This window comes from Lampetra planeri, chromosome 58, assembly GCF_965212315.1.
Source record: "Lampetra planeri chromosome 58, kcLamPlan1.2.h2, whole genome shotgun sequence".
Classification (NCBI taxonomy): Eukaryota; Metazoa; Chordata; class Hyperoartia; order Petromyzontiformes; family Petromyzontidae; genus Lampetra; species Lampetra planeri.
In genome coordinates, this window is record NC_136164.1 from 1,589,253 (window position 1) to 1,726,374 (window position 137,122).

Genomic DNA, 137,122 nt, shown 5'->3' on the forward strand with positions numbered 1-137,122 from the left:
GTATGGTTGGTTGCCACCTTTTCGGGGTTTGGCCCTGGACGGTCAGAACAAAAAACTTAGCATGTGTGTTCGGTCGGCAGGAATTAATTTGTACCGAGATCTGATACATTGCGTTGTGTTGAACTTTATTTCAGTAAACTGCACAGTTTTCATAGACATAGCCTGACTGAAAAATGTCCGGGTTTGGTCTGTGGAAAATGTGAAAACCTTACCTTGTACCTTTATTTGTTGTTACATCTTCAACGCTTTTTCGTTTAATAAGTTTTTTTTTTTATGTTTATGTATATGTAGTGACATCGGGGATGTCACTGTATGGTGCCGGCCCAGAAGGGTCGTGCCGTTTGATGTTCCTACATCGTGGACAGCACCGTGTCGGTGGCTGTGTGTAATACCATCCCTAGAGGGGCTTGGCGAGCACTGGGAAAGTGCAGGCTCCATGCACAGCGTGTGGTGGGGCCTCCACCGTGGGGGAGGGGGTGAGCGTAAGCCTAGGGGCAGGGTTGCCCAGGGCCATGGCACTCTGGTTGACCCCGTAAACACGTGATCCGGAATGTCCATGCAGGGGGCCCCAAGTGGGGGGACTAGGGGGTGATTACGTGTCCGGAGAGAGCTCTTGAAAAGGCTGGAGAGGGAACGAGAATGTTCGGGAGGGTGGGTGGGACCGAGGGCTGAGCGGCCCCGACCCGGAGGCAGTTCCCTGAGAGGGACCGGGGTCGCTGCATTCTGTAAGCTGGAAGCTCAACATTTACAAGCAGGAAGCTCTACGTCTCAAGCTGAAACTCTCCGTCTTACGAGGCAACCACGTGGTCGGAGACCCGAGTGAGAGATCGAGCCTTCGTAGCGGTAACTCGCTGTAGTCTGGTAAAGGGGCAGTTACCCCTTTGTGTTACGGCGTTACGGTGTTACAAATAAAAGTGTTGCCTCGAAAAGAAACGTCTGCGACTCAGTTGGACCCACTACATATAATGCACATAAACCTGCCAGGAAACCAATTGCAGACTCTTCCAGCTGATGTCTTTAATCTTCTCACTGAACTGAAAACGCTGGGACTGAATTCAAATGCCTTGACTGTTCTGCCACCTGGAGTGTTTGATGGACTGAACGCGCAGCTCGGCTCATAGGGCCGTCTCCTGCTGGGTGTCGCTTTGGGATGAGGCTCAGTGATGAAACTCAGTGAGGAGACTCAGTGATGAGCCATAGCTCGTTCGGACCGTATCTTGCTGGCGGTGACTCTGTGATGAGGCTCAGTGATGAGCTACTTGTGTCAGTATCCCTATTTTCGAACTGCAGTCTTGACTGAAGACCTCTAGGTTGAGAGATGAAAGAGTTTTTGTCAGATTGTTAAATCCCAATTTTGACATTGTGACCAAATCACTCAGAATGCGACAGATCTCGTCGGATCTAGGAAGCTGAGCAAGAGTTTAGCCGGGATGGTACTTGGCTGAGTGCCCGCTCAGCACAGTTTTTTTTTTCCATATAAGTCAGCAGGGCTACGTCGTGGGTAGCAGCGGGCAATTCAGCAAAATGCATTGATGTTGTTGTTGGAGCACTCACTGCTTGCTCCCCCGCCTGCACCAACGACCCCCACAGAGCAGCGTGAAGACAAATAACCCGCGCGACCCACGCGGCGTGGTGGTGATGGCGGTGCTTGTGGGGGAGGCAGTATGGGGAACGGTAGTGTAGTAACGGTTAGCGTGCTGCCCTATGAACCTGGCGAACCGAGTTCGATTCTCGCTCACGGCCAACACCAGTGACGATTATGTGAACCGATCCTGAGCCTCCCCTAGGTCGACTCAGCCTCAAATCAGTACCTGGTGCGATGTGTAAACATCGCCACTGGGGAGACAAAAGCGGCCGGGCGTGGTGCTGGTCACCCACCCCCTCGTGTGCCTTTCCGGCTTTCATCGATGCTCGCTTACAGCACGTGCCCCAACAGTATGGTAAGGCTATAGGGAGATCTTTGTCTTTGGATATGGTTGTGGTTTAATTTTAAAAGATTTTATGAACACTGGGTTGTTATTTTGTTATATACAAACATTAATTGACAACAGGTTATAAGTTAAACGAAACCGTCATGGATGAAAATAGCTTCCATCCCGCAATGGATGAAAACCAGCTTATGATGATATCCTGTTTGTGAAATCTTATCTTTGTCTTTTGGATATGGTAATGCTTCTAGAATGCATCTGTTAAAGCAAGTAAAACAAAACTAATAAAAATTTAAGGTGTATAATCTTGCTAAGAAAGTAGTCCGATTCAGCTGAATCATTGAGGAAGGGTGCCGTGCTGGCGTGATGTTAACTACCTCGCCTAGTATACAGGATGTCGTGGGTTTCATCCCGACTGACGCCCGCTGTATATTTTTAGGTTGCAGATCTCTCTCCCCGTGGCCGCGTGGGTTTTTTTTCCGGGTTCCCCGGTTTTTTTCTCCACATTCATCAACATGCGTTTAGAGTATTTGGCTGCTATACATTTCCACGTGATAAGCAACTTCGTTGAGCTATCATTTGTGACGGCCAGGTCGCTTCTGAAAAAAGAGCCACGTTGCTCAGTGGAGCCTTACCTGGTCAAATAAAAACAAACAAATTTGTCTACCCACCTTCGAGATTCATCACCAAGCCCACTGGCTGTGAGGGTTATGTTTTTATTTGCATTACATGTATTAAGCATGACATGTTAACACACGATGATGAAGCACTTACCGGTTATTAGATATGGCGCATTCAGTAATCATCATTGTCTGCATGAATTATATTATCTTCATTGTAAATCACAGTACAGATTATAGGCATGTAATCGTTCATACCAACGTCCAAAGCACATCCTGCGAAGCATAGAAATGGACAAAGAATCGAGGCTACGAAGTCGGGTCAAGTACAGGACACGGCGATATCTCGGACACACGACTAGCATGGTGACACGCAAGGACGGTGCTGGAAAGGGCACTCGAGGGTGCTAGTGGAGTGAAGGGGAAGGCTACGGTTGGACTGGAGTGTGCAGACATCAACCACTGATGAAAGAGCACTGCAAGGAGATGTCGGTGAAGGAAACGGTCATGGTTCAATTTCTCAAAGGCCAAGGGACTAGAAGAATAATCCTGAAGAGGACCGACACATTTGTATCGTTTAGTTTATGTAAATGTATTGGCTGACCATTATTATCCAAATCAACACACACGTAGAGTTGTGCTCTGCTGATCGTTCCAACGTGATATCCATTTAAGCGGACATTCGTTGTTATCAGTCTGTTCTTGGTCCAATACAGATAGGGATATTTAGGGTATCGTCTAACATTCCTGAATGTAGGAAGAACAGCACTGTTATTCAAATGTATGAACGTGTCGAGACGCGGTGGATTGTACCCACGACGACTGTACAAAAGGTTGATCCATCATGCAACTGTATTCGGGGCTTGCGCTGGATCAACGACGTGTCTTATTAAAAAGTCGTTATAGGTTGCCCTGTACCGCGGAGCGCGACTCCCCGGGTGGTCCATGCACTCGCATTGAAGGCGCGTCCCCTCCAACCCCACGGCACTGTGGACGCCCTCCCCGACGAGCCGCGACTCCTCCGTGCCACCGGCCCCACGTGCGGCCGTCATCTCGAGCTTGGCAGCCGGTCATCACGACCACGTGGAAGACGCGGTGCAGCCCCACTGTGCGGCTGGAGTCGACGCTCTCAGAATCACCCAGCATCGTGACCTGCGTGGCGCAGTCGTCGGCGAAGAGCCTCGCGCACAGCCGGGTCCCGTTAATGAACGCAGAGTCATCGTCAGCCGATGGTTATTTCCATTCGCCCACTGCAGCGGGGCAACCGGCGGATGAGGATGACAGCAGCGCTGCCACCACGAGCAGCAGTAGCAGTAGCGAGGTCTTCATTTCTGCAGGAGCAGATCCCACAACTCTGAGGTGTCAGCGCTGGAGGAGGCCTGAGTACAGAATAAGAAAAAAAAGCCTAAGTGTTAAGCTAACTAAAACTGAGATCAGTTTCCTCGCCATCGCTGACATGGCTGACATCAGCAGAGTGGATGTCAACAATTTACAAACGGAAGCACATTGGCGGGCACCATGGGCCAATTCCCCACTCAGCAATAGGTTGCCCATCACTACAATGTGGAGTGTGTAGATAGTGACTAGATAGTTTATTACAATCTTCACATTGTTAAGAATAATGTATCAACCTAGATCAATTGCTTAATTAATTTACATATATACATTGCATACCTCATATTGTCTTGTAAAATGTGAAACATGTAAGATTAATACATTTTACAGAAAATGTATTTTAGTTGTTTCTCTTGAACAATGAAAAGTAGCGCCGTCTCCCTCCGTGTATCTGTGTCCTTCTGTTTCCGTTTCTCCCACTCTTGCCCTTTATCTCTATGTCTCTCTTTCTTTCTCACCATTTGCCTCTCTCTTTGTTTTCCCTCTCTCTCCATGACTCGTAAAGAGTGAATGGATAAGGAACCAACAGAAAATTAAGCTATTCCTCAATTTCCCACACATGGGCTCTGTGCATCATTCTAAATCTGTGTTACCTAGCGAAGAAGCCAGGAGAACTGGTGCCGTTATTCCAGTCGACTGGAGGCGAGATCACCGCTTCGTCTTGTAATGGGGCAGAAGCGAGCCGGAGCGCCGTGGTTGGTAGGAGTGAAAGTCTAAGCCAGACTGTTTCGGTACGGCAGTAGCCAGGGACAATTATAGTAGCAGGTAGTCTATACACATCTATATGTATAATTCACAAGTGTCCATCCAGTACGCTGTGGATTTCTGAAACGTCGCGTGGGAGGATAACTTGCACACACATGTGTAAAAGGTCTGCGAATATACATTGTTATCATAATGCACATGTTGAAACAAGGAATAAATGTGAACTTATTAATCAATCATAAATATGTACAATTATGACGTCCATCATTCCCCATGCACTCAGGCTCAGTTGGAACGGTCCAGTTCTGTGTGTGGAGGGGCGAGGGGGATTGTGGGGTAATGACACTGATTCATGGTGGAGGTGCGGATCCCACTTTCTCGCTGAGACTGGACTCCTTACCATGTGACTTAATCCCATCTGATATAATTTCGCTCATCCGATTATCACGGTTGGCTACGTAGGGTAAGAAAGAAGTTCAACATACATACATTCATGCAAGAGGACGGGACATCACATGTTATTTTCAGTTACTCATCTGTTGTCTTCACTCCATTAAAATAGGAGCGAACGAGATCCACTTTGCTTCTGAACAGAAAATCGAGTGGATAACAATATTTACAATGACATCTTTAATCTGAAGGCTATTTATCCTTACGAAAGAAGACTCGTCAATGCAATCCTTTGAACTTAAACATCTTCTTAAACAGCACATGCATGTAGCAACCCTTCATGGAGAAAATGCATTCGATACAGTAGAGTGGGCATTTCTCTGCCATGTGTAATGCGGGCGTAAACGGCCTCGTGGTTATGACGTCACGGGGGGGAGGAGTTAGGTCACGTGAGAGAGAGGGGTGAGGTCTTAAGGGAGAGATACCGGAAGAGACGGGAGAGTGTTGGAGATAGAGACAGAGTGAGGCCACCCAGGGCGGAGGTTGGAGAGTGGCGAGATCGCCACACACACAGTAAGACTCGGCACCGTCGGCCAGCGGTGACCGAGCACGGAGGAACGGGGAGCAGCGGTGGAGCTGCAGTGAGAGCAGCCGGAGGACTGCACAGGGGACCTGCAGCGGAGCTGCAGGAGCGAGAAAGGCTACGGGAGCGAAGGCAGCTGTGGAGCTGCCAAGCGGGGAGGCTCTGAGCGAGGGCCGTGTGGGACAAGTGTAATGAACCCAAATAAAGGACAACGGAGACAGACCCAGTGAACGAGTCCTTTATTACAATGTAAGAAATGTAATTTCCAGATCAGTTTTTTATTTCACTTATGCAAGCTCCCCTACAGCCGTACGGCTGGTCACCGCTGGAAACCCCGTCGTAAATCGGATTGTTGTAAATCAGACCATATTTTCCAATAGACAGCAGAAATAGAAAAAATATGGCTTGGCCAATGTGTCTTCCTTTTATCAGTCACGTCTATCAAGGTTTAATAGGTGACAAGAAAATCCACAAACATACTTGAGAATAACAAACGCTCCACGCTAAGTCACATCAGAAACCAGATGTGTCGTAAATCAAGTTTATGCGTCGTAAACCGATTCACGTAGCTTTATATAAACGCTGCAAATGTGGGAAGGTTGTAAATCGTAGGCCTCCTGCATTGTTGTTCACTCAGTTTAACGCGTAATAGAAGGCTTTCTCAACCAATATCCATAATAAAGTTTTTTTTGGATTAGATTAGATTAGTAAGAATAATGTTTCGTTAAACCTGCCACCACACGACATCCAAATCAGGTTTGTCACGTAAACAAAATGTTCCAATTAGTTACTTATTGGAACGTTTAGTTACTACTTTTACTCCCTCTATTAAAGACCGAAAAAGGAAGACTTATTCTGACAATCCTGGCTCATCGCCTAATAAAGCTGGTTGCTGTCATCACCAGCGAAACTTCACGAGGTCCTCGAATCGTCCATGTCGTTTGTTTATTCTCCAAACGCACAAGCGGGTGGGCTGAAATAGCAAATAATTGGCACGTTTTGTTTACACGACAAAACCTTGCTAATTGGTATATCGGGTGGTGGCCGCTTCAACAAGTTCATATTTACGTGCTCTAACCCAAAAATAAAAAAAACTTTTTCATGGATCTGATATTATTCACGTGCTCGTGTGTGCCTTAGGGCGAGAGCACGCAGGCTTTTTGCTTAGCGCGTAGCGGAGCATTCAGTCCCGCAGGCCTCCACGAGGTATTGCGAGAAAACGGGAAAAAATGTTTTATTGTGAAATGTAATTGTGGTATAAATACTGATGACAATAATCATTTACCAATACACGCCATTCGCAATTTCTCATTCTTTCGCATGGAATCATTGCAACACATTAAAGATGTAAAGTTCGATTTGTTATTGACACAATTGTCTGTTCAGACGCAGAGTGGTGTAACGGTGCATTCTTTTGGGACATGCTTTCCCTTCATCACTAGAGAAGTATTTTTGAAAGAAAACACCCATGAATGTCTTCAGTTTCTTTGTGATTTAAAAAAAATCATTACGCATTTTAAGTCACGTGAAGACTTTTTCTAAGCATCAAACTTACATACACAATACTCTGCAACTTGTATAAAAATACATTTCACTTTCCCAAAGGTTGATGTAATGAATGCAATTCTGAAAATCAAATGAGATAATGTGACTCAGTTCCTATTATATCCTCTAAAAGACTTGTTCATGGTGGTTGTGGACTGGTGAAGTCGATCATTTGTTTGCTGGGAAAATGAGCTAAATAATTGATGCAAGATTGTGTCAAAATGTGTAGTATTGAATGGGGGTGAAGCTCAGAGGTAGAGCATTTGACTGCAGATCAAGAGGTCCTTGGTTCCAATCCAAGCACCCCCTTTTCTTGTTCGTGAATTTTGTCTTTCTTGGGAAATGTATCTTTGGCAGAACCATTTATATCGGGCAAAGACATGCACGAGGATATCAATTTGACGAAATAGAAATCGCTCCACCTTTAAGAACACATCGTCTATTTCTACTTTGCTTTCCCTTCATTACTAAAGAAGTATTTTTGAAAGAAAACACCCATGAATGTCTTCAGTTTCTTTGAGATAAAAAGGAAAAATCTTTACGCATGTAAGGTCACGTGAAGACTTTTCCAAAGCATCTAACTTAGATACACAATACTCTGCAACTTGCATCAAAATACATTTCACTTTCCCAAATTTGTATGTAATGAATGCCATTCTGAAAATCAGATGAAATAATGTGACTGAGGTCCAATTATATCCTCTAAAAAAATTGTTCATGGTGGTTGTGGACTGGTGAAGTCGAGAATTTGTTTGCTGGGAAAATGAGCTAAAATATTTGACTCAAGATTGTGCCAAAATGTGTAGTATTGCATGGGGGTGTAGCTCAGCGGTAGAGCATTTGACTGCAGATCAAGAGGTCCTTGGTTCAAATCCAAGCGCCCCCTTTTCTTGTTCGTGAATTTTTTCATTGGCAAGACCTCTGCTGGAGTGCAAAAACATGCATAGAAGTATCAGTTTAAATAAAGAAGAGAAATTGCACCTCTTTTGCTTGACATTTACGTTATCATGCGAAAAGTTTATTTTTTATCTTCCATAATTGTCTTTAGTTTCTTTTCGACTTTTAATTAAAAACAATCTTCACGCTTATTTATGTCACGCAGAGACTTGTCCAAACCATCACACTTAACACACAAAACTGTTTAACGTATCTTACAAAAGAATCTCACTTTCCCCAAATATGATGTTTTGAATCCCATTCTGAAAATCATATTAGATGATGGGAATGAGGCCGAATTATATTCACGCAAAAGCCATTTTCATTTTGGTTGTGTAATGTCGAAGTCGAAAGTTTAATTTCGGGAAAATGTGCTCAAAGTGTGAGATTCAAGTGTAATTATATCCTCTAAAAGACTTGTTCATGGTGGTTGTGGACTGGTGAAGTCGATCATTTGTTTGCTGGGAAAATGAGCTAAAAAATTGATTCAAGATTATCTCAAAATTTCTAGTATTGCATGGGGGTGTAGCTCAGAGGTAGAGCATTTGACTGCAGATCAAGAGGTCCTTGGTTCAAATCCAAGCGCCCCCTTTTCTTGTTCGTGAATTTTTTCATTGGCAAGACCTCTGCTGGAGGGCAAAAACATGTGTAATAACAGCCACAGAGGGTTCACGTGGGGATTGGCTTGCCGGTCCTGCTTGTAGCCAATAAGGGTTGAGATAGGGACCATGGCCCATGCGTCATCATGACAGGCCATCAGGGGGATGGGCTTAGCCATTCGGGGCCCCAGCTAATGGGGAGCCGGATGAGGGGCGTGGTCCCGGGATTGACAGGGAACCATCGAGAATGGTCGGAGCTGTCCATGGATGATTTGCTAGGGGAACCACGTGACGAAGGTGTTAAGAGCGAGGGGAGGAGAACGATCGGGAGCAGACTGGAGCAGGAGGAGAGCAGGGACACGCGCGGACGGGGCCGGGGTTTGCCACGTGCACGGCGGGGACTTAGTGGGTGGTCTGTCCTCTCTCCGTTGTCTGCCAGCAACGGAGAGTGAGTGAGCAAGGTGTATCGTGAAGTGAAAATAAAAAGGACCGATTCCGAAGCCGTCTCCTGAAGGATTATTACACATGCATAGAAGTATCAGTTTATATAAAGAAGAGAAATTGCACCTCTTTTGCTTGACATTTACGTTATCATGCGAAAAGTTTATTTTTTATCTTCCATAATTGTCTTTAGTTTCTTTTCGACTTTTTATTAAAAACAATCTTCACGCTTATTTATGTCACGCAGAGACTTGTCCAAACTATCACACTTAACACACAAAACTGTTTAACGTATCTTACAAAAGAATCTCACTTTCCCCAAATATGATGTTTTGAATCCCATTCTGAAAATCATATTAGATGATGGGAATGAGGCCGAATTATATTCACGCAAAAGCCATTTTCATTTTGGTTGTGTAATGTCGAAGTCGAAAGTTTAATTTTGGGAAAATGTGCTCAAAGTGTGAGATTCAAGTGTAATTATATCCTCTAAAAGACTTGTTCATGGTGGTTGTGGACTGGTGAAGTCGATCATTTGTTTGCTGGGAAAATGAGCTAAAAAATTGATTCAAGATTATCTCAAAATTTCTAGTATTGCATGGGGGTGTAGCTCAGAGGTAGAGCATTTGACTGCAGATCAAGAGGTCCTTGGTTCAAATCCAAGCGCCCCCTTTTCTTGTTCGTGAATTTTTTCATTGGCAAGACCTCTGCTGGAGGGCAAAAACATGTGTAATAACAGCCACAGAGGGTTCACGTGGGGATTGGCTTGCTGGTCCTGCTTGTAGCCAATAAGGGTTGAGATAGGGACCATGGCCCATGCGTCATCATGACAGGCCATCAGGGGGATGGGCTTAGCCATTCGGGGCCCCAGCTAATGGGGAGCTGGATGATGGGCGTGGTCCCGGGATTGACAGGGAACCATCGAGAATGGTCGGAGCTGTCCATGGATGATTGGCTAGGGCAGGGGTCGGCAACCTACGGCTCCGGAGCCGCATGCGGCTCTTTGCGGGCTGCTTCTTGACGATATGTACGTATGTACAGTATGTACATAGATGCATTGCGGCTCTTGAAATACTGAATTTTGTACCGAATTGGAAAGAAATGGCTCTTCTTGTTATTTTGGTTGCCGACCCCTGGGCTAGGGGAACCACGTGACGAAGGTGTTAAGAGCGAGGGGAGGAGAACGATCGGGAGCAGACTGGAGCAGGAGGAGAGCAGGGTCACGCGCGAACGGGGCCGGGGTTTGCCACGTGCGCGGCGGGGACTTAGTGGGTGGTCTATCCTCTCTCCGTTGTCTGCCAGCAACGGAGAGTGAGTGAGCAAGGTGTATCGTGAAGTGAAAATAAAAAGGACCGATTCCGAAGCCGTCTCCTGAAGGATTATTACACATGCATAGAAGTATCAGTTTAAATAAAGAAGAGAAATTGCACCTCTTTTGCTTGACATTTACGTTATCATGCGAAAAGTTTATTTTTTATCTTCCATAATTGTCTTTAGTTTCTTTTCGACTTTTTATTAAAAACAATCTTCACGCTTATTTATGTGACGCAGAGACTTGTCCAAACCATCACACTTAACACACAAAACTGTTTAACTTATCTTACAAAAAGAATCTCAATTTCCCCAAATATGATGTTTTGAATCCCATTCTGAAAATCATATTAGATAATGGGAATGAGGCCGAATTATATTCACGCAAACGCCTTTTTCATTTTGGTTGTGTAATGTCGAAGTTGAAAGTTTAATTTTGGGAAAATGTACTCAAAGTGTGAGATTCAAGTGTAATTATGTACTCTAAAAGACTTGTTCATGGTGGTTGTGGACTGGTGAAGTTGATAATTTGTTTGCTGGGAAAATGAGCTAAAAAATTGATCAAGATTACATCAAAATTTGTAGTGTTGCATGGGGGTGTGGCTCAGAGGTAGAGCATTTGACTGCAGATCAAGAGGTCCTTGATTCAAATCAAAGCGCCCCCTTTTCTTGTTCGCGCATTTTTTCATTGGCAAGACCTCTGCTGGAGTGCAAAAACATGCATAGAAGTATCAGTTTAAATAAAGAAGATAAATTGCACCTCTTTTGCTTGACATTTACGTTATCATGCGAAAAGTTTATTTTTTATCTTCCATAATTGTCTTTAGTTTCTTTTCGACTTTTAATTAAAAACAATCTTCACGCTTATTTATGTGACGCAGAGACTTGTCCAAACCATCACACTTAACACACAAAACTGTTTAACTTATCTCACAAAAAAATCTCACTTTCCCCAAATATGATGTTTTGAATCCCATTCTGAAAATCATATTAGATAATGGGAATGAGGCCGACTTATATTCACGCAAACGCCTTTTTCATTTTGGTTGTGTAATGTCGAAGTTGAAAGTTTAATTTTGGGAAAATGTACTCAAAGTGTGAGATTCAAGTGTAATTATGTACTCTAAAAGACTTGTTCATGGTGGTTGTGGACTGGTGAAGTTGATAATTTGTTTGCTGGGAAAATGAGCTAAAAAATTGATCAAGATTACATCAAAATTTGTAGTGTTGCATGAGGGTGTGGCTCAGAGGTAGAGCATTTTACTGCAGATCAAGAGGTCCTTGCTTCAAATCCAAGCGCCCCCTTTTCTTGTTCGTGCATTTTTTCATTGGCAAGACCTCTGCTGGAGTGCAAAAACATGCAAAGAAGTATCAGTTTAAATAAAGAAGAGAAATTGCACCTCTTTTGCTTGACATTTACGTTATCATGCGAAAAGTTTATTTTTTATCTTCCATAATTGTCTTTAGTTTCTTTTCGACTTTTATTAAAAACAATCTTCACGCTTATTTATGTCACGCAGAGACTTGTCCAAACCATCACACTTAACAAACAAAACTGTTTAACTTATCTTACAAAAGAATCTCAATTTCCCCAAATATGATGTTTTGAATCCCATTCTGAAAATCATATTAGATAATTGGAATGAGAACGAATTATATTCACGCAAACGCCTTTTTCATTTTGGTTGTGTAATGTCGAAGTTTAAAGTTTAATTTTGGGAAAATGTATTCAAAGTGTGAGATTCAAGTGTAATTATGTCCTCTAAAAGACTTGTTCATGGTGGTTGTGGACTGGTGAAGTTGATAATTTGTTGGCTGGGAAAATGAGCTAAAAAATTGATCAAGATTACATCAAAATTTGTAGTGTTGCATGAGGGTGTGGCTCAGAGGTAGAGCATTTTACTGCAGATCAAGAGGTCCTTGCTTCAAATCCAAGCGCCCCCTTTTCTTGTTCGTGCATTTTTTCATTGGCAAGACCTCTGCTGGAGTGCAAAAACATGCAAAGAAGTATCAGTTTAAATAAAGAAGAGAAATTGCACCTCTTTTGCTTGACATTTACGTTATCATGCGAAAAGTTTATTTTTTATCTTCCATAATTGTCTTTAGTTTCTTTTCGACTTTTATTAAAAACAATCTTCACGCTTATTTATGTCACGCAGAGACTTGTCCAAACCATCACACTTAACAAACAAAACTGTTTAACTTATCTTACAAAAGAATCTCAATTTCCCCAAATATGATGTTTTGAATCCCATTCTGAAAATCATATTAGATAATTGGAATGAGGACGAATTATATTCATGCAAAAGACTTTTTCATTTTGGTTGTGTAATGTCGAAGTTTAAAGTTTAATTTTGGGAAAATGTACTCAAAGTGTGAGATTCAAGTGTAATTATGTACTCCAAAAGACTTGTTCATGGTGGTTGTGGACTGGTGAAGTTGATAATTTGTTTGCTGGGAAAATGAGCTAAAAAATTGATCAAGATTACATCAAAATTTGTAGTGTTGCATGGGGTTGTGGCTCAGAGGTAGAGCATTTGACTGCAGATTAAGAGGTCCTTGATTCAAATCCAAGCGCCCCCTTTTCTTGTTCGTGACTTTTTTCATTGGCAAGACCTCTGCTGGAGGGCAAAAACATGCATAGAAGTATCAGTTTAAATAAAGAAGAGAAATTGCACCTCTTTTGCTTGACATTTACGTTATCATGCGAAAAGTTTATTTTTTATCTTCCATAATTGTCTTTAGTTTCTTTTCGACTTTTAATTAAAAACAATCTTCACGCTTATTTATGTGACGCAGAGACTTGTCCAAACCATCACACTTAACACACAAAACTGTTTAACTTATCTCACAAAAAAATCTCACTTTCCCCAAATATGATGTTTTGAATCCCATTCTGAAAATCATATTAGATAATGGGAATGAGGCCGACTTATATTCACGCAAACGCCTTTTTCATTTTGGTTGTGTAATGTCGAAGTTTAAAGTTTAATTTTGGGAAAATGTATTCAAAGTGTGAGATTCAAGTGTAATTATGTACTCTAAAAGACTTGTTCATGGTGGTTGTGGACTGGTGAAGTTGATAATTTGTTGGCTGGGAAAATGAGCTAAAAAATTGATCAAGATTACATCAAAATTTGTAGTGTTGCATGAGGGTGTGGCTCAGAGGTAGAGCATTTTACTGCAGATCAAGAGGTCCTTGCTTCAAATCCAAGCGCCCCCTTTTCTTGTTCGTGCATTTTTTCATTGGCAAGACCTCTGCTGGAGTGCAAAAACATGCAAAGAAGTATCAGTTTAAATAAAGAAGAGAAATTGCACCTCTTTTGCTTGACATTTACGTTATCATGCGAAAAGTTTATTTTTTATCTTCCATAATTGTCTTTAGTTTCTTTTCGACTTTTATTAAAAACAATCTTCACGCTTATTTATGTCACGCAGAGACTTGTCCAAACCATCACACTCAACAAACAAAACTGTTTAACTTATCTTACAAAAGAATCTCAATTTCCCCAAATATGATGTTTTGAATCCCATTCTGAAAATCATATTAGATAATGGGAATGAGGCCGAATTATATTCACGCAAACGCCTTTTTCATTTTGGTTGTGTAATGTCGAAGTTTAAAGTTTAATTTTGGGAAAATGTATTCAAAGTGTGAGATTCAAGTGTAATTATGTACTCTAAAAGACTTGTTCATGGTGGTTGTGGACTGGTGAAGTTGATAATTTGTTGGCTGGGAAAATGAGCTAAAAAATTGATCAAGATTACATCAAAATTTGTAGTGTTGCATGGGGGTGTAGCTCAGAGGTAGAGCATTTGACTGCAGATCAAGAAGTCCTTGGTTCAAATCCAAGCGCCCCCTTTTCTTGTTCGTGAATTTTTTCATTGGCAAGGCCTCTGCTGGAGTGCAAAAATATGCATAGAAGTATCAGTTTAAATAAAGAAGAGAAATTGCACCTCTTTTGCTTGACATTAACGTTATCATGCGAAAAGTTTATTTTTTATCTTCCATAATTGTCTTTAGTTTTTCTTCGACTTTTAATTAAAAACAATCTTCACGCTTATTTATGTGACGCAGAGACTTGTCCAAACCATCACACTTAACACACAAAACTGTTCAACTTATCTTACAAAAGAATCTCAATTTCCCCAAATATGATGTTTTGAATCCCATTCTGAAAATCATATTAGATAATGGGAATGAGGCCGAATTATATTCACGCAAACGCTTTTTCATTTTGGTTGTGTAATGTCGAAGTTGAAAGTTTCATTTTGGGAAAATGTACTCAAAGTGTGAGATTCAAGTGTAATTATGTACTCTAAAAGACATGTTCATGGTGGTTGTGGACTGGTGAAGTTGATATTTTGTTTGCTGGGAAAATGAGCTAAAAAATTGATCAAGATTACATCAAAATTTGTAGTGTTGCTTGGGGGTGTGGCTCAGAGGTAGAGCATTTGACTGCAGATCAAGAGGTCCTTGATTCAAATCCAAGCGCCCCCTTTTCTTGTTCGCGCATTTTTTCATTGGCAAGACCTCTGCTGGAGTGCAAAAACATGCAAAGAAGTATCAGTTTAAATAAAGAAGAGAAATTGCACCTCTTTTGCTTGACATTTACGTTATCATGCGAAAAGTTTATTTTTTATCTTCCATAATTGTCTTTAGTTTCTTTTCGACTTTTTATTAAAAACAATCTTCACGCTTATTTATGTCACGCAGAGACTTGTCCAAACCATCACACTTAACAAACAAAACTGTTTAACTTATCTTACAAAAGAATCTCAATTTCCCCAAATATGATGTTTTGAATCCCATTCTGAAAATCATATTAGATAATGGGAATGAGGCCGAATTATATTCACGCAAACGCCTTTTTCATTTTGGTTGTGTAATGTCGAAGTTTAAAGTTTAATTTTGGGAAAATGTATTCAAAGTGTGAGATTCAAGTGTAATTATGTACTCTAAAAGACTTGTTCATGGTGGTTGTGGACTGGTGAAGTTGATAATTTGTTGGCTGGGAAAATGAGCTAAAAAATTGATCAAGATTACATCAAAATTTGTAGTGTTGCATGGGGGTGTAGCTCAGAGGTAGAGCATTTGACTGCAGATCAAGAAGTCCTTGGTTCAAATCCAAGCGCCCCCTTTTCTTGTTCGTGAATTTTTTCATTGGCAAGGCCTCTGCTGGAGTGCAAAAATATGCATAGAAGTATCAGTTTAAATAAAGAAGAGAAATTGCACCTCTTTTGCTTGACATTAACGTTATCATGCGAAAAGTTTATTTTTTATCTTCCATTATTGTCTTTAGTTTTTCTTCGACTTTTAATTAAAAACAATCTTCACGCTTATTTATGTGACGCAGAGACTTGTCCAAACCATCACACTTAACACACAAAACTGTTTAACTTATCTTACAAAAAAATCTCACTTTCCCCAAATATGATGTTTTGAATCCCATTCTGAAAATCATATTAGATAATGGGAATGAGGCCGAATTATATTCACGCAAACGCCTTTTTCATTTCGGTTGTGCAATGTCGAATTCGAAAGTTTAATTTTGGGAAAATGTGCTCAAAGTGTGAGATTCAAGTGTAATTATGTACTCTAAAAGACTTGTTCATGGTGGTTGTGGACTGGTGAAGTCGATAATTTGTTTGCTGGGAAAATGAGCTAAAATTTGATTCAAGATTACATCAAAATTTGTAGTATTGCATGGGGTTGTAGCTCAGAGGTAGAGCATTTGACTGCAGATCAAGAGGTCCTTGGTTCAAATCCAAGCGCCCCCTTTTCTTGTTCGTGAATTTTTTCATTGGCAAGGCCTCTGCTGGAGTGCAAAAACATGCATAGAAGTATCAGTTTAAATAAAGAAGAGAAATTGCACCTCTTTAGCTTGACATTAACGTTATCATGCGAAAAGTTTATTTTTTATCTTCCATAATTGTCTTTAGTTTCTTTTCGACTTTTAATTAAAAACAATCTTCACGCTTATTTATGTGACGCAGAGACTTGTCCAAACCATCACACTTAACACACAAAACTGTTTAACTTATACTATGGGAACCTCATTTGCCAGTAAAAATATGATAATTGGTTCTTTACTCTTCTATCTGGCAACAAAACTGGCACCTTTTTACAAGGAGTCATGTTTGCATAGACCGCAATACCTGCAGTCATAATACAAACAAAAGAACATAACTCTGATAATGTGCACTGTCCTTAAAGTTGATTGATCCACACCCGAGACAGCTTTCCTTAGAGCCTAGTCTCATATGGGTTGGACCAGATGACGCCAAAAGGCGCACAACTCAAAGACAATGCACCATCAGAATATGAGAGCTCGGGGCAAGCATCTACACTATGGGAACCTCATTTGCCAGTAAAAATATGATAATTGGTTCTTTACCCTTCTATCTGGCAACAAAACTGGCACCTTTTTACAAGGAGTCATGTGAGGTTCCCATAGTGTAGATGCTTGCCCCGAGCTCTCATACTCTGATGGTGCATTGTCTTTGAGTTGTGCGCCTTTTGGCGTCATCTGGTCCAACCCATATGAGACTAGGCTCTAAGGAAAGCTGTCTCGGGTGTGGATCAATCAACTTTAAGGACAGTGCACATTATCAGAGTTATGTTCTTTTGTTTGTATTATGACTGCAGGTATTGCGGTCTATGCAAACATGACTCCTTGTAAAAAGGTGTCAGTTTTGTTGCCAGATAGAAGGGTAAAAAACCAATTATCATATTTTTACTGGCAAATGAGGTTCCCATAGTGTAGATGCTTGCCCCGAGCTCTCATACTCTTGTAGAGGTGTAATTGTGTATGGGAGCGGATGGCAAACAAACACAAGGGGCGTGGTTAGGGCCGTACACATAGGAGGTGGCCACACCGACGTCCGCACCTGCATCCCCCACGGGCCCCTCCCGGGGGGGCCGCGGACTATAAGAGGGGGTGAGCCGGAGGGCTCGAGGTCGAGGTATCAGCTTTAACCAGCGAAGACGGAAGACCAGCTAGAATAGGCCCCGGAGCTCCCCTGGCTCGCTGTCCTTATAAGGGCCGACCAGGGCAAGCCGGTGGCGTGGCCCCGAGAGCCCAGACTGACGAGCAGGTCTGGGAACTCAGGGGGTCGGATCCCAGCTTGACCAGGGCTAGGACAGGTAGCCTCCCCTAGCTCCCTAGTGGAGGACTTGGGCTTAGGTTAGCGGGGCTTAGATGTTGTGTCTCCCTGTTAGCCGAGTAAGGGGACGTTACCCCTTAGGTCCTGTGTATACTCGCTAACTGTATACAAGTTGTGTTAATAAATAAGTGTGCCTCCGATCCCGTCGTCAAGCCTCCTGAGTAATTACTACATCTGGTGTCAGAAGTAAAACGTCCAAAGATGGACACACGAGGGACGACACGTACCAGGGAGTCGGAGAGGGAGGACACCGCGGCCGAATCACCACCAGAGATGGCCGAGGTCGGATCGGAGCAGCCGGGGCCGAGTACACCCGCGCCGCTACGACAGGAGGGGGGGGATGCGTCGGCCGAGGGACTTCGGCTGGCTCACTCCCGCCTGGCGGAGCTGCTCTACGCCGCGGCCGCCGTGTTGGAGGAGATCACGCGGCTGGGAGCTGGAGGGGCTGCGCGGGAAGACGGCAGCAGCCGACGCACGCCGGCATTTCCCGCCACCCCGACGCGGCTCGCGGTTAAATTTCCCGCCATCACTACAGTGCGAGCAGAGGGCGGGGCCGGCCTGCGTCAGGTGACTGCTGAGGGCCAAGCACGAGCCGTGACATCATCAACGCCGGCCAGCGCGTCAACAACGGAGCGACCGGCGATGCCATGCTCACAGCCCGCCCACACTGTAACGTCGGCTGGGAACGAGGGAGCGAGATCCGCAGCCACGGACGTCGCCTTACAACAGCGACTGCCGCCTCTCAAGGAGTTCGTGGGAGCGGCTGGAGATTGGGGTGGCTTCAAAAGGCGGTTCATCGCTCATCAAGAGATGGCGAACTGGACGGACGCCGAGGCACTATGCGCGCTGCCGGCGATGCTGGACGACGACGCCCTGGCTACCCTCACCTCGGCGCCTAAGGAAAAGCGCGCCACGCTGCACCTGGCGCTGCAGCTGCTGTCAGCCGTCTATGGGCCGCCTTCGGACTGCAGGCAGCTGTTCCACGATCGGCATCGGGGCGCCAACGAATCGCCCCTGGCCTTCCGAACGGCTCTCCTGGCCCTGGCAAAGGCAGCTTTCCCGCGGATGGACGAGGAGGGAGTGGACGCCATGGTGGCTGAAAAGCTGCTGCTACTCGCCGATGAGCTGGACATCGCCGTCTTGGCTCAAGACGACGGAGAGATGTCGTCCCTGCTGGTCGCGCGCCACATCCACGGGGGCTTGCGGTCCCTGCGTCGCAAGGCTGCCAAGGGGGTGGCCGGCCATGCCATGGCGGCCACCGCCCTCCCATCAGAAGAGGTCTGCGGGGTGGAGCGGCGGGGGGAATGGAGATCAGCGGCACCGCAGGCTCGGAATGGACCGAGCCGCCAGGAGCAGCCCAGGCCATCTGGGGCGCTCACACGTTGCTACAACTGTGGCCTGCAAGGCCACGTTGCGTCAGGATGCCGGGCTCCCCGTCAGCGCGGAGCGACACCTCGTCAGGACGCCACGCCGTCTCCACCCAAGCTCCAGCAGAGAAATACGGCGAGTCGTGGCACCTCACACGTTTGGCCCATGCACACATCCGACACACACTCACGCGCTCAACTGAACAGGGTTCGAAAATCGCCGCCCATCGCGCGCGATTGTTCTGAAATGCGGCGAGCGCTCCAACCGGGTCAGTGGTCGGAGCTCGCCCATCGTGTCGTTGCTGCGTCGGCGGGATCATCGGTTGTGGTCGGTCATATTGATGGGGTAGAGGTGCGGATTTTAATTGACACAGGGGCATCGGCGACCATTATATCTGATTTGATTTATAACATCCTTCCCGTTCAAAGTCGTCCCTTGCTCCCTGTTGACGTGCCATGCTATGCTGCTAACGGGGGCTCGCTGGGCATTATTGGGCAAATCCGCGCCAAAATTTGCATTGGAGACATTAAATTATCCGGGCCTGTTTTGGTTTCCTCCTCACTCGCGGTTCCGTGCCTGTTGGGGACGGATTTCTTGGCCAAAATGCCCATCCGTATCTTGATTGACCAGGGGTGCATCGAGCTCCCATCGGGCCGACGTGTTACATTTTTGTCTTCCCCCACCACGGAGCGTCGGGCGTTTGCCACCGTGCAGGCGCTCGTGACAAAAACTGTGCGCGTACCCCCGGGGGCTCAGATGCTCGTCCCTCTTAGGTTGCGTCGGCCGTTTGCTAAAGGGGTTGCGGATCGGGGGGTCTTGTTGGGACCATCTCGGGCCGGGGTCAATGGACCCGATTTGCTAGCGGCTCAGACCATGGTGAAAGGGGATGGGGACCCCTTCATTGCAGTCCTTAATGTAGGATCGCGAACGGCCGTGGTTCCTCAAGGGACCGTGCTTGCACACGCAACGCCGGCGCCCTATGAGGAACCACTCGTGGGTCAGGTAACCACCGATCCTCCGTCGCGACCGCATTCGGACTGTGATGACGGATGGCTGGATGCACTTTGCGCGGGATCTGTGGATCTGTCCGACACGCAGCGTGCGCAGCTGCGAGTTCTCCTGAAAGAATTTGCCGACGTTTTTAGTAAACACAAATTTGATATTGGTTGTACTAAATTGCTGCGACACCATATTGACACGGGTGACAGCGCGCCAATCCGCCAGAATCCCTTTCGGCTCAGTCCCGCCAAAAAGGATCATGTCAAATCGGCTGTTGATGACATGCTAGCCGCCGATATCATTTCCCCTTCCAACAGCCCGTGGGGCGCACCGATCGTTTTGGTGAAAAAACACGACGGCTCACTGCGGTTTTGTGTCGACTTTCGGCGATTGAACAAAATTTCTGTGGCAGATGCGTACCCGCTTCCTCGAATGGATGAGTCGCTCGATGCCTTGGCGGGGGCGCGATTCTTTTCCACCCTCGATTTACTATCTGGATTCTGGCAGCTTCCTCTGGATGACGAATCAAAACCTAAAACTGCTTTTCGGACACCGCAAGGTCTCTTCCAATTTAACCGCTTGCCGATGGGCTTACATTCTGCGCCGGCAACTTTTCAGCGGTTAATGGAACTGGTCTTGGCAGGCTTGCAATGGGATTCGTGTTTAATTTACTTGGACGATGTCATCGTCTTTAGCAAATCCTTCGAGGAACACCTCCAGAGGCTGCGTGCTGTTTTTCTCAAAATGCGGGCTGCCAATTTAAAATTTAAACCGCAGAAGTGCCATTTGCTCCGCGAATCGGTGCGGTATTTGGGTCACATTGTTGGGCGCTCGGGGATATCCACTGATCCCGCAAAAACAGAATGCGTCAGCTCCTGGCCGACTCCCACCTCGGTGGGAGAGGTCAGGAGTTTCATTGGGTTCGCGTCGTACTATCGACGGTTTGTGGCTGACTTCGCTACGATCGCGAAACCATTGCATGCCTTGACGTCCAAGGGAGTCAGGTTTCATTGGGGGCTGGAGGAGGAGGCTGCTTTTCACGCCCTCCGGAATGCCCTGGTGGGGGCTCCGCCGTTGAATTACCCCGACTTCTCACAACCCTTCTTGCTCGATACAGATGCAAGTAACACGGGCATCGGGGGCGTGCTGTCCCAACTCATTGGGGGCGTAGAGCATGTGGTGGCTTACGGTAGTCGGGTACTGTCTCCAGCGGAACAACGGTACTGCGTTACCCGTCGGGAATTATTGGCAATTGTTTATTTCATTCAGCAGTACCGCCCATATCTGTACGGTCGGCGTTTCACCGTCCGTACAGATCATGCGGCCCTACAGTACGCTCTGCGGGTTCAACAACCATCGGGCCAGTTGTCTCGATGGTTGGAGATTCTCCAGGACTACGACTTTGTCACCACATATCGTAAGGGCGTCCGCCACACGAACGCTGACGCCCTGTCACGGTTGCCACCCACTTCGGAGTGCGCTTGCCTCCTGGGTTCGGGGCGTTGTAGGCCCCCGAACGTCACCACCGATTCGGTCCTCGTGGCCGCCGCCGATGCGCCTTTGGCTTCGGGTCCTATCGAGCAAGAAGGGAGGGATTCGTTGCTGGGGTTGTCGGTCGCGGAATGGGGACGCCTCCAAATGGAGGACACCTCCCTCCTCGCTCTGCGCCGTCGCGCAGGGGGGGTTGGGCAGGGGGTGGCGAACATTAACTCGTGGGGGTTGTTCCAGGGTCTTTTAATGCACTGGGACGGAAAAACCCGCCGCCAGCAGCTCGTGGTGCCTGCAGCATTGAGGGGTAAGGTGGTATGGGCTGTTCATGAGCGGCTTCTGCACTTGGGGGTTCACAAGACCTTTGCCACGCTCCAGCTCGATTTCTTCTGGCCGGGCATGGCAAAGGACGTGGGGGATCTCCTGGGGTCGTGCACGCAATGCGCGCAGCGAAAGCCACCAGCTAGGGGGTCCAACCCTCCGCTGCAGTCCATAAAGGTTTCCCGGGTTAACGAGCTCGTTGCGCTAGACATACTCGGCCCATTTCCCGCTACACCCAGGGGGAATAGGTATTTATTGACAGGGGTCGAATACTTCACGAGATGGCCTATGGCCTGGCCCCTGGCCAACCAGTCGGCAGCAGCCATCGCGGAGGCCTTTGTCCAGGGCTATGTCCTCGACAAAGGTGCTCCGGAACGGCTGCTTACTGACCAGGGTAAGAATTTTTCGGGAAAACTCCTCCGCGAGGTGTGCGACCTCTTGGATACGGAAAAAATTCGGACCTCCCCGTATCACCCTCAAACTGACGGGATGGTGGAACGGCTACATCGGACCATCACGTCTATGCTGTCCCAACAGGTGTCCGAATCCCAGACAGATTGGGACCTTCGCATAGCCGGTGTGTTGCAGGCCTACAGGATGGCTCCCCATGCGGCCACCGGATTTTCCCCTTTCTTTTTAATGTATGGCCGCGAGGCTAACCCCCCTGTGACGACCCAGCTGAAGCTCTCGGCGCCTCAGGCGAAGTCTACCTTGTCCGAACACGTTAAATTTAACATCAGCAAATTGTCTGAGGCACGGGAAGCGGCCGTGCAAAATTCTGAACTCCGCCAGAAGGCGAACGAGAGGCTTCGGCTGGGGCGGGTACATGTGTTCAAATGGAAACCAGGGGACAGGGCATGGTTGCACTGTCCCCAGGTGCCACTGGCAACCTCGTCAAAGTTGGTACGGCCGTGGCGGGGGCCAGTGGAGGTCGTACAGGTCTTACGGCCGCAATGTGTTCGCGTCAAATGGGGGAGGCGTCGGTGGTACGTGCACCCCTCAAGGTTGAAACCGTTCATTGCGCCGGCCCGTGGTTCACACACACACACGCATGGCCAAACGTGTGAGGGGTCCGCCGACTCCCCGACGTCGCTGCTCTCGCCTAACATGACGTCAACTGTTCCATCTCCAGGTGCAACAGGAGTGACGGGTCCACGCCCGCCAACCCCTCCCGGAGGGGTCGGGGGTCACTCGGCAGCGACGCCAGACTCTCTTGCACCCGGACCGTCACCAACCACCACTGAGCGTGCCGGGTCGAGCCCTTGTGACGGGCCCGCCGCGAGAACGCGCGCCAAAACGCGCAGACTATTGTGAGGTCGGCCGTTGGGGGGCCCTTGCGGACAGTGGGGGAGGGACATCCGGAGCGCGTGTATATATGTTGGGTTTGCGGAATGGGGTATTTATTCGGGAGGGTGCGCCGGGTTATTTTTTTTCTCTTTCTTCTTCTACCTGTTCCTGTTGTTGTTGTTGTTGTTATGACTGTTATCGTTCTTGTTAAATTTACGCGAGGCACACACGGTTTTGGGGAGGCATGCACCTTTATTCTGGTTTTGTTGCAGCCGGGGACGGCTGCGAGCTGTACAGGGGGGGGTGATGTAGAGGTGTAATTGTGTATGGGAGCGGATGGCAAACAAACACAAGGGGCGTGGTTAGGGCCGTACACATAGGAGGTGGCCACACCGACGTCCGCACCTGCATCCCCCACGGGCCCCTCCCGGGGGGGCCGCGGACTATAAGAGGGGGTGAGCCGGAGGGCTCGAGGTCGAGGTATCAGCTTTAACCAGCGAAGACGGAAGACCAGCTAGAATAGGCCCCGGAGCTCCCCTGGCTCGCTGTCCTTATAAGGGCCGACCAGGGCAAGCCGGTGGCGTGGCCCCGAGAGCCCAGACTGACGAGCAGGTCTGGGAACTCAGGGGGTCGGATCCCAGCTTGACCAGGGCTGGGACAGGTAGCCTCCCCTAGCTCCCTAGTGGAGGACTTGGGCTTAGGTTAGCGGGGCTTAGATGTTGTGTCTCCCTGTTAGCCGAGTAAGGGGACGTTACCCCTTAGGTCCTGTGTATACTCGCTAACTGTATACAAGTTGTGTTAATAAATAAGTGTGCCTCCGATCCCGTCGTCAAGCCTCCTGAGTAATTACTACACTCTGATGGTGCATTGTCTTTGAGTTGTGCGCCTTTTGGCGTCATCTGGTCCAACCCATATGAGACTAGGCTCTAAGGAAAGCTGTCTCGGGTGTGGATCAATCAACTTTAAGGACAGTGCACATTATCAGAGTTAAGTTCTTTTGTTTGTATTATGACTGCAGGTATTGCGGTCTATGCAAACATGACTCCTTGTAAAAGGTGTCAGGTTTGTTGCCAGATAGAAGGGTAAAGAACCAATTATCATGTTTAACTTATCTTACAAAAAAATCTCACTTTCCCCAAATATGATGTTTTGAATCCCATTCTGAAAATCATATTAGATAATGGGAATGAGGCCGAATTATATTCACGCAAAAGCCTTTTTAATTTCGGTTGTGTAATGTCGAATTCGAAAGTTTAATTTTGGGAAAATGTGCTCAAAGTGTGAGATTCAAGTGTAATTATATCCTCTAAAAGACTTGTTCATGGTGGTTGTGGACCGGTGAAGTCGATCATTTGTTTGCTGGGAAAATGAGCTAAAAAATTGATTCAAGATTACATCAAAATTTGTTGTATTGCATGGGGGTGTAGCTCAGAGGTAGAGCATTTGACTGCACATCAAGAGGTCCTTGGTTTAAATCCAAGCGCCCACTTTTCTAGTTTATGAATTTTTTCATTGTAAAGGCCTCTGCTGGAGTGCTAAAACATGCATAGAAGTATCAGTTTAAATAAAGAAGAGAAATTGCACCTCTTTTGCTTGACATTAACGTTATCATGCGAAAAGTTTATTTTTTATGTTCCATAATTGTCTTCAGTTTCTTTTCGACTTATAATTAAAAAACAATCTTCACGCTTATTTATGTCATGCAGAGACTTGTCCAAACCATCACACTTAACACACAAAACTGTTTAACTTATCTTACAAAAGAATCTCACTTTCCCCAAATATGATGTTTTGTTTCCCATTCAGAAAATCATATTAGATAATGGGAATGAGGCCGAATTATATTCACGCAAAAGCCTTTTTCATTTCGGTTGTGTAATGTCGAAGTCGAAAGTTGAATTTTGGGAAAATGTGCGCAAAGTGTGAGATTCAAGTGTAATTATATACTCTAAAAGACTTGTTCATGGTGGTTGTGGACCGGTGAAGTCGATAATTTGTTTGCTGGGAAAATGAGCTAAAAAATAGATTCAAGATGACATCAAAATTTGTAGTATTGCATGGGGGTGTAGCTCAGAGGTAGAGCATTTGACTGCAGATCAAGAGGTCCTTGGTTCAAATCCAAGCGCCCCCTTTTCTTGTTCGTGATTTTTTTCATTGGCAAGGCCTCTGCTGGAGTGCAAAAACATGCATAGAAGTATCAGTTTAAATAAAGAAGAGAAATTGCACCTCTTTTGCTTGACATTTACGTTATCATGCGAAAAGTTTATTTTTTATCTTCCATAATTGTCTTTAGTTTCTTTTCGACTTTTTATTAAAAACAATCTTCAAGCTTATTTATGTCACGCAGAGACTTGTCCAAACCATCACACTTAACAAACAAAACTGTTTAACTTATCTTACAAAAGAATCTCAATTTCCCCAAATATGATGTTTTGAATCCCATTCTGAAAATCATATTAGAAAATGGGAATGAGGCCGAATTATATTCACGCAAAAGCCTTTTCATTTTGTTTGTGTAATGTCGAAGTCGAAAGTTTAATTTTGGGAAAATGTGCTCAAAGTGTGAGATTCAAGTGTAATTATGTACTCTAAAAGACTTGTTCATGGTGGTTTTGGACTGGTGAAGTTGATAATTTGTTTGCTGGGAAAATGAGCTAAAAAATTGATTCAAGATTACATCAAAATTTGTAGTGTTGCATGGGGGTGTAGCTCAGAGGTAGAGCATTTGACTGCAGATCAATAGGTCCTTGGTTCAAATCCAAGCGCCCCCTTTTCTTGTTCGTGAATTTTTTCATTGGCAAGACCTCTGCTGGAGTGCAAAAACATGCAGAGAAGCATCAGTTTAAATAAAGAAGAGAATTGCACCTCTTTTGCTTCACATTTACGTTATCATGCGAAAAGTTTATTTTTTATCTTCCATAATTGTCTTTAGTTTCTTTTCGACTTTTAATAAAAAATCTTCACGCGTATTTACGTCACGTGGCGACTTGTCCAAACGATTGCACTTAACACACAAAACTGTTTGACTTATCTTACAAAAGAATCTCACTTTCACCAAATATGATGTTTTGAATCCCATTCTGAAAATAATATTAGATAATAGGAATGAGGCCGAATTATATTCACACAAAGTCTTTTTCATTTTGTTTGTGTAATGCCGAAGTCGAGAGTTTAATTTTGGGAAAATGTGCTCAAAGTGTGAGATTCAAGTGTAATTAGAATTGTTCAAGGTGGTTGTGGACCGGTGAAGTCGATCATTTGTTTGCTGGGAAAATGAGCTAAAAAATTGATTCAAGATTACATCAAAATTTGTTGTATTGCATGGGGGTGTAGCTCAGAGGTAGAGCATTTGACTGCACATCAAGAGGTCCTTGGTTCAAATCCAAGTGTCCCCTATTCTTGTTCGTGAATTTTTTCATTGGCAAGGCCTCTGCTGGAGTGCAAAAACATGCATAGAAGTATCAGTTTAAATAAAGAAGAGAAATTGCACCTCTTTTGCTTGACATTTACGTTATCATGCGAAAAGTTTATTTTTTATCTTCCAAAATTGTCTTTAGTTTCTTTTCGACTTTTTATTAAAAACAATCTTCACGCTTATTTATGTCACGCAGAGACTTGTCCAAACCATCACACTTAACAAACAAAACTGTTTAACTTATCTTACAAAAGAATCTCAATTTCCCCAGATATGATGTTTTGAATCCCATTCTGAAAATCATATTAGATAATGGGAATGAGGCCGAATTATATTCACGCAAAAGCCTTTTTCATTTTGGTTGTGTAATGTCGACGTCGAAAGTTTAATTTTGGGAAAATGTGCTCAAAGTGTGAGATTCAAGTGTAATTATATCCTCTAAAAGACTTGTTCATGGTGGTTGTGGACTGGTGAAGTCGATCATTTGTTTGCTGGGAAAATGAGCTAAAAATTGATTCAAGATTATCTAAAAATTTCTAGTATTGCATGGGGGTGGAGCTCAGAGGTAGAGCATTTGACTGCAGATCAAGAGGTCCTTGGTTCAAATGCAAGCGCCCCCTTTTCTTGTTCGTGAATTTTTTCATTAGCAAGACCTCTGCTGGAGTGCAAAAACATGCATAGAAGTATCAGTTTAAATAAAGAAGAGAAATTGCACCTCTTTTGCTTGACATTTACGTTATCATGCGAAAAGTTTATTTTTTATCTTCCATAATTGTCTTTAGTTTCTTTTCGACTTTTAATTAAAAACAATCTTCACGCTTATTTATGTCACGCAGTGACTTGTCCAAACCATCACACTTAACACACAAAACTGTTTAACTTATCTTACAAAAGAATCTCAATTTCACCAAATATGATGTTTTGAATCCCATTCTGAAAATCATATTAGAAAATGGGAATGAGGCCGAATTATATTCACGCAAAAGCCTTTTTCATTTTGGTTGTGTAATGTCGAAGTCGAAAGTTTAATTTTGGGAAAATGTGCTCAAAGTGTGAGATTCAAGTGTAATTATGTACTCTAAAAGACTTGTTCATGATGGTTTTGGACTGGTGAAGTTGATAATTTGTTTGCTGGGAAAATGAGCTAAAAAATTGATTCAAGATTACATCAAAATTGGTAGTGTTGCATGGGGGTGTAGCTCAGAGGTAGAGCATTTGACTGCAGATCAAGAGGTCCTTGGTTCAAATCCAAGCGCCCCCTTTTCTTGTTCGTGAATTTTTTCATTGGCAAGACCTCTGCTGGAGTGCAAAAAACATGCATAGAAGTAACAGTTTAAATAAAGAAGAGAAATTGCACCTCTTTTGCTTGACATTTACGTTATCATGCGAAAAGTTTATTTTTTATCTTCCATAATTGTCTTTAGTATTTTTTCGACTTTTAATAAAAAATCTTCACGCGTATTTACGTCACGCGGCGACTTGTCCAAACGATTACACTTAACACACAAAACTGTTTAACTTATCTTACAAAAGAATCTCACTTTCCCCAAATATGATGTTTTGAATCCCATTCTGAAAATCATATTAGATAATAGGAATGAGGCCGAATTATATTCACACAAAGTCTTTTTCATTTTGGTTGTGTAATGCCGAAGTCGAGAGTTTAATTTTGGGAAAATGTGCTCAAAGTGTGAGATTCAAGTGTAATTAGAATTGTTCAAGGTGGTTGTGGACCGGTGAAGTCGATCATTTGTTTGCTGGGAAAATGAGCTAAAAAATTGATTCAAGATTACATCAAAATTTGTAGTGTTGCATGGGGGTGTAGCTCAGAGGTAGAGCATTTGACTGCAGATCAAGAGGTCCTTGGTTCAAATCCAAGCGCCCCTTTTCTTGTTCGTGAATTTTTTCATTGGCAAGACCTCTGCTGGAGTGCAAAAACATGCAAAGAAGTATCAGTTTAAATAAAGAAGAGAAATTGCACCTCTTTTGCTTGACATTTACGTTATCATGCGAAAAGTTTATTTTTTATCTTCCATAATTGTCTTTAGTTTCTTTTCGACTTTTAATTAAAAACAATCTTCACGCTTATTTATGTCACGCAGTGACTTGTCCAAACCATCACACTTAACACACAAAACGGTTTAACTTATCTTACAAAAGAATCTCACTTTCCCCAAATATGATGTTTTGAATCCTATTCTGAAAATCATATTAGATAATAGGAATGAGGCCGAATTATATTCACGCAAAAGCCTTTTTCATTTTGGTTGTGTAATGTCGAAGTCGAAAGTTTAATTTTGGGAAAATGTGCTCGAAGTGTGAGATTCAAGCGTAATTATTTACTCTGAAAGACTTGTTCATGGTGGTTGTGGACTGGTGAAGTTGATAATTTGTTTGCTGGGAAAATGAGCTGAAAAATTGATCAAGATTACATCAAAATTTGTAGTGTTGCATGGGGGTGTGGCTCAGAGGTAGAGCATTTGACTGCAGATCAAGAGGTCTTTGATTCAAATCCAAGCGCCCCCTTTTCTTGTTCGCGCATTTTTTCATTGGCAAGACCTCTGCTGGAGTGCAAAAACATGCAAAGAAGTATCAGTTTAAATAAAGAAGAGAAATTGCACCTCTTTTGCTTGACATTTACGTTTTCATGCGAAAAGTTTATTTTTTATCTTCCATAATTGTCTTTAGTTTCTTTTCGACTTTTTATTAAAAACAATCTTCACGCTTATTTATGTCACGCAGAGACTTGTCCAAACCATCACACTTAACAAACAAAACTGTTTAACTTATCTTACAAAAGAATCTCAATTTCCCCAAATATGATGTTTTGAATCCCATTCTGAAAATCATATTAGAAAATGGGAATGAGGCCGAATTATATTCACGCAAACGCCTTTTTCATTTTGGTTGTGTAATGCGAAAAGTTTATTTTTTATCTTCCATAATTGTCTTTAGTTTTTTTTCGACTTTTAATTAAAAACAATCTTCACGCTTATTTATGTGACGCAGAGACTTGTCCAAACCATCACACTTAACACACAAAACTGTTTAACTTATCTTACAAAAAAATCTCACTTTCCCAAAATATGATGTTTTGAATCCCATTCTGAAAATCATATTAGATAATGGGAATGAGGCCGAATTATATTCACGCAAACGCCTTTTTCATTTTGGTTGTGTAATGACGAAGTTGAAAGTTTAATCTTGGGAAAATGTACTCAAAGTGTGAGATTCAAGTGTAATTATGTACTCTAAAAGACTTGTTCATGGTGGTTGTGGACTGGTGAAGTTGATAATTTGTTTGCTGGGAAAATGAGCTAAAAAATTGATCAAGATTACAACAAAATTTGTAGTGTTGCATGGGGGTGTGGCTCAGAGGTAGAGCATTTGACTGCAGATCAAGAGGTCCTTGATTCAAATCCAAGCGCCCCCTTTTCTTGTTCGTGCATTTTTTCATTGGCAAGACCTCTGCTGGAGTGCAAAAACATGCAAAGAAGTATCAGTTTAAATAAAGAAGAGAAATTGCACCTCTTTTGCTTGACATTTACGTTATCATGCGAAAAGTTTATTTTTTATCTTCCATAATTGTCTTTAGTTTCTTTTCGACTTTTTATTAAAAACAATCTTCACGCTTATTTATGTCACGCAGAGACTTGTCCAAACTATCACACTTAACAAACAAAACTGTTTAACTCATCTTACAAAAGAATCTCAATTTCCCCAAATATGATGTTTTGAATCCCATTCTGAAAATCATATTAGATAATGGGAATGAGGCCGAATTATATTCACGCAAACGCCTTTTTCATTTCGGTTGTGTAATGTCGAAGTCGAAAGATTAATTTTGGGAAAATGTGCTCAAAGTGTGAGATTCAAGTGTAATTATATCCTCTAAAAGACTTGTTCATGGTGGTTGTGGACCGGTGAAGTCGATCATTTGTTTGCTGGGAAAATGAGCTAAAAAATTGATTCAAGATTACATCAAAATGTGTTGTATTGCATGGGGGTGTAGCTCAGAGGTAGAGCATTTGACTGCAGATCAAGAAGTCCTTGGTTCAAATCCAAGCACCCCCTTTTCTTGTTCGTGAATTTTTTCATTGGCAAGGCCTCTGCTGGAGTGGAAAAACATGCATAGAAGTATCAGTTTAAATAAAGAAGAGAAATTGCACCTCTTTAGCTTGACATTAACGTTATCATGCGAAAAGTTTATTTTTTATCTTCCATAATTGTCTTTAGTTTCTTTTCGACTTTTAATTAAAACAATCTTCACGCTTATTTATGTGACGCAGAGACTTGTCCAAACCATCACACTTAACACACAAAACTGTTTAACTTATACTATGGGAACCTCATTTGCCAGTAAAAATATGATAATTGGTTCTTTACCCTTCTATCTGGCAACAAAACTGACACCTTTTTACAAGGAGTCATGTTTGCAAAGACCGCAATACCTGCAGTCATAATACAAACAAAAGAACATAACTCTGATAATGTGCACTGTCCTTAAAGTTGATTGATCCACACCCGAGACAGCTTTCCTTAGAGCCTAGTCTCATATGGATTAAACCAAATAACGCCAAAAGGCGCACAACTCAAAGACAATGCACCATCAGAGTATGAGAGCTCGGGGAAAGCATCTACACTATGGGAACCTCATTTGCCAGTAAAAATATGATAATTGGTTCTTTACCCTTCTATCTGGCAACAAAACTGACACCTTTTTACAAGGAGTCATGTGAGGTTCCCATAGTGTAGATGCTTGCCCCGAGCTCTCATACTCTGATGGTGCATTGTCTTTGAGTTGTGCGCCTTTTGGCGTCATCTGGTCCAACCCATATGAGACTAGGCTCTAATGAAGCTCTCTCGGGTGTGGATCAATCAACGTTAAGGACAGTGCACATTATCAGAGTTATGTTCTTTTGTTTGTATTATGACTGCAGGTATTGCGGTCTATGCAAACATGACTCCTTGTAAAAAGGTGTCAGTTTTGTTGCCAGATAGAAGGGTAAAGAACCAATTATCATATTTTTACTGGCAAATGAGGTTCCCATAGTGTAGATGCTTGCCCCGAGCTCTCATACTCTGATGGTGCATTGTCTTTGAGTTGTGCGCCTTTTGGCGTCATCTGGTCCAACCCATATGAGACTAGGCTCTAAGGAAAGCTGTCTCGGGTGTGGATCAATCAACTTTAAGGACAGTGCACATTATCAGAGTTATGTTCTTTTGTTTGTATTATGACTGCAGGTATTGCGGTCTATGCAAACATGACTCCTTGTAAAAAGGTGTCAGTTTTGTTGCCAGATAGAAGGGTAAAGAACCAATTATCATATTTTTACTGGCAAATGAGGTTCCCATAGTGTAGATGCTTGCCCCGAGCTCTCATACTCTGATGGTGCATTGTCTTTGGGTTGTGCGCCTTTTGGCGTCATCTGGTCCAACCCATATGAGACTAGGCTCTAAGGAAAGCTGTCTCGGGTGTGGATCAATCAACTTTAAGGACAGTGCACATTATCAGAGTTAAGTTCTTTTGTTTGTATTATGACTGCAGGTATTGCGGTCTATGCAAACATGACTCCTTGTAAAAAGGTGTCAGTTTTGTTGCCAGATAGAAGGGTAAAGAACCAATTATCATGTTTAACTTATCTTACAAAAAAATCTCACTTTCCCCAAATATGATGTTTTGAATCCCATTCTGAAAATCATATTAGATAATGGGAATGAGGCCGAATTATATTCACGCAAAAGCCTTTTTCATTTTGGTTGTGTAATGTCGAAGTCGAAAGTTGAATTTTGGGAAAATGTGCTCAAAGTGTGAGATTCAAGTGTAATTATATACTCTAAAAGACTTGTTCATGGTGGTTGTGGACCGGTGAAGTCGATAATTTGTTTGCTGGGAAAATGAGCTAAAAAATAGATTCAAGATGACATCAAAATTTGTAGTATTGCATGGGGGTGTAGCTCAGAGGTAGAGCATTTGACTGCAGATCAAGAGGTCCTTGGTTCAAATCCAAGCGCACCCTTTTCTTGTTCGTGATTTTTTTCATTGGCAAGGCCTCTGCTGGAGTGCAAAAACATGCATAGAAGTATCAGTTTAAATAAAGAAGAGAAATTGCACCTCTTTTGCTTGACATTTACGTTATCATCCGAAAAGTTTATTTTTTATCTTCCATAATTGTCTTTAGTTTCTTTTCGACTTTTTATTAAAAACAATCTTCACGCTTATTTATGTCACGCAGAGACTTGTCCAAACCATCACACTTAACAAACAAAACTGTTTAACTTATCTTACAAAAGAATCTCAATTTCCCCAAATATGATGTTTTGAATCCCATTCTGAAAATCATATTAGATAATGGGAATGAGGCCGGATTATATTCACGCAAAAGCCTTTTTCATTTTGGTTGTGTAATGTCGACGTCGAAAGTTTAATTTTGGGAAAATGTGCTCAAAGTGTGAGATTCAAGAGTAATTATATCCTCTAAAAGACTTGTTCATGGTGGTTGTGGACTGGTGAAGTCGATCATTTGTTTGCTGTGAAAATGAGCTAAAAATTTATTCAAGATTATCTCAAAATTTCTAGTATTGCATGGGGGTGTAGCTCAGAGGTAGAGCATTTGACTGCAGATCATAGCGGTCCTTGGTTCAAATGCAAGAGCCCCCTTTTCTTGTTCGTGAATTTTTTCATTGGCAAGACCTCTGCTGGAGTGCAAAAACATGCATAGAAGTATCAGTTTAAATAAAGAAAAGAAATTGCACCTCTTTTGCTTGACATTTACGTTATCATGCGAAAAGTTTATTTTTTATGTTCCATAATTGTCTTTAGTTTCTTTTCGACTTTTAATAAAAAATCTTCACGCGTATTTACGTCACGCGGCGACTTGTCCAAACGATTACACTTAACACACAAAACTGTTTAACTTATCTTACAAAAGAATCTCACTTTCCCCAAATATGATGTTTTGAATCCCATTCTGAAAATAATATTAGATAATAGGAATGAGGCCGAATTATATTCACACAAAGTCTTTTTCATTTTGTTTGTGTAATGCCGAAGTCGAGAGTTTAATTTTGGGAAAATGTGCTCAAAGTGTGAGATTCAAGTGTAATTAGAATTGTTCAAGGTGGTTGTGGACCGGTGAAGTCGATAATTTGTTTGCTGGGAAAATGAGCTAAAAAATAGATTCAAGATGACATCAAAATTTGTAGTATTGCATGGGGGTGTAGCGCAGAGGTAGAGCATTTGACTGCAGATCAAGAGGTCCTTGGTTCAAATCCAAGCGCCCCCTTTTCTTGTTCGTGAATTTTTTCATTGGCAAGGCCTCTGCTGGAGTGCAAAAACATGCATAGAATTATCAGTTTAAATAAAGAAGAGAAATTGCACCTCTTTTGCTTGACATTTACGTTATCATGCGAAAAGTTTATTTTTTATCTTCCATAATTGTCTTTAGTTTCTATTCGACTTTTTATTAAAAACAATCTTCACGCTTATTTATGTCACGCAGTGACTTGTCCAAACCATCACACTTAACACACAAAACTGTTTAACTTATCTTACAAAAGAATCTCAATTTCACCAAATATGATGTTTTGAATCCCATTCTGAAAATCATATTAGAAAATGGGAATGAGGCCGAATTATATTCACGCAAAAGCCTTTTCATTTTGGTTGTGTAATGTCGAAGTCGAAAGTTTAATTTTGGGAAAATGTGCTCAAATGTGAGATTCAAGTGTTATTATATCCTCTAAAAGACTTGTTCATGGTGGTTTTGGACTGGTGAAGTTGATAATTTGTTTGCTGGGAAAATGAGCTAAAAAATTGATTCAAGATTACATCAAAATTTGTAGTGTTGCATGGGGGTGTAGCTCAGAGGTAGAGCATTTGACTGCAGATCAAGAGGTCCTTGGTTCAAATCCAAGCGCCCCCTTTTCTTGTTCGTGAATTTTTTCATTGGCAAGACCTCTGCTGGAGTGCAAAAACATGCATAGAAGTATCAGTTTAAGTAAAGAAGGGAATTGCACCTCTTTTGCTTCACATTTACGTTATCATGCGAAAAGTTTATTTTTTATCTTCCATAATTGTCTTTAGTTTCTTTTCGACTTTTAATAAAAAATCTTCACGCTTATTTACGTCACGCGGCGACTTGTCCAAACGATTACACTTAACACACAAAACTGTTTAACTTATCTTACAAAAGAATCTCACTTTCCACAAATATGATGTTTTGAATCCCATTCTGAAAATAATATTAGATAATAGGAATGAGGCCGAATTATATTCACACAAAGTCTTTTTCATTTTGTTTGTGTAATGCCGAAGTCGAGAGTTTAATTTTGGGAAAATGTGTTCAAAGTGTGAGATTCAAGTGTAATTAGAATTGTTCAAGGTGGTTGTGGACCGGTGAAGTCGATCATTTGTTTGCTGGGAAAATGAGCTAAAAAATTGATTCAAGATTACATCAAAATTTGTTGTATTGCATGGGTGTGTAGCTCAGAGGTAGAGCATTTGACTGCACATCAAGAGGTCCTTGGTTTAAATCCAAGCGCCCACTTTTCTTGTTTATGAATTTTTTCATTGTCAAGGATTCTGCTGGAGTGCTAAAACATGCATAGAAGTATCAGTTTAAATAAAGAAGAGAAATTGCACCTCTTTTGCTTGACATTTACGTTATCATGCGAAAAGTTTATTTTTTATCTTCCATAATTGTCTTTAGTTTCTATTCGACTTTTTATTAAAAACAATCTTCACGCTTATTTATGTCACGCAGTGACTTGTCCAAACCATCACACTTAACACACAAAACTGTTTAACTTATCTTACAAAAGAATCTCAATTTCACCAAATATGATGTTTTGAATCCCATTCTGAAAATCATATTAGAAAATGGGAATGAGGCCGAATTATATTCACGCAAAAGCCTTTTCATTTTGGTTGTGTAATGTCGAAGTCGAAAGTTTAATTTTGGGAAAATGTGCTCAAAGTGTGAGATTCAAGTGTAATTAGAATTGTTCAAGGTGGTTGTGGACCGGTGAAGTCGATCATTTGTTTGCTGGGAAAATGAGCTAAAAAATTGATTCAAGATTACATCAAAATTTGTTGTATTGCATGGGGGTGTAGCTCAAAGGTAGAGCATTTGACTGCACATCAAGAGGTCCTTGGTTTAAATCCAAGCGCCCACTTTTCTTGTTTATGAATTTTTTCATTGTCAAGGCTTCTGCTGGAGTGCTAAAACATGCATAGAAGTATCAGTTTAAATAAAGAAGAGAAATTGCACCTCTTTTGCTTGACATTAACGTTATCATGCGAAAAGTTTATTTTTTATGTTCCATAATTGTCTTCAGTTTCTTTTCGACTTATAATTAAAAAACAATCTTCACGCTTATTTATGTCATGCAGAGACTTGTCCAAACCATCACACTTAACACACAAAACTGTTTAACTTATCTTACAAAAGAATCTCACTTTCCCCAAATATGATGTTTTGTATCCCATTCAGAAAATCATATTAGATAATGGGAATGAGGCCGAATTATATTCACGCAAAAGCCTTTTTCGTTTTGGTTGTGTAATGTCGAAGTCGAAAGTTGAATTTTGGGAAAATGTGCTCAAAGTGTGAGATTCAAGTGTAATTATATACTCTAAAAGACTTGTTCATGGTGGTTGTGGACCGGTGAAGTCGATAATTTGTTTGCTGGGAAAATGAGCTAAAAAATAGATTCAAGATGAAAATTTGTAGTATTGCATGGGGGTGTAGCTCAGAGGTAGAGCATTTGACTGCAGATCAAGAGGTCCTTGGTTCAAATCCAAGCGCCCCCTTTTCTTGTTCGTGAATTTTTTCATTGGCAAGGCCTCTGCTGGAGTGCAAAAACATGCATAGAAGTATCAGTTTAAATAAAGAAGAGAAATTGCACCTCTTTTGCTTGACATTTACGTTATCATGCGAAAAGTTTATTTTTTATCTTCCATAATTGTCTTTAGTTTCTATTCGACTTTTTATTAAAAACAATCTTCACGCTTATTTATGTCACGCAGAGACTTGTCCAAACCATCACACTTAACAAACAAAACTGTTTAACTTATCTTACAAAATAATCTCAATTTCCCCAAATATGATGTTTTGAATCCCATTCTGAAAATCATATTAGATAATGGGAATGAGGCCGAATTATATTCACGCAAAAGCCTTTTTCATTTTGGTTGTGTAATGTCGACGTCGAAAGTTTAATTTTGCGAAAATGTGCTCAAAGTGTGAGATTCAAGTGTAATTATATCCTCTAAAAGACTTGTTCATGGTGGTTGTGGACTGGTGAAGTCGATCATTTGTTTGCTGGGAAAATGAGCTAAAAATTGATTCAAGATTATCTCAAAATTTCTAGTATTGCATGGGGGTGGAGCTCAGAGGTAGAGCATTTGACTGCAGATCAATAGGTCCTTGGTTCAAATGCAAGCGCCCCCTTTTCTTGTTCGTGAATTTTTTCATTGGCAAGACCTCTGCTGGAGTGCAAAAACATGCATAGAAGTATCAGTTTAAATAAAGAAGAGAAATTGCACCTCTTTTGCTTGACATTTACGTTATCATGCGAAAAGTTTATTTTTTATCTTCCATAATTGTCTTTAGTTTCTTTTCGACTTTTAATTAAAAACAATCTTCACGCTTATTTATGTGACGCAGAGACTTGTCCAAACCATCACACTTAACACACAAAACTGTTTAACTTATCTTACAAATGAATCTCACTTTCCCCAAATATGATGTTTTGTATCCCATTCAGAAAATCATATTAGATAATAGGAATGAGGCCGAATTATATTCACGCAAAAGCCTTTTTCATTTTGGTTGTGTAATGTCGAAGTCGAAAGTTTAATTTTGGGAAAATGTGCTCAAAGTGTGAGATTCAAGTGTAATTATGTACTCTAAAAGACTTGTTCATGATGGTTTTGGACTGGTGAAGTTGATCATTTGTTTGCTGGGAAAATGAGCTAAAAAATTGATTCAAGATAACATCAAAATTTGTAGTGTTGCATGGGGGTGTAGCTCAGAGGTAGAGCATTTGACTGCAGATCAAGAGGTCCTTGGTTCAAATCCAAGCGCCCCCTTTTCTTGTTCGTGAATTTTTTCATTGGCAAGACCTCTGCTGGAGTGCAAAAACATGCATAGAAGTAACAGTTTAAATAAAGAAGAGAAATTGCACCTCTTTTGCTTGACATTTACGTTATCATGTGAAAAGTTTATTTTTTATCTTCCATAATTGTCTTTAGTATTTTTTCGACTTTTAATAAAAAATCTTCACGCGTATTTACGTCACGCGGCGACTTGTCCAAACGATTACACTTAACACACAAAACTGTTTAACTTATCTTACAAAAGAATCTCACTTTCCCCAAATATGATGTTTTGAATCCCATTCTGAAAATCATATTAGATAATAGGAATGAGGCCGAATTATATTCACACAAAGTCTTTTTCATTTTGGTTGTGTAATGCCGAAGTCGAGAGTTTAATTTTGGGAAAATGTGCTCAAAGTGTGAGATTCAAGTGTAATTAGAATTGTTCAAGGTGGTTGTGGACCGGTGAAGTCGATCATTTGTTTGCTGAGAAAATGAGCTAAAAAATGGATTCAAGATTACATCAAAATTTATAGTATTGCATGGGGGTGTAGCTCAGAGGTAGAGCATTTGACTGCAGATCAAGAGGTCCTTGGTTCAAATCCAAGCGCCCCCTTTTCTTGTTCGTGAATTTTTTCATTGGCAAGGCCTCTGCTTAAGTGCAAAAACATGCATAGAAGTATCAGTTTAAATAAAGAAGAGAAATTGCACCTCTTTTGCTTGACATTTACGTTATCTTGCGAAAAGTTAATTTTTTTTCTTCCATAATTGTCTTTCGTTTCTTTTCGACTTATAATTAAAAAACAATCTTCACGCTTATTTATGTCATGCAGAGACTTGTCCAAACCATCACACTTAACACACAAAACTATTTAACTTATCTTACAAAAGAATCTCACTTTCCCCAAATATGATGTTTTGAATCCCATTCTGAAAATCATATTAGATAATGGGAATGAGGCCGAATTATATTCACGCAAAAGCCTTTTTAATTTCGGTTGTGTAATGTCGAATTCGAAAGTTTCATTTTGGGAAAATGTGCTCAAAGTGTGAGATTCAAGTGTAATTATATCCTCTAAAAGACTTGTTCATGGTGGTTGTGGACCGGTGAAGTCGATCATTTGTTTGCTGGGAAAATGAGCTAAAAAATTGATTCAAGATTACATCAATATTTGTAGTGTTGCATGGGGGTGTAGCTCAGAGGTAGAGCATTTGACTGCAGATCAAGAGGTCCTTGGTTCAAATCCAATCGCCCCTTTTCTTGTTCGTGAATTTTTTCATTGGCAAGACCTCTGCTGGAGTGCAAAAACATGCATAGAAGTATCAGTTTAAATAAAGAAGAGAAATTGCACCTCTTTTGCTTGACATTTACGTTATCATGCGAAAAGTTTATTTTTTATCTTCCATAATTGTCTTTAGTTTCTTTTCGACTTTTAATTAAAAACAATCTTCACGCTTATTTATGTCACGCAGTGACTTGTCCAAACCATCACACTTAACACACAAAACGGTTTAACTTATCTTACAAAAGAATCTCACTTTCCCCAAATATGATGTTTTGTATCCCATTCTGAAAATCATATTAGATAATGGGAATGAGGCCGAATTATATTCACGCAAAAGCCTTTTCATTTTGGTTGTGTAATGTCGAAGTCGAAAGTTTAATTTTGGGAAAATGTGCTCAAAGTGTGAGATTCAAGTGTAATTATGTACTCTGAAAGACTTGTTCATGGTGGTTGTGGACTGGTGAAGTTGATAATTTGTTTGCTGGGAAAATGAGCTAAAAAATTGATTCAAGATTACATCAAAATTTGTAGTGTTGCATGGGGGTGTAGCTCAGAGGTAGAGCATTTAACTGCAGATCAAGAGGTCCTTGGTTCAAATCCCAGCGCCCCCTTTTCTTGTTCGTGAATTTTTTCATTGGCAAGACCTCTGCTGGAGTGCAAAAACATGCGTAGAAGTAACAGTTTAAATAAAGAAGAGAAATTGCACCTCTTTTGCTTGACATTTACGTTATCATGCGAAAAGTTTATTTTTTATCTTCCATAATTGTCTTTAGTTTCTTTTCGACTTTTTATTAAAAACAATCTTCACGCGTATTTATGTCATGCGGAGACTTGTCCAAACCATCACACTTAACACACAAAACTGTTTAACTTATCTTACAAAAGAATCTCACTTTCCCCAAATATGATGTTTTGAATCCCATTCTGAAAATCATATTAGATAATAGGAATGAGGCCGAATTATATTCACACAAAGTCTTTTTCATTTTGGTTGTGTAATGCCGAAGTCGAGAGTTTAATTTTGGGAAAATGTGCTCAAAGTGTGAGATTCAAGTGTAATTAGACTTGTTCATGGTGGTTGTGGACCGGTGAAGTCGATCATTTGTTTGCTGGGAAAATGAGCTAAAAAATGGATTCAAGATTACATCTAAATTTGTAGTATTGCATGGGGGTGTAGCTCAGAGGTAGAGCATTTGACTGCAGATCAAGAGGTGCTTGGTTCAAATCCAAGCGCCCCCTTTTCTTGTTCGTGAATTTTTTCATTGGCAAGACCTCTGCTGGAGTGCAAAAACATGCAAAGAAGTATCAGTTTAAATAAAGAAGAGAAATTGCACCTCTTTTGCTTGACATTTCCGTTATCATGCGAAACGTTTATTTTTTATCTTCCATAATTGTCTTTAGTTTCTTTTCGACTTTTAATTAAAAACAATCTTCACGCTTATTTATGTCACGCAGTGACTTGTCCAAACCATCACACTTAACACACAAAACGGTTTAACTTATCTTACAAAAGAATCTCACTTTCCCCAAATATGATGTTTTGTATCCCATTCTGAAAATCATATTAGATAATGGGAATGAGGCCGAATTATATTCACGCAAAAGCCTTTTTCATTTTGGTTGTGTAATGTCGAAGTCGAAAGTTTAATTTTGGGAAAATGTGCTCAAAGTGTGAGATTCAAGTGTAATTATGTACTCTGAAAGACTTGTTCATGGTGGTTGTGGACTGGTGAAGTTGATAATTTGTTTGCTGGGAAAATGAGCTAAAAAATTGATTCAAGATTACATCAAAATTTGTAGTGTTGCATGGGGGTGTAGCTCAGAGGTAGAGCATTTGACTGCAGATCAAGAGGTCGTTGGTTCAAATCCAAGCGCCCCCTTTTCTTGTTCGTGAACTTTTTTCATTGCAAGACCTCTGCTGGAGTGCAAAAACATGCATAGAAGTAACAGTTTAAATAAAGAAGAGAAATTGCACCTCTTTTGCTTGACATTTACGTTATCATGCGAAAAGTTTATTTTTTATCTTCCATAATTGTCTTTAGTTTCTTTTCGACTTTTAATAAAAAATCTTCACGCGTATTTACGTCACGCGGCGACTTGTCCAAACGATTACACTTAACACACAAAACTGTTTAACTTATCTTACAAAAGAATCTCACTTTCCCCAAATATGATGTTTTGAATCCCATTATGAAAATCATATTAGATAATAGGAATGAGGCCGAATTATATTCACGCAAAGTCTTTTTCATTTTGGTTGTGAAATGCCGAAGTCGAGAGTTTAATTTTGGGAAAATGTGCTCAAAGTGTGAGATTCAAGTGTAATTAGACTTGTTCAAGGTGGTTGTGGACCGGTGAAGTCGATCATTTGTTTGCTGGGAAAATGAGCTAAAAAATTGATTCAAGATTACATCAAAATTTGTAGTGTTGCATGGGGGTGTAGCTCAGAGGTTGAGCATTTGACTGCAGATCAAGAGGTCCTTGGTTCAAATCCAAGCGCCCCTTTTCTTGTTCGTGAATTTTTTCATTGGCAAGACCTCTGCTGGAGTGCAAAAACATGCATAGAAGTATCAGTTTAAATAAAGAAGAGAAATTGCACCTCTTTTGCTTGACATTTACGTTATCATGCGAAAAGTTTATTTTTTATCTTCCATAATTGTCTTTAGTTTCTTTTCGACTTTTAATTAAAAACAATCTTCACGCTTATTTATGTCACGCAGTGACTTGTCCAAACCATCACACTTAACACACAAAACGGTTTAACTTATCTTACAAAAGAATCTCACTTTCCCCAAATATGATGTTTTGTATCCCATTCTGAAAATCATATTAGATAATGGGAATGAGGCCGAATTATATTCACGCAAAAGCCTTTTTCATTTTGGTTGTGTAATGTCGAAGTCGAAAGTTTAATTTTGGGAAAATGTGCTCAAAGTGTGAGATTCAAGTGTAATTATGTACTCTGAAAGACTTGTTCATGGTGGTTGTGGACTGGTGAAGTTGATAATTTGTTTGCTGGGAAAATGAGCTAAAAAATTGATTCAAGATTACATCAAAATTTGTAGTGTTGCATGGGGGTGTAGCTCAGAGGTAGAGCATTTAACTGCAGATCAAGAGGTCCTTGGTTCAAATCCCAGCGCCCCCTTTTCTTGTTCGTGAATTTTTTCATTGGCAAGACCTCTGCTGGAGTGCAAAAACATGCGTAGAAGTAACAGTTTAAATAAAGAAGAGAAATTGCACCTCTTTTGCTTGACATTTACGTTATCATGCGAAAAGTTTATTTTTTATCTTCCATAATTGTCTTTAGTTTCTTTTCGACTTTTTATTAAAAACAATCTTCACGCGTATTTATGTCATGCGGAGACTTGTCCAAACCATCACACTTAACACACAAAACTGTTTAACTTATCTTACAAAAGAATCTCACTTTCCCCAAATATGATGTTTTGAATCCCATCATGAAAATCATATTAGATAATAGGAATGAGGCCGAATTATATTCACGCAAAGTCTTTTTCATTTTGGTTGTGAAATGCCGAAGTCGAGAGTTTAATTTTGGGAAAATGTGCTCAAAGTGTGAGATTCAAGTGTAATTAGACTTGTTCAAGGTGGTTGTGGACCGGTGAAGTCGATCATTTGTTTGCTGGGAAAATGAGCTAAAAAATTGATTCAAGATTACATCAAAATTTGTAGTGTTGCATGGGGGTGTAGCTCAGAGGTAAAGCATTTGACTGCAGATCAAGAGGTCCTTGGTTCAAATCCAATCGCCCCTTTTCTTGTTCGTGAATTTTTTCATTGGCAAGACCTCTGCTGGAGTGCAAAAACATGCATAGAAGTATCAGTTTAAATAAAGAAGAGAAATTGCACCTCTTTTGCTTGACATTTACGTTATCATGCGAAAAGTTTATTTTTTATCTTCCATAATTGTCTTTAGTTTCTTTTCGACTTTTAATTAAAAACAATCTTCACGCTTATTTATGTCACGCAGTGACTTGTCCAAACCATCACACTTAACACACAAAACGGTTTAACTTATCTTACAAAAGAATCTCACTTTCCCCAAATATGATGTTTTGTATCCCATTCTGAAAATCATATTAGATAATGGGAATGAGGCCGAATTATATTCACGCAAAAGCCTTTTTCATTTTGGTTGTGTAATGTCGAAGTCGAAAGTTTAATTTTGGGAAAATGTGCTCAAAGTGTGAGATTCAAGTGTAATTATGTACTCTGAAAGACTTGTTCATGGTGGTTGTGGACTGGTGAAGTTGATAATTTGTTTGCTGGGAAAATGAGCTAAAAAATTGATTCAAGATTACATCAAAATTTGTAGTGTTGCATGGGGGTGTAGCTCAGAGGTAGAGCATTTAACTGCAGATCAAGAGGTCCTTGGTTCAAATCCCAGCGCCCCCTTTTCTTGTTCGTGATTTTTTTCATTGGCAAGACCTCTGCTGGAGTGCAAAAACATGCGTAGAAGTAACAGTTTAAATAAAGAAGAGAAATTGCACCTCTTTTGCTTGACATTTACGTTATCATGCGAAAAGTTTATTTTTTATCTTCCATAATTGTCTTTAGTTTCTTTTCGACTTTTTATTAAAAACAATCTTCACGCGTATTTATGTCATGCGGAGACTTGTCCAAACCATCACACTTAACACACAAAACTGTTTAACTTATCTTACAAAAGAATCTCACTTTCCCCAAATATGATGTTTTGAATCCCATTCTGAAAATCATATTAGATAATAGGAATGAGGCCGAATTATATTCACACAAAGTCTTTTTCATTTTGGTTGTGTAATGCCGAAGTCGAGAGTTTAATTTTGGGAAAATGTGCTCAAAGTGTGAGATTCAAGTGTAATTAGACTTGTTCATGGTGGTTGTGGACCGGTGAAGTCGATCATTTGTTTGCTGGGAAAATGAGCTAAAAAATGGATTCAAGATTACATCTAAATTTGTAGTATTGCATGGGGGTGTAGCTCAGAGGTAGAGCATTTGACTGCAGATCAAGAGGTCCTTGGTTCAAATCCAAGCGCCCCCTTTACTTGTTCGTGAATTTTTTCATTGGCAAGACCTCTGCTGGAGTGCAAAAACATGCAAAGAAGTATCAGTTTAAATAAAGAAGAGAAATTGCACCTCTTTTGCTTGACATTTCCGTTATCATGCGAAAAGTTTATTTTTTATCTTCCATAATTGTCTTTAGTTTCTTTTCGACTTTTAATTAAAAACAATCTTCACGCTTATTTATGTCACGCAGTGACTTGTCCAAACCATCACACTTAACACACAAAACGGTTTAACTTATCTTACAAAAGAATCTCACTTTCCCCAAATATGATGTTTTGTATCCCATTCTGAAAATCATATTAGATAATGGGAATGAGGCCGAATTATATTCACGCAAAAGCCTTTTTCATTTTGGTTGTGTAATGTCGAAGTCGAAAGTTTAATTTTGGGAAAATGTGCTCAAAGTGTGAGATTCAAGTGTAATTATGTACTCTGAAAGACATGTTCATGGTGGTTGTGGACTGGTGAAGTTGATAATTTGTTTGCTGGGAAAATGAGCTAAAAAATTGATTCAAGATTACATCAAAATTTGTAGTGTTGCATGGGGGTGTAGCTCAGAGGTAGAGCATTTGACTGCAGATCAAGAGGTCCTTGGTTCAAATCCAAGCGCCCCCTTTTCTTGTTCGTGAATTTTTTCATTGCAAGACCTCTGCTGGAGTGCAAAAACATGCATAGAAGTAACAGTTTAAATAAAGAAGAGAAATTGCACCTCTTTTGCTTGACATTTACGTTATCATGCGAAAAGTTTATTTTTTATCTTCCATAATTGTCTTCAGTTTCTTTTCGACTTTTAATAAAAAATCTTCACGCGTATTTACGTTACGCGGCGACTTGTCCAAACGATTACACTTAACACACAAAACTGTTTAACTTATCTTACAAAAGAATCTCACTTTCCCCAAATATGATGTTTTGAATCCCATTATGAAAATCATATTAGATAATAGGAATGAGGCCGAATTATATTCACGCAAAGTCTTTTTCATTTTGGTTGTGAAATGCCGAAGTCGAGAGTTTAATTTTGGGAAAATGTGCTCAAAGTGTGAGATTCAAGTGTAATTAGACTTGTTCAAGGTGGTTGTGGACCGGTGAAGTCGATCATTTGTTTGCTGGGAAAATGAGCTAAAAAATTGATTCAAGATTACATCAAAATTTGTAGTATTGCATGGGGGTGTAGCTCAGAGGTAGAGCATTTCACTGCAGATCAAGAGGTCCTTAGTTCAAATCCAAGAGCCCCCTTTTCTTGTTCGTGAATTTTTTCATTGGCAAGACCTCTGCTGGAGGGCAAAAACATACATAGAAGTATCAGTTTAAATTAAGAAGAGAAATTGCACCTCTTTTGCTTGACATTTACGTTATCATGCGAAAAGTTTATTTTTTATCTTCCATAATTGTCTTTAGTTTCTTTTCGACTTTTTATTAAAAACAATCTTCACGCTAATTTATGTCATGCGGAGACTTGTCCAAACCATCACACTTAACACACAAAACTGTTTAATTTATCTTACAAAAGAATCTCACTTTCCCCAAATATGATGTTTTGAATCCCATTCTGAAAATCATATTAGATAATAGGAATGAGGCCGAATTATATTCACACAAAGTCTTTTTCATTTTGGTTGTGTAATGCCGAAGTCGAGAGTTTAATTTTGGGAAAATGTGCTCAAAGTGTGAGATTCAAGTGTAATTAGACTTGTTCATGGTGGTTGTGGACCGGTGAAGTCGATCATTTGTTTGCTGGGAAAATGAGCTAAAAAATGGATTCAAGATTACATCAAAATTTGTAGTATTGCATGGGGGTGTAGCTCAGAGGTAGAGCATTTGACTGCATATCAAGAGGTCCTTGGTTCAAATCCAAGCGCCCCCTTTTCTTGTTCGTGAATTTTTTCATTGGCAAGACCTCTGCTGGAGTGCAAAAACATGCATAGAAGTATCAGTTTAAATAAAGAAGAGAAATTGCACCTCTTTTTCTTGACATTTACGTTATCATACGAAAAGTTTATTTTTTATCTTCCATAATTGTCTTTAGTTTCTTTTCGACTTTTTATTAAAAACAATCTTCACGCTTATTTATGTCACGCAGAGACTTGTCCAAACCATCACACTTAACACACAAAACTGTTTAACTTATCTTACAAAAGAATCTCAATTTCCCCAAATATGATGTTTTGAATCCCATTCTGAAAATCATATTAGAAAATGGGAATGAGGCCGAATTATATTCACGCAAACGCCTTTTTCATTTTGGTTGTGTAATGACGAAGTTGAAAGTTTAATTTTGGGAAAATGTGCTCAAAGTGTGAGATTCAAGTGTAATTATGTACTCTAAAAGACTTGTTCATGGTGGTTGTGGACTGGTGAAGTCGATAATTTGTTTGCTGGGAAAATGAGCTAAAAAATTGATTCAAGATTATCTCAAAATTTCTAGTATTGCATGGGGGTGTAGCTCAGAGGTAGAGCATTTGACTGCAGATCAAGAGGTCCTTGGTTCAAATCCAAGCGCCCCCTTTACTTGTTCGTGAATGTTTTCATTGGCAAGACCTCTGCTGGAGTGCAAAAACATGCATAGAAGTATCAGTTTAAATAAAGAAGAGAAATTGCACCTCTTTAGCTTGACATTAACGTTATCATACGAAAAGTTTTTTTTTTATCTTCCATAATTGTCTTTAGTTTCTTTTCGACTTTTAATTAAAAACAATCTTCACGCTTATTTATGTGACGCAGAGACTTGTCCAAACCATCACACTTAACACACAAAACTGTTTAACTTATTTTACAAACGAATCTCACTTTCCCCAAATATGATGTTTTGAATCCCATTCTGAAAATTATATTAGATAATAGGAATGAGGCCGAATTATATTCACACAAAGTCTTTTTCATTTTGGTTGTTTAATGCCGAAGTCGAGAGTTTAATGTTGGGAAAATGTGCTCAAAGTGTGAGATTCAAGTGTAATTATATCCTCTAAAAGACTTGTTCATGGTGGTTGTGGACCAGTGAAGTCGATCATTTGTTTGCTGGGAAAATGAGCTAAAAAAATTATTCAAGATTACATCAAAATTTGCAGTATTGCATGGGGGTGTAGCTCAGAGGTAGAGCATTTGACTGCAGATCAAGAGGTCCTTGGTTCAAATCCAAGCGCCCACTTTTCTTGTTCGTGAATTTTTTCATTGGCAAGACCTCTGCTGGAGGGCAAAAACATGCATAGAAGTATCAGTTTAAATTAAGAAGAGAAATTGCACCTCTTTTGCTTGACATTTACGTTATCATGCGAAAAGTTTATTTTTTATCTTCCATGATTGTCTTTAGTTTCTTTTCGACTTTTTATTAAAAACAATCTTCACGCTTATTTATGTCACGCAGAGACTTGTCCAAACCATCACACTTAACACACAAAACTGTTTAACTTATCTTACAAAAGACGCTCAATTTCCCCAAATATGATGTTTTGAATCACATTCTGAAAATCATATTAGAAAATGGGAATGAGGCCGAATTATATTCACGCAAACGCCTTTTTCATTTTGGTTGTGTAATGCCGAAGTCGAGAGTTTAATTTTGGGAAAATGTGCTCAAAGTGTGAGATTCAATTGTAATTATATACTCTAAAAGACTTGTTCATAGTGGTTGTGGACCGGTGAAGTCGATAATTTGTTTGCTGGGAAAATGAGCTTAAAAATAGATTCAAGATGACATCAAAATTTGTAGTATGGCATGGGGGTGTACCTCAGAGGTAGAGCATTTGACTGCAGATCAAGCGGTCCTTGGTTCAAATCCAAGCGCTCCCTTTTCTTGTTCGTGAATTTTTTCATTGGCAAGCCCTCTGCTGGAGGGCAAAAACATGCATAGAAGTATCAGTTTAAATAAAGAAGAGAAATTGCACCTCTTTTGCTTGACATTTACGTTATCATGCGAAAAGTTTATTTTTTATCTTCCATAATTGTCTTAAGTTTCTTTTCGACTTTTAATTAAAAACAATCTTCACGCTTATTAATGTCACGCAGAGTCTTGTCAAAACCATCACACTTAACAAACAAAACAGTTTAACTTATTTTACAAACGAATCTCACTTTCCCCAAATATGATGTTTTGAATCCCATTCTGAAAATCATATTAGATAATAGGAATGAGGCCGAATTATATTCACACAAAGTCTTTTTCATTTTGGTTGTGTAATGCCGAAGTCGAGAGTTTAATTTTGGGAAAATGTGCTCAAAGAGTGAGATTCAAGTGTAATTATATCCTCTAAAAGACTTGTTCATGGTGGTTGTGGACCGGTGAAGTCGATCATTTGTTTGCTGGGAAAATGAGCTAAAAAAATTATTCAAGATTACATCAAAATTTGCAGTATTGCATGGGGGTGTAGCTCAGAGGTAGAGCATTTGACTGCAGATCAAGAGGTCCTTGGTTCAAATCCAAGCGCCCACTTTTCTTGTTCGTGAATTTTTTCATTGGCAAGACCTCTGCTGGAGGGCAAAAACATGCATAGAAGTATCAGTTTAAATTAAGAAGAGAAATTGCACCTCTTTTACTTGACATTTACGTTATCATGCGAAAAGTTTATTTTTTATCTTCCATGATTGTCTTTAGTTTCTTTTCGACTTTTTATTAAAAACAATCTTCACGCTTATTTATGTCACGCAGAGACTTGTCCAAACCATCACACTTAACACACAAAACTGTTTAACTTATCTTACAAAAGACGCTCAATTTCCCCAAATATGATGTTTTGAATCACATTCTGAAAATCATATTAGAAAATGGGAATGAGGCCGAATTATATTCACGCAAACGCCTTTTTCATTTTGGTTGTGTAATGTCGAAGTTGAAAGTTTAATTTTGGGAAAATGTACTCAAAGTGTGAGATTCAAGTGTAATTATGTACTCGAAAAGACTTGTTCATGGTGGTTGTGGACTGGTGAAGTTGATAATTTGTTTGCTGGGAAAGTGAGCTAAAAAATTGATCAAGATTACATGAAAATTTGTAGTGTTGCATGGGGGTGTAGCTCAGAGGTAGAGAATTTGACTGCAGATCAAGAGGTCCTTGATTCAAATCCAAGCGCCCCCTTTTCTTGTTCGTGAATTTTTTCATTGGCAAGACCTCTGCTTGAGTGCAAAAACATGCATAGGAGTATCAGTTTAAATAAAGAAGAGAAATTGCACCTCTTTTGCTTGACATTTACGTTATCATGTTAAAAGATTATTTTTTATCTTCCATAATTGTCTTTAGTTTCTTTTCGACTTTTTATTAAAAACAATCTTCACGCTTATTTATGTCACGCAGAGACTTGTCCAAACCATCACACTTAACACACAAAACTGTTTAACTTATCTTACAAAATAATCTCAATTTCCCCAAATATGATGTTTTGAATCCCATTCTGAAAATCATATTAGAAAATGGGAATGAGGCCGAATAATATTCACGCAAACGCCTTTTTCATTTTGGTTGTGTAATGTCGAAGTTTAAAGTTTAATTTTGGGAAAATGTGCTCAAAGTGTGAGATTCAAGTGATATTATATACTCTAAAAAACGTGTTCATGGTGGTTGTGGACCGGTGAAGTCGATCATTTGTTTGCTGGGAAAATGAGCTAAAAAAATTATTCAAGATTACATCAAAATTTGCAGTATTGCATGGGGGTGTAGCTCAGAGGTAGAGCATTTGACTGCAGATCAAGAGGTACTTGGTTCAAATCCAAGCGCCCCCTTTTCTTGTTCGTGAATTTTTTCATTGGCAAGACCTCTGCTGGAGGGCAAAAACATGCATAGAAGTATCAGTTTAAATAAAGAAGAGAAATTGCACCTCTTTTGCTTGACATTTACGTTATCATGCGAAAAGTTTATTTTTTATCTTCCATAATTGTCTTTAGTTTCTTTTCGACTTTTTATTAAAAACAATCTTCACGCTTATTTATGTCACGCAGAGACTTGTCCAAACCATCACACTTAACACACAAAACTGTTTAACTTATCTTACAAAAGAAGCTCAATTTCCCCAAATATGATGTTTTGAATCACATTCTGAAAATCATATTAGAAAATGGGAATGAGGCCGAATTATATTCACGCAAACGCCTTTTTCATTTTGGTTGTGTAATGTCGAAGTTGAAAGTTTAATTTTGGGAAAATGTACTTAAAGTGTGAGATTCAAGTGTAATTATGTACTCTAAAAGACATGTTCATGGTGGTTGTGGACTGGTGAAGTTGATAATTTGTTTGCTGGGAAAGTGAGCTAAAAAATTGATCAAGATTACATCAAAATTTGTAGTGTTGCATAGGGGTGTAGCTCAGAGGTAGAGAATTTGACTGCAGATCAAGAGGTCCTTGATTCAAATCCAAGCGCCCCCTTTCTTGTTCGTGAATTTTTTCATTGGCAAGACCTCTGCTGGAGTGCAAAAACATGCATAGAAGTATCAGTTTAAATAAAGAAGAGAAATTGCACCTCTTTAGCTTGACATTAACGTTATCATGCGAAAAGTTTATTTTTTATCTTCCATAATTGTCTTTAGTTTCTTTTCGTCTTTTAATTAAAAACAATCTTCACGCTTATTTATGTCACGCAGAGACTTGTCCAAACCATCACACTTAACACACAAAACTGTTTCACTTATCTTACAAAAAAATCTCACTTTCCCCAAATATGATGTTTTCAATCCCATTCTGAAAATCATATTAGATAATGGGAATGAGGCAGAATTATATTCACGCAAAAGCCTTTTTAATTTCGGTTGTGTAATGTCGAATTCGAAAGTTTAATTTTGGGAAAATGTGCTCAAAGTGTGAGATTCAAGTGTAATTATATCCTCTAAAAGACTTGTTCATGGTGGTTGTGGACCGGTGAAGTCGATCATTTGTTTGCTGGGAAAATGAGCTAAAAAATTGATTCAAGATTACATCAAAATTTGTAGTGTTGCATGGGGGTGTAGCTCAGAGGTAGAGCATTTGACTGCAGATCAAGAGGTCCTTGGTTCAAATCCAAGCGCCCCCTTTTCTTGTTCGTGAATTTTTTCATTGGCAAGACCTCTGCTGGAGTGCAAAAACATGCATAGAAGTATCAGTTTAAATAAAGAAGAGAAATTGCACCTCTTTTGCTTGACATTTACGTTATCATGCGAAAAGTTTATTTTTTATCTCCATAATTGTCTTTAGTTTCTTTTCGACTTTTAATTCAAAACAATCTTCACGCCTATTTATGTCACGCAGAGACTTGTCCAAACCATCACACTTAACACACAAAACTGATTAACGTATCTTACAAAAGAATCTCACTTTCCCCAAATATGATGTTTTGAATCCCATTCTGAAAATCATATTAGATAATGGGAATGAGGCCGAATTATATTCACGCAAAAGCCTTTTTCATTTTGGTTGTGTAATGTCGAAGTCGAAATTTTAATTTTAGGAAAATGTGCACAAAGTGTGAGATTCAAGTGTAATTATATCCTCTAAAAGACTTGTTCATGGTGGTTGTGGACCGGTGAATTCGATCATTTGTTTGCTGGGAAAATGAGCTAAAAAATTGATTCAAGATTACATCAAAATTTGTAGTGTTGCATGGGGGTGTAGCTCAGAGGTAGAGCATTTGACTGCAGATCAAGAGGTCCTTGGTTCAAATCCAAGCTCCCCCTTTTCTTGTTCGTGAATTTTTTCATTGGCAAGACCTCTGCTGGAGTGCAAAAACATGCATAGAAGTATCAGTTTAAATAAAGAAGAGAAATTGCACCTCTTTTGCTTGACATTTACGTTATCATGCGAAAAGTTTATTTTTTATCTCCATAATTGTCTTTAGTTTCTTTTCGACTTTTAATTAAAAACAATCTTCACGCTTATTTATGTCACGCAGAGACTTGTCCAAACCATCACACTTAACACACAAAACTGTTTAACGTATCTTACAAAAGAATCTCACTTTCCCCAAATATGATGTTTTGAATCCCATTCTGAAAATCATATTAGATAATGGGAATGAGGCCGAATTATATTCACGCAAAAGCCTTTTTCATTTCGGTTGTGTAATGTCGAATTCGAAAGTTTCATTTTGGGAAAATGTGCTCAAAGTGTGAGATTCAAGTGTAATTATATCCTCTAAAAGACTTGTTCATGGTGGTTGTGGACCGGTGAAGTCGATCATTTGTTTGCTGGGAAAATGAGCTAAAAAATTGATTCAAGATTACATCAAAATTTGTAGTGTTGCATGGGGGTGTAGCTCAGAGGTAGAGCATTTGACTGCAGATCAAGAGGTCCTTGGTTCAAATCCAAGCGCCCCTTTTCTTGTTCGTGAATTTTTTCATTGGCAAGACCTCTGCTGGAGTGCAAAAACATGCATAGAAGTATCAGTTTAAATAAAGAAGAGAAATTGCACCTCTTTTGCTTGACATTTACGTTATCATGCGAAAAGTTTATTTTTTATCTTCCATAATTGTCTTTAGTTTCTTTTCGACTTTTAATTAAAAACAATCTTCACGCTTATTTATGTCACGCAGTGACTTGTCCAAACCATCACACTTAACACACAAAACGGTTTAACTTATCTTACAAAAGAATCTCACTTTCCCCAAATATGATGTTTTGTATCCCATTCTGAAAATCATATTTGATAATGGGAATGAGGCCGAATTATATTCACGCAAAAGCCTTTTTCATTTTGGTTGTGTAATGTCGAAGTCGAAAGTTTAATTTTGGGAAAATGTGCTCAAAGTGTGAGATTCAAGTGTAATTATGTACTCTGAAAGACTTGTTCATGGTGGTTGTGGACTGGTGAAGTTGATAATTTGTTTGCTGGGAAAATGAGCTAAAAAATTGATTCAAGATTACATCAAAATTTGTAGTGTTGCATGGGGGTGTAGCTCAGAGGTAGAGCATTTAACTGCAAATCAAGAGGTCCTTGGTTCAAATCCCAGCGCCCCCTTTTCTTGTTCGTGAATTTTTTCATTGGCAAGACCTCTGCTGGAGTGCAAAAACATGCGTAGAAGTAACAGTTTAAATAAAGAAGAGAAATTGCACCTCTTTTGCTTGACATTTACGTTATCATGCGAAAAGTTTATTTTTTATCTTCCGTAATTGTCTTTAGTTTCTTTTCGACTTTTTATTAAAAACAATCTTCACGCGTATTTATGTCATGCGGAGACTTGTCCAAACCATCACACTTAACACACAAAACTGTTTAACTTATCTTACAAAAGAATCTCACTTTCCCCAAATATGATGTTTTGAATCCCATTCTGAAAATCATATTAGATAATAGGAATGAGGCCGAATTATATTCACACAAAGTCTTTTTCATTTTGGTTGTGTAATGCCGAAGTCGAGAGTTTAATTTTGGGAAAATGTGCTCAAAGTGTGAGATTCAAGTGTAATTAGACTTGTTCATGGTGGTTGTGGACCGGTGAAGTCGATCATTTGTTTGCTGGGAAAATGAGCTAAAAAATGGATTCAAGATTACATCTAAATTTGTAGTATTGCATGGGGGTGTAGCTCAGAGGTAGAGCATTTGACTGCAGATCAAGAGGTCCTTGGTTCAAATCCAAGCGCCCCCTTTTCTTGTTCGTGAATTTTTTCATTGGCAAGACCTCTGCTGGAGTGCAAAAACATGCAAAGAAGTATCAGTTTAAATAAAGAAGAGAAATTGCACCTCTTTTGCTTGACATTTCCGTTATCATGCGAAAAGTTTATTTTTTATCTTCCATAATTGTCTTTAGTTTCTTTTCGACTTTTAATTAAAAACAATCTTCACGCTTATTTATGTCACGCAGTGACTTGTCCAAACCATCACACTTAACACACAAAACGGTTTAACTTATCTTACAAAAAAATCTCACTTTCCCCAAATATGATGTTTTGTATCCCATTCTGAAAATCATATTAGATAATGGGAATGAGGCCAAATTATATTCACGCAAAAGCCTTTTTCATTTTGGTTGTGTAATGTCGAAGTCGAAAGTTTAATTTTGGGAAAATGTGCTCAAAGTGTGAGATTCAAGTGTAATTATGTACTCTGAAAGACTTGTTCATGGTGGTTGTGGACTGGTGAAGTTGATAATTTGTTTGCTGGGAAAATGAGCTAAAAAATTGATTCAAGATTACATCAAAATTTGTAGTGTTGCATGGGGGTGTAGCTCAGAGGTAGAGCATTTGACTGCAGATCAAGAGGTCCTTGGTTCAAATCCAAGCGCCCCCTTTTCTTGTTCGTGAATTTTTTCATTGCAAGACCTCTGCTGGAGTGCAAAAACATGCATAGAAGTAACAGTTTAAATAAAGAAGAGAAATTGCACCTCTTTTGCTTGACATTTACGTTATCATGCGAAAAGTTTATTTTTTATCTTCCATAATTGTCTTTAGTTTCTTTTCGACTTTTAATAAAAAATCTTCACGCGTATTTACGTCACGCGGCGACTTGTCCAAACGATTACACTTAACACACAAAACTGTTTAACTTATCTTACAAAAGAATCTCACTTTCCCCAAATATGATGTTTTGAATCCCATTATGAAAATCATATTAGATAATAGGAATGAGGCCGAATTATATTCACGCAAAGTCTTTTTCATTTTGGTTGTGAAATGCCGAAGTCGAGAGTTTAATTTTGGGAAAATGTGCTCAAAGTGTGAGATTCAAGTGTAATTAGACTTGTTCAAGGTGGTTGTGGACCGGTGAAGTCGATCATTTGTTTGCTGGGAAAATGAGCTAAAAAATTGATTCAAGATTACATCAAAATTTGTAGTATTGCATGGGGGTGTAGCTCAGAGGTAGAGCATTTCACTGCAGATCAAGAGGTCCTTAGTTCAAATCCAAGAGCCCCCTTTTCTTGTTCGTGAATTTTTTCATTGGCAAGACCTCTGCTGGAGGGCAAAAACATGCATAGAAGTATCAGTTTAAATTAAGAAGAGAAATTGCACCTCTTTTGCTTGACATTTACGTTATCATGCGAAAAGTTTATTTTTTATCTTCCATAATTGTCTTTAGTTTCTTTTCGACTTTTTATTAAAAACAATCTTCACGCTTATTTATGTCATGCGGAGACTTGTCCAAACCATCACACTTAACACACAAAACTGTTTAATTTATCTTACAAAAGAATCTCACTTTCCCCAAATATGATGTTTTGAATCCCATTCTGAAAATCATATTAGATAATAGGAATGAGGCCGAATTATATTCACACAAAGTCTTTTTCATTTTGGTTGTGTAATGCCGAAGTCGAGAGTTTAATTTTGGGAAAATGTGCTCAAAGTGTGAGATTCAAGTGTAATTAGACTTGTTCATGGTGGTTGTGGACTGGTGAAGTCGATAATTTGTTTGCTGGGAAAATGAGCTAAAAAATTGATTCAAGATTATCTCAAAATTTCTAGTATTGCATGGGGGTGTAGCTCAGAGGTAGAGCATTTGACTGCAGATCAAGAGGTCCTTGGTTCAAATCCAAGCGCCCCCTTTACTTGTTCGTGAATGTTTTCATTGGCAAGACCTCTGCTGGAGTGCAAAAACATGCATAGAAGTATCAGTTTAAATAAAGAAGAGAAATTGCACCTCTTTAGCTTGACATTAACGTTATCATACGAAAAGTTTATTTTTTATCTTCCATAATTGTCTTTAGTTTCTTTTCGACTTTTAATTAAAAACAATCTTCACGCTTATTTATGTGACGCAGAGACTTGTCCAAACCATCACACTTAACACACAAAACTGTTTAACTTATCTTACAAAAAAATCTCACTTTCCCCAAATATGATGTTTTGAATCCCATTCTTAAAATCATATTAGATAATGGGAATGAGGCCGAATTATATTTACGCAAAAGCCTTTTTAATTTCGGTTGTGTAATGTCGAATTCGAAAGTTTAATTTTGGGAAAATGTGCTCAAAGTGTGAGATTCAAGTGTAATTATATCCTCTAAAAGACTTGTTCATGGTGGTTGTGGACCGGTGAAGTCGATAATTTGTTTGCTGGGAAAATGAGCTAAAAAAATTATTCAAGATTACATCAAAATTTGTAGTATTGCATGGGGGTGTAGCTCAGAGGTAGAGCATTTGACTACAGATCAAGAGGTCCTTGGTTCAAATCCAAGCGCCCCCTTTTCTTTTTCGTGAATGTTTTCATTGGCAAGACCTCTGCTGGAGGTCAAAAACATGCATAGAAGTATCAGTTTAAATAAAGAAGAGAAATTGCATCTCTTTTGCTTGACATTTACGTTATCATGCGAAAAGATTATTTTTTTATGTTCCATAATTGTCTTTAGTGTCTTTTCGACTTATAATTAAAAAACAATCTTCACGCTTATTTATGTCATGCAGAGACTTGTCAAAACCATCACACTTAACAAACAAAACAGTTTAACTTATTTTACAAACGAATCTCACTTTCCCCAAATATGATGTTTTGAATCCCATTCTGAAAATTATATTAGATAATAGGAATGAGGCCGAATTATATTCACACAAAGTCTTTTTCATTTTGGTTGTGTAATGCCGAAGTCGAGAGTTTAATTTTGGGAAAATGTGCTCAAAGTGTGAGATTCAAGTGTAATTATATCCTCTAAAAGACTTGTTCATGGTGGTTGTGGACCGGTGAAGTCGATCATTTGTTTGCTGGGAAAATGAGCTAAAAAAATTATTCAAGATTACATCAAAATTTGCAGTATTGCATGGGGGTGTAGCTCAGAGGTAGAGCATTTGACTGCAGATCAAGAGGTCCTTGGTTCAAATCCAAGCGCCCACTTTTCTTGTTCGTGAATTTTTTCATTGGCAAGACCTCTGCTGGAGGGCAAAAACATGCATAGAAGTATCAGTTTAAATTAAGAAGAGAAATTGCACCTCTTTTGCTTGACATTTACGTTATCATGCGAAAAGTTTATTTTTTATCTTCCATGATTGTCTTTAGTTTCTTTTCGACTTTTTATTAAAAACAATCTTCACGCTTATTTATGTCACGCAGAGACTTGTCCAAACCATCACACTTAACACACAAAACTGTTTAACTTATCTTACAAAAGACGCTCAATTTCCCCAAATATGATGTTTTGAATCACATTCTGAAAATCATACTAGAAAATGGGAATGAGGCCGAATTATATTCACGCAAACGCCTTTTTCATTTTGGTTGTGTAATGCCGAAGTCGAGAGTTTAATTTTGGGAAAATGTGCTCAAAGTGTGAGATTCAATTGTAATTATATACTCTAAAAGACTTGTTCATAGTGGTTGTGGACCGGTGAAGTCGATAATTTATTTGCTGGGAAAATGAGCTAAAAAATAGATTCAAGATGACATCAAAATTTGTAGTATGGCATGGGGGTGTACCTCAGAGGTAGAGCATTTGACTGCAGATCAAGAGGTCCTTGGTTCAAATCCAAGCGCTCCCTTTTCTTGTTCGTGAATTTTTTCATTGGCAAGCCCTCTGCTGGAGGGCAAAAACATGCATAGAAGTATCAGTTTAAATAAAGAAGAGAAATTGCACCTCTTTTGCTTGACATTTACGTTATCATGCGAAGAGTTTATTTTTTATCTTCCATAATTGTCTTAAGTTTCTTTTCGACTTTTAATTAAAAACAATCTTCACGCTTATTAATGTCACTCAGAGACTTGTCAAAACCATCACACTTAACAAACAAAACAGTTTAACTTATTTTACAAACGAATCTCACTTTCCCCAAATATGATGTTTTGAATCCCATTCTGAAAATCATATTAGATAATAGGAATGAGGCCGAATTATATTCACACAAAGTCTTTTTCATTTTGGTTGTGTAATGCCGAAGTCGAGAGTTTAATTTTGGGAAAATGTGCTCAAAGAGTGAGATTCAAGTGTAATTATATCCTCTAAAAGACTTGTTCATGGTGGTTGTGGACCGGTGAAGTCGATCATTTGTTTGCTGGGAAAATGAGCTAAAAAAATTATTCAAGATTACATCAAAATTTGCAGTATTGCATGGGGGTGTAGCTCAGAGGTAGAGCATTTGACTGCAGATCAAGAGGTCCTTGGTTCAAATCCAAGCGCCCACTTTTCTTGTTCGTGAATTTTTTCATTGGCAAGACCTCTGCTGGAGGGCAAAAACATGCATAGAAGTATCAGTTTAAATTAAGAAGAGAAATTGCACCTCTTTAACTTGACATTTACGTTATCATGCGAAAAGTTTATTTTTTATCTTCCATGATTGTCTTTAGTTTCTTTTCGACTTTTTATTAAAAACAATCTTCACGCTTATTTATGTCACGCAGAGACTTGTCCAAACCATCACACTTAACACACAAAACTGTTTAACTTATCTTACAAAAGACGCTCAATTTCCCCAAATATGATGTTTTGAATCACATTCTGAAAATCATATTAGAAAATGGGAATGAGGCCGAATTATATTCACGCAAACGCCTTTTTCATTTTGGTTGTGTAATGTCGAAGTTGAAAGTTTAATTTTGGGAAAATGTACTCAAAGTGTGAGATTCAAGTGTAATTATGTACTCGAAAAGACTTGTTCATGGTGGTTGTGGACTGGTGAAGTTGATAATTTGTTTGCTGGGAAAGTGAGCTAAAAAATTGATCAAGATTACATGAAAATTTGTAGTGTTGCATGGGGGTGTAGCTCAGAGGTAGAGAATTTGACTGCAGATCAAGAGGTCCTTGATTCAAATCCAAGCGCCCCCTTTTCTTGTTCGTGAATTTTTTCATTGGCAAGACCTCTGCTTGAGTGCAAAAACATGCATAGGAGTATCAGTTTAAATAAAGAAGAGAAATTGCACCTCTTTTGCTTGACATTTACGTTATCATGTTAAAAGATTATTTTTTTATCTTCCATAATTGTCTTTAGTTTCTTTTCGACTTTTAATTAAAAACAATCTTCACGCTTATTAATGTCACTCAGAGACTTGTCAAAACCATCACACTTAACAAACAAAACAGTTTAACTTATTTTACAAACGAATCTCACTTTCCCCAAATATGATGTTTTGAATCCCATTCTGAAAATCATATTAGATAATAGGAATGAGGCCGAATTATATTCACACAAAGTCTTTTTCATTTTGGTTGTGTAATGCCGAAGTCGAGAGTTTAATTTTGGGAAAATGTGCTCAAAGAGTGAGATTCAAGTGTAATTATATCCTCTAAAAGACTTGTTCATGGTGGTTGTGGACCGGTGAAGTCGATCATTTGTTTGCTGGGAAAATGAGCTAAAAAAATTATTCAAGATTACATCAAAATTTGCAGTATTGCATGGGGGTGTAGCTCAGAGGTAGAGCATTTGACTGCAGATCAAGAGGTCCTTGGTTCAAATCCAAGCGCCCACTTTTCTTGTTCGTGAATTTTTTCATTGGCAAGACCTCTGCTGGAGGGCAAAAACATGCATAGAAGTATCAGTTTAAATTAAGAAGAGAAATTGCACCTCTTTAACTTGACATTTACGTTATCATGCGAAAAGTTTATTTTTTATCTTCCATGATTGTCTTTAGTTTCTTTTCGACTTTTTATTAAAAACAATCTTCACGCTTATTTATGTCACGCAGAGACTTGTCCAAACCATCACACTTAACACACAAAACTGTTTAACTTATCTTACAAAAGACGCTCAATTTCCCCAAATATGATGTTTTGAATCACATTCTGAAAATCATATTAGAAAATGGGAATGAGGCCGAATTATATTCACGCAAACGCCTTTTTCATTTTGGTTGTGTAATGTCGAAGTTGAAAGTTTAATTTTGGGAAAATGTACTCAAAGTGTGAGATTCAAGTGTAATTATGTACTCGAAAAGACTTGTTCATGGTGGTTGTGGACTGGTGAAGTTGATAATTTGTTTGCTGGGAAAGTGAGCTAAAAAATTGATCAAGATTACATGAAAATTTGTAGTGTTGCATGGGGGTGTAGCTCAGAGGTAGAGAATTTGACTGCAGATCAAGAGGTCCTTAATTCAAATCCAAGCGCCCCCTTTTCTTGTTCGTGAATTTTTTCATTGGCAAGACCTCTGCTTGAGTGCAAAAACATGCATAGGAGTATCAGTTTAAATAAAGAAGAGAAATTGCACCTCTTTTGCTTGACATTTACGTTATCATGTTAAAAGATTATTTTTTTATCTTCCATAATTGTCTTTAGTTTCTTTTCGACTTTTTATTAAAAACAATCTTCACGCTTATTTATGTCACGCAGAGACTTGTCCAAACCATCACACTTAACACACAAAACTGTTTAACTTATCTTACAAAATAATCTCAATTTCCCCAAACATGATGTTTTGAATCCCATTCTGCAAATCATATTAGAAAATGGGAATGAGGCCGAATTATATTCACGCAAACGCCTTTTTCATTTTGGTTGTGTAATGTCGAAGTTTAAAGTTTAATTTTGGGAAAATGTGCTCAAAGTGTGAGATTCAAGTGATATTATATACTCTAAAAAACGTGTTCATGGTGGTTGTGGACCGGTGAAGTCGATCATTTGTTTGCTGGGAAAATGAGCTAAAAAAATTATTCAAGATTACATCAAAATTTGCAGTATTGCATGGGGGTGTAGCTCAGAGGTAGAGCATTTGACTGCAGATCAAGAGGTACTTGGTTCAAATCCAAGCGCCCCCTTTTCTTGTTCGTGAATTTTTTCATTGGCAAGACCTCTGCTGGAGGGCAAAAACATGCATAGAAGTATCAGTTTAAATAAAGAAGAGAAATTGCACCTCTTTTGCTTGACATTTACGTTATCATGCGAAAAGTTTATTTTTTATCTTCCATAATTGTCTTTAGTTTCTTTTCGACTTTTTATTAAAAACAATCTTCACGCTTATTTATGTCACGCAGAGACTTGTCCAAACCATCACACTTAACACACAAAACTGTTTAACTTATCTTACAAAAGAAGCTCAATTTCCCCAAATATGATGTTTTGAATCACATTCTGAAAATCATATTAGAAAATGGGAATGAGGCCGAATTATATTCACGCAAACGCCTTTTTCATTTTGGTTGTGTAATGTCGAAGTTGAAAGTTTAATTTTGGGAAAATGTACTTAAAGTGTGAGATTCAAGTGTAATTATGTACTCTAAAAGACTTGTTCATGGTGGTTGTGGACTGGTGAAGTTGATAATTTGTTTGCTGGGAAAGTGAGCTAAAAAATTGATCAAGATTACATCAAAATTTGTAGTGTTGCATAGGGGTGTAGCTCAGAGGTAGAGAATTTGACTGCAGATCAAGAGGTCCTTGATTCAAATCCAAGCGCCCCCTTTCTTGTTCGTGAATTTTTTCATTGGCAAGACCTCTGCTGGAGTGCAAAAACATGCATAGAAGTATCAGTTTAAATAAAGAAGAGAAATTGCACCTCTTTAGCTTGACATTAACGTTATCATGCGAAAAGTTTATTTTTTATCTTCCATAATTGTCTTTAGTTTCTTTTCGTCTTTTAATTAAAAACAATCTTCACGCTTATTTATGTCACGCAGAGACTTGTCCAAACCATCACACTTAACACACAAAACTGTTTAACTTATCTTACAAAAAAATCTCACTTTCCCCAAATATGATGTTTTGAATCCCATTCTGAAAATCATATTAGATAATGGGAATGAGGCCGAATTATATTCACGCAAAAGCCTTTTTAATTTCGGTTGTGTAATGTCGAATTCGAAAGTTTAATTTTGGGAAAATGTGCTCAAAGTGTGAGATTCAAGTGTAATTATATCCTCTAAAAGACTTGTTCATGGTGGTTGTGGACCGGTGAAGTCGATCATTTGTTTGCTGGGAAAATGAGCTAAAAAATTGATTCAAGATTACATCAAAATTTGTAGTGTTGCATGGGGGTGTAGCTCAGAGGTAGAGCATTTGACTGCAGATCATAGAGGTCCTTGGTTCAAATCCAAGCGCCCCCTTTTCTTGTTCGTGAATTTTTTCATTGGCAAGACCTCTGCTGGAGTGCAAAAACATGCATAGAAGTATCAGTTTAAATAAAGAAGAGAAATTGCACCTCTTTTGCTTGACATTTACGTTATCATGCGAAAAGTTTATTTTTTATCTCCATAATTGTCTTTAGTTTCTTTTCGACTTTTAATTCAAAACAATCTTCACGCTTATTTATGTCACGCAGAGACTTGTCCAAACCATCACACTTAACACACAAAACTGATTAACGTATCTTACAAAAGAATCTCACTTTCCCCAAATATGATGTTTTGAATCCCATTCTGAAAATCATATTAGATAATGGGAATGAGGCCGAATTATATTCACGCAAAAGCCTTTTTCATTTTGGTTGTGTAATGTCGAAGTCGAAATTTTAATTTTGGGAAAATGTGCTCAAAGTGTGAGATTCAAGTGTAATTATATCCTCTAAAAGACTTGTTCATGGTGGTTGTGGACCGGTGAATTCGATCATTTGTTTGCTGGGAAAATGAGCTAAAAAATTGATTCAAGATTACATCAAAATTTGTAGTGTTGCATGGGGGTGTAGCTCAGAGGTAGAGCATTTGACTGCAGATCAAGAGGTCCTTGGTTCAAATCCAAGCTCCCCCTTTTCTTGTTCGTGAATTTTTTCATTGGCAAGACCTCTGCTGGAGTGCAAAAACATGCATAGAAGTATCAGTTTAAATAAAGAAGAGAAATTGCACCTCTCTAGCTGGACATTAACGTTATCATGCGAAAAGTTTATTTTTTATCTCCATAATTGTCTTTAGTTTCTTTTCGACTTTTAATTAAAAACAATCTTCACGCTTATTTATGTCACGCAGAGACTTGTCCAAACCATCACACTTAACACACAAAACTGTTTAACGTATCTTACAAAATAATCTCACTTTCCCCAAATATGATGTTTTGAATCCCATTCTGAAAATCATATTAGATAATGGGAATGAGGCCGAATTATATTCACGCAAAAGCCTTTTTCATTTTGGTTGTGTAATGTCGAAGTCGAAATTATAATTTTGGGAAAATGTGCTCAAAGTGTGAGATTCAAGTGTAATTATATCCTCTAAAAGACTTGTTCATGGTGGTTGTGGACCGGTGAAGTCGATCATTTGTTTGCTGGGAAAATGAGCTAAAAAATTGATTCAAGATTACATCAAAATTTGTAGTGGTGCATGGGGGTGTAGCTCAGAGGTAGAGCATTTGAGTGCAGATCAAGAGGTCCTTGGTTCAAATCCAAGCGCCCCCTTTTCTTGTTCGTGAATTTTTTCATTGGCAAGACCTCTGCTGGAGTGCAAAAACATGCATAGAAGTATCAGTTTAAATAAAGAAGAGAAATTGCACCTCTTTTGCTTCACATTTACGTTATCATGCGAAAAGTTTATTTTTTATCTTCCATAATTGTCTTTAGTTTCTTTTCGACTTTTAATTAAAAACAATCTTCACGCTTATTTATGTCACGCAGAGACTTGTCCAAACCATCACACTTAACACACAAAACTGTTTAACGTATCTTACAAAAGAATCTCACTTTCCCCAAATATGATGTTTTGAATCCCATTCTGAAAATCTAATTAGATAATGGGAATGAGGCCGAATTATATTCACGCAAAAGCCTTTTTCATTTTGGTTGTGTAATGTCGAAGTCGAAATTTTATTTTGGGAAAATGTGCTCAAAGTGTGAAATTCAAGTGTAATTATGTACTCTAAAAGACTTGTTCATGGTGGTTGTGGACTGGTGAAGTTGATAATTTGTTTGCTGGGATAATGAGCAAAAAATTTGATTCAAGATTACATCAAAAATTGTTGTATTGCATGGGGGTGTAGCTCAGAGGTAGAGCATTTGACTGCAGATCAAGAGGTCCTTGGTTCAAATCCAAGCTCCCCCTTTTCTTGTTCGTGAATTTTTTCATTGGCAAGACCTCTGCTGGAGTGCAAAAACATGTGTAGTAATTACTCAGGAGGCTTGACGACGGGATCGGAGGCACACTTATTTATTAACACAACTTGTATACAGTTAGCGAGTATACACAGGACCTAAGGGGTAACGTCCCCTTACTCGGCTAACAGGGAGACACAACATCTAAGCCCCGCTAACCTAAGCCCAAGTCCTCCACTAGGGAGCTAGGGGAGGCTACCTGTCCCAGCCCTGGTCAAGCTGGGATCCGACCCCCTGAGTTCCCAGACCTGCTCGTCAGTCTGGGCTCTCGGGGCCACGCCACCGGCTTGCCCTGGTCGGCCCTTATAAGGACAGCGAGCCAGGGGAGCTCCGGGGCCTATTCTAGCTGGTCTTCCGTCTTCGCTGGTTAAAGCTGATACCTCGACCTCGAGCCCTCCGGCTCACCCCCTCTTATAGTCCGCGGCCCCCCCGGGAGGGGCCCGTGGGGGATGCAGGTGCGGACGTCGGTGTGGCCACCTCCTATGTGTACGGCCCTAACCACGCCCCTTGTGTTTGTTTGCCATCCGCTCCCATACACAATTACACCTCTACATCACCCCCCCCTGTACAGCTCGCAGCCGTCCCCGGCTGCAACAAAACCAGAATAAAGGTGCATGCCTCCCCAAAACCGTGTGTGCCTCGCGTAAATTTAACAAGAACGATAACAGTCATAACAACAACAACAACAACAGGAACAGGTAGAAGAAGAAAGAGAAAAAAAATAACCCGGCGCACCCTCCCGAATAAATACCCCATTCCGCAAACCCAACATATATACACGCGCTCCGGATGTCCCTCCCCCACTGTCCGCAAGGGCCCCCCAACGGCCGACCTCACAATAGTCTGCGCGTTTTGGCGCGCGTTCTCGCGGCGGGCCCGTCACAAGGGCTCGACCCGGCACGCTCAGTGGTGGTTGGTGACGGTCCGGGTGCAAGAGAGTCTGGCGTCGCTGCCGAGTGACCCCCGACCCCTCCGGGAGGGGTTGGCGGGCGTGGACCCGTCACTCCTGTTGCACCTGGAGATGGAACAGTTGACGTCATGTTAGGCGAGAGCAGCGACGTCGGGGAGTCGGCGGACCCCTCACACGTTTGGCCATGCGTGTGTGTGTGTGAACCACGGGCCGGCGCAATGAACGGTTTCAACCTTGAGGGGTGCACGTACCACCGACGCCTCCCCCATTTGACGCGAACACATTGCGGCCGTAAGACCTGTACGACCTCCACTGGCCCCCGCCACGGCCGTACCAACTTTGACGAGGTTGCCAGTGGCACCTGGGGACAGTGCAACCATGCCCTGTCCCCTGGTTTCCATTTGAACACATGTACCCGCCCCAGCCGAAGCCTCTCGTTCGCCTTCTGGCGGAGTTCAGAATTTTGCACGGCCGCTTCCCGCGCCTCAGACAATTTGCTGATGTTAAATTTAACGTGTTCGGACAAGGTAGACTTCGCCTGAGGCGCCGAGAGCTTCAGCTGGGTCGTCACAGGGGGGTTAGCCTCGCGGCCATACATTAAAAAGAAAGGGGAAAATCCGGTGGCCGCATGGGGAGCCATCCTGTAGGCCTGCAACACACCGGCTATGCGAAGGTCCCAATCTGTCTGGGATTCGGACACCTGTTGGGACAGCATAGACGTGATGGTCCGATGTAGCCGTTCCACCATCCCGTCAGTTTGAGGGTGATACGGGGAGGTCCGAATTTTTTCCGTACCCAAGAGGTCGCACACCTCGCGGAGGAGTTTTCCCGAAAAATTCTTACCCTGGTCAGTAAGCAGCCGTTCCGGAGCACCTTTGTCGAGGACATAGCCCTGGACAAAGGCCTCCGCGATGGCTGCTGCCGACTGGTTGGCCAGGGGCCAGGCCATAGGCCATCTCGTGAAGTATTCGACCCCTGTCAATAAATACCTATTCCCCCTGGGTGTAGCGGGAAATGGGCCGAGTATGTCTAGCGCAACGAGCTCGTTAACCCGGGAAACCTTTATGGACTGCAGCGGAGGGTTGGACCCCCTAGCTGGTGGCTTTCGCTGCGCGCATTGCGTGCACGACCCCAGGAGATCCCCCACGTCCTTTGCCATGCCCGGCCAGAAGAAATCGAGCTGGAGCGTGGCAAAGGTCTTGTGAACCCCCAAGTGCAGAAGCCGCTCATGAACAGCCCATACCACCTTACCCCTCAATGCTGCAGGCACCACGAGCTGCTGGCGGCGGGTTTTTCCGTCCCAGTGCATTAAAAGACCCTGGAACAACCCCCACGAGTCAATGTTCGCCACCCCCTGCCCAACCCCCCCTGCGCGACGGCGCAGAGCGAGGAGGGAGGTGTCCTCCATTTGGAGGCGTCCCCATTCCGCGACCGACAACCCCAGCAACGAATCCCTCCCTTCTTGCTCGATAGGACCCGAAGCCAAAGGCGCATCGGCGGCGGCCACGAGGACCGAATCGGTGGTGACGTTCGGGGGCCTACAACGCCCCGAACCCAGGAGGCAAGCGCACTCCGAAGTGGGTGGCAACCGTGACAGGGCGTCAGCGTTCGTGTGGCGGACGCCCTTACGATATGTGGTGACAAAGTCGTAGTCCTGGAGAATCTCCAACCATCGAGACAACTGGCCCGATGGTTGTTGAACCCGCAGAGCGTACTGTAGGGCCGCATGATCTGTACGGACGGTGAAACGCCGACCGTACAGATATGGGCGGTACTGCTGAATGAAATAAACAATTGCCAATAATTCCCGACGGGTAACGCAGTACCGTTGTTCCGCTGGAGACAGTACCCGACTACCGTAAGCCACCACATGCTCTACGCCCCCAATGAGTTGGGACAGCACGCCCCCGATGCCCGTGTTACTTGCATCTGTATCGAGCAAGAAGGGTTGTGAGAAGTCGGGGTAATTCAACGGCGGAGCCCCCACCAGGGCATTCCGGAGGGCGTGAAAAGCAGCCTCCTCCTCCAGCCCCCAATGAAACCTGACTCCCTTGGACGTCAAGGCATGCAATGGTTTCGCGATCGTAGCGAAGTCAGCCACAAACCGTCGATAGTACGACGCGAACCCAATGAAACTCCTGACCTCTCCCACCGAGGTGGGAGTCGGCCAGGAGCTGACGCATTCTGTTTTTGCGGGATCAGTGGATATCCCCGAGCGCCCAACAATGTGACCCAAATACCGCACCGATTCGCGGAGCAAATGGCACTTCTGCGGTTTAAATTTTAAATTGGCAGCCCGCATTTTGAGAAAAACAGCACGCAGCCTCTGGAGGTGTTCCTCGAAGGATTTAGTAAAGACGATGACATCGTCCAAGTAAATTAAACACGAATCCCATTGCAAGCCTGCCAAGACCAGTTCCATTAACCGCTGAAAAGTTGCCGGCGCAGAATGTAAGCCCATCGGCAAGCGGTTAAATTGGAAGAGACCTTGCGGTGTCCGAAAAGCAGTTTTAGGTTTTGATTCGTCATCCAGAGGAAGCTGCCAGAATCCAGATAGTAAATCGAGGGTGGAAAAGAATCGCGCCCCCGCCAAGGCATCGAGCGACTCATCCATTCGAGGAAGCGGGTACGCATCTGCCACAGAAATTTTGTTCAATCGCCGAAAGTCGACACAAAACCGCAGTGAGCCGTCGTGTTTTTTCACCAAAACGATCGGTGCGCCCCACGGGCTGTTGGAAGGGGAAATGATATCGGCGGCTAGCATGTCATCAACAGCCGATTTGACATGATCCTTTTCGGCGGGACTGAGCCGAAAGGGATTCTGGCGGATTGGCGCGCTGTCACCCGTGTCAATATGGTGTCGCAGCAATTTAGTACAACCAATATCAAATTTGTGTTTACTAAAAACGTCGGCAAATTCTTTCAGGAGAACTCGCAGCTGCGCACGCTGTGTGTCGGACAGATCCACAGATCCCGCGCAAAGTGCATCCAGCCATCCGTCATCACAGTCCGAATGCGGTCGCGACGGAGGATCGGTGGTTACCTGACCCACGAGTGGTTCCTCATAGGGCGCCGGCGTTGCGTGTGCAAGCACGGTCCCTTGAGGAACCACGGCCGTTCGCGATCCTACATTAAGGACTGCAATGAAGGGGTCCCCATCCCCTTTCACCATGGTCTGAGCCGCTAGCAAATCGGGTCCATTGACCCCGGCCCGAGATGGTCCCAACAAGACCCCCCGATCCGCAACCCCTTTAGCAAACGGCCGACGCAACCTAAGAGGGACGAGCATCTGAGCCCCCGGGGGTACGCGCACAGTTTTTGTCACGAGCGCCTGCACGGTGGCAAACGCCCGACGCTCCGTGGTGGGGGAAGACAAAAATGTAACACGTCGGCCCGATGGGAGCTCGATGCACCCCTGGTCAATCAAGATACGGATGGGCATTTTGGCCAAGAAATCCGTCCCCAACAGGCACGGAACCGCGAGTGAGGAGGAAACCAAAACAGGCCCGGATAATTTAATGTCTCCAATGCAAATTTTGGCGCGGATTTGCCCAATAATGCCCAGCGAGCCCCCGTTAGCAGCATAGCATGGCACATCAACAGGGAGCAAGGGACGACTTTGAACGGGAAGGATGTTATAAATCAAATCAGATATAATGGTCGCCGATGCCCCTGTGTCAATTAAAATCCGCACCTCTACCCCATCAATATGACCGACCACAACCGATGATCCCGCCGACGCAGCAACGACACGATGGGCGAGCTCCGACCACTGACCCGGTTGGAGCGCTCGCCGCATTTCAGAACAATCGCGCGCGATGGGCGGCGATTTTCGAACCCTGTTCAGTTGAGCGCGTGAGTGTGTGTCGGATGTGTGCATGGGCCAAACGTGTGAGGTGCCACGACTCGCCGTATTTCTCTGCTGGAGCTTGGGTGGAGACGGCGTGGCGTCCTGACGAGGTGTCGCTCCGCGCTGACGGGGAGCCCGGCATCCTGACGCAACGTGGCCTTGCAGGCCACAGTTGTAGCAACGTGTGAGCGCCCCAGATGGCCTGGGCTGCTCCTGGCGGCTCGGTCCATTCCGAGCCTGCGGTGCCGCCGATCTCCATTCCCCCCGCCGCTCCACCCCGCAGACCTCCTCTGATGGGAGGGCGGTGGCCGCCATGGCATGGCCGGCCACCCCCTTGGCAGCCTTGCGACGCAGGGACCGCAAGCCCCCGTGGATGTGGCGCGCGACCAGCAGGGACGACATCTCTCCGTCGTCTTGAGCCAAGACGGCGATGTCCAGCTCATCGGCGAGTAGCAGCAGCTTTTCAGCCACCATGGCGTCCACTCCCTCCTCGTCCATCCGCGGGAAAGCTGCCTTTGCCAGGGCCAGGAGAGCCGTTCGGAAGGCCAGGGGCGATTCGTTGGCGCCCCGATGCCGATCGTGGAACAGCTGCCTGCAGTCCGAAGGCGGCCCATAGACGGCTGACAGCAGCTGCAGCACCAGGTGCAGCGTGGCGCGCTTTTCCTTAGGCGCCGAGGTGAGGGTAGCCAGGGCGTCGTCGTCCAGCATCGCCGGCAGCGCGCATAGTGCCTCGGCGTCCGTCCAGTTCGCCATCTCTTGATGAGCGATGAACCGCCTTTTGAAGCCACCCCAATCTCCAGCCGCTCCCACGAACTCCTTGAGAGGCGGCAGTCGCTGTTGTAAGGCGACGTCCGTGGCTGCGGATCTCGCTCCCTCGTTCCCAGCCGACGTTACAGTGTGGGCGGGCTGTGAGCATGGCATCGCCGGTCGCTCCGTTGTTGACGCGCTGGCCGGCGTTGATGATGTCACGGCTCGTGCTTGGCCCTCAGCAGTCACCTGACGCAGGCCGGCCCCGCCCTCTGCTCGCACTGTAGTGATGGCGGGAAATTTAACCGCGAGCCGCGTCGGGGTGGCGGGAAATGCCGGCGTGCGTCGGCTGCTGCCGTCTTCCCGCGCAGCCCCTCCAGCTCCCAGCCGCGTGATCTCCTCCAACACGGCGGCCGCGGCGTAGAGCAGCTCCGCCAGGCGGGAGTGAGCCAGCCGAAGTCCCTCGGCCGACGCATCCCCCCCCTCCTGTCGTAGCGGCGCGGGTGTACTCGGCCCCGGCTGCTCCGATCCGACCTCGGCCATCTCTGGTGGTGATTCGGCCGCGGTGTCCTCCCTCTCCGACTCCCTGGTACGTGTCGTCCCTCGTGTGTCCATCTTTGGACGTTTTACTTCTGACACCAGATGTAGTAATTGCTCAGGAGGCTTGACGACGGGATCGGAGGCACACTTATTTATTAACACAACTTGTATACAGTTAGCGAGTATACACAGGACCTAAGGGGTAACGTCCCCTTACTCGGCTAACAGGGAGACACAACATCTAAGCCCCGCTAACCTAAGCCCAAGTCCTCCACTAGGGAGCTAGGGGAGGCTACCTGTCCCAGCCCTGGTCAAGCTGGGATCCGACCCCCTGAGTTCCCAGACCTGCTCGTCAGTCTGGGCTCTCGGGGCCACGCCACCGGCTTGCCCTGGTCGGCCCTTATAAGGACAGCGAGCCAGGGGAGCTCCGGGGCCTATTCTAGCTGGTCTTCCGTCTTCGCTGGTTAAAGCTGATACCTCGACCTCGAGCCCTCCGGCTCACCCCCTCTTATAGTCCGCGGCCCCCCCGGGAGGGGCCCGTGGGGGATGCAGGTGCGGACGTCGGTGTGGCCACCTCCTATGTGTACGGCCCTAACCACGCCCCTTGTGTTTGTTTGCCATCCGCTCCCATACACAATTACACCTCTACACATGCATAGAAGTATCAGTTTAAATAAAGAAGAGAAATTGCACCTCTTTTGCTTCACATTTACGTTATCATGCGAAAAGTTTATTTTTTATCTTCCATAATTGTCTTTAGTTTCTTTTCGACTTTTAATTAAAAACAATCTTCACGCTTATTTATGTCACGCAGAGACTTGTCCAAACCATCACACTTAACACACAAAACTGTTTAACGTATCTTACAAAAGAATCTCACTTTCCCCAAATATGATGTTTTGAATCCCATTCTGAAAATCATATTAGATAATGGGAATGAGGCCGAATTATATTCACGCAAAAGCCTTTTTCATTTTGGTTGTGTAATGTCGAAGTCGAAATTTTATTTTGGGAAAATGTGCTCAAAGTGTGAAATTCAAGTGTAATTATGTACTCTAAAAGACTTGTTCATGGTGGTTGTGGACTGGTGAAGTTGATAATTTGTTTGCTGGGAAAATGAGCTAAAAAAATGATTCAAGATTACATCAAAAATTGTTGTATTGCATGGGGGTGTAGCTCAGAGGTAGAGCATTTGACTGCAGATCAAGAGGTCCTTGGTTCAAATCCAAGCGCCCCCTTTTCTTGTTCGTGAATTTTTTCATTGGCAAGACCTCTGCTGGAGTGCAAAAACATGCATAGAAGTATCAGTTTAAATAAAGAAGAGAAATTGCACCTCTTTTGCTTCACATTTACGTTATCATGCGAAAAGTTTATTTTTTATCTTCCATAATTGTCTTTAGTTTCTTTTCGACTTTTAATTAAAAACAATCTTCACGCTTATTTACGTCACGCAGAGACTTGTCCAAACCATCACACTTAACACACAAAACTGTTTAACGTATCTTACAAAAGAATCTCACTTTCCCCAAATATGATGTTTTGAATCCCATTCTGAAAATCATATTAGATAATGGGAATGAGGCCGAATTATATTCACGCAAAAGCCTTTTTCATTTTGGTTGTGTAATGTCGAAGTCGAAATTTTATTTTGGGAAAATGTGCTCAAAGTGTGAAATTCAAGTGTAATTATGTACTCTAAAAGACTTGTTCATGGTGGTTGTGGACTGGTGAAGTTGATAATTTGTTTGCTGGGAAAATGAGCTAAAAATTTGATTCAAGATTACATCAAAAATTGTTGTATTGCATGGGGGTGTAGCTCAGAGGTAGAGCATTTGACTGCAGATCAAGAGGTCCTTGGTTCAAATCCAAGCGCCCCCTTTTCTTGTTCGTGAATTTTTTCATTGGCAAGACCTCTGCTGGAGTGCAAAAACATGCATAGAAGTATCAGTTTAAATAAAGAAGAGAAATTGCACCTCTTTTGCTTCACATTTACGTTATCATGCGAAAAGTTTATTTTTTATCTTCCATAATTGTCTTTAGTTTCTTTTCGACTTTTAATTAAAAACAATCTTCACGCTTATTTACGTCACGCAGAGACTTGTCCAAACCATCACACTTAACACACAAAACTGTTTAACGTATCTTACAAAAGAATCTCACTTTCCCCAAATATGATGTTTTGAATCCCATTCTGAAAATCATATTAGATAATGGGAATGAGGCCGAATTATATTCACGCAAAAGCCTTTTTCATTTTGGTTGTGTAATGTCGAAGTCGAAATTTTATTTTGGGAAAATGTGCTCAAAGTGTGAAATTCAAGTGTAATTATGTACTCTAAAAGACTTGTTCATGGTGGTTGTGGACTGGTGAAGTTGATAATTTGTTTGCTGGGAAAATGAGCTAAAAAATTGATTCAAGATTACATCAAAATTTGTTGTATTGCATGGGGGTGTAGCTCAGAGGTAGAGCATTTGACTGCAGATCAAGAGGTCCTTGGTTCAAATCCAAGCGCCCCCTTTTCTTGTTCGTGAATTTTTTCATTGGCAAGACCTCTGCTGGAGTGCAAAAACATGCATAGAAGTATCAGTTTAAATAAAGAAGAGAAATTGCACCTCTTTTGCTTCACATTTACGTTATCATGCGAAAAGTTTATTTTTTATCTTCCATAATTGTCTTTAGTTTTTTTTCGACTTTTAATTAAAAACAATCTTCACGCTTATTTACGTCACGCAGAGACTTGTCCAAACCATCACACTTAACACACAAAACTGTTTAACGTATCTTACAAAAGAATCTCACTTTCCCCAAATATGATGTTTTGAATCCCATTCTGAAAATCATATTAGATAATGGGAATGAGGCCGAATTATATTCACGCAAAAGCCTTTTTCATTTTGGTTGTGTAATGTCGAAGTCGAAATTTTATTTTGGGAAAATGTGCTCAAAGTGTGAAATTCAAGTGTAATTATGTACTCTAAAAGACTTGTTCATGGTGGTTGTGGACTGGTGAAGTTGATAATTTGTTTGCTGGGAAAATGAGCTAAAAAATTGATTCAGGATTACATCAAAATGTGTTGTATTGCATGGGGGTGTAGCTCAGAGGTAGAGCATTTGACTGCAGATCAAGAGGTCCTTGGTTCAAATCCAAGCGCCCCCTTTTCTTGTTCGTGAATTTTTTCATTGGCAAGGCCTCTGCTTAAGTGCAAAAACATGCATAGAAGTATCAGTTTAAATAAAGAAGAGAAATTGCACCTCTTTTGCTTGACATTTACGTTATCTTGCGAAAAGTTATTTTTTTTTCTTCCATAATTGTCTTTCGTTTCTTTTCGACTTTTAATTAAAAACAATCTTCACGCTTATTCATGTGACGCAGAGACTTGTCCAAACCATCACACTTAACACACAAAACTGTTTAACTTATACTATGGGAACCTCATTTGCCAGTAAAAATATGATAATTGGTTCTTTACCCTTCTATCTGGCAACAAAACTGACACCTTTTTACAAGGAGTCATGTTTGCATAGACCGCAATACCTGCAGTCATAATACAAACAAAAGAACATAACTCTGATAATGTGCACTGCCCTTAAAGTTGATTGATCCACACCCGAGACAGCTTTCCTTAGAGCCTAGTCTCATATGGGTTGGACCAGATGACGCCAAAAGGCGCACAACTCAAAGACAATGCACCATCAGAGTATGAGAGCTCGGGGCAAGCATCTACACTATGGGAACCTCATTTGCCAGTAAAAATATGATAATTGGTTCTTTACCCTTCTATCTGGCAACAAAACTGACACCTTTTTACAAGGAGTCATGTGAGGTTCCCATAGTGTAGATGCTTGCCCCGAGCTCTCATACTCTGATGGTGCATTGTCTTTGAGTTGTGCGCCTTTTGGCGTCATCTGGTCCAACCCATATGAGACTAGGCTCTAAGGAAAGCTGTCTCGGGTGTGGATCAATCAACTTTAAGGACAGTGCACATTATCAGAGTTATGTTCTTTTGTTTGTATTATGACTGCAGGTATTGCGGTCTATGCAAACATGACTCCTGGTAAAAAGGTGTCAGTTTTGTTGCCAGATAGAAGGGTAAAGAACCAATTATCATATTTTTACTGGCAAATGAGGTTCCCATAGTGTAGATGCTTGCCCCGAGCTCTCATACTCTGATGGTGCATTGTCTTTGAGTTGTGCGCCTTTTGGCGTCATCTGGTCCAACCCATATGAGACTAGGCTCTAAGGAAAGCTGTCTCGGGTGTGGATCAATCAACTTTAAGGACAGTGCACATTAGCAGAGTTATGTTCTTTTGTTTGTATTATGACTGCAGGTATTGCGGTCTATGCAAACATGACTCCTTGTAAAAAGGTGTCAGTTTTGTTGCCAGATAGAAGGGTAAAGAACCAATTGTCATATTTTTACTGGCAAATGAGGTTCCCATAGTGTAGATGCTTTCCCCGAGCTCTCATACTCTGATGGTGCATTGTCTTTGAGTTGTGCGCCTTTTGGCGTCATCTGGTCCAACCCATATGAGACTAGGCTCTAAGGAAAGCTGTCTCGGGTGTGGATCAATCAACTTTAAGGACAGTGCACATTATCAGAGTTATGTTCTTTTGTTTGTATTATGACTGCAGGTATTGCGGTCTATGCAAACATGACTCCTTGTAAAAAGGTGTCAGTTTTGTTGCCAGATAGAAGGGTAAAGAACCAATTATCATATTTTTACTTGCAAATGAGGTTCCCATAGTGTAGATGCTTGCCCCGAGCTCTCATACTCTGATGGTGCATTGTCTTTGAGTTGTGCGCCTTTTGGCGTCATCTGGTCCAACCCATATGAGACTAGGCTCTAAGGAAAGCTGTCTCGGGTGTGGATCAATCAACTTTAAGGACAGTGCACATTATCAGAGTTATGTTCTTTTGTTTGTATTATGACTGCAGGTATTGCGGTCTATGCAAACATGACTCCTTGTAAAAAGGTGTCAGTTTTGTTGCCAGATAGAAGGGTAAAGAACCAATTATCATATTTTTACTGGCAAATGAGGTTCCCATAGTGTAGATGCTTGCCCCGAGCTCTCATACTCTGATGGTGCATTGTCTTTGAGTTGTGCGCCTTTTGGCGTCATCTGGTCCAACCCATATGAGACTAGGCTCTAAGGAAAGCTGTCTCGGGTGTGGATCAATCAACTTTAAGGACAGTGCACATTAGCAGAGTTATGTTCTTTTGTTTGTATTATGACTGCAGGTATTGCGGTCTATGCAAACATGACTCCTTGTAAAAAGGTGTCAGTTTTGTTGCCAGATAGAAGGGTAAAGAACCAATTATCATATTTTTACTGGCAAATGAGGTTCCCATAGTGTAGATGCTTGCCCCGAGCTCTCATACTCTGATGGTGCATTGTCTTTGAGTTGTGCGCCTTTTGGCGTCATCTGGTCCAACCCATATGAGACTAGGCTCTAAGGAAAGCTGTCTCGGGTGTGGATCAATCAACTTTAAGGACAGTGCACATTATCAGAGTTATGTTCTTTTGTTTGTATTATGACTGCAGGTATTGCGGTCTATGCAAACATGACTCCTTGTAAAAAGGTGTCAGTTTTGTTGCCAGATAGAAGGGTAAAGAACCAATTATCATATTTTTACTGGCAAATGAGGTTCCCATAGTGTAGATGCTTTCCCCGAGCTCTCATACTCTGATGGTGCATTGTCTTTGAGTTGTGCGCCTTTTGGCGTCATCTGGTCCAACCCATATGAGACTAGGCTCTAAGGAAAGCTGTCTCGGGTGTGGATCAATCAACTTTAAGGACAGTGCACATTATCAGAGTTATGTTCTTTTGTTTGTATTATGACTGCAGGTATTGCGGTCTATGCAAACATGACTCCTTGTAAAAAGGTGTCAGTTTTGTTGCCAGATAGAAGGGTAAAGAACCAATTATCATATTTTTACTGGCAAATGAGGTTCCCATAGTGTAGATGCTTGCACCGAGCTCTCATACTCTGATGGTGCATTGTCTTTGAGTTGTGCGCCTTTTGGCGTCATCTGGTCCAACCCATATGAGACTAGGCTCTAAGGAAAGCTGTCTCGGGTGTGGATCAATCAACTTTAAGGACAGTGCACATTATCAGAGTTATGTTCTTTTGTTTGTATTATGACTGCAGGTATTGCGGTCTATGCAAACATGACTCCTTGTAAAAGGTGTCAGTTTTGTTGCCAGATAGAAGGGTAAAGAACCAATTATCATATTTTTACTGGCAAATGAGGTTCCCATAGTGTAGATGCTTGCCCAGAGCTCTCATACTCTGATGGTGCATTGTCTTTGAGTTGTGCGCCTTTTGGCGTCATCTGGTCCAACCCATATGAGACTAGGCTCTAAGGAAAGCTGTCTCGGGTGTGGATCAATCAACTTTAAGGACAGTGCACATTATCAGAGTTATGTTCTTTTGTTTGTATTATGACTGCAGGTATTGCGGTCTATGCAAACATGACTTCTTGTAAAAAGGTGTCAGTTTTGTTGACAGATAGAAGGGTAAAGAACCAATTATCATGTTTAACTTATCTTACAAAAAAATCTCACTTTCCCCAAATATGATGTTTTGAATCTCATTCTGAAAATCACATTAGATAATGGGAATGAGGCCGAATTATATTCACGCAAAAGCCTTTTTAATTTCGGTTGTGTAATGTCGAAGTCGATAGTTTAATTTTGGGAAAATGTACTCAAAGTGTGCGATTCAAGTGTAATTATATCCACTAAAAGACTTGATCATGGTGGTTGTGGACCGGTGATTTCGATCATTTGTTTGCTGGGAAAATGAGCTAAAAAAATGATTCAAGATTACATCAAAATTTGTTGTATTGCATGGTGGTGTAGCTCAGATGTAGAACATTTGACTGCGATCAAGAGGTCCTTGGTTCAAATCCAAGCGCCCCCTTTTCTTGTTCGTGCATTTTTTCATTGGCAAGACCTCTGCTGGAGGGCAAAAACATGCATAGAAGTATCAGTTTAAATAAAGAAGAGAATTGCACCTCTTTTGCTTGACATTTACGTTATCATGCGAAAAGTTTATTTTTTATCTTCCAACATTGTCTTTAGTTTCTTTTCGACTTTTAATTAAAAACAATCTTCACGCTTTTTTATGTCAAGCGGAGACTTGTCCAAACCATCACACTTAACACTGAAAACTGTTTAACTTATCTTACAAAAGAATCTCACTTTCCCCAAATATGATGTTTTGAATCCCATTCTGAAAATCATATTAGATAATAGGAATGAGGCCGAATTATATTCACACAAAGTCTTTTTCATTTTGGTTGTGTAATGTCGAAGTCGAAAGTTTAATTTTGGGAAAATGTGCTCAAAGTGTGAGATTCAAGTGTAATTATGTACTCTAAAAGACTTGTTCATGGTGGTTGTGGACTGGTGAAGTTGATAAGTTGTTTGCTGGGAAAATGAGCTAAAAAATTGATTCAAGATTACATAAAAATTTGTAGTGTTGCATGGGGGTGTAGCTCAGAGGTAGAACATTTGACTGCAGATCAAGAGGTCCTTGGTTCAAATCCAAGTGCACCCTTTTCTTGTTCGTGCATTTTTTCATTGGCAAGACCTCTGCTGGAGGGCAAAAACATGCATAGAAGTATCAGTTTAAATAAAGAAGAGAATTGCACCTCTTTTGCTTGACATTTACGTTATCATGCGAAAAGTTTATTTTTTATCTTCCATAATTGTCTTTAGTTTCTTTTCGACTTTTAATAAAAAACAATCTTCACGCTTATTTATGTCACGCAGAGACTTGTCCAAACCATCACACTTAACACACAAAACTGTTTAACTTATCTTACAAAAGAATCTCACTTTCCCCAAATATGATGTTTTGAATCCCATTCTGAAAATCATATTAGATAATGGGAATTGGGCCGAATTATATTCACGCAAAAGCCTTTTTCATTTTGGTTGTGTAATGTCGAAGTCGAAAGTTTAATTTTGGGAAAATGTGCTCAAAGTGTGAGATTCACGTGTAATTATGTACTCTAAAAGACTTGTTCATGGTGGTTGTGGACTGGTGAAGTCGATACTTTGTTTGCTGGGAAAATGAGCTAAAAATTTGATTCAAGATTACATCAACATTTGTAGTATTGCATGGGGGGTGTAGCTCAGAGGTAGAGCATTTGACTGCAGATCAAGAGGTCCTTGGTTCAAATGCAAGCGCCCCTTTTTCTTGTTCGTGAATTTTTTCATTGGCAAGACCTCTGCTGGAGGGCAAAAACATGCATAGAAGTGTAATAATCCTTCAGGAGACGGCTTCGGAATCGGTCCTTTTATTTCCACTCCACAATACACTTTGCTCACTCACTCTCCGTTGCTGGCAGACAACGGAGAGAGGACAGACCACGCACTAAGTCCCCACCGCGCACCTGGCAACCCCAGCCCCCGTCCGCGCGTGACCCTGCTCTTGTTAGTTTCAGTCTGCTCTCGATCGTTCTCCTCCACTCGCTCTTAATACCTTCGTCACGTGGTTCACCCAGCCAATCGTTCATGGACAGCTTCGACCATTCTCGATGGTTCCCTGTCAATCCCGGGACCACGCCCTTCATCCGGCTCCCCATTGGCTGGGGCCCCGAATGGCTAGGCCAATCACTCCTGATGACCTGTCGTGATGACGCATGGGCCATGGTCCCTATCTCAACCCTTATTGGCTACAAGCAGGACCGGCAAGCCAATCCCCACGTGAACCCTCTATGGCTGTTATTACATCACCCCCCCCCCGGTGAAAAAAATTTAGCTGTCTCGGCTGGGAAAAGGGTGAAGAACCAATTCCGCAACATCTTATTAGGGCACCAAGGTGCGTTTAACAATTTGAGGGTGAACCGGCGTTCCCGCGCCTAACAACATTTAAAACAGTCACCCATAATAATAAAAAAAAAAGACAACATACATTAGGGCGCCCCTGCAGCGCGGTAACGACAGGGAATCAGCGAAACGATCAAACGTTAACGAAACGGAAGAGATTTCGACTGCATACGCGACGCGGGACCCTCTCCGCTCCCAGCGCAAGGTCGCTTTGCTTCCGGATGGACAGGAGGTGGCAGGCTCGAAGAAGAAGTCGGTTGTTGGTGCTTGGTCACGTCCAGGGCGGGCCCCGTTGGAGGGGGGGCAGCGGGGGCTTCCTCAGCCCTCAGAACCTGTTCATCTGCAGGAGGCACAACACAATCCCCCCTGGGATCAACGGGCGTGTCAAGCGGCGTAGTCGGCCCAGCAGAACCCGGCAGGTCAGCTATTGGGGATGAAGGACCGACACGCGCGTCAACATAGGGTTTAAGTCGCGAGGAATGAACATACCACCAACGTTTGCCGTATTGAACGCGGATACTTTGTGAGTTCCGAACGTCTACGAGCGTCACAGGCCCCCGCCATGGCCTGTGCAGTTTAGGGGATGTGCCCGCCGGTACCTGGGGGCAGTGGAGCCACGCCAGGTCTCCCACTGACCAAGGCATGCGAGTATGCGATCGACGCGCGTACCGTTCGTTCCTTGCCTGAGCACGGACCGTCGCACACCGGGCAGCCTCTCGCGCTTTTGTTACTCGTTCAAGCGAGTCACGCACGTGGTCAGGCAGGGAGCGGGACGGTTGTTTACTCGGCGTACCCAGTTGCACATCGATGGGTGGAACATTTTCACGGCCATACATCAAAAAAAACGGTGAGTATCCCGTGGACGTGTGCGGAACCATGCGGTATGCCGCCAAGACGTCTGGTATGTGCAAGTCCCAATCGGTTTGCTTTTCACTGACCGTGTGACAAAGCATAGCGGAAAGGGTACGGTTGAATCGTTCCACCATACCATCTGTTTGTGGATGGTATGGGGAGGTGCGAACTTTCTTTGTACCTAGCGCGTCACAAACTTCCCTAAGCAATTTAGAGGAGAAATCCCGGCCTTGATCTTTGAGCAGCATTTCAGGTGCCCCCTTGTTCATGACATACCCGTTCAAGAAAGCGTCGGTGATGGACGCTGCCGTTTGGTCGGGCAGAGGCCAGGCCATCGGCCATCGAGAAAAATATTCCACCCCGACCAGAAGGTATTTATTGCCCCTAGCCGATGGGGGAAACAGCCCCAGAATGTCGAGAGCCACTAATTCGTTAATACGGGACACTTCAATGGAACGCAACGGTGGTACATAGTGGTTCCGAGGCGGCTTCCTTTTCGCACAGTCATGGCACGAGTGGACAAAATCATTGATGTCCGCCGCCATACCGGCCCAGAAAAAATCCTTTTGCATCGCGACCACAGTCTTTTGGACGCCAAGGTGCATCAACTTATCAGTGTGCAGAGCACGGAGCAGGTCGTAGCGAAGCGAAGTAGGCACCACCAAGCGTGGTCGGTCAGACACCCCGTCGGTACACATTAGTAATCCCGACTTACCCGGAACATCTGCCACTTCCAGCCCGCCAATTGCGATTTCTGTTTCCCAACCAATTTACGTAGTGGAGACAGCGAGGCATCGGCCTCCTGCTCGCGCAACCAGACCGCGTGCGGCAGCCGTAAGGTGTCATCGGTGTCCACCGACACCTGCTGGTCCTCCTCTTTCGCTTTCGCCCCTGCGTCGTCCTCATTCGCTATCGCCCCCATAACCGGGCAGGGCGACGTGGGCGGTGCGGCGCAGCGGTGCGTGCCCGTCAGGCAAGTGCACGGAGGAACGGGCGGCAGCCTTGAGAGCGCATCAGCGTTCGCATGACGGGCTCCCTTTCAGTACGTTATATCGAAGGAAAATTCCTGTAACGATTCCAACCACCGGGCCAATTGGCCTGACGGCTGATCCAATTTGAGGGAATATTGCAAAGCCGCATGATCAGTGCGGACCAGGAATTTCCGTCCATACAGGTACGGTCGGTACAATCAAACAAAATGGACAATTGCCAAAAGTTCCCGCCTTGTCACGCAATATCGCGTTTCCGCAGGGGACAGAACCCTGCTGCCATACGCCACCACCCTCTCAACCCCATCCTTACGTTGCGACAAAACGGCCCCAATGCCGATATCACTAGCATCCGTATCAAGGATGAATGGCTGTGAAAAATCTGGGTAATCTAACGTAGGCGCCGTGGCGAGGTGGTCCCGAAGTGCCATAAAGAAACTTTCTTCCTCCGCCCCCCATTTAAACCTTTGATTTTTGCCAGTCAGAACGTGTAATGGTTTTGCCAACGTCGCAAAGTTCTTAACGAAGCGGCGATAATAAGAAGCGAATCCAATAAACCGCCGAACATCACCCACTGAAGTGGGTGTGGGCCACTCACGTACACACTTCGTTTTCAGAGGGTCAGTGGATACGCCGTCCGAACTGACAATATGACCCAGGTAACGGACGGAGTGTTGCAGGAGGTGGCATTTCCTCGGTTTAAACTTAAGGTCAGCCGCACGCATTCTTTGAAAAACTGTTTCAAGGCGTTGGAGATGTTCCTCGAACGTGCGGCTAAAGACAATTATATCGTCTAGATATATGAGGCACGTTTCCCACTGCAGTCCCGCCAACACCAATTCCATGAGCCGCTGAAACGTGGCCGGAGCCGCGTTCAGGCCCATCGGCAACCGATTAAATTCAAAGAGGCCCTGCGGCGTGCGGAATGCCGTTTTGGGTTTTGACTCGTCATCGAGGGGAAGCTGCCAGAAGCCCGAGGACAGGTCAAGGGTGGAAAAGAATTTAGCACCCGATAAAGCATCCAATGAGTCATCCATCCTCGGTAAGGGGTACGCGTCCGCTACCGAGATTTTGTTCAACCGGCGGAAATCAACGCAAAACCTCGTACCACCATCTTTTTTCTTAACCAAAACGACGGGCGCGCCCCAAGGACTATTGGATGGCGAGATAATATCCGCTGCCAGCAATTCATCTACCGCCCCACGCACGTGTTCCCTTTCCGCCGGGCTCATGCGGTGAGGGTGCATACAGACAGGTGGCGATGCACCGGTTTCAATATGGTGCGACAAAAGCGATGTGCGTCCGAGGTCCAAATCATTCCTGCTGAACACATCAGCGTACTGCAGCAACAGCGAACGCAAGGCGTTCCTATGTTCATTTGACAAGGAAGAATTATCTCCGCATAAATCCGCGATCCAGCATTCTTGTGAACGATCATGCGGAGACCCATCAGCAGGCATCCGAGCGCGCGGCGGTTTTTCACAAGAGGCGAAATCGGTAGTGGCGTGAGCCAGCACCGATCCCTCCGGAACAACAACGCGATCAGGTCCCCCATTCAGGACCTGTATGAAAGGTGCCTGACCTGGGCGCACAATCGTTTGTGCCGCCGCCAAAGAAAAATATTTCAATACGGAATTTGATGGGGATAATAGCACGCCTTTCGCACCCCTTCCCATTTGAAGCGGTTTTCGGTAACGTAGCGGAATGAGCATTTGCGCTCCCGATGGAACTTCCACCGTAGCCGCAACTACAGCAGTAACTGCGTTACCTGTAGGCGCCTTGGCCAGCAGGGAAGGCAGAAACGCCATCCTACGACCCCCCGGCATTTCCAAACAGTCCTGGTCGACCCGTATTCGCAATGGCATCCGGCGCAGGAAATCCGTCCCCAACAAGCATGGAACAGCTAGCGAGCGAGAAATTAACACAGGTCCTGCGGCGGTAATATTTCCGATAGCGATGCTCACATCCACCTGTCCGCAGATACCCATGCTCCCCCCATTGGCGGCAACACACGCATCATTAACCTTGCGTATTCTCGACGCAGGAATGGACAACAAATGAAAAATTACATCCGAAATGATGGTAACCGATGCGCCAGTGTCCACCAAGATACGGACGTCAACGCCGTCGATGGTACCATGTACCGTCCACGAGCCCGACGCCGCAGCCACAATCCTGCGAGCCAATTTCTTCCACTGTGTAGCAGAGCGTGTCAATGGAGCAGGAGAAGTAAAATTGGCCTTAGGAGTGTAAGAATGAGTGCGAGTGGATGAGTGATGTGACACGACCTGCCGGGTGTCCGATTTGTGCCGACTCGCCCGAGGTTGTTGCAGTTCCGCGGCAGGTAGAGGAGATGGATGTCCCCTTGGCGGAGGAGGCGACAGCAGAGGTCGGCAGCGTTAGTCACGGGCGAAGTGGCCCCGTCTGCCGCACTTAAAACACGCGGCCGACGTCGGCCGGTGGTCGGACGACCCGGCCCTCGCACGCGGCCGGGTCGTGTAGTCGTCCCGCTGGTCGCGCAGCCGCCGGCCCGGAATCCTACGCGGGACAGCAGCAGCCAGCATGTCGTCGTCGCCCGAGTCGTCGGAGCAGTGGACAACCAGTCGCGGAGACCACCCCAGAGGCGGCCCGTCGATCTCGGGTTTCCCCGTCCACGCCGCCATCTGGTCCCACCGCTTGAGATTAAACTTAGCGTCCAGGCAGCGCGCCACCCACCGCGATGAAAGCGGTTCGTGGCCGCACACTGGTAGAGAGATGTTGAGCTCCTGAGACAACTCCAGCATGCGGGAAAGGATGAGTGGATCCAAATGCTCGGCCGTTGCGTCGGGGTAGGCGGCCATGGCCATCGCCATCAACGCCCCCGATAGGCCAACGGCGATTCCTCCGGTGCCCGGCGACGCGACATACATTTTCTGGTGGCCGATGTCGGCGGGTCGTAAAATTCCGCCATCTCTGTGAACGCATCCTGCAGTGTCTTCTTCTTGGACGCCGGAATGGAGCGGAAGACTCCCAGAGACACATCATCGAGCAGCGTAGGTAGCGCTCCCAGCGCTTCTTCTTCCGTCCAGTTGACAGATCTGAAAGCCGACTCGAAGCGCCATGTAAAAGCACTCCAATCGCCCCCAGCGATAAATTCTATTATTTGTGGAAGGCGATGTCCGCGGTGGCAGGCGCGTGCCGCGGGCGTGTCCGGCCACCGTTCCCGCTCTCCGCTCGGTGCAGACAAAATGGCGTCTGGCGGCCGCGTGGTAGCAGGCGCGCCCAAAATGGCGGCCGACGACTCCGGCGCAGCCGCCCCACCCAAGACGACGGCGTCCTCGCACGTGGCAGGAGCAATGGCGGGTCCCGCTTCCGTAGCAGGACCCCGTCCCGCGGCGTCCAGCTGATCGGCGATCTGGCGACCCACGGCTGGTGAGGACGCCACCGCGGTCACCAGGCTTAGCAGAATTGCGCGCAACGACTCAATCTGCTCCGCCATCAGCCGCCATTCGTCTCTCGGTCCTGCGGTGGTCGCATCTTCCCGCGGTCGACGCTGAGAGGCGTCGAGGCGAGCGTCATCAGTCGGCGGCACCAGGGCTGTAGCTCCCAACAGCTCATCTTCCTCCGACAGAGGCACGGGCAGGTTCTTTTTTTTTAGGTGTTTAGACATCTTGACGATCGTCCAAACAGTCGCAGAATTACTTCTGACACCAGTGTAATTATCCTTCCAGAGACGGCTTCGGAATCGGTCCTTTTATTTTCACTCCACAATACACTTTGCTCACTCACTCTCCATTGCTGGCAGACAACGGAGAGAGTACAGACCACGCACCAAGTCCCCACCGCGCAAGTGGCAATCCCAGCCCCCGTCCGCGCGTGACCCTGCTCTTGTCAGTTTCAGTCTGCTCCCGATCGTTCCCCTCCACTCGCTCTTAATACCTTCGTCACGTGGTTCCCCCAGCCAATCGTACATGGACAGCTTTGACCATTCTCAATGGTTCCCTGTCAATCCCGGGACCACGCCCCTCATCCGGCTCCCCATTGGCTGGGGCCCCGAATGGCTAGGCCAATCACTCCTGATGACCTGTCGTGATGACGCATGGGCCATGGTCCCTATCTCAACCCTTATTGGCTACAAGCAGGACCGGCAAGCCAATCCCCACGTGAACCCTCTATGGCTGTTATTACACATGCATAGAAGTATCAGTTTAAATAAAGAAGAGAAACTGCACCTCTTTTGCTTGACATTTACGTTATCATGCGAAAAGGTCATTTTTTATCTTCCATAATTGTCTTTAGTTTCTTTTCGACTTTTAATAAAAACAATCTTCACGCTTATTTATGTCACGCAGAGACTTGTCCAAACCATCACACTTAACACACAAAACTGTTTAACTTATCTTACAAAAGAATCTCACTTTCCCCAAATATGATGTTTTGAATCCCATTCTGAAAATCATATTAGATAATAGGAATGAGGCCGAATTATATTCACGCAAATGCCTTTTTCATTTTGGTTGTGTAAGGTCGAAGTCGAAAGTTTAATTTTGGGAAAATGTGCTCAAATGTGAGATTCAAGTGTTATTATATCCTCTAAAAGACTTGTTCATGGTGGTTGTGGACCGGTGAAGTCGATCATTTGTTTGCTGGGAAAATGAGCTAAAAAATTTATTCAAGATTACATCAAAATTTGTAGTGTTGCATGGGGGTGTAGCTCAGAGGTAGAGCATTTGACTGCAGATCAAGAGGTCCTTGGTTCAAATCCAAGCGCCCCCTTTTCTTGTTCGTGAATTTTTTCATTGGCAAGACCTCTGCTGGAGTGCAAAAACATGCATAGAAGTATCAGTTTAAATAAAGAAGAGAAATTGCACCTCTTTTGCTTGACATTTACGTTATCATGCGAAAAGTGTATTTTTTATCTTCCATAATTGTCTTTAGTTTCTTTTCGACTTTTTATTAAAAACAATCTTCACGCTTATTTTTGTCACGCTGAGACTTGTCCAAACCATCACACTTAACACACAAAACTGTTTAACTTATCTTACAAAAGAATCTCAATTTCCCCAAATATGATGTTTTGAATCCCATTCTGAAAACCATATCAGATAATGGGAATGAGGCCGAATTATATTCACGCAAAAGCCTTTTTCATTTTGGTTGTGTAATGTCGACGTCGAAAGTTTAATTTTGGGAAAATGTACTCAAAGTGTGAGATTCAAGTGTAATTATGTACTCTAAAAGACTTGTTCATGGTGGTTGTGGACTGGTGAAGTTGATAATTTGTTTGCTGGGAAAATGAGCTAAAAAATTGATTCAAGATTACATCAAAATTTGTAGTGGTGCATGGGGGTGTAGCTCAGAGGTAGAGCATTTGACTGCAGATCAAGAGGTCCTTGGTTCAAATCCAAGCGCCCCCTTTTCTTGTTCGTGAATTTTTTCATTGGCAAGACCTCTGCTGGAGTGCAAAAACATGCATAGAAGTATCAGTTTAAATAAAGAAGAGAAATTGCACCTCTTTTGCTTCACATTTACGTTATCATGCGAAAAGTTTATTTTTTATCTTCCATAATTGTCTTTAGTTTCTTTTCGACTTTTAATTAAAAACAATCTTCACGCTTATTTATGTCACGCAGAGACTTGTCCAAACCATCACACTTAACACACAAAACTGTTTAACGTATCTTACAAAAGAATCTCACTTTCCCCAAATATGATGTTTTGAATCCCATTCTGAAAATTATATTAGATAATGGGAATGAGCCCGAATTATATTCATGCAAAAGCCTTTTTCATTGTGGTTGTGTAATGTTGAAGTCGAAAGTTTAATTTTGGGAAAATGTGCTCAAAGTGTGAAATTCAAGTGCGCGTCAGAATTTGGTATATACCATAGGGGTGTCGCTTTCAGGTAGAGTGTTTGACTGCAGATCATCGAGGTCCTTAGTTCAAATCCAACCGCCCCTTTTGTCTTTTTTGTGAAATGTATCTTTGGCAGAACCATTTATATAGTGCAAAGACATGCACGAGGATATCAATTTGACGAAAGAGAAATCGCTCCACCTTTAAGAATACATCGTATATTTCTACGTTGCTTTGCCTTCATTACTAGAGAAGTATATTTGAAAGAAAACACCCATGAATGTCTTCAGTTTCTTTGAGATAAAAAAAAAATCTTGACGCATTTTAAGTCACTTGAAGACTTTTCCAAAGCATCTAACTTACATACACAATTCTTTGCAACTTGTTTCAAAATACATTTCACTTTCCCAAATGTTGATATAATGAATGCCATTTTGAAAATCAGATGAAATAATGTGACTGTGGTCCAATTATATTCTGTAAAAGACTTGTTCATTGTGGTTGTGGTCTGGTGAAGTCGAGAATTTGTTTGCTGTGAAAATGTGCTATAAAATAGATTTAAGATTGCATCAAAATTTATTGTATTCTGTGGGGATGTAGCTCAGAGGAATAGCATTTGACCGCAGATCAATGAGTCCTTGGTTCAAATCCAAACGTTCACTTTTTTTTTGTTCGTGAATTTTGTCATTGGCAGGACCTCTGCTGGAGTGCAAAAACATGCATAGAAGTGTAATGCGAGCGTAAGTGAGGTTTCGCTGCTCAGCTCTGGGCCAATCAGACGGCCTGCAGTATTGGGGGCAGGGCCCAGTAATGTGGGCGTATGGGAAGGTCCGCTGCCCACCTCCGGTCCAATCGGATGCCCGGAAGATCAGGAGCGGAGCCTAAGGGCGGAGCCGGAGGGGCGCGAAGTGAAGGGCGTAATCTGGAAGGTTCGGAAAGGGCGTGGTGGAAGGTGGAGACAGGATGACGTGTGAGGGGGCTATAAGGGGGATCTGGAAGAGGTTCGTGGTCAGTTGGCGTAGTCTCGGAGTGGGACCACGACGGCCCCCGGTCAACCACGCGGCAGGCTGCTGGATGGGGAGACTTCGGGAGGGCCCGAACCTTCCGCCATTGCGGCCTCTGCAAGGCTTCCCGCCATCGCCGACATGGGCAGGGCGCCGCCATCTTTGGCACGGCCGCGACTGAACAGCGGGAGGCCGCCATTTTGTCGCCGCCTCTTGGTGCAGCTACGTCTGGTGGAGGCAGTGGCGAGAGTCGCAGCCACCGCCTGCCCACTATAAAATAATTCTGCGCTGGCGGGGACTGGAGCGCGTTTGCTTGGTGCTTCGAATCGGCCTTCCGCTCCGCCAGGTGGTAGGAGGAGGAGGCGTTGGAGGCCCTGCCGACGCTCCTTGATGATGCATCCTTAAAATTCTTCCGCTCCAATCCGGGTGAGAAGAAGGCGACACTGCGGCGGGCTTTTGACGAGATGGCAGAGGCGTACGAGCCTCCATCCGACGCTCATTGCAGGTTCTTCCAATGCCAACGTGCGCCTACCATGGCACTCTGATTGCGCTTGCCACGGCAATGTACCCTGACACTAAGCCCGATTTGCTGGAGCCATTAATACTCGGGAAGATGTTGGAGCTGTCCAAAGACCTTGCCATCCCGATGCCCGTGTATGGCCATGAGCCGCTAACACTCCCGGTTGGCGGCCAAGTGCCTCGACGCACAGTTGAACTTGCGCCGCTGGGCGCAGATGGCCGCCTGGACAGGCGATCCTGCCATTGATGGGAAACCCATAGGATGGGCACCGTCGCTGGTCGTCCTCACTCCGGACGACGCGGGGCCTATCGACCTAACTGCTGCAGCAGGCCAGTGGGTTCCACGGAGGGGTACTATGGCACGCTCAGTGCCCTCGTATGCACCTCGCCGGAACGTCGGGGGTCCAGCCGGTGGGCCGACATGGCGTGCTATCGATGCGGCCGACTCGGCCATTTCGCGCGCGACTGTCGGGGTCAACCTCATCCACCTCCTCGTCCGGAGTCCTCGCCGGAAGTCACCCCGTTGACGTCGGGCGGTGACCCTTGTCAGGCAAGTCGGTATGCATCGGACACCCGGCAAGGCCTGTCACTTCATTCATCGTCGCATGCATGTGATTCGGGGGCCTGTACTAGAAGAGGAGTTGGAGACGCTGCTGCTGAGACTGGAGCGTGCCACTAAGAGGTGGGGCCTTACCATCAGCCCCACCAAAACTAAGCACCTGCCTGGGTATTTTGTACCATCGGACACTCCACCCCCACAACTCCCAATCGGTGATGGGGCAGTTGTGGAGAGAGTGGAGAGTTTCCCATACCTGGGCAGTGTGCTTATGACCGGCTCCAGTTTATCAGCAGAGGTCTCACTCCGAATCAGTCGAGCAGCAATATCTTTTCATCGGTTGCGTAACACTGTGTGGAAGCTACCTGGTCTGTCGCTCCGCACGAAGCTTCAGGTCTTCTCGGCCATGGTCATTCCCTCCCTTCTCTACGCTTGCGAAACATGGACCCCCCTAATGGAGCATCTTCGCTGGTTGGAAACATTTAGGCTGGCCTGCCTACGATCCATCCTGGGTTTAACCAGGCTGGATTGTGTGAGGAGCTCACAAATCCTTGAAAGATCTGGGCAAAGTCCCATCGGTGAGCTCCTCCGGCAGGCAAGGCTGCGTTGGCTGGGTCATGTAGCCCGCATGCCCAGCTACCGCATGCCTAAACAGCTTTTGTTCGGCCGGATTGAGGGGGCTGAACGGGCGCGGCACGGGCTAGAGAAGAGATGGAGTGATGTGGTACAGGAGGACGTGAAGCTGAGTGGACTTGCCGATAACTGGTACCAGTGGTGTCAAGATCGGCCTCAGTGGAGGAGGCTCGTGAAGGACGCTACTGGGCAGTTGGAGGCAGTCGCCCTCCAACAACAACGGAGGGCGGAGGAGCGACGCTCACAACAACGAGCGGAGCGCCGGGTGGCTAAAGCACAGCAAGTTGGTACAGTAGGGAGCACAGGTGGTGCATCAGCCAGTCATCTCGGTCATCTCGGTCAGTCGACCCTTGGCACCTGCTGGGTCTGCCCCGTGACCTCCTGCCAGCGGGCGTTCGACACTTCACGTGGCCTCAAGGTGCACTTGGCCTGGCACAAGCATCGTGGTGACGTCACTGCCACTTAGTGGCGAATGGCGGTTGTTGTACTACTGGGGGGTCCGTCATCGAGTCGCCTCATACGGTAACACAATGGCCGAAATTAGCTCGTCTTGTGGTTGCAGCCGCGACGGGGTCCTCTACCGTGCCGGGCTCTATTCAAGGGGTGGACGTCCGGATTTTGGTAGATTCGGGCGTGTCGGCCACTATCATCTCGGATGTCATTTTCCATCTTCTGTCCATTTCTGCGTCGCAGGTACGTCTGGTGTTCGATGCATGTATTGCTGCTAACGGTGGTAGTATGGGCATTGTGGGCAAGGTTGAAGCACACATTTCCATTGGGAACGTATCAACTTCGGGGACGGTATTGTTTCCCGGTCCCTCGCTGTGCCTTGCCTACTGGGTACCGATTTCCTCGCTAAGATGCCAATAAAAATTCTGGTGGATCAGGGTTGCATTGAGTTGCCGGCAGGACGTAAGGTTTTCTTTTTGCCATCACCATGGGCCCGTTCCGTCCCGGACCTTCCGGTGCAGGCGCTGGCCGATGTCTCCGTTGATGTTCCTCCGGGATCGCAAATGCTCATTCCCCTGCGCTATCGTAAGCCCGTGCCTGGTGTTGATGGGCGGCGGGCGTGCTGCTGTCACCGTCCAGCACTGCTACCGGCGGCCTAGCGCTGGTTGCAGCTCAGACAATTGTTCGGCCGGGTCAACCTCCGTTCTAACAAGTTCTGAACGGGAGTGCAGAAAATGTCTTGGTGGCGTCCGGCACGGTTTTGGCTCATGCTACTACCGCGTTCACGGCCCATGCTGGGGCTGGTCGGCAAGGTCTTGCAGCGGGGGTTACAGCTTCAGGATCGTCGGACGATTGATGGATCGCCGAGTTGTGTCAGGAGAACACATCCCTGACTACATACAAGAAGTCCACGCTCTGTGCGCTGTTGTCCATTTATTCCGATGTGTTTAGCAAAAATGATTTCGACCTGGGGCGCACCTCGCTGCTTTCCCATCACATTGATACTGGGGTAGCTAACCCCATACGTATGAATCTGCACCGGTTGAGCCCCTCGGAGAAAGATCATGTTCGCGGTGCTGTGGACGACATGCTGGCCGCTGACATCATCTCTCTGTCCAATAGCCCATGGGGTGCTCCATTTGTTCTTGTGAAAATAGGATGGTAGTCTTCGCTTTTGCGTTAATTTCCGGAGGCTGAATAAGGTATCCGTGGCGGACGCGTACCCCCTGCCGTGGATGGATGATTCCCTCGATGCCTTGTCTGGGGCGAGATTTTTTTCGACCCTCGATCTTTCCTCTGGGTTCTGGCAGCTCTCCCTTGACGAGTCGTCGAGGGAAAAGATGGCATTCCGTACGCCTCAAGGGCTCTTTCAGTTTAATTGTCTCCCCATGGGATTGAACGCCGCTCCCACTACGTTTCAATGGTTGATGGAACTGGTGTTGACCGGGCTCCAGTGGGACACATGCCTGATATATTTGGACGACGTCATGGTGTTTAGCCGCATGTTCGAGGAACACCTTCAGCGATTGGAGGCCGTTTTTGCTACGATGCGTTCCGCAAATTTGAAACTTAAGCCCAAAAAGTGCCACCTCTTGCAACATTCCGTGCACTATTTGGGTCACATTGTCAGCCCGGACGAAGTGGTCATGGACCCGGACAAAACGGCGTGCGTTCGGGATTCGCCGACTCCTACCTCGGTCGGGGACGTATGTCGATTCGTTGGGTTTGCATCCTATTATTGCCAATTTGTGCCAAATTTTGCTTCGATCGCTAGGCCGCTGAACCTCCTCACGGCGAAAAATCAGAGGTTCAAATGGGGCCCGGAGGAGGAGAAGGCGTTTCGTAGCCTACGCGATCGATTGGCATCAGCACCGACGCTGGATTACCCTGATTTTTCTTTGCCCTTTATTTTGGATACGGACGCCAGTGATACGGGCATTGGTGCTGTCCTATCTCAGTGTAAGGGCGGCGTCGAACGCGTTGTGGCATACGGGAGCCGCATTCTCTCTTCGGCGGAGTCCCGCTATTGCGTCACCCATCGAGAATTATTGGCTATCATTAATTTTGTTCGCCATTATCAGCCTTACCTATACGGCAGGAAGTTCATTGTGCGCACGGACCATGCGGCCTTGCAATACTCTTTGAAAGTCGACCAGCCCTCGGGCTAGCTGTCGCGATGGTTGGAAACTTTACAGGAGTTCTCGTTTGACATTCAGTACCGTAAGGGTTCTCGTCACGGTAACATGGACGCGCTCTCTCGACTGCCGCATGGTTCCACCTGCGCGTGTGCCTCGGGCACAAATCAGTGCACGCGGCCCCCTCAGCAACTTCGGCCTGTCATGTCCGCGGTGGATAAGTACGCGGACTCGACCTGTCCGGAGCCTGCTGATTGGGTTTTAAACTTGCCGTGTTCCGTTTGGGTCCGTGAACAATTGTTGGATGATTCTCTTGCAGCTTTGCGGGATCAGGCGAGCAAGTCTAAGGGGTGCCTGTCGTCGGATGGGGTGCCTGGGGTGGCTCTCTGGGACGGATTGCTTGTGTGGAGGGATGATTTGCAGGGCCGTTGGCGCCTGGTCGTTCTGTTGCCGTTGCAGTATGAATTGGTTCGGGTCCTGCACGCTGAAAAGTTGTTGCATCTTGGCGTGCAGAAGACCTTGTTGACGTTGCAACGTGATTATTTTTGGCACCGAATGACGACTGACGTCGTCGAACACATTCGAACATGCTCCGAATGTGCTCGTCGGAAACCGCCTAAACAGCCTTATGTTCCTCCATTGCAATCAATTAAATTGGCACGGGTTAACAAGTTGGTGGCATTGTATATTCTTGGGCCCTTTCCTCCGTCCGCTGGGGGAACAAGTTCTTGTTGGTAGGAGTGGAATATTTTTCGAGGTGGGAAATGACTTGGCCCTTGCCCGACCAGTCGGCGTCGTCCATCACGGATGCATTTTTATACGGATACGTGATGGACAAGGGGGCGCCAAAACGATTGCTCATGGACCAGGGCCGCAACTTTTCTTTCAACCTGTTGCGGGACGTGTGCGACGCATTGGGCACAAAGAATGTCTGTACTTCGCTGTACCATCCACAAACAGATGGGATGGTTGAGCGGTTGAACCGGACGCTGTCGGCCATGCTCTGCCATACGGTTAGCGAGAAGCAGGCCGATTGGGATTTGCATATTCCTGGAGTGCTCTCTGCTTACCGGATGGCGCCGCATGCGTCCACGGGGTATTCACCCTTCTTTTTCAAAAAAAGTCAAAAGTAAAAAAAAAGTCAAAAAAAAAGTCAAAAAAAAGTCAAAAGTCACTTTAGTGTCAAGTGTGTTACATGCATAACATACAACACAGATGAAATTACAATCCTCTCTCTAGGTCCCACGGTGCAACCAAGCAATTAAAAAATGAATCACAATTAACAGACATAAATAAACAATAAACAATCGGCGATCAACACAAGATAAATAATCAAAAATGTAATACACTTAAAATAAACAACAGTCAAGAATTATAAAATGTTAAATATTATTTAAATAAACTATTTAAAGAAATAAGATATTTAAACCGGTGTGGTAGTGCGATGTAGTGCAATGTGCAGTCCAGAGATCAGGATGTACGAGTGAATGTGTGTGTGGGGGTTGGGGTCAGGGGGCAAAGGGGGGAGGGTGGGCAGAGGGGGGGAGTGATGGTAGAGCAGGGAGGGAGTTGAGTCTCCTGACAGCCTGGTGAAATAAACTGTCTTTGAGCCTGCTGGTCTTGGCCCGAAGACTCCGCAATCTCCTCCCTGACGGCAGCAGGCTGAAGAGGCTGTGAGATGGGTGGGTGGGATCACCTGCAATCTTGATTGCTTTGCTGGTGATGCGGGTGTTATAAATGTCCAGAAGAGGGAGAAGAGAGACACCAATGATCCTCTCAGCTGCTCTCACTATGCGCTGCAGAGTCTTGCGGCAGGACACGGTGCAGGTGCCGTACCACACGGTGATGCAGCTCGTCAAGATGCTCTCAACGGTGCCTCTGTAGAAGGTGTGCATGATGGGGGGCGGGGCTCCTGCTCTTCTCAGTTTGCGGAGAAAGTACAGGCGCTGTTGGGCTTTTTTGGCCAGTGATGCAGTGTTGTGACTCCACGACAGGTCTTCAGAGATGTGCACACCCAGAAACTTGGTGCATCTCACCCTCTCCACTGCAGCACCGTTGATGGTTAGCGGAGTATGCTGGGTGTGCACTCTCCTGAAGTCCACAACAATCTCCTTCGTCTTCTCAACATTCAGGTGGAGATTGTTGTCCTTGCACCACGTGGCCAGCCTGCTCACCTCACTCCTGTAGTTTGTCTCATCCCCGTTTTTGATGGCACCCACCACAGTTGTGTCATCCGCAAACTTAATGAAGAGGTTGGAGCTGAATGATGGTGTGCAGTCGTGGGCCAGCAAAGTGAAGAGGAGGGGGCTCAGCACACATCCTTGGGGGACCCCTGTGTTCAGTGTGATGGTGCTGGAGGTGTTGCTGCCAACTCGAACTGCCTGTGGTCTCCCTGTCGCGAGAATGTGCCGCCTGTTGATGTCTAGTTCGACACGCATGCGAAAGGTCCTGCGAAATCCCTTCCCGAGTATATTCGCGACTCTGTTCGTCGCGTTACGGAAGCGTGGGATGTGGCCCGGTTGGCTACAGCCAAGACCCAGGCCCGGAACGAACGGTGTGCCCGGCGCTCCCATCGTGCGTCGCCTTGGCGTGTGGGGGACCTGGCCTGGCTCCACTGCCCACAGGTGCCGGTGGGGACCTCCCCTAAATTGCACAAGCCTTGGCAAGGTCCGGTGGTATTGATTGATGTTCCTAGTCCCCAGTCCGCACGTGTCCGGGTGGGGTCGCGCCGTTGGTATGTCCACACGTCCCGATTGAAGCCTTACGTAGCCCCACGTGTCGATGCGTCATCTCCTAAAGTTGCCTTGCCAGTGTCTGATGCGTCCGACGCGCCACCACCCTTGCTTGTTCAACCTTCGAGCGCGGCTATCGTGCCTCCCGTAGTCGTGCCGCCAGTGATCTCACCGGAGAAAAGGGACTCTGCACTGGACGGGCCTCCACCAGCGATGGAAGATCTTGATTCCGTTGCTCTTCAACCCCCGCCGAGGTTGCGGTTTGAAGGAGCTCCGGTTCCCGCCCTCCCTGATGCACAGGGTTCTGCGACGGATGGGCCTCCACCAGCGGCGGAAGATTCTGGTTCCGCCGCTCTTCCATCCCCATCCAGATTGCAGTCTGCGAGGGTGCCACCTCTTGTGAGGGATCGGCCGGCGTTCCGTACTAGATCCAAATCCCTTCCCTTTCGTTGATCGTTGTTGTTATTATTGTTTTGTTCCGTTTCATCTATTCGTGTTCGTTGCGGTTACTCTGTCGCTCGCATTGTGTCTAGTCCTGATTCAGCCAGGATGGCTGTTCTTTTACACCGGGGGGGAGGGGGGGTGATGTAATGCGAGCGTAAGCGAGGTTTCGCCGCTCAGCTCTGGGCCAATCAGATGGTCCGGAGTATTGGGGGCAGAGCAGGAGGGGCGCGAAGCGAAGGGCGTAATCTGGAAGGTTCGGAAAGGGCGTGGTGGAAGGTGGAGACAGGATGATGTGTGAGGGGGATATAAGGGGGATCCGGAAGAGACTCGTGGTCAGTTGGCATAGTCTCGGAATGGGACCACGTTGGGTCGTGGGACACCTCCTGCGCCATCAGCCACGTGGCTGGAGACGACTCCAAGCACACCGTCAGCCAACGGTGTGCGGGAGCAGAGGGGAGTGCGACTGACGGGAAGAGCGTGCGGGGCGCGCAAGTGGAACAACCGGTCCACTGTCGGAATCGGCGGAGTGTGAGCGGCATAACAAGAATAAAGACAGAGACGGAGGCCAAGCTGTGTGTCGTCAACATCCTTTATTACAGAAGTATCAGTTTAAAAAAAGAAAATAAATCGCACGTCTTTTTCCTGACATTTACGTTACGGTGGAAAAAGTTTTTTTTAAGCTTCCATAATTGTCTTTAGGTTCTTTTCGACTTGTAATTTAAAAAATCTTCACGTTAATTTATGTCACGCGGAGACTTGTCCAAACTATTACATTTAACACACAAAACTGTATAACTTATCTTACAAAAGAATATCACTTTGCTCAAATATGATGTTTTGAATTTCATTATGAAAATCTGATTATATAATGGGACTGAGGCCGAATAATATTCAAACAAAGCCTTATTCATTTTGGTTGTGTAATGGTGAAGTCGAGAGTTTGATTTTGGGAAAATGTGCTCAAAATGTGAGATGCAAAAGAGCGTCAAAATTACGTATATGCCATGGGGGTGTCACTTTAAGGTAGAGCGATTGACTATAGATCATAAAGGTCCGTGGTTCAAATCCAACCGCCCCTTTGTCTTTTTTGGCAGAACCATTTATATAGGACAAAGACATGCACGAGGATATCAGTTTGACGAAAGATAAATCGGTCCACCTTTAAGAATACGTCGTATATTTCTTATTTGCATTTCCTTCATCACTAGAGAAGATTTTTTTAAAGAAAACACCCATGAATGTCTTTAGTTTCTTTGAGTAAAAAAAAATATCTTTACGCATTTTTAAGTCACGTGAAGACTTTTCCAAAAAAACCTAACTTACATCCACAATTCACTGCAACTTGTATCAAAATACATTTAACGCTCCCAAATTGTTATGTACTGTAATGAATGCCATTCTGAAAATCAGATAAAAGAATGTAACTGAGGTCCAATTATATCCTCTAAAATACTTGTTCATGGTGGTTGTGAACTGGTGAAATCGATAATTTTTTTGCTCGGAAAATTTGCTAAAAAATAGATTCAAGATTGCGTCAAAATTCGAAGTATTCTGCGGGGGTGTAGCTCAGAGGTAGAGTGTATTTGACTGCAGCTCAAGAGGTTCTTGGTTCAAATCCAAACGCCCCCTTTTCTTGTTAGTCAATTTTGCCATTGGCAGGACCTCTGCTGGAGTGCAAAGACATGCATAAAAGTATCAGTTAAAAACAACAGAAATCGCTACTCTTTTACGTTACGATGCGATAAGTTTTTTTTTCACTCCCATCATTGTCTTTAGGTTCTTTTTAACTTTTAATAAAAAATCTTCACGCTTATTTACGTCACGTGGAGACGTTTCTAAACCATAACACTTAACACACAAACCTGTTTAACTTGCTTTCCAAAAGAATATGACTTTCCCCAATTGTTTTCAATCCAATTCTGAAAATCAGATAAATAATGGGTCGGGCGGAAGAATAATATTCAAACAAAGCCTTGTTAATTTTGGTTGTGTAATCGTGAAGTCGAAAGGTTGATTTTGGGAAAATGTGCTCAAAATGTGCGATTCAAAAGTGTGTCAAAATTGGTTACATGCGATGAGGGTGCAGCTCAGAGGTAGAGCATTTGACTACAGATCAGAGGTCCTTGTTTGAAATCCACCCGCCCCCTTTATTTTTTGCGAAAATGTTTCTTTTACAGAACCATTTATGGAGTGCAAAGACATGCACGACGGTATCAGTTTGACAAAATCGCTCTACCTCTTAACATACGAGAGAAGTATTTTTTAAAGAAAACACCCATTAATGTTTACTTAAAACTTTCGTGACTGTAGGCATTCATATTTTATACAGGTAGGAAGTTCCACACTGCCCAACCAGGGATTATTTGTCTGTCGTGCATAGCCACGCCCTCGATTTGTATTTCAGAGCACTTCGGGCAGGATCAGCACCACGTGACGCACAACCACGCAGCTTGCGCCGCGTGACACGGATCGCACGAATGCGCTGTCCAACCAAGTTCCTACCTCCCTTTTCCGCCAACGATCAAGGCACGGGTCACAATATTCTGGTTAGGAAATGTGGTCACTTTACAATTCCTAACACTGGTTAAGATTCTGAATCCAGATTGACGTGCACCTTGTCACATGACCATGTGGAATAGAGGCAACCGTTGTACAAGGCAATCGCCATAATTAAGAAGTTTAAGCGTCAATCCAGCCGAGCCAAAACAAGCAAACAGAGCAACTAATGTAGTTACTGTGAAGCTTAGCACCGTGTGACAAGGGAGAGTTACTATGCATGCCATGAGACCTATAATGATCATAAGGCCAAGCTGCACATTGTTAAAGAGCAAGTGTTGGTCATTATTTGAAACCGCTCCCCAGCATTGTTATTAGCGAGACATCCATTGCTGCCTGGGAGCAAGAACAATGAAGTATGCCTTGTGACAAGTATTTGGTAATGTTTGGACAGGACATTTCCCTCCAATGGTGTTAGCAACCAGTAGGGCACGATGGCAAAAAGCCGTTTAGCAATGTATTGCAGTCGCCAAATATAATTCAATCTTAAGTTGTGAATAACTTAGTCATTTGACAATGCTGAAATCTAATGGAAAAATACGATGCCACTGAACCAGATTCAATGGCCATGTAAATGGGGAATAAACTATATGAAGCGCGGTGGAACAATGCGTTCTGCCAACAGCAAATGGTGAAATACCCACGTCTGTGAAACAAAAGGCTAATTTCTTACATGCAACCACAAAAAGAAAATTGCATTGCAGAAGGCTTTTATTGCATAGTCGGCCATCATTATTATTTTCAGAACATTTGCTCAAATGGGTACAAAATGCTGCTCTATTTCTCAGAAGCACGGGCGGTCATTTTGGTGTAGGTGAGCCCCTTGTAAACGCCACTCAGGGGAACGTCAAAGACGGCACCGCTCATGCAGGTGATGCGCAGCAGGGCCGTGTATGGGAGGTCGATGTTTGCACGCCCGATTTTGGCAACAACAGTGACAGTCTTGTGCGGAGGAACTGAGACAGGGAACGTGAGAGTTTCCGTCCGCTCCTCCGAGTTCTCCAATGCGTGCGTGGTCTCAGAGCTCAAGGTGAAGCTGAACCCAGTCTCCACCTCCACAATTAAGGGAATGCCTGCAGACACCTTCAGGCTGAAGGTGGACTCGATTTTGTTGGTCGTAGACCACGACGACTTTTTGGTTATCGTCTTGGAGCTCTCGAAGGTGTGAGACTGCACGACGCTGGTGTCGTTTATGTACTCCATTTCTTTAATCTCCTCCATCTGCACGTTAGGCAGAATCTGGTGCATAGTTGGGTACTTCATGTTCTGGATCACCGACGACTTTACAGCATTGATGAAAAGGAAGCCCATGGAGTCAATGTCAGCCCCCGCTCGGCCCTGAACGCCCAAGCAGATGCCAGAGCCCACGTCGATCTTGTACTCGGTCTTGAGCCCCCAGTCCGTCATCTTGGCAAAGAACTCACGGTTGCGGCTCGTTCGGAACCTGATAGCACCCAGACGCGTGCCGGCCCCATTGCCCCACAGGGAGAGCTGCGACATGAACTCGCCCGACTGGAATTCAAACTGCTGAGCAGAGGAGTCCACGGTGCCGAACTTCTGCCTTCGCCCGTCAGTCAGCCACACCCCCACACCCCTCACTTGCTAGCCTCCAACGCTCACGGAGAGTTTCTGCAGCGTGGCCGCATTGCTCCTTCCATCAAACGAGAAGGCATTTCCACCTTGGCCTCCAATGATGTGCAGCGTAAGTGGGTACGACATTATGTCTACCTGGAAGAGACAGAAGCAAGGAGAGCATTGCAAGCAAGTTTAAATGGAAGGCACCGTATAGAAGTAAATCATGATAAGTGTTTTTTTTTTACACTTTAAGTACGCAAAATAAACGCCACACCAAGCTTGTACAAATCAAATGCCTTTTAGGATTTGTCAATATCTTTATAGCAATATACGAGAAAAAAGTGCACACGTCACAACCCACCACTGAACAATTAGAAATTAAGCTTTAGGCACAAGTGCGCACATGCTCTTGGAACTGCGAGGCAGGGGAGCAGCAAAACACAACTTCATTTTTTGCTTTCGCTCCCCATTTGAAAAGCTGCAACAATCAAGTGGGATATGAAGCATGGTACACAACCCACACAATAGGTAATCATTCAGTAGTGGCAGAACAAGTGCCACACGCTACATTTGTGACAAGCAGGACAAATACCTTTTGTCTTCGAAAAAGCAAAGCTCCGACAGGCAATCCCAGGCACTTGGCTGCAGTCGACCTACATGGATCATAGGAACAAGCAGACGGATGAAGGTGGTGTGGGGAAACTAGATTAAACCCTACAAGCAAGAAAACTAAGTTTGCAGATTCCAATGCAAGAACCACCCTGGTGAAAAATGCCTCAAGTCTGCTAGAGAGCCAGCACAATCCAGATGATCACCAGGCATTGAATCGTATTAGGCTTGGGGCAATATATGATATGACGGTTTGCAAAAACGTGTCAAATTAGACAAGTCTTACATTACACAATTTTAAGTGGATTTCAGACAATTGCCATGAAATGGCAATCAAACTTTGAAGCGTAGTCCGCTTCCTGCATACACCCCTCAAATTTCAGGTCATTAAAAATAAAGTAGTTTCCCCATTTCTTTAGTCACCATGCTACGAAACAAAACACAACATTCTTAAAGGTAGTAATTAGCCGGAGCAAGTGAGAATATGGAACGGTCGATCTGGGACGGTTTAAGATAAATGTGGGAGACCAAACCAGCAAACACTTTAATGGCTGCAAACCAATATAAAACGGCAGAAGCCCATACTTAAAGCAGGTTACGAAAAAACGCATCTAAAACGTGCCCAACTACATACAACAGGGTCTGAGAGAGCACAAAAACACAATCCAGAGAGTAATTATGGTGTTGAATCCTATTAGGCTTGTGGCAAGTGTCAAATTTGAGTCGTCTTACATTTTAAAACAATAAAGGGGGACACCACGATTCAAAACGGAATGCAGAGAACTCCCATGAACTGTGAATTTGAGCTGGTGTTACAGGACTTTTTAGCTTCAGCCATACAACCCTCAGATTTTAGGTCAGTAAAAATAATTAGTTACCCAGTAGATTGGCACACGATGCTCTGAACAAAATAGATACTAATTACAATAATATGCGTGGAGGGTGAGAATTACAAATGGTACCGAGAAGGGATGTTTGAGAAAATTACAGCGAGATAAGGCGCTAGAGATTTTTTTGCGAACGCTTACAACATGGATGGAAAGGCCACCGCACCTCATATTACGCTAAGGTCCGCACTTACCTCTCAGACAACTCAGTGAGGAGCAGATAGTCTATGATGATTCTGCCCTCCTATATATATACAAGGGAGCGTACATCACATGGTACAATCACTTGGGCGTGCCTTCCCATCCTTGGCCAATCACGGGGGTGGTAGGGATAAGGCAATCATCACGAGCCAATCAGCGCGAGGATTCACTAATTGGATGGGTGGCGCTTCCTGCACGCGCGCCCATTTTGTGTGGGCAGCCGTTAATCAGCCGAGCCACGCGCGCTGGCGCCTCATGAATGCAATCACGGTTCGAATATGAGTCTGGTGAGAGTCCATTGAGGGAGCTTACATTACGTGGCATAATTACCCGCGCGTGTATCCGCCCATCTACCGCTCCAGGCCAATCACCGCGAGCCAATCACCGCGAGGATTCACTCATTGCATGGTGGAAGTTTCACGCATGCGTTCCCATTGTGTGATCCGGCGTGTATAAGACAAGCTACTGCCACGCGCCTCGTTAATGCAATCATGGTCCCGATACGGGTTCGTGAGAGTCAATGAGTTGTTGATTCAAGTGATTTTAGACTTTTTGTTTAAACTTTTTAACATGGCCCCCACTTCCAAGGTCAAATTGGCCTCGCTGCCATCGCTGTTTTGAAATTCATAGTGTTGATGAGTGTCTTATTAAGTATATATGTTTAAACTATACGTGCCTCATGACACTGTCTTTCATAACTAATATGTTCTAATTTTAAATTCTTTGATGTTGTCTGCCAGTCTCATCTCAATAGGAAATAGCTTCTTAGCTCAGTGTTTTACTTAAACATCTGATTCTGATAGAATGTGTTTTTTGACATCAAATACCTTTAAATGGAATGATATTATCCAAACTCACGCAATGAGGACGTGTGAAAGGTATTACTGTTTAATGGACTTAAACGATTCAACATACGTTCATGTCCAGTCTCATTTCGTCATGATAATGGTACTTTATAATCTCACTGTAGTATGGCAACACCATTATCATGCTTAATAATCGTGTCCAGTCTTAGCGGGGTGGAGCAGACATTCTTCACACCAATACGCAGAGACAGGTAAGCTTTGAAATCAATTTATCCACCATCACGCGCGGCTCCCTCCTTCATTTAAAGTTATCTCTTAATCTACAGCTCTCTGCTTTCTTGTCTTTTGCCGACGTCCCAACTTATTACAGGTAGGAACAACAGTTCCACACTGCCCACCAGGGATTATTTGTCTGCCTGTCTGTCGTGCATGGCCCCGCCCCACCAGAGCCCTTCCATTGGCTCCGGGGCGCCGACCAATGGGAGCGGTGGATTGGGGTTGGTAGAGGAGGTGGGTTAGTGGTGGTGGGGGGGCACCGCCGCGACTCGGGCCAATTAGGAGACGGGCGATATTTCATTCACAAAATGGAACTGGGGGAGGGTGGCTCCATTCATAAAATGGAAGCCTTGAAAAGAAAAAAGTGGATCTTTTTGCCTCGTGTTTTTTTTAATATTCCCAGCCTTATGGTAATTCAGTTGGGGGTGGGAGGGGTGGGGTTGGGTGGAGAGGGAAGGGTGGGGAGAGGCTGGGTGGGGAGGGGGGGCTGGGTGGGGAGGGGAGGGTGGAGAGGGGCTGGGTGGGGAGGGTGGGGCTGGGTGGGGAGGGGAGTGGGGAGGGGCCTGGTTTGGAGGGGAGGGTGGGGAGGGGCTGGGCGGGGCGGGATGTGGAGGGTGGGGCTGGGTGAGGGGTGGGAGGGGTGGGGCTGGGTGGGGTAGTGCTGGGTGGGGTGAGGCTGGGAGGGGCTGGTCACCCCGTGGTGCCCTTATAAAACTCAACGTTTAACCTACACACTACACTATACACGACACACTACACTTATACAGTAGGATCAACAGCTTCCACACTGCCCACCAGGGATTATTTGTCTGTCGTGCACGAATGCGCTGTCCAACCAAGTGCCTACTTGCCCACTCCGAAGGAACGTGTTTATTTCGGTAAAGTCACGTAGATTGAAAAAATAACAATAGAAATTAAAACCACGACGTTTCGATCGCAACACAAGCGGTCGTCATCAGGAAAAGGGCGTTAGCCTCTAAAGGCAAACTGTTTATAAAGGTTTAAAATGGGCGTGGCCCAAGTGTCAACAGCATGGGTGGGGCAGCTAATGTTAATGTAAGTAATTGGCAACGACGGAGCTGGTGGTGGGTTTCCACCAATTAAAGGGCTGCAGGTAAAAATGTGCATGTTAATGTAAGATCGGAGAGCAGCCTCCACGGTGAGCACACTGAAGTGGCTATGTTAATGCGTGAGATTAGCATGTTAATGTAAGATCGTATAGAGCCGCCGCCGCGTCGAGGTCGGAGCACGAAAGTGGCTGTGTTGGTGTGAGCCGAAAATAACAACTAACATAGGAAGGTGGCAGGATGGGAACATCACAGCCACTTATGACTTAAACTGGTTGATCACGTCCTTCCCATGATTGCTAAGTTCGTACCCATCCTCTCGGTTGAAATTATGTCTGTGTCTGTATATATGGATGGCTTCATTAACGAATCTTTTCTGATAGCCAGTGGGTTTGCAAAGTATCTTCGTCTTTGAGAAATCTATTTCTTGTGAGCCCACTGCATTAAAACAATGATCAGCCACGGCTGAGGTATTGGTCCTACGGTGTTTCAGATCTACCTTATGTTCACGAACACGGTCCGAGATATGTTGCTTAGTTTCGCCAGTGTAATTATTGCCGCAGACACAGCTTAGTTTATATATGCGGATTTTGTAGTCAGAATATCCATTTGGCTTAGAGCCTGGTGTACGTGTTTGAGTTCACTGGATAGGTGTTCATAATCGGAGATACATTGAGTTTTATGGTGTAGAATTTTAATGAGGGATTTTTTCTGGGGTGGATGGTGGTGGGAATCAGGTTTAGGTAGGCATCAGTATGGGTTGCTTTCCTGTATACAGAATGGCTCATTGAGCCATTTGGTCTCTTTTGATTAAGACATCCAAGAAGCGTAGCATGCCATCCTTTTCTACCTCCATGGTGAATTTTATGGCATGGTGTATGGAATTGATGTGGTTGAGGAATTGGTTCAGAACCAGTCGTCCATGTGGCCAGATGACAAATGTGTCATCCACGTACCTCTTCCACAAGGATGGGTGTAGAGTGGATGTCTGGAAGACGTCCGTCTCAATATTTTGCATGAAAACAGTGGTTTATTTCCACGTTGCATACAGTTCATCATTAGAAAAGTTTTTTTAAAGACAACATGCAAAGATATAGTTAAGTTTTATTGCGAAAAAATATATTTTTAAGCGACGTTTAGACTTTTCCAAACCATCACATTTAATACACAAAACCGATTAACTTGTCTTACATAAACATATCACTTTCCATAATTTTTACGGTTTGAATTCCATTCTGAAATTCAGATTCAATAATGGGACTGAGGTCGATTTTTATCCTCAAAAAGCTTTGTTAAGGGTAGATGTGTATGAGTGAAGACGATAATTAGATTTTTGGAAAAATGTGCTCAAAAATAGAGATTCAAACTTACGTCAAATCTGACCATATGCAAAGGGGGTGTAGCTCAGGGGTAGAGCATTTGACTGTAGATCAAGAGGTTCTTGATTCAAATCCAAGCACCCCCTTCTTTTCTTAGTGAATTTTGTCATTGGCAGGACCTCTGTTGGAGTGCAAAGACATGCATAGAAGAATCAGTTTAAAAAAAGAAGAAAAATCGCACCTCTTTTACTTTGCATTCACGTTATGATGCGAGAAGTTTGTTTATTAAACTCCCATCATTGTCTTTAGGTTCTTTTCAACTTTTCATAAAAATCTTCACTCTTATTTACGTCACGTGAAGACTTTTCCAAAGCATCTAACTTACATACACAATTCTCTGCAACTTGTATCAAAATACATTTCACTCTCCCAAATTGTTATGTAATGAATGCCATTCTGAAAATCTGATAAAATAATGTAACTGAGGTGCAATTATATCCTCTAAAAGACTTGTTTATTGTGGTTGTGGACTGGTGATGTCGAGAATTTGTTTGCTGGCAAAATGAGCTCAAAAAATAGATTCAAGATTGCGTCAAATTCAAGCGCTCCCTTTTCTAGCTAGTGAATTTTGTCATTGGCATGACCTCTGCTGGAGTGCAAATACATGCTTAGGGGTATCAGTTAAAAAAATACAAGAAATAGCTCCTCTTTTAAGAACACGCACATTTCTACTTAACATTTACGTTATTATGCGATTACATGTTTTACTACCATAATTGTCTTTAGGTTCTTTTTGACTTTTAATAAAAAATCTTCACTTATTTATGTCACGCAGAGACTTTTCCTAACCACACACAAAACTATTTTACTTGTCTTACAAAAGAATATCACTTTCCATTATTGTGATTTTTTTAATTCCATTCTGAAAATCAGATTAAATAATGGGACTGATGCCAAATTATACTCACAATTGCTTTGTTAATTTTGGTTGTGTTATGGTGAAGTCGAGAGTTTAATTTTGGGAAAATTTGCTCAATGTGAGATTCAAACCTGCGTCCAAACTAAGCATATGCCATGGGGGTGTAGCTCAGGGGTAGAGCAATTGACTGCAGATCAATAGGTCCTTGGTTCAAATCCAAGCACCCCCTTTTCTTGTTCGTGAATTTTGTCATTGGCCTATTCATTCATGGAGTGTAGAGACATGTGTAGGACTGTTACTGACGCGACAACTTCTTTGTCTTTCTCGTTCCTTTTATTCCGCATATAGTTCACATCTTCGACAGCATCGTTCAATGTCCCTCCGTTCGCTCGCTCCGCTTCGCTCGCTCGCTCACTCTCTCTCTCCACTCAGGTCCGATCCTCTGCTGCTTGCTACGCTGTACTCTGTCCGTACTCTCTATATCCACTGCTACCCTATACTATACACTCTTATCCACTGCTACCTTATACTACACACTCTTATCCACTGCTACCTTATACTATACTCTCTTATCCACTGCTACCTTATACTATACTTTCTTATCCACTGCTACCTTATACTATACTCTCTGTTGCTCCGTCTCTGTCCCAGGCACCGTCTCCAGCTCCGACTCCAACACTCACCAAGACTCAGACTCCCGTATCTCCATACGCTCACTCCTTTATCCTCGAACCAATCAGCCCCAATTAATTATGTCATCCCCCGCTTCGCTACTCGCCCCCAGGCTCCCCAGCCTCACGTGATCCTGTTATCATCGCCAACCCGGCGCCAGTTATCAGCCACTCAGCCTCTTGACCAATCACCGACCTGCGTCCTCAGTTACCCTTAACACCTGTGGCACCTCTTAATGACCTCCCCCTTAATTGGCGCAACAACAACTGTATATCCTCAGTTGCCCCCACTGTACGCTGCACGCTTGCACCGCAACCAATTGCGTGGTGCGTGTCATCTCAGGTCCTACACATGCACGAGGAAAGCAGTTTAACTAAAGATAAACCACTCCACCTTTAAAAATTCGTCGTATATTTCTACTTTGCATTCAGTTCATCATTAGAGGAGTTATTTCTTAAAGACAACATTATACATGTGTAGTGTATTTAATAGAGACACACAGTTGAACTTGGAGGCAATATGTTTATTCTCCAACCCCAACAGGGAAACTACATAACGCACAACGATAGTTAACTAGACCCCAACAGGGTAACTACATAACTGGGTCCGGCCAGTAACATACTGCCTGACCCACGATGCCGAGCGTGACGACCGAAGACAAAAGATCGTGGAGACGTAGCGGGTTGATTCCAGTAGACAGCAGAGATCACTCTCGGGACTTCCCTTTTCTGCTCCTGAGCATGGCCTTGCTCCACCTTCGGCCACGCCCCCTTCTGGCTTTTGTCAGAAGGTTCTCGACCAAGCATCACGTGTCCCTCGAGCCCCCTGTTGGGCCCCCTCACTACCCTGTCTGAGTCACGTGCCCTCTTGGGTTCACCCAGACTGTCACATCCTTACTTGTCCTCTCTCAGACCATCACCAGAACTATACCCCCTCGGGCCCGCTTGCATGCCATACCCACTCTGGTGCCAGAGAAAGGATAAAGCCATACAGTTCCACTTTTCTAACAGTAGCTGGTGCTAAACACAATAGTGACTCCATTTATGTCACTACACATGTGTAATGAGCGACTTCCGCGACACGTCGTGTAGAGGGTACTTCTTTATTACTCACACTGGGCACAACACAGGTTTACACTTATCCTTTCCCACAATGAGTACAACACTCGGAATTAACGTCTCTACTGTCTACACACAGCCGATCACTCGGCGTGGTACCATCGTCCTCACTCAGCTATGCCACTGGCTGGCGGCGTGATGATGACGGCGATGGAAACTACTCAGGAGTTCTTCCACGTAGCCAGACAACGGAGAAAGATGCTGGCGAGCAGCGACGCAGCCAGGACCCAAGACCCCACAAACGAGCCCCGAGCTCTGGGACCACTCCCCGTTTTTCCCCCCAGGTGTGGCTAAGTCCTACTTCGAGCCACACCTTCTCGTGGAACCTTCTAGCAGGTTCCCGGAGTATCTCGGCAAACCCCACCTTTTACCTTTGCCCCAGATACACCTTCTCTGATTAATTGTTACTTAACTGTGCCCATACCCGTGATTCCCCTTCCAGGCCGGCAAGTCTCATCCTGTCATTACAAGTATTGAGGTTTTTGGGGTACTTTTTTATATATATAGTGTAGTGTACTTATTCAGAGACACTAATATGAGGCGTTATCCCTCTTGTTTATTCCGGCTCTCACAACCATAGGGGATAACTCCATACCAGGTCGGGGCAGCCAACATGCTTCCAGACCCACAGCTTGAAGAGGCAAAGACCATGACAACAGCAATATGACGAGTTACATTCCCGATGGCAGCCGGCCCTGACTGGGAGTTGGAGCTCGCCTTTTATTCTCTCCAGCGTGGCCAGGCTCCGTCCCCGGCTACGCACCCTTCTGGATCCTCCAGAAGGGTCCGGGCTTGGCCCACAGGTCCAACTGGTAGAACGGGCTACTACCCCCAATTCCATTGTCTTCCAATCTCCCAGCGCCACGCGCTACAGTGACTAATTAAATGTCACTCCACTTGTATTAAAATGCATAACAATTTCCCTAATGCTGATGTTCTGAATGCCATCTTGAAAATCACGTAAAATAATTGGACTGAGGCCCAAGTATATCCTCAAAAAGCTTTGTTTATGGTGATTGTGTACTGGCGAAGTCGAGAATTTCATCATGAGAAAATGTTCTAAAAATAAAGATTCAGCCTCGCGGCAATGAAAACCGTTAGCCAAGGGGGTGTAGCTCATGGGCAGAACATTTCAAGAGTTCCTAGGTTAAAATCCAAGCCCCCTCTTTTCTTCGAAGTGAATTATGTCATTGGCAGAACCTCGTCCTGAGTGTAAGGACATGCACATGGATATACCTTTAAGAACACGCACATTTCTACTTCGCATTAACGTCATGACGAGAGGTTTTTTTTCAAAAGAAAACCGCATAAGTGTAATTAGGTTCTTTCAGATTTTTTAGATACATCTTTATGCTTTTTTAAGTCACGTGGACAATTTTCCAAACCATCTAACTTTCATACACAATACTTCGTAACCTGGTTTAGTCGTCTTGTGTCCCCCATGTAATTCTCTAAAACTTAACATTTTTAAAGTGAGGTTTATTTATAACAGAAATAAATATGCAAAGGAAAAACATGAGGGGTAAATTAATTGAGGATTACTATACATCTGGACCACCCTGTGCAATGCATCTGCAGTCAGTGGTTGAGGTGCCATTTTAACAGCGCCCGTATGGCAAAGCTGAGTGTTGTGTGGACCCGCAGAAACAGTGTAACTGATTGAGTTACAGGTCCAGCATTTCCAGGTTGGTGAGCTTGTCGAGGACGCCTTTAGGAATACTCTGCAGCTGATTGACATCGACCGACTTAGAGGGTACATCCCTTCGCGGTATCACTCAACGTTCAACCGGTCGTGTACAGCTGCGTTGCCTTCCACAGCTGCGGTTGGCAGAGCGGTACACATGCGATTCTCCACCTGAGCACAAGGCACGTGTCCTCTCATGGCTACATTCAGAAGCGCATCTGCCGTGCAAAGCTATGGTGCTGCATTAGTTGTGCGCCTCACGCCCAGAGCAGTAACGATCATCATATATGGCGGATGTTAACGATGATATCCTCATCAAATGGCGCCTGGATAACAATCAGCTGCAGAGTATTCCTAGTGGAGCCTTCGATAAACTCACGAACCTGCAGACTCTGAATCTGTTTCAGAACGAGTTGCAGAGCGTTCCTAACGGTCGGCATCGCGTCTCGTGCAATCTCGTGAGCACGTGCGGACTTCAATAGCCCCTGTGCCAATCAACTGCTGGATGAAAGGCTTCCCACGCCTTGCAGCTCGTGGGAGTATATTGGACAATACTTCACCACGATGGTTGGTGCGGGTTGGTGATGGGGTTGAAAAGAGAGGAGACTTGGTATCAGTTCAGATATCACTTGCCACTAAGTTCAGGTCGCCAGATTAGTGGTGCAGTTCACTAACTACCGCACTACCGCTCCACACATCTAGACAACACTGATTTAAATATGTATCAATTAAAATGTGCACATGTTTGAGGCCGATGCAGTTTTTTACACGTGTAAACGCCGTTAAAGAATGTTAAAGAGACAAAGGTGGAGCCCTGCGATTGCTCGCTCACTCACTCGCATCACTGCTGGCGGAATGTCCTCCACCAGACGGAGCTCTAATGGGGCATTTGGTCAGTTTAACACGTAGTCATAGGCTGTCGCGACCAATATTATCCATAATGGAGGGGTTTTGTTGGGTTAGATTGTGTAAATATAAATGTGTCGCTAAAGCCGCCCACCAACTGACACAGCAAATTAGAAAATGTTTGTCACGAAAACAAAACGGTCCAATTCGTTACTAGTTCAGCACACCGGTGTGTTGGAGACTAAACCCACAACATTTAGAATTCGAGTACGCGAGTGCTAATTGTAACGTTTTGTTTACCTGACAAACCTTTCTAATTGGCTTTGTCGGGCGGTGGTGGGTTTTAACGACATATTTACATTTAGGTGATATAACCCCCTAAAAACTATTATGGCTATTTGGTCTGCTCTTCTACGCTGAACAGACGTCTTGAAAGAGGTGGGAGTACCCACAGAATATATTTTAACCTTTCTGGCAATGAAACAGGTTGTAAGATGTTCAAACGCCGAATCGATATCTTTTGCAAGGCATCAAGTCTGTATTAACGACATTTACTTGTGGCAAAACATGCAAGCAAAAAAATATGCTCAGATAATATATGCATTGTCTTTCAAACTTTATGCCTTGCAAATGTATCTATGTTGTGTTTGAACATCTTAACACCTCATTACTCTTAGGTTCTTTCGGTAAAGTCACGTAGGTATAAAATAAAATAAATTAAATCACGACGTTTCGGGCGCAACACAAGTGCCGTCATCAGGTGGGACAACCACAGCAAAAAACAATTGCTGAAGTGGGAAAAAGGGGCTGCTTGCAACAAGAGGCCATATATTTCGATTTAAAGCTTTCGTGACTGCAGGGATTCATCTTCTTGGTTCTTTCGGTAAAGTCACGTAGAAGGGAAGTAATAAAATAATAAAAATAAAACATAATAAAATAATTCTCACGACGTTTCGGCCACAACGCAAGCAGCTGTCCTCAGGTTTAGAATGAAACACCACCAAGCTTGGAGCGTATATTTAAGCTGGGTTGGAGGGGGGGAGGTGGGAAGAGCGCCTAGACAAAATAATTTGCATATCAAGAGGAATTTAGCAATGGAGAATGCGTAGGAGGTGGGCGGGGGGGTTTCAAATTAATATTATGCCCGTGCATTATGCAGGATTAGCAGCATCAAAGGGAGGGGGGAAGGGGGGTAGCATTAATTCGTTTCGCATTAGAAGAAGTTACAGCAGCAGATGTTAGTGTAAATGCGTTTGGTATTACCTTAGAGTCGCGGCATCTCTTCAGAAAGGTGAGAGACTCCGGGATAAGAAGGCTCAGCTAATCGAGTCTCTCACCTTTCTGAAGAGATGCCGCGACTCTAAGGTAATACCAAACGCATTTACACTAACATCTGCTGCTGTAACTTCTTCTAATGCGAAACGAATTAATGCTACCCCCCTTCCCTTTGATGCTGCTAATCCTGCATAATGCACGGGCATAATATTAATTTGAAACCCCCCCGCCCACCTCCTACGCATTCTCCATATGCTAAACTCCTCTTGATATGCAAATTATTTTGTCTAGGCGCTCTTCTTCTCACCTCCCCCCTTCCAACCCAGCTTAAATATACGCTCCAAGCTTGGTGGTGTTTCATTCTTCACCTGAGGACGGCTGCTTGCGTTGTGGCCGAAACGTCGTTAGAATTATTTTATTATGTTTTATTTTTATTATTTTATTACTTCCCTTCTACGTGACTTTACCGAAAGAACCAAGAAGAAGAGGCCATATAAGTGTAATAATCCTTCTTGAGACGGCTTCGGAATCAGTCCTTTTTATTTCCACTCCACAATACACTTTACTCACTCACTCTCCGTTGCTGGCAGACAACGGAGAGAGGACAGACTTCGCACTAAGTCCCCACCGCGCACGTGGCACCCAGAGCCCCCGTCCGCGCGTGACCCTGCTCTTGTCAGTTTCCAGTCTGCTCTCGATCGTTCTCTCTCACTCTCTCTTAATCCCTTCGTCACGTGGTCCCCCCAGCCAATCGTTCATGGACAGCTTCGACCATTCTCGATGGTTCCCTGTCAATCCCGGGACCACGCCCCTCATCCGGCTCCCCATTAGCTGGGGCCCCGAATGGCTAGGCCAATCACTCCTGATGACATGCCGTGATCACGCCTGGGCCATGGTCCCTATCTCAACCCTTATTGGCTACAAGCAGGACCGGCAAGCCAATCCCCACGTGAACCCTCTATGGCTGTTATTACATAAGTAAGAGAGGGGGTGGGGGGGAGCCAGGGAGGAGAGACAGAGAGGGTGGGGGTGTGGGGTAGGGGGAGTAGTGCAAGCTCCAACACCGAGTACAACACAATGCCGGGGCTGGGTAGTGCAAGCTCCAACCCAGCCCCGGCATTGTGTTGTACTCGGTGTTGGAGCTTGCACTTCTCCACTCCCTGCAGTCACGAAAACTTAAAATCTAGATTTAACACCTCCTGTTTTATTGCCAGAAAGGGTAAAACCTTTTCTTATTTTTCATAATTTTGGATATTGGCTAAAGGTACCATAGATACAACCGCTCGACCCAAGCTTTAAGTGTTCTGATGCTTGCATTGTCTTTGTACTGTTCGCCTTTTGATGTCCTCTGGTCTCACACTGGTGAGATTAGGCCATGAAGAAGGCTGTCTTTGATGTAGGCCAATCCGTTCTAAAGACAATTAATATACTATCAGAGCATGGTTGTTTGCATGTTCACCACAAGTGCATGTGGTTAATGCACACGTGATTACTTACTAAAGATATCTATTTGGTGTTTGAACATCTTAACACCGACTGTGTTCAAGAAATGGTCAACCTTTTCTTATTTTTCATCATTTTTCATCATTTTGTACCATTGTTTTAACTTCCGCGCCGAGAGATGGGATCGAACTGGCGACCTCTGCATTGCAAGTCCGGTGTACTGCCCATTGTAGAACGGCGGGAGTTCCCTTCCTTGGCTAAGTTCAAATGGTCAAAATGTTACGTTTGCATCTGGAGGCATTATTGCTCTTGTACGCCAAACTGGAAACAGATTATGAAGTGTTTTTTAATGCGGTTACCAACAATGCAATAACATGATGTTAACGCTGATAAATGTAGATGGCACGAAGACATATCTCACAGGTTTATCCCGAACACGCGTTAAAACTGGACGTTATCTTTGATGACACTTAACTAATCTCCGTCTGCACATGTGCTCCACCTCATCACGGCTGCTATTCCGCAGCTCTGTCAACAACCCAGTCTTGCCACATTGATATCCCAACTTCCAAGTTTCGTACCTCATACTTATCCTGCCATTACATCTCCAGCATCATCTAGTACGTGAAATTGGGGCTGAGCAAACATAACTGTTTGATACAAATACACGGAAGTCTATTTGTAAGCGAGGGTTTTCATACAAGACATTCCTAGCTGGAGAATAATCAGCTGCAGAGTATTCCTAAAGGATCATTTGATAAGCTTAGAAACCTGCAGACTCTGCATCTGTATCATAATGGGCTGCAGGGCGTTCCTAACGGGAGACGGAGTCAAGGTAGGCGGGGAAGATTGGTGGCTTAACGAGTTCCACTCACCTGCATCGAGACTCAAGTTTCTTCCACTCACGTCCATAGAGAATCAAGGCTCTGCCACTCACCTTCATAGAGACTCAAAGCCCTGCCACTCACCTTTATAGAGACGCAAGGCTGTACCACTCACCTTCATCGAGACTCAAGGCCCTGCCACTCACCTTCATCGATACTCAAGGCTCTGCCATTCACCTTCATAGAGATAGATACAGCGGTAGAGCGAGCGAGTTCAAATCAATATTGGATGTTGACTCCACCCATCATTCCTCCGGCGTCGATACATGTAATAACACACTTGTGAGGAAGTTTTCTACGGACATACTGTTGCCCATTATAAAAAGGTGGCGTCCCCATCACTGGCGAAGATGAGCACCGCTTTAATGCTCATTTAAGCAGGAAATAACTTTGACTATGGAAGTCAGCAAAGCCAAATTCTCGCTTGGAATTTGAGAACGTATGCAGGTTAATGACAGCATCCAAATTATGAAGACAGGTCAGTGACTTTGGGCAGGACACATCACAACTAGAAGGAACGATGGCCGGTGGTCAAGCATAATGACGGAGTGGCAGCCAAGGAATAGAACTTGTCTGATATGATGTCCAGGGAGGAGATGTAGCAATGACATCAGCTTGAGTGCGCAGGAGCTACGCGCGCATATTGGCATCGCGAGACCACAAGACGTAGTGACAGCTTGGAGAGGCTTTCATCCAGCAGTGGATTGAGTATGACCGACAATGATGCCTGCAGCATTGCACGTGGTGACAGAAGTTCTTACCGTCTGACTTAATAGAGTCCCGTGGTCTTTGCGATGCAGCAGCAGCAGTCACAATTAATCTGTCGGTTGATCTCTGCAAGCCTGGGCAGTTTGGCACATTGTGGGCCCCTACCAACGCTCTGCAGTTGATTGTTATACAGGTACAGCTGCTGTAGCTGTGTGAGCTTATCAAAGACCTTTTCGGGAATACTCTGCAGCTGATTGTGATTTCCTGTGGGAACATTTGGCAATAACGTTTATCGTTATCTTATATCGTTATACTTGTATTTGTAAAGTGAAGCATTTCACAGTTCGTGATGTGTATGTCCATGTCTTTACACAATTTAGTGAAATTATATTATCTTCTTGTGCGTCTAAATATGGTCAGGATCTAATTTCAAATGTCAAGGTCTGCCTTGGGCTTCAGGAGACGGAGGAAGGCCTTCATCCAGCCGTGGATAGATCGTGACTGCTGATAACGCTGCGTTTCCGTGAACAGGGAGTGGGTGTCTTTGTGTGTCTCGAGACAACAGGGAGCATACATATACAAGTGCAGACTTCGTGTCAATCTACTGCATGACAAGGGCCTCCCCATGCCCTGCAAGTGTGCGGGGGTTTATGCGACCATACTTCACCACACTCGTCAATTCATACATGTGAATTTTATGCAATGTTGAGGTCTGCTGGTCACGACAAGGTAGGCATATCCAGATATTCATATGAACAGGTTTAGGAGAAAATGAGGCGAGATGGATGTGGCACGGCCAAAGTAATTCCTCGAAGCGTGTTCTGGACTGTTACAGTTTTTGAACCTGGATAATGCTCTTGGATTGGCCACCACTGTGCATTACAACAAAACTCAAAACGTCAACACGATAACCTTACAATAGACGACGTTTCGGGCAATGACCCTTCTTAATAGCACATTAAGAGAAAAGCAAGAGGGATAGCGTGGATAATGATGACCATTTTTTTTAAATAGCACGTGAATAGTGACATCGTACTCACAAAACCATCACGGGAACTCTAGTAATCCTCGCAGCGGCGTTTGGCTTGCCCGTCGGACAAAGATGGTCAGTGCATAACACGCTTTCGGATGCACTTCTGGAACGCTCTTCATTTGATATTAGGAAGACACAGGAAGCTACACACTTTTAAATCAAGATTGAAAACTTATTTCCTTAACACAACTTTTTGTGTTTAGTTTGTTGTGTTTCCCCCGAACCTCCGATTAGCTACGTACGGCGCGAAAGAAGTTAAACGTAAATACAGACTGTGCACAACAGGTGTTATAGGCTGCGGGGCTACGTTCTTGGCAGCAGGGGGCAATGCAGACAGATCATCGTTGTGCTGTTCTTCAATGGTGCACCAAATCGCCGAGCAGAGGAATGATGTAAAGAGCTGTATGCACGTTGCATTTATCTCAAACAGCTCCGCGTGTGCTTCACGCCAGCCGAGTAGCAGCTGCTGTATGTGCAAATCGTAGCGGGAAAAACAAGTGCATTCTCATTCCTGCACGTGGACTGATCCCATTGGTTCCATCTCCGCCTCGGACGCTATTCCCTCATTTGACTGAGATTCCATCACCGGCCTTGCCAGCCAGCAGCCTGCTCCAAGAGTGCTCGTGTCAATCCACTGATGGATGAGGTGCCTCTCCACGATCGTGTCGGTCCGTACGTTGCTACTTCAACGTGCTTTTATTTTATTTTGCCAGGTAAGAGCTATGTAGCTCTTTTTCAGAAGCAACCTGGCTATGACAAATGATAGCTTAACGAAGTGGCTTTTCACGTGGAAATAATTTGTAGCAGCCAAATACTCTGAACGCACGTTGATTCCAAATGTGGAGGGAAACACGCAGAGGACCCGCAGACAAATACACGCGACCACAGAGAAAAACAGACGCAACCTCCAAATATCCAGCAGGCGTCAGGGTTGGGATCGAACCCACAACCTCTTGTATAACAGGTGAGGCAAATAACATCTCGCCACCGGGGCTAGCTAATGCGGGTTGGGATTAAGTGAAGAGTAATTGTACTACAATGTTGGAACTCGCCGCACCGCCGCTCTGCTGCACAACTACGTGGCACAACCCAGGAGCAGTCAGTAGCCACCTCGTGTGCACGGTGTGCACCGCGTGCGAACAAGTATCGCGTGGGGTTAAACCCGCTCGACTTCGGAACTCTCACGAACATTCCGGCACACTCCGGGGTGATTGATTCCAGTCGAGGAGAGTTATTGCGCGTTGTTAGTAATAATAATATTTTCTACTTGAAATAGGGTCAAGACTATTGGGGTAACGTGCAACAATGGGTTGTGCTACATGCACTGTGACCAGCTGCTCATCTCGAATGTGAGCGCTAATGCGTCTCAACCCTGGGATCGATTCGGCGCAAGGATTACGAGAAGACAACTCTTCTTCTCTCTGTTCCGAATGAAGGTGATTATCACGATCTCGGAATCAAGAGTAACAACGTGAGAGTAATCTCAACTTGTAATGTCCCACACACAGTGTTCGCTCACTCCCGTCGAGAGGGGACGACTCAGAGGCGCCAGGAGGACGAATCACATACGAGGAGTGGGGATGTAGCAGCAGCCACAGGGTGGAGGAACCGACGCTAAAACGATTGCCGAAGCTCTGTGCTCCTCTTTATATTGAGGTGCTATCGGCCATTTTAACGAGAGTGTTGTGATTGACAGCAGTAGTACGCCCAGAGCGATCCCTAAAGAAGTGTTTTGATAAGCTCGCTCGTCTGGAGCAGCTGTTCCTGAACACCGACGCGCTGCAAGAGTTCTGCTTAAGGGGCCGTCCATAAATTACGTCACGCAATTTTGGACGATTTTTGACCCCCCCCCCCCACCCCGTCGTCACACGAAGTCACAAAAAGTCAGACCCCCCTCAAATATGACGTCACAAAGCTCTGCCCCCCCCCCCCCCCCCAAAAAATGTAAACATGCTTCAAATTGCTTTAAACTATTGTCATTGTAGTACGTATTAAATCTGGCGCTGTACTCTGATGTTGTAGGAGAAAACATTTATTATAAAGTCTATTTAATTAAGTAGAACGTGTTGTCGATATTTATTTAAAGTTAAGCATTTTAATGTGACGTCACATTTCTCCCCCTCGTCACACATCGCCACAAATGTCTGACCCGCCCCCCCCCCAAGGTGCGTGACGTCATTTATGGACGGCCCCTAATGGTGCTTCTGCACGGGTGCGGCCAGCCCACGGCTCTGACGGCAGCAGCGCGCGAGTTGCCACGTGGCGCTTTTGCGGCAGGGAGCCGCTTTTTGTTTTTTGGCAAGAACGGAGGCGACGGCCGAGATCCAACAGCCCCATGCCTTCAAAGCGCTGCACTCCACACGCGTCCACTTGTGAGCGAGCGGTTGCGCCACAAACATACAACACACAAGGCAGTTACACGGCGCGTTCAGTTTCTTTTTCCATGATCATAACGAACAAATTACATGCTCGAAATCGCGAGCGGATCGATCGATGATTGCAACATGCGCGTAACCTGGGTGCCACGTGCAATGGGTCCGCAACCGGACGCAGAAACGGTACGGTACGAGAATGATGCGGTGGCGTGCAACGGATCGCACCCAGTTTCACGCAACACGTAAAACGTTTCTGCTCGCTCATCAGAATTGCACCACTCCGCCTTGTGCCTGGTTGGTTTTACTTTGTTCGAGTTCTCTCGGATCCAGCCGCTCACGTAAAGGATGTCACAGCTGACGCAGTTCCAGTTGTCGGGTGACTCGACATAGATTCCCCCTTCGCTGGTGACGTGGGAGAAAGAGGCAGCGCACGGTGACGTGGGAGAAAGAGGCAGCGCACCTCTCTGCCGTGATTGCCTGTGGTTTCCGGCCTCTGAGAACCACGCGTGTACGTTGAAATTATTTCACAGCATACGTAACCAACCGTGCTAATCGGAATGTGTAGTATTAGAGTGTATAGTCTAGTATATAGTGTGGTGTATAATAGTGTAGTGACACGATATCGTCCGGAGCGGATTTCTTACACTACACTATTATAATAGTGTTTTATTATAATAGTGTAGTGTGTAAGAAATCCGCTCCGGATGATACCGTGTCTTTTGTCTTTTCTTTATTCGTTCCTCATTCCACAGCTCCCTCACATGCTGGGTTCCTCTTTCCCCCGTTACTCCATTCCCGGAACGTGGCGTTCGCTCACTGCCTCGCTCCCTCACACCGCTGGTTGACGGTGTGTGTGGGAGACAGCCTCCGGCCTGCCACGTGGCCGTTGGTGTGCCGGTGGCACAGACGTGGTCCCTCCTCAGCCCCTCTCCACACTGACCCGGAGCTGTCTCTCTCCACCCCTTATAACACCTGGCCCACGTGATACCACGCAGCCAATCATCAGCCTCGCCCCCTGGAACCTTCCAGATGTTGCTGTGCAGCCACAGGGCTACGCCCCTGGCTCGACGTCCCATTGGCTGCAGGCTGAGGCCGGCAGAGCCTATGACCATGGCCCAGTTACCCCCCGGGTGCATCCTCATATTACAAGTGTATAGTATAACTAGCAGAAGTACCCGGCGTTGCCCGGGTGAAAAATATATTTCTTAATAACCTTACATATATACACAGATGGGCTGCTACCCCCCCCCCCCCCCCCCAGCCACGATCTCCTCGGCCGCTGTGCAGTAATATGTATGGCCTATAGTGTGGTGGGGTGTCGAGGCCTAGTACCGTGCAGAGCCTCCGGCCTCGCCTAAATTGCCCACCCGGCTGAGGCTGGGTACTGGGGCCGTTACCCCCCCCCTCCCCCGCGCTACAATAATACTGTCTAATCGCTATAATTTTATTATCTACCGACCCTATAATAGTAATTGCACACATTGGAGTGGGGGGGGGGAGTGAAGAGGACGTGAAACTTTGATGAATTTACCTCAGAGTCGCGTGTTAATGCGTGCGCATATTTTTAACGGGAATTAAAAATGGCGTCCACCCCGCAGCGAATGCGTCGCTACCCGTTGCCAGGGGCAACCAGCGCTAGGAAAACCAAACGGACCAATCGTGTCTCGCAAATCCCTCACATTTCGTCCAATGAAACTGCGTATGGTCCGGCGACACACAGACAGACAGACACACACACAGACAGACAGACAGATTTGCGATTTTATATATATAGATGTATAGTGTTAGTGTATAGTCAATTGTAAGTGTGTATGTTTAACTTCTTTCGCAACGTACGTAGACAGCCGTACTAATGCGGAGGTGCGGGGAGGACAACAAACTAGACACAAAAAATCAGTTCTGAAGAAATGAGTTTGTCAATCTAGATAATTTAAAAGTACATAGCTCAAGCGGTTTCCTAATATCAGAAGTGACATCTTCCAGACGGCCGCAAATGCGCATCTGAAAGCGCATGATGCGGTGATCGTCTTTGTTTGATGGTTAGCCAAAAGCAGCTGCGTGGTGGTTTATGCTGCTTGACGAGATCAGCAAGGTATTTTGGTTGATTTATGGCAATCACTTTGTGTGTAATGAGCACGACCTTAGAATGAATTCGTTCAGCAACCGGAAGCCAATGCAGCTCAGCGAGCACCGGACGGACACGGTCAGATCTTGCAGGACCCGTCACGACGCGTACCAGCGACTTGTGTAGACGCTGCATGCATCTTATCTTGATACCAATACTGCTGATGCGCTGTCAGGATGAGGCCGTACATGCAGCTACTGGGTTGTGTAAGAAATATATATAATATTATGTAAAAAGACGGGCACGTGTATGAGACATTGCTTATTTGTTTTGATTCTAAGGGAGCGTTTGACAGCCTTGGCAGCCTGCAGACTCTGTCTCGGTACAGCAACGCTGCGCGTTCTGCCCCACACAGGGAAAGCCGACCACCTCCTACCAGCTCACATCCCCATGAGACATCAGCCAAATGCACACAGTGCAGTCAATCAATTGATTTGCACAACGCGTGGCCTCTACCTGCAGTTGCCTGCAGAGGATCCGATGGGGATTTTTAGAACAGTTAAGTAACTCGGAGGTTCAGAAAGAGAATGTGGCGAGAGAACGTTGTGGATGTAACGAGGGGAGAATGGTGGTCGCGATGGGGGTGGGACACGCGTTGGGCCGGGTGGAGGAGGGACGCGTTACACGAGATGGGAGAATTGCAGTGGCGCCCAGAGATCGACGACCACGTGGTTGAGACTGAGGGAGGCACTGTGGACCCTGAGGGAGGGCACCGTGGACCCTGAAGGAGGCACCGTGGACACTGAGGGAGGCACCGTGGACACTGAGGGAGGCATTGTGGACACTGAGGGAGGCACCGTGGACACTGAGGGAGGCACCGTGAACCATGTGTGTCACCATCCATCCTTCGGCTCCGCTCTGCGCCCGCTGTTTGTCATGGCACCACTGCGATGGTTTTTAGTTCGAGAGGCGCATTTTCTCCACGCTCAGCCACAACTCTGCAGCTGATTGTTACTCAGGCTCAGCCAGGTGAGTTTAGTCAACTGGTCAAACACTCCGGGCGGGAGAGATAGACAGGGACCACCACATCGATGGCAATAATACGGTAAGTTGATTAATGCGTCCTCTAGGAAGCCTTGTGACTATGTTCATGAACCGCATGACTATATTCACATCACCATCGTCATTATTCATTAATTTATTCACGAGAGGAAGGATATGTTGTGTGCAGCTCAAGCTGCGGTAGTGACGCTTTTTTATTTTTGAGTGAACAAAAATAAGTTGGAAATCTATCTTCTCTTCTATTTTTATAAAAGTCAAAAATTGTGGGTTTGTGTGATCGCGCGCTTGGCTCACCAACGGCGGGGTTTACATAAAAAAAATAGCCAGGCACCACGTCGTAAGCCCCATGGTCAGCAAGCGCTATTCCTTTTTCACATCCATCAACTTTCAATTAGTTTAATTAGCGATTTACTGGGATTTTGTGCGCTTCGTTTTTATTTATTTATGATGCGTGCACGACCATACCAACTCATGTGCCTTTGGTGGGGAGGATGGCCATGCCAAGTCACATGCCTTCGGTTGGAGTGAGGGTCGCGTAAAAAATCCGCTAAAAATACACTAAATGCTCAGGTAAATTCTTCACCGTCTCATGTTCCCCGCACCACGATGCATGCAGTTATTACTATTATACAGTCGATAGATGCTACCACTATAATCTTAACCGAAAGAACCAAATAATGCTACCACTATAGGCCGTAGATATTACTGCAGAGCGGCCGGAGACATCGTGCCTTGGGGGGGGGGGGGGGGGCAGCAGCCCAGCCCCAGACTGCCAAGGTGCCACCACGGCCGGCTGGACAATCTAGGCAAGGCCGAAAGCTCTGCACGGGACTAGACCTCACCACACCACTCTGTCAGGTGAGTACTTTGTGCTATAGAGTCGATAAATACTGCTATAGAGTTAGAATGTACTACTGTAGTGATAGTATGTACCACCACAGTCGGTATGCACTGCTGTAATCATAGCGGGTACCACCGCAGTCAGTATGCACTGCTGTAATCATAGCAAGTACCACCACAGTATGCACTGCTGTTATCATAGGTACCACCACAGTATGCACTGCTGTAATCATAGCAGGTACCACTGCACGGGACTAGACCTCACCACGCCACTGTCAGGTGAGTACTTTGTGCTGTAGAGTCGATAAATACTGCTATAGAGTCAGTATGTACTACTGTAGTGATAGCAGGTACCACCACAGTCGGTATGCACTGCTGTAATCATAGCAGGTACCACCACAGTATGCACTGCTGTAATCATAGCAAGTACCACCACAGTATGCACTGCTGCAGTGAAAGCAGGTACCACCACAGTATGCACTGCTGTAATCATAGCAGGTACCACCACAGTATGCACTGCTGCAGTGAAAGCAGGTACCACCACAGTATGCACTGCTGCAATCATAGCAGGTACCACCACAGTATGCACTGCTGTCATCATAGCAGGTACCACCACAGTCAGTACGCACTGCTGTTACATTTTTAAGAGTAGTTGTGAAATATTTGTAAGACCCGGGCAACGCCGGGTACTTCCTGCTCGTGGCCTATAAACGGAGTCGGCCTGTGGCCTCCTGCACGTGTTTTTTTCCACATTTCCATTACCTGACATCACCAATAACGACATTCATCCACTGCAGGTACCGCCTCCTTTCTCTTTATGCCTGGCCCCTGAGTTCTTAGGCCGCACCGAAAATTATACTGGCATAGGACTAATGATGATGGAAAAGGGCTGATGAGGATGATGACAAAGGGCTAATGATGATGATGGCATAGGGCGAATGATGATAGAATAGAACGGACGGTGATGGAAAAGAGCTGATGAAGATGATGACAAAGGGCTGACGATGGCATAGGGCTGATGATGGTGATGACAAAGGGCTGATAATGACGATGGCATCGGTCTGATGATGATGATGATGATGATCAAAAAGGGCTGATGATGACTGATGATGATTGGTTCTCTAGTATGTAGTCAGACCAGGTGCATGCTCTTGGTCTGTGATGGGTGACCAAGAGAGCTCTGGGCACACACAGCGAGGCGCTTCTAGCACAGCTCACTAATCTCTTCACTTTATTCGCGTTTTCGTTGATAAATTCGCTCAGATATAGGATTATATATATTCTTTTTTGGTAAATATTTGGCCCGTCACATGGCCTTGTAGTAAGCGCACTTTGGCCGCTTGTTGCAGATGTACACAGTTCGAGTCCAGTGATCATAAAAAACAACATGCACCGTTTGATTCACAGTGAACGTTAAAGACCCCGTGATGTAATTCGCAAGAGTAGGCCAGTGTGCCGGAGCCATGGTGCAAATTTGTCAAGTACAAAAATGAAGCACAACTTACTCAAATGTACATACGTATATATGTCATGCTGATCATAGGGATTGAACAATACATAGAAAATCTCCCCCTATTCTGGTAGATTAATGCCAGTCTGCAAGGCCAGGTTCTGAGTCACCTTGTGGCAGCAGAGAGGCAGGTGACACTGGGGGTGCTCCATTTCAAATGTGTTAGTTCGTACCGTAGGGTCACGTGACGGGCCAAATATTGACAAAACATATGTAATACTTGTGACTGCAGGAATTCATATTTATTGGGTCTTTCGGTAAAGCCACATAGAAAAATAATAAAATTATCACGTTTCAATCGCAACACAAGCAATCGTCATCAGGTAAAAAATATATAGCGACAGAGCTGCCGAGGCAGGAGAATCTCGATATATTTTTTAACCTGATGACGATTGCTTGTGTTGCGATCTAAACGTCGTGATAATTCTATTATTTTTCTATCTACGTGGCTTTACCCAAAGACCAAAATAATATATATAATACTATACCTGAGCGAATTCATCAACAAAAACGCAAATAAAGTGAAGAGATTAGCAGGCGGTGAGTACGTAGAGGAACCAGACAGGGTAACATGCCCTGAAGGCGCCTCACTGTGTTGGCTCAGAGCTCTCGGTCACCCATCACAGACCAAGAGCATGCAACAGGCCTGACTACAATACTAGACAACTGATTATTATATTCAATAGCCCTTTTCTATCATCATCATCAGCCCTATGCCACCATCATCATTATCATCAGCCCTTTGTCATCATCTCCATCAGCCATTTTCCATCAGTATCAGCCCTTTGTGATCATCAGCCCTTGCCCATCACCATCAGCTCTATGCAATAATCATTATCAGCCTTATATGATCATCATCGTTATCAGCCCTTTGCCATCATCCTCATCAGCCCTATTTCACCATCAACATCATTATCAGCCCTATGTCATCATCACCAGCACCCCTTTGTCATCATCCTCATCAGCCCTTTACCATAAACAGCCCGATATTATTATTATCATCAGTCCTATGTCATAAGAGGTTTTTAGGGTAGAACCTGTAAATATATGTGTGTCGTTATAACCCGCCACCACCCGACACAGCCAACTAGTAAGGGTTTTCGCGTAAACAAAACGTGCCAATTCCCTTTTTCATCACTAGTACAGCACACCGGTGTGTTGGAGAGCCACAACATTTACAAACTGTCCTATGCCGTCATCATCACCCCTTTGTCATCATCCTTATCAGCTCTTTTCCATCTTCATCATCAGCCCTATGCCATCATCATCACCAGCCCTTTGTCATCATCCTCCTCAGCCCTTTTCCATCATTATCATCAACCCTTTGGCATCGTCATAATTCATTTTCCATCACCATCATCAAGAATATTAAAATGGACATTCGCAGGATTTAGACGTTTATTCAGACACGTAAACAAGCGCAGCCTCCTCGCGGGAGCAACCTCATCACGCGCAACAACATCACTTTTTTTCAAATTTTCTTGCTGTGGATTTTACACCTCATGACGATTGCTTGTATTGCAGTCGAAACGTCGTGAGAATTTTTATTGTTTAATGTTTATATTATTTTATTATTTCCCTTCTACGTGACTTTACCGAAAGAACCAAGAATATCAGTGGCGCTGTTGCTGCGCTGCTGTGTGCCGTGTCTCCTGGCCAACCATCAGAATTATAATATTTTATATGGACTATATAACTATTTTATTTTACCGTGTAGGGTCCACTGAGCTATGTAGCTCCTTTTCAGAAGCCACCTGGCCACAAATGAAAGCTTAAGGAAGTGGCTCATCGCTTGGAAATTTATAGCCGCCAACTATTCTAAATGTGGGATGATGCTAAATGTGGAGGAAAAAACCAGAGGACCCGGAGAAAAATACACGCGACCACGGGGAGAGAGACACGCACGCTACAAACATGTACAGCATGCGTCAGGGTCGGGATCGAGCCCACAACATCCTGTATACGAGGCGAGGTAGTTAACATCTCGCCACCCTAACCTGGAGGAATCCGATGAGCTATGATGCTCTTTTTCACAGATGTCCAGTAGGGGCGGGTCAGCAAGATCTTGTAAAGGAGCATAAACATAACGTAAACTCCATTCATCCTCGCAATGGCTTTTGGCTAACCATCGAAGAAGGTCACTTCATCGCGCACTTTCAGATGCGCTTCTGCGGCCATCTGGAAGGCTCTTCCCTTCGATATTAAGAAGTCGCTGGAGCTATCCACTTTTGAATTGAAATTGAAAACTCATTTCTTGCGAAATGCTTTTTGTGTTTAGTGCTGTTGTCCTTCCCCCGCACCTTCGATTTGCACGGTTGGCTACGTACAGTGCGAAATAAGTTCAACGTATGTACAAGCAAGTTACAACAACAACCAATACATGAAAAATAATATGTTTGATCTTTCCCGGTAAAAAAACTGATTGGCCTACAAGATGTTCAAACTGATTGACCCACAAGGACAATGCATATATCTTATCAGAGCATGTTTGTTTGCATGTTCACCGCAAGTATGTTTAGTTAATGCAGTCATGATTCCTTGAAAAAGATTTATAATTGGTGTTTGAACATCTTAACACCTACTGTTTTATTTCCAGAAAGGGTAAAACCTCATCTCATTTTTCATACGTTGATACTGGCAAAAAAGGTCCCAGAGATATCACTACTCAACCCCAGATATAAATGCTCTGATACGTGCATTGTCTTTCCACTGTTTGCGTTTTGGCATTTATGGTCTGTCACTGGTGAGACAAGGCCATAAAGAAGGCTGCTCCTGGTGTCGGACAATCAGTTTAAAAGACAATGTATATACTATCAAAGCATGGTTGTTTTAATGTTCACCAAAAGTACGTGTGGTTAATGCAGATGTGATTCCTTGCTAAATATATAAGAAATGGTAGAAACTTTTCTTGTATTTCATCATTTTGTGGCATTGTTTAAACTTCCATGCAGGGGGGTTGGAATCGAACTGGCGACCTCTGCACTGCAAGTTCCTTGGCTCAGTTCAAATGGTCAAAATGTTACGTTTGCAGCTGGAGGCATTATTGCTTTGTACTCCAAACTGGAAATATATTTGCAAGTGTTTTTTTTGTAAATTCGGTTACCAACAATGCAATAGCATAATTTTAACGCTGATAAATGCAGACGTTATCTTTGATGACACTTAACTCATCTCCGTCTGCACACGTGCCCCACCTCATCACAGCTGCTATTCCGCAGCTCGGTCGACCACAGTCTTGCCACGTTGATTTTCCAACTTCCAAGTTTCGTACCTTTTACTTATCCTGCCATTTACATTTCCAGCATCATCTAGTACGTGGAACTGGGGCTGACCAAACATAAATGTTTGATACAAATACACGGGAGCCTGTTTGTAAGCGAGGGATTTTGTACAATACATTCCTAGCTGGATAATAATCAGCTGCAGAGTATTCCTAAAGGAGCCTTTGATGAGCTTAGAAACCTGCAGACTCTGAATCTGTATCAGAATAAGCTGCAGAGAGTTCCTAACGGCACACGGAGCCAAGGGAGGTGGGAAAGATTGGTGGCTGAATGAGCTCCATTCATGCCTTGCAAAAGTTATTTATTTGGTGTTTGAACATCTTAACACCTGTTAAATTACCAGAAAAGTTAAATCTGTTATTATGTTTCATACTTTGATACTGGCAATAAAGGTTCCATGAAACAACCAATACAAAAAAAATCACGGGGCCTATAGCCAAGTGAATAGCTTTAAGCACGATAGGTGACATCTGTGTCTGCACCATGTCAGGGAGCCCACGGGGACACAGATATCCTCCCCACAATGTTAATGCCTCGGGAACCCATCTCCCAGTTGGTAACCGAGAGTCGTACTCAATCTGGGCACTTGCCACCCACAAACCGACCCCCGGGTCGAGCGTGAAGCGTCCTTCATGACCAAATAAATACGTATCTAAAGCACGTTCAAATTACGTTTCAGATGCGCGCTGTCGTGACGTCAACTTGCAGTAACGTCACAGCAGTCGCTCCCCAAGCGACGTCAACGGAATGTGAATGAAAGTCACCTGGAAGTGATTTCTGTGCCCATTAAGCAATCTGACCGGACACGTGGTGTCCAAGCCACGGTGGAGGCTGCTGCGGCTATCTACGCTGTTTGGATCCACGTGCAACACGTTCGCATCCACCGTTTTTCAACTTAGTCCACGTTGTTTCAGATCCAACCGCAGACCTAAAACATGCATCAACACCTGTGCTTCCACACGCGTGCCTACAGTAAATAATACTGATCAAAATAAAATATGTGGGGGCCGACGTCCACCTCCCCGCTCCCCGTGAGCGGGCAGGGCGCGACGTCCACCCCCTCCACTCCCACCTCCTCTTCGACCGTCTCTCGCCGGGCCCGCACCGATCGGGTGATCGGCCCCCCCGCGCCAGCGCCCTCTCTTAGGGACATGGCTGAACTGCCGGCTTACCACCGCCGAGGTTATCCCGCACCCGCCGAGCGCTAATCAACCGGAACGGCGGCGGTATGAATATGCACACCTACACCCCCTCCCCCCGTGGATAAGCCTTAATCCGCTGTGAAAACAGAGGCTAATGCAAGCAGAAAAGGAACGGCAGGGATAGGGCTATGGGACACGCCTCATCGTTAATGCTTTCTACTGTGTAAACGCGCTGTGTAAAGCGCGCTGTGTAAATGTAGTGTAGTAACTCGGCGGGAGACGACTTCACGGGTAACACACTCTTTATTTTATCAAACTCGTTCACAGGTGACTAACACCTACTTTGTATCTCGGGTGACAAACACCCACTTAGTATCTCGGGTGACAAACACCCACTTAGTATCTCGGGTGACAAACACCCACTTAGCTACTTGGCGACTAACGTCCACTGAGCTACTCGGATGACCAACATCCACTTAGTATCTCGGGTGACAAACACCCACTTAGCTACTCGGCGACTAACGCCACTGAGCTACTCGGATGACCAACATCCACTTAGCTACTCGGCGACTAACGCCCCTGAGCTACTCGGGACACTCCCTGCCCGGGGTATCCGTCTCGACTGTGGGTCCCCAGCCCGACCCACGGGGGCATCGGACCCCGGGTCCCACAGCCTCGCCTCCGAGCCACACAGGGCCCCGGTCCCCACAAGGACGGCGGGACTAGGGGTCTCGTGGCACTAGGTCTTCAGCTCCGTCTTCGGGTCTTCAACTGGGTAACTCTCCCCGAGTGCTCTCGCGCGTCCCCCTTTATACCCCACCTGCGGACGTCGCTGCGAGCACCCACTTATTCGACCAATCGCCGGGCGCTGGCTACGATCCTCTTTTCCCACATCTCATCGTGCCTCACCACTCACGCCGCGCCGCCCCGTCATCTGTCACTCCCGGCGCGCGCGTCCACACCACGCCCACAACGCGTGCCCAACCCCGCACCCCGCGCCGCCCCGTGATCCATCACTGTCACAGTCGGCGCACGTCAATACCACCACTACATCACCCCCTACCACATAGCTCGCAGCCGCCCCGGCTGCTATAAAAATATACAAACCCCCCTGTGTGCCCCGTAACACAACACAACAACAAGAACAACAACTAACCTAACAACACAACACGACGCGAACACTACCATCCGCAACCCTCAACCAATGCCACCGCGACAATAGAACAATATATACAAACCGGCGAGTGACAATAGCAATGTGTATGCAAAAAGGAAAATAAATGGAAATTTTTTTTTTTTTCTTTCGACTCGTGCAGTGTCCCCTTTTTCTTCCGAGCGTCCCTACAACGGGACATTACCCCGGCAGAGGGGAACACCGGGCGAGCTCGGTGTAGAGAAAAAACGTCTTCATGAAAATTGTTGAGACCAAGCCCGAGTCCGCCTTGCCGGTCCATCGTACGGCACCAGACGCGGTTGAACGTCCGGTGGTGCCGGCGGTTCAGGAAGACATCGGCCAGGCATCGAGGACTCGTGCGTGCCCCGGGGTTCAGGCTCTCGACGGTCAGCAGCCGTCAAGCCCGAGGCACCTGGGGGTGGGTCAGGTGGAGACACGTGAGGATCAGCCTGCGACACCTCCCTCTCCGAGTCGACGGTCACATCACACGCCCGGTCGTCACGGCACAGAACGGGGTCACACGGTGCCGCATAGGGCTTCAGTCGGGAGGGGTGCACGTACCAACGGCGTTTCCCCCATTTAATCTGTATACTCTGGGGTCGTGCAACCCGCACAATTTCCACCGGTCCCCTCCAAGGTCTCAACAACTTGGGGGACGTAGCCAACGGTGCATGTGGACAATGCAGCCAGGCCTTATCGCCTGGTTTCCAATCATGCGTATGCACCCTCCGCTCATGCAATTTCTCGTTTGCAATTTGCCGCGACCGCGAATTCAACCTTGCCGCCTCCCGCGCTTCAGTCAATTTGGCGATATTAAATTTGATGTGGTCTGCCAATTTAGATTTTGCACGTGGCTGGGAAATCCCCAGTTGGACGTCCATGGCCGGATCGGCCTCCCGCCCATACATAAGAAAAAATGGGGTTAACCCCGTCGCCGCATGAGGGGCCATTCGATAGGCCGCGAGTACCCCCGGCACCTGTAAGTCCCAATCAACCTGATCGTCGCAGACCTGTTGGCACAACATAGACGTAATCGTCCTGTTCAGACGCTCAACCATCCCGTCAGTCTGCGGGTGGTAGGGGGAAGTACGCACTTTCTTTGTACCCAACAGGTCGCACACCTCGCGCAACAAAACGCTCGAAAAATTCTTCCCTTGATCCGTCAGCAAGCGTTCGGGGGCGCCCTTGTCCAACACATAACCCTGGACAAAGGCGTCCGCCACCGCCGCAGCCGACTGGTTGGCGAGCGGCCATGCCATAGGCCATCGGGTGAAGTATTCCACGCCAACCAGCAGGAACCTATTTCCCCTTGGTGTAGCCGGAAAGGGCCCCAAGATGTCCAACGCTACCAATTCGTTTATACGCGAAACCTGAATGGATTGCAGCGGTGGATTAGCTGCCAATGGTGGCGGTTTCCTTTTGGCGCACCCTACGCATCCCTTAAGAATATTCGCCACGTCGTTACCCATCCCCGGCCAATAATAGTCTCGCTGGATTAGGGCGAGCGTTTTGTGAAAACCCAGATGCATGAGCCGTTCATGAGCTGCCAGAACAACCCTACCCCGCATAGCAACAGGCACAACGAGCACGTGACGCCGGGACATGTTGTCCCACCTCATCAAAAGGCCCTGTCTGCACACCCAGGAACCGACCCGCGCCTCCCCTTCTTCGGGAGCGCCAACTTTCCGACGTAGCGTAAGTAGGGAGCTGTCGGACATCTGGAGGCGGCCCCACTCAATGAGGGGCAACGACAACAGCGAATCCCTCCCCGTGGGGGCGTCCTCTCCCGGGGTGTCAGTGGCGGCGAGCGCAACTCCCGGGGTGCCGGCGACCGGGGGTTTGCACCGCGCCGATCCCAACAAACATGTGCAGTCCGTGCACGGCGGCAACCGCGACAAGGCGTCCGCGTTTGAGTGTCGCAACCCCTTGCGGTAAATCGTCGTGAATTGGTAGTCTTGGAGGACCTCCAACCATCGGGACAATTGGCCCGATGGCTGTGCCACGCGCATAGCGTATTGTAGAGCCGCATGGTCCGTCCGGACCGTAAAATGACGGCCGTAAAGATACGGCCTGAATTGCTGTGTAAAAAACACAATGGCTAACAATTCACGACGAGTTACGCAATAGCGTTGTTCTGCGGGGGAAAGAACCCTACTACCGTAGGCGACCACCCGTTCAACCCCCCCGACCACCTGTGAGAGCACCCCCCCGATACCCGTATTGCTGGCGTCCGTGTCAAGCAAAAACGGTTGTGTGAAATCGGGGTAACACAAGGGGGGAGCCTGCACCAAGGCGTCACGGAGGGAGCAGAACGCAGCCTCCTCTTCCGCCCCCCAGTGAAACCTCACACCCTTAGCCGTCAAAGCGTGCAGGGGCTTGGCTATGGTGGCAAATTGCTTGACAAAACGACGGTAATAGGAGGCAAAACCAATGAAACTACGAACCTCCGTGACCGAGGTTGGCGTTGGCCATGAGCTGACGCAATGCGTCTTAGCAGGGTCCGTCGAGATCCCTGAACGACTCACGATATGGCCCAAATACCTGACCGATTCCCGAAGCAGAAAACATTTAGCCGGTTTAAATTTAAGCTTAGCGGAACGCATCCTGAGGAACACCGCTCTCAGTCGCTGGAGGTGCTCCTCGAAAGTCCGACTAAAGACGATGATATCGTCAAGATAAATCAAACAGGTATCCCATTGGAGGCCCGACAAAACCAATTCCATGAGTCTCTGGAACGTGGCGGGAGCGGAATGTAAGCCCATGGGCAAACGGTTGAATTCAAATAGGCCCCCAGGTGTCCGGAAAGCAGTTTTAGGTTTAGACTCGTTATCGAGTGGCAATTGCCAAAATCCAGAAAGCAGATCGAGTGTGGAAAAAAACTGCGCTCCCGCCAAGGCATCCAGCGACTCATCCATCCTGGGGAGCGGATACGCATCCGCCATCGAGATTTTGTTTAAGCGGCGGAAATCGACACAAAACCGCAAGGACACGTCCTGTTTCTTTACTAGGACAATAGGAGCACCCCACGGACTAGAAGAGGGCGAAATGATATCGGCCGCCAACATATCATTAACCGCCGATTGCACATGTTCCTTCTCGGCTGGGCTGAGCCGGAAGGGATTCTGACGAATAGGGGCCGCGTCCCCTGTAGCTATGTGGTGGCGCAACAGGTCAGTGCAGCCGATATCGTACTTATGTTTGCTGAACACGTCAGCAAACTCGATGAGCAAACCCCTCAATGCTCCCAATTGCACCCCGGACAAGTTAGCAGAACCCGCACACAGCGAGTCCAACCACTCAGTCCCCTCATCACTTTGAGGATGCGACTTGACAGTGAAATCTGCTTGAGCCACGAGCCGTTCCTCAACGGGTAGCGGCGCGGCGTGAGCCAGCACCGTTCCCTGCGCAATTACGGCCGGCCGCGACCCCGTATTCAGGACCATTACGAACGGCTCACTGTCCCCTCTCACCATGGTTTGAGCAACCGCTAAGTCGAGGCCCTTACTGGCTCTGTTTGACGGCCCCAACAGCACCCCCTGTGCCTCCGCACCCACCTCGAGTGTCTTCCTGAACCGAAGGGGTACTAACATTTGCGATCCCGGGGGCACCCGTACAGTGTGAGTCGCCAGCGCCTGCACCGTCGCACAAACCGTGCGCACTTTGGTAGGGCTCGACAAGAACGCAACCCGCCGACCTGACGGAAGCTCTATGCAGGCCTGATCTATAAGATTTTTGATGGGCATTTTGGACAAAAAGTCCGTACCTAGCAAACAGGGAACGGCCAGCGATGATGATACAAAAATAGGGCCCGCTAATTTAATGTCACCAATGCAAATAGTCGCCCGAATCTGGCCGATGATCCCCAGGGATCCCCCATTCGCCGCATAAAATGGCACGTCTACTGGCAGAAGGGGTCTACTTTGGACGGGAAGAATGTTATAAATAAGGTCCGAGATGATGGTGGCCGACGCACCCGTGTCAACAAGCACCCGGACCTCAACCCCGTCAATGAACCCCGTTACCACGGACGACCCGGCCGACGCAGCCACGATCCTGTGGGCCAATTCGGACCACTCGACTGCTTGCGGGCCGCGTACGGACCCCCCTCGCCGAATTGAACCCCCGGCACCCAGCCGCGAACCCCCCACCGCGAAGCGGCGACCCGAATGTGCCGTGTTTGTGGACCGAACGTGTGAGGTGCCGCGACTTGCCGGGTTTTGTTGGGATGACTTGTGGCCCTGGTCGTCGTCCCGACGTGGTCCTGTGGCGCGCTGACGCGGGGCCCGGCACCCGGCTGCGACGTGACCCCGAAGGCCGCAGTTGTAGCAGACGACGGACGTCGTAGGTTTCGGTTGCTCCAGCTTGCGGGGCGAACGTGTGGGCGAACGACCTCCCGTTCTCCACTCCCCCGGACGCGATGCAGCGAAGGCCTGCTCCTGCACCGCAGCTGGCTGAGGTTCGGCGATCGTGGCGGCCAGTGCCGCGTTCCCCGCCCATTTGCAGACGACCCCCGGCTTGCGTTTGAGGACCTCGTACGCGTGAATGCTCGTGGCGATCGCCAGGGAGCAGATATCCATCTCGTCTGCCACGTTGATGGGGACCCCCAACTCGTGGGCCAACACCAGCAGCTGCTCCGTCACCATGGCGTCCTTCCCCTCCTTATCCATGCGGGGAAAAGCTGCGTCCGCCAAGGCGAGTAGTGCCGTGCGGTAGGCTAGCGTCGTTTCCCCAGCCACCTTCCGCCGATCGTAGAACTGGTGGCGACACGTGGAGGGCGGCCCGAACACCTTCGCCATCAGGTGTAGTGCGGCCTGGAGCGTAGAGCGGGACGACCTTGCAGCAGATGTGAAGGCTGCAAGCGCGTCGTCGTCAAGCATCGCTGGCAACGCACGCAGGGCAGTGGTGTCGGACCACCCCGACATCTCCTGATGAGCGAGGAACCTTCGTTGGAAGGCTCCCCAGTCGCCCCCATCCGCCTTGAACGCCGACAGCGCGGGCAATCTTTGCTGGAGGACCCGATCGTCGTCGACGTCGGAGAGATTTTCCCGCGCTCCGCTGGAGTTGTGTAAAATGTCGGCTCGGTTGTCAGGCGCAAAATGGAGGGCTCCGGCGCGCGCTGATGACGTGGGCTGCGCTGCGCGGAGGTGTCCGGCCACGTGGCGTCCGTCTTTCCCGCCAATCGGTGGCGGCCCCCCAAAAACGGCGGCAACTTCCAGACTTTTGGCGCGAAGCGCCTTTTGGCGGGAATCCTCCAACGTCGCTTCCTCCACGACCCCCGCAGCCGTTTTTCCGCTCGCCGGAACGGAGATGTCGGCCAAGACAGCGGCGGCGGCGAGTAGCAACTCCGCCAACCGGGAGTGCGCGTCCTGGAGGCTGGTGTCGGAGGCAAGCGGAGCGTCGGCCATCACCGCGAAGTGCTGCATCGGCGGCAACTCCTCGTCCTCTACTCCCGAGGTCGGTGTCCCCGGTACGCCGTCGTCATCCCGACCTCGCTCGTGGGTACGGGTAGTCTTCCTTGTGTCCATACTTCTTGAAGACAGGTTTACTTCTGACGCCAGTTGTAGTGTAGTAACTCGGCGGGAGACGACTTCACGGGTAACACACTCTTTATTTTATCAAACTCGTTCACAGGTGACTAACACCTACTTTGTATCTCGGGTGACAAACACCCACTTAGTATCTCGGGTGACAAACACCCACTTAGTATCTCGGGTGACAAACACCCACTTAGCTACTTGGCGACTAACGCCCACTGAGCTACTCGGATGACCAACATCCACTTAGTATCTCGGGTGACAAACACCCACTTAGCTACTCGGCGACTAACGCCACTGAGCTACTCGGATGACCAACATCCACTTAGCTACTCGGCGACTAACGCCCCTGAGCTACTCGGGACACTCCCTGCCCGGGGTATCCGTCTCGACTGTGGGTCCCCAGCCCGACCCACGGGGCGTCGGACCCCGGGTCCCACAGCCTCGCCTCCGAGCCACACAGGGCCCCGGTCCCCACAAGGACGGCGGGACTAGGGATCTCGTGGCACTAGGTCTTCAGCTCCGTCTTCGGGTCTTCAACTGGGTAACTCTCCCCGAGTGCTCTCGCGCGTCCCCCTTTATACCCCACCTGCGGACGTCGCTGCGAGCACCCACTTATTCGACCAATCGCCGGGCGCTGGCTACGATCCTCTTTTCCCACATCTCATCGTGCCTCACCACTCACGCCGCGCCGCCCCGTCATCTGTCACTCCCGGCGCGCGCGTCCACACCACGCCCACAACGCATGCCCAACCCCGCACCCCGCGCCGCCCCGTGATCCATCACTGTCACAGTCGGCGCACGTCAATACCACCACTACATAAACACGCACGCGAGCGTAAGCACGCGCAAACGACGGCGGCCGTATATGCTGCAGTACATGCGCCTCCCGCGCACGCTCAAATCACTCACCACCCCCATGCTGCAACCCTGCGCTCGCGCTCACGCCAGGCACACAGTCTCTCCACGCAGACATACGACACACAGATCACAGACGCTATGCCGAGCTTCTGCCCACACACACAGAAATCACACTACACCGATATTCTGTATTAGAGTTTATTAATGGCGCCAATAGACATTACCCGGAGGAGGAATATTTCACGAGGAGAGCCTATCTTAACTCTACCTATGAACCCAGCTACTCAAACGTCCTACCATGTACCTTGAAACTGGACTCGCGGCGTCCCACAGACGCTGAGAGAATCGGAGGGAGAAGGACGAGAGAAGACTTGCCCAATCACTGTCTCGCAGCAGCACTCGCTGGCATCACACGGATACTGTGAGCGGCTTGAAGAGTCAGGACGGCAGGCAGGGAGTGGGTCGTGACGGCCCGGAGGTTGTAGACAAGAGCCCCAATCGTCCCGGGGCTCCCACCTTTATACTCTCAACTGCAAAGGCCCGGGGGGCATCGCGCCGCGCAGCCAATCACGCGTCTACCTTTCAATTTACAACTGATGCCCCACCCTCACCTGGAGCGTCCGTTACGCCCCCACTCATTGTCCCTTGCTCAGGGTTCCTTCCTCAGGGGGCCTTGCTCCCCTCATCATTTTCCCGTGCCCAGTAGTTCACGTCTTCGGGTCTGCTCTTTATGCCTAATATTCCACCCTCCATCCTCCCCAATGTTGTGTGTAACTCATTGCGGTTGGCCCAGGGAACATTTTCTTTTTGCGCCCATACAATTTTAAGCCAATTTAGGGGCACCGCAATGTAACATGTCCTGTAGGGGTCGGCCAATCTCCTGGCACCGGGAAACCATGGGACTCTCCCCCTAGGGGCCCTTCGGATTAAAACACGATGTGCCAGGCAACCACCACACTACATGGGTGCGCTGCGTGCGGGTGTGTGTTTAGTATGGGGGCCGGGAAGAAGTCACGGCGCTTGCGGAGTTGCTCCGCAGTCGTGGCACCACAATTACGATTCGTTATACATATACTGGTTTTCCTTATTTTACGCAGATTCGGTTTGTGCGATTTTGCGCTGTGTTTGTGGCTAACCTATTTCGACCCTAAATTCGCTCCGCTATGCGGGTTGGGATTCACTAATACATGCGGCTATGTGGTCGGACGTGGGACAACATTGCGTGTGTAGTGTGTGTGTGTACTATGTGTACGCTACTTGGCAGGCAGCTGCGTGTCTCGTGCGGTTTTGCTTCATGTGCCCTTGTTTTGGAACGCATCTACTACCACCGCATAAATTGAGGGAAACCTGTAGACATCTTCTGACATTCATGGTGTAAACGCTAGGGCTGCTGCTGCTACTGCTGATGATGACGATGATGCATTGTGTTTTATTTCAGGCAGGTTCAAGCTGCTGATTTGTGTTGAATGACCCAGAGCTCTGTGAGGGTCTCGAGCAATCAAAGCGGGCAGACCTCCTGGGCATGTTACACTGTCTGCATCATTTATGTAATCACTGCCCGCTGCTCTCTTCACTTTATTTGCGTCATTGTGACTACAAACCTGTACCGAGAATGTAAACAACAACAAAAAGCTGTAAATAAATTAAATAAATCACGACAATTGCAATGTTCTCTTTCGACTTTAGTTTCATGGAGTAAACCACTGTCACACGTAGTAGGGTTTCGCGACCAATATTATCCATAATAGAGTTTGTTTGGGTTAGATTGCGTAAATATAAATGTGTGTTTACATATAAATGCTGGTTTTACTCTCCAATACAACGGTGTGCTGAACTAGTCACGAATTGGCAAGTTTTGTTAAGTGATAAACCTTACTGATTGGCTGTGTCAGGGTGGTGGCGAGTTTAACTACAAATTTATGCGTACGCTATCTAACCCAAAAAAAAAAATCTCTACTCTGGATAAACCACTGTCGCCTGTGCTTCTCCAACAAAGGAGGAGGAGAATGAAGAGCAACAGCAAAACCTGAAAATCTCGCCATGGGCAATTTGAGAATAAAATATATCGCGCCATGTATCATGGTATCGTGTGATGTATCGTGCCATCACAGGATTTATCGTGGTATCGCAATGTCACGAAAACGCTCAGATAGTGACAGTAGTAGTGGCAACTTCAAGTGACACTAAAACGCAGTGACACACTGGGGGGTGAGGGACACTGCAGTTGACACATTCTCAGTATTTTCTGAGACCACTGACCACATCATCACCGGAATCGGCCAGAACTTCCCTCTGGCAAAAAAAACAATGGGAAAAAACAAGCGACATAGCTGCTGAATGGAATGAGGAGCTCGCATCTGGCTCCTATTACAAATTACTCGCATGGCGGACCATGAACAAACTGGAGAGAGGGAGTTTCAGCAGATGCAACTCTTTCATTAAATAATAGGGGGGGGGGTGGTTTCTACACAACCGACCAATGTTTTTGTCAGGGGAAGCAGACCATGGATCATCTCCTTAGATGCCCTGCAGCACCCACAGTGCACTTCTCAAGATTTGGCAATGCCAACACCAGAAGCGGTGGTCTGTGCAGAAT

The 137,122-nt window shown here is 44.8% G+C and overlaps 72 non-coding genes and 1 pseudogene across 73 annotated transcripts; 72 read left to right on the forward strand and 1 right to left on the reverse strand.

The window, feature by feature from the left end:
- The first annotated feature begins 7,403 nt into the window (after positions 1-7,403).
- Positions 7,404-7,475, forward strand: TRNAC-GCA (transfer RNA cysteine (anticodon GCA)). Its single transcript has one exon. It is a non-coding gene; the product is annotated as a tRNA-Cys (tRNA).
- A 505-nt stretch (positions 7,476-7,980) lies between these two features.
- On the forward strand, positions 7,981-8,052 carry TRNAC-GCA (transfer RNA cysteine (anticodon GCA)). The gene has a single exon. It is a non-coding gene; the product is annotated as a tRNA-Cys (tRNA).
- Positions 8,053-8,621: 569 nt separating this feature from the next.
- On the forward strand, positions 8,622-8,693 carry TRNAC-GCA (transfer RNA cysteine (anticodon GCA)). Its single transcript has one exon. It is a non-coding gene; the product is annotated as a tRNA-Cys (tRNA).
- A 1,049-nt stretch (positions 8,694-9,742) lies between these two features.
- TRNAC-GCA (transfer RNA cysteine (anticodon GCA)) lies at positions 9,743-9,814 on the forward strand. The gene has a single exon. It is a non-coding gene; the product is annotated as a tRNA-Cys (tRNA).
- A 1,232-nt stretch (positions 9,815-11,046) lies between these two features.
- On the forward strand, positions 11,047-11,118 carry TRNAC-GCA (transfer RNA cysteine (anticodon GCA)). Its single transcript has one exon. It is a non-coding gene; the product is annotated as a tRNA-Cys (tRNA).
- Positions 11,119-14,243: 3,125 nt separating this feature from the next.
- On the forward strand, positions 14,244-14,315 carry TRNAC-GCA (transfer RNA cysteine (anticodon GCA)). The gene has a single exon. It is a non-coding gene; the product is annotated as a tRNA-Cys (tRNA).
- Positions 14,316-14,882: 567 nt separating this feature from the next.
- TRNAC-GCA (transfer RNA cysteine (anticodon GCA)) lies at positions 14,883-14,954 on the forward strand. Its single transcript has one exon. It is a non-coding gene; the product is annotated as a tRNA-Cys (tRNA).
- A 568-nt stretch (positions 14,955-15,522) lies between these two features.
- On the forward strand, positions 15,523-15,594 carry TRNAC-GCA (transfer RNA cysteine (anticodon GCA)). The gene has a single exon. It is a non-coding gene; the product is annotated as a tRNA-Cys (tRNA).
- A 568-nt stretch (positions 15,595-16,162) lies between these two features.
- On the forward strand, positions 16,163-16,234 carry TRNAC-GCA (transfer RNA cysteine (anticodon GCA)). The gene has a single exon. It is a non-coding gene; the product is annotated as a tRNA-Cys (tRNA).
- Positions 16,235-24,500: 8,266 nt separating this feature from the next.
- TRNAC-GCA (transfer RNA cysteine (anticodon GCA)) lies at positions 24,501-24,572 on the forward strand. The gene has a single exon. It is a non-coding gene; the product is annotated as a tRNA-Cys (tRNA).
- Positions 24,573-25,142: 570 nt separating this feature from the next.
- On the forward strand, positions 25,143-25,214 carry TRNAC-GCA (transfer RNA cysteine (anticodon GCA)). Its single transcript has one exon. It is a non-coding gene; the product is annotated as a tRNA-Cys (tRNA).
- A 568-nt stretch (positions 25,215-25,782) lies between these two features.
- Positions 25,783-25,854, forward strand: TRNAC-GCA (transfer RNA cysteine (anticodon GCA)). The gene has a single exon. It is a non-coding gene; the product is annotated as a tRNA-Cys (tRNA).
- A 552-nt stretch (positions 25,855-26,406) lies between these two features.
- On the forward strand, positions 26,407-26,478 carry TRNAC-GCA (transfer RNA cysteine (anticodon GCA)). The gene has a single exon. It is a non-coding gene; the product is annotated as a tRNA-Cys (tRNA).
- Positions 26,479-27,046: 568 nt separating this feature from the next.
- Positions 27,047-27,118, forward strand: TRNAC-GCA (transfer RNA cysteine (anticodon GCA)). The gene has a single exon. It is a non-coding gene; the product is annotated as a tRNA-Cys (tRNA).
- A 569-nt stretch (positions 27,119-27,687) lies between these two features.
- TRNAC-GCA (transfer RNA cysteine (anticodon GCA)) lies at positions 27,688-27,759 on the forward strand. Its single transcript has one exon. It is a non-coding gene; the product is annotated as a tRNA-Cys (tRNA).
- A 554-nt stretch (positions 27,760-28,313) lies between these two features.
- Positions 28,314-28,385, forward strand: TRNAC-GCA (transfer RNA cysteine (anticodon GCA)). The gene has a single exon. It is a non-coding gene; the product is annotated as a tRNA-Cys (tRNA).
- A 567-nt stretch (positions 28,386-28,952) lies between these two features.
- On the forward strand, positions 28,953-29,024 carry TRNAC-GCA (transfer RNA cysteine (anticodon GCA)). Its single transcript has one exon. It is a non-coding gene; the product is annotated as a tRNA-Cys (tRNA).
- An 835-nt stretch (positions 29,025-29,859) lies between these two features.
- On the forward strand, positions 29,860-29,931 carry TRNAC-GCA (transfer RNA cysteine (anticodon GCA)). Its single transcript has one exon. It is a non-coding gene; the product is annotated as a tRNA-Cys (tRNA).
- A 569-nt stretch (positions 29,932-30,500) lies between these two features.
- On the forward strand, positions 30,501-30,572 carry TRNAC-GCA (transfer RNA cysteine (anticodon GCA)). Its single transcript has one exon. It is a non-coding gene; the product is annotated as a tRNA-Cys (tRNA).
- Positions 30,573-32,446: 1,874 nt separating this feature from the next.
- Positions 32,447-32,518, forward strand: TRNAC-GCA (transfer RNA cysteine (anticodon GCA)). Its single transcript has one exon. It is a non-coding gene; the product is annotated as a tRNA-Cys (tRNA).
- A 1,194-nt stretch (positions 32,519-33,712) lies between these two features.
- TRNAC-GCA (transfer RNA cysteine (anticodon GCA)) lies at positions 33,713-33,784 on the forward strand. Its single transcript has one exon. It is a non-coding gene; the product is annotated as a tRNA-Cys (tRNA).
- A 567-nt stretch (positions 33,785-34,351) lies between these two features.
- TRNAC-GCA (transfer RNA cysteine (anticodon GCA)) lies at positions 34,352-34,423 on the forward strand. The gene has a single exon. It is a non-coding gene; the product is annotated as a tRNA-Cys (tRNA).
- A 552-nt stretch (positions 34,424-34,975) lies between these two features.
- TRNAC-GCA (transfer RNA cysteine (anticodon GCA)) lies at positions 34,976-35,045 on the forward strand. Its single transcript has one exon. It is a non-coding gene; the product is annotated as a tRNA-Cys (tRNA).
- Positions 35,046-35,603: 558 nt separating this feature from the next.
- Positions 35,604-35,675, forward strand: TRNAC-GCA (transfer RNA cysteine (anticodon GCA)). The gene has a single exon. It is a non-coding gene; the product is annotated as a tRNA-Cys (tRNA).
- Positions 35,676-36,240: 565 nt separating this feature from the next.
- Positions 36,241-36,312, forward strand: TRNAC-GCA (transfer RNA cysteine (anticodon GCA)). The gene has a single exon. It is a non-coding gene; the product is annotated as a tRNA-Cys (tRNA).
- A 1,209-nt stretch (positions 36,313-37,521) lies between these two features.
- Positions 37,522-37,593, forward strand: TRNAC-GCA (transfer RNA cysteine (anticodon GCA)). The gene has a single exon. It is a non-coding gene; the product is annotated as a tRNA-Cys (tRNA).
- A 553-nt stretch (positions 37,594-38,146) lies between these two features.
- Positions 38,147-38,218, forward strand: TRNAC-GCA (transfer RNA cysteine (anticodon GCA)). The gene has a single exon. It is a non-coding gene; the product is annotated as a tRNA-Cys (tRNA).
- A 570-nt stretch (positions 38,219-38,788) lies between these two features.
- Positions 38,789-38,860, forward strand: TRNAC-GCA (transfer RNA cysteine (anticodon GCA)). Its single transcript has one exon. It is a non-coding gene; the product is annotated as a tRNA-Cys (tRNA).
- Positions 38,861-39,427: 567 nt separating this feature from the next.
- TRNAC-GCA (transfer RNA cysteine (anticodon GCA)) lies at positions 39,428-39,499 on the forward strand. The gene has a single exon. It is a non-coding gene; the product is annotated as a tRNA-Cys (tRNA).
- A 556-nt stretch (positions 39,500-40,055) lies between these two features.
- Positions 40,056-40,127, forward strand: TRNAC-GCA (transfer RNA cysteine (anticodon GCA)). The gene has a single exon. It is a non-coding gene; the product is annotated as a tRNA-Cys (tRNA).
- Positions 40,128-40,696: 569 nt separating this feature from the next.
- Positions 40,697-40,768, forward strand: TRNAC-GCA (transfer RNA cysteine (anticodon GCA)). The gene has a single exon. It is a non-coding gene; the product is annotated as a tRNA-Cys (tRNA).
- Positions 40,769-41,321: 553 nt separating this feature from the next.
- TRNAC-GCA (transfer RNA cysteine (anticodon GCA)) lies at positions 41,322-41,393 on the forward strand. Its single transcript has one exon. It is a non-coding gene; the product is annotated as a tRNA-Cys (tRNA).
- Positions 41,394-41,961: 568 nt separating this feature from the next.
- TRNAC-GCA (transfer RNA cysteine (anticodon GCA)) lies at positions 41,962-42,033 on the forward strand. Its single transcript has one exon. It is a non-coding gene; the product is annotated as a tRNA-Cys (tRNA).
- A 556-nt stretch (positions 42,034-42,589) lies between these two features.
- Positions 42,590-42,661, forward strand: TRNAC-GCA (transfer RNA cysteine (anticodon GCA)). The gene has a single exon. It is a non-coding gene; the product is annotated as a tRNA-Cys (tRNA).
- A 568-nt stretch (positions 42,662-43,229) lies between these two features.
- TRNAC-GCA (transfer RNA cysteine (anticodon GCA)) lies at positions 43,230-43,301 on the forward strand. The gene has a single exon. It is a non-coding gene; the product is annotated as a tRNA-Cys (tRNA).
- A 556-nt stretch (positions 43,302-43,857) lies between these two features.
- On the forward strand, positions 43,858-43,929 carry TRNAC-GCA (transfer RNA cysteine (anticodon GCA)). Its single transcript has one exon. It is a non-coding gene; the product is annotated as a tRNA-Cys (tRNA).
- Positions 43,930-44,498: 569 nt separating this feature from the next.
- On the forward strand, positions 44,499-44,570 carry TRNAC-GCA (transfer RNA cysteine (anticodon GCA)). Its single transcript has one exon. It is a non-coding gene; the product is annotated as a tRNA-Cys (tRNA).
- Positions 44,571-45,750: 1,180 nt separating this feature from the next.
- On the forward strand, positions 45,751-45,822 carry TRNAC-GCA (transfer RNA cysteine (anticodon GCA)). Its single transcript has one exon. It is a non-coding gene; the product is annotated as a tRNA-Cys (tRNA).
- Positions 45,823-46,391: 569 nt separating this feature from the next.
- TRNAC-GCA (transfer RNA cysteine (anticodon GCA)) lies at positions 46,392-46,463 on the forward strand. Its single transcript has one exon. It is a non-coding gene; the product is annotated as a tRNA-Cys (tRNA).
- Positions 46,464-47,031: 568 nt separating this feature from the next.
- On the forward strand, positions 47,032-47,103 carry TRNAC-GCA (transfer RNA cysteine (anticodon GCA)). The gene has a single exon. It is a non-coding gene; the product is annotated as a tRNA-Cys (tRNA).
- Positions 47,104-47,672: 569 nt separating this feature from the next.
- Positions 47,673-47,744, forward strand: TRNAC-GCA (transfer RNA cysteine (anticodon GCA)). Its single transcript has one exon. It is a non-coding gene; the product is annotated as a tRNA-Cys (tRNA).
- Positions 47,745-48,312: 568 nt separating this feature from the next.
- TRNAC-GCA (transfer RNA cysteine (anticodon GCA)) lies at positions 48,313-48,384 on the forward strand. Its single transcript has one exon. It is a non-coding gene; the product is annotated as a tRNA-Cys (tRNA).
- Positions 48,385-48,952: 568 nt separating this feature from the next.
- On the forward strand, positions 48,953-49,024 carry TRNAC-GCA (transfer RNA cysteine (anticodon GCA)). The gene has a single exon. It is a non-coding gene; the product is annotated as a tRNA-Cys (tRNA).
- Positions 49,025-49,593: 569 nt separating this feature from the next.
- Positions 49,594-49,665, forward strand: TRNAC-GCA (transfer RNA cysteine (anticodon GCA)). The gene has a single exon. It is a non-coding gene; the product is annotated as a tRNA-Cys (tRNA).
- A 1,208-nt stretch (positions 49,666-50,873) lies between these two features.
- Positions 50,874-50,945, forward strand: TRNAC-GCA (transfer RNA cysteine (anticodon GCA)). The gene has a single exon. It is a non-coding gene; the product is annotated as a tRNA-Cys (tRNA).
- A 568-nt stretch (positions 50,946-51,513) lies between these two features.
- TRNAC-GCA (transfer RNA cysteine (anticodon GCA)) lies at positions 51,514-51,585 on the forward strand. Its single transcript has one exon. It is a non-coding gene; the product is annotated as a tRNA-Cys (tRNA).
- A 568-nt stretch (positions 51,586-52,153) lies between these two features.
- Positions 52,154-52,225, forward strand: TRNAC-GCA (transfer RNA cysteine (anticodon GCA)). The gene has a single exon. It is a non-coding gene; the product is annotated as a tRNA-Cys (tRNA).
- Positions 52,226-52,793: 568 nt separating this feature from the next.
- On the forward strand, positions 52,794-52,865 carry TRNAC-GCA (transfer RNA cysteine (anticodon GCA)). The gene has a single exon. It is a non-coding gene; the product is annotated as a tRNA-Cys (tRNA).
- Positions 52,866-53,421: 556 nt separating this feature from the next.
- TRNAC-GCA (transfer RNA cysteine (anticodon GCA)) lies at positions 53,422-53,493 on the forward strand. The gene has a single exon. It is a non-coding gene; the product is annotated as a tRNA-Cys (tRNA).
- A 569-nt stretch (positions 53,494-54,062) lies between these two features.
- TRNAC-GCA (transfer RNA cysteine (anticodon GCA)) lies at positions 54,063-54,134 on the forward strand. Its single transcript has one exon. It is a non-coding gene; the product is annotated as a tRNA-Cys (tRNA).
- A 1,180-nt stretch (positions 54,135-55,314) lies between these two features.
- Positions 55,315-55,386, forward strand: TRNAC-GCA (transfer RNA cysteine (anticodon GCA)). Its single transcript has one exon. It is a non-coding gene; the product is annotated as a tRNA-Cys (tRNA).
- Positions 55,387-55,955: 569 nt separating this feature from the next.
- Positions 55,956-56,027, forward strand: TRNAC-ACA (transfer RNA cysteine (anticodon ACA)). Its single transcript has one exon. It is a non-coding gene; the product is annotated as a tRNA-Cys (tRNA).
- A 570-nt stretch (positions 56,028-56,597) lies between these two features.
- On the forward strand, positions 56,598-56,669 carry TRNAC-GCA (transfer RNA cysteine (anticodon GCA)). Its single transcript has one exon. It is a non-coding gene; the product is annotated as a tRNA-Cys (tRNA).
- A 569-nt stretch (positions 56,670-57,238) lies between these two features.
- Positions 57,239-57,310, forward strand: TRNAC-GCA (transfer RNA cysteine (anticodon GCA)). The gene has a single exon. It is a non-coding gene; the product is annotated as a tRNA-Cys (tRNA).
- A 568-nt stretch (positions 57,311-57,878) lies between these two features.
- On the forward strand, positions 57,879-57,950 carry TRNAC-GCA (transfer RNA cysteine (anticodon GCA)). Its single transcript has one exon. It is a non-coding gene; the product is annotated as a tRNA-Cys (tRNA).
- Positions 57,951-58,518: 568 nt separating this feature from the next.
- TRNAC-GCA (transfer RNA cysteine (anticodon GCA)) lies at positions 58,519-58,590 on the forward strand. Its single transcript has one exon. It is a non-coding gene; the product is annotated as a tRNA-Cys (tRNA).
- A 569-nt stretch (positions 58,591-59,159) lies between these two features.
- Positions 59,160-59,231, forward strand: TRNAC-GCA (transfer RNA cysteine (anticodon GCA)). Its single transcript has one exon. It is a non-coding gene; the product is annotated as a tRNA-Cys (tRNA).
- A 1,210-nt stretch (positions 59,232-60,441) lies between these two features.
- TRNAC-GCA (transfer RNA cysteine (anticodon GCA)) lies at positions 60,442-60,513 on the forward strand. The gene has a single exon. It is a non-coding gene; the product is annotated as a tRNA-Cys (tRNA).
- A 1,208-nt stretch (positions 60,514-61,721) lies between these two features.
- On the forward strand, positions 61,722-61,794 carry TRNAC-GCA (transfer RNA cysteine (anticodon GCA)). The gene has a single exon. It is a non-coding gene; the product is annotated as a tRNA-Cys (tRNA).
- Positions 61,795-62,362: 568 nt separating this feature from the next.
- TRNAC-GCA (transfer RNA cysteine (anticodon GCA)) lies at positions 62,363-62,434 on the forward strand. The gene has a single exon. It is a non-coding gene; the product is annotated as a tRNA-Cys (tRNA).
- Positions 62,435-63,002: 568 nt separating this feature from the next.
- On the forward strand, positions 63,003-63,074 carry TRNAC-GCA (transfer RNA cysteine (anticodon GCA)). The gene has a single exon. It is a non-coding gene; the product is annotated as a tRNA-Cys (tRNA).
- Positions 63,075-63,642: 568 nt separating this feature from the next.
- On the forward strand, positions 63,643-63,714 carry TRNAC-GCA (transfer RNA cysteine (anticodon GCA)). The gene has a single exon. It is a non-coding gene; the product is annotated as a tRNA-Cys (tRNA).
- A 7,263-nt stretch (positions 63,715-70,977) lies between these two features.
- Positions 70,978-71,049, forward strand: TRNAC-GCA (transfer RNA cysteine (anticodon GCA)). Its single transcript has one exon. It is a non-coding gene; the product is annotated as a tRNA-Cys (tRNA).
- A 568-nt stretch (positions 71,050-71,617) lies between these two features.
- TRNAC-GCA (transfer RNA cysteine (anticodon GCA)) lies at positions 71,618-71,689 on the forward strand. The gene has a single exon. It is a non-coding gene; the product is annotated as a tRNA-Cys (tRNA).
- A 568-nt stretch (positions 71,690-72,257) lies between these two features.
- Positions 72,258-72,329, forward strand: TRNAC-GCA (transfer RNA cysteine (anticodon GCA)). The gene has a single exon. It is a non-coding gene; the product is annotated as a tRNA-Cys (tRNA).
- Positions 72,330-72,897: 568 nt separating this feature from the next.
- Positions 72,898-72,969, forward strand: TRNAC-GCA (transfer RNA cysteine (anticodon GCA)). The gene has a single exon. It is a non-coding gene; the product is annotated as a tRNA-Cys (tRNA).
- A 4,337-nt stretch (positions 72,970-77,306) lies between these two features.
- TRNAC-GCA (transfer RNA cysteine (anticodon GCA)) lies at positions 77,307-77,378 on the forward strand. The gene has a single exon. It is a non-coding gene; the product is annotated as a tRNA-Cys (tRNA).
- Positions 77,379-77,947: 569 nt separating this feature from the next.
- TRNAC-GCA (transfer RNA cysteine (anticodon GCA)) lies at positions 77,948-78,019 on the forward strand. Its single transcript has one exon. It is a non-coding gene; the product is annotated as a tRNA-Cys (tRNA).
- A 7,160-nt stretch (positions 78,020-85,179) lies between these two features.
- TRNAC-GCA (transfer RNA cysteine (anticodon GCA)) lies at positions 85,180-85,251 on the forward strand. The gene has a single exon. It is a non-coding gene; the product is annotated as a tRNA-Cys (tRNA).
- Positions 85,252-85,820: 569 nt separating this feature from the next.
- On the forward strand, positions 85,821-85,892 carry TRNAC-GCA (transfer RNA cysteine (anticodon GCA)). Its single transcript has one exon. It is a non-coding gene; the product is annotated as a tRNA-Cys (tRNA).
- A 12,161-nt stretch (positions 85,893-98,053) lies between these two features.
- On the reverse strand, positions 98,054-100,735 carry LOC144735946 (aerolysin-like protein; annotated as a pseudogene). The gene is made up of 3 exons (XR_013588702.1): positions 100,626-100,735; positions 99,528-99,588; positions 98,054-99,088 (listed from the first exon to the last, which is right to left on the reverse strand). The product of XR_013588702.1 is annotated as an aerolysin-like protein (transcript).
- Positions 100,736-104,174: 3,439 nt separating this feature from the next.
- TRNAY-GUA (transfer RNA tyrosine (anticodon GUA)) lies at positions 104,175-104,246 on the forward strand. The gene has a single exon. It is a non-coding gene; the product is annotated as a tRNA-Tyr (tRNA).
- A 930-nt stretch (positions 104,247-105,176) lies between these two features.
- TRNAC-GCA (transfer RNA cysteine (anticodon GCA)) lies at positions 105,177-105,248 on the forward strand. Its single transcript has one exon. It is a non-coding gene; the product is annotated as a tRNA-Cys (tRNA).
- Positions 105,249-137,122: the final 31,874 nt, after the last annotated feature.